This window comes from Cololabis saira, chromosome 14, assembly GCF_033807715.1.
Source record: "Cololabis saira isolate AMF1-May2022 chromosome 14, fColSai1.1, whole genome shotgun sequence".
Classification (NCBI taxonomy): domain Eukaryota; kingdom Metazoa; phylum Chordata; class Actinopteri; order Beloniformes; family Belonidae; genus Cololabis; species Cololabis saira.
Genome location: NC_084600.1, coordinates 14364160 through 14474153, shown reverse-complemented (window position 1 = coordinate 14474153; position 109994 = coordinate 14364160). Strand labels below are relative to the sequence as shown.

Sequence of the window (109994 nt, the reverse complement as noted above, 5' to 3'; positions counted from 1 at the left end):
TATATATATATATATATATATATATATATATATATATATATATATATATATGTATGTATGAATGAATGATGGATATCTTGATATTAAGATCTGTGAAAGAATCCTAAATGCTCAAGTGTGGCATGAAATTTACTTTGACTTTTCATTTAAACTTACAAAGGGTTGCACTGCTATTTAAAATAATAATGTTATCCACATTTGACAGTAAAGTAGTGTCAACATTATCCTCCTCCACGTTGCGGCTCTGTGAGCCAATCATTTGTAGGTAAAGAGCGCCCTCTTGTGGCTCAGATCCGACCATAATTCAGTGAGTTACGTCATCCCCAAAGCAAGTGCATGACTGCCTCAGATTACACTAGTAAATTACATTTGAATAAAGATGGCAGCAGCAGTGAGGACGCATGTGCTGCCACCGTGTGACTGCATAAAGCTCAGCAGCGACGCGCCACAACACACCAGCACGAAGGCATCTGCACACAAAAGATGATGCAGCTGAACGCCATTCACAGTCTGACATGCTGTCTAAGATGCTGGCCTCGTCTCAGCGCCATAACCTGAATTTCTCTGGCAGTTTACGCTCATTTTGACCCAAAAAGTGTAGTAGAGATGAGTAGCATTCTGCTCCTCTGGCTCCAACTACAGACGATGTTTCCATCCACTTGGCTGCTGAGCTCATGCATACAAACATGAACGTCCTGCAGAAACACCGGCCAGCATGGCCAGAGCCTGCAGTCGGCCAGCATGGACACTTGAATATTTTATGATGGTGGGTGAAGCAAACTCAGCTCGACCTGATGCTGATACCTCTCTCTCTCTCTCTCATGTGTCTTCCTCGTGTAAAGAAATGCGTCAAGAAGCAGGATCCATGTTTATGGCCAGACATCTCCAGGCATCACGCCGCAAACCAGCCACGATTCTACATGTGAAAATCCTCAAGGCTGCCGAATAGTGACATATGACCTATTTTCAATGTTTGCATAATAATGATTACATTCATGCCCCACCATTTAAACAACGTGCATTAAAAATAACTATAAACTTAGTTGCATCCAGCCACGGCCCGACAGGCCGCCATGGCAGCGGCGTTATCATGGACAGTAAAACCCACAGAAGAGCAATTGTTGCAGACAGATGATCACAGTCGGGACGGTTAGAGAACAAAGTAACGCTTTATTTTACAGCCCGGCTTTTATCACACATACAACACTAATGTGGAAATTTCCGAGAGGTCGTGAGCCGTCCAACGATTGCATCCTGGAGGCTGTAAAATTAAGCTTCAGTAATTAGTTTAAATGCAAATGTAGAGTCAGACATGGTAGACAACACTACATGTAAACAGAACTCACTGTTTTTCATCAAAAAATTGCCCCAACCCCCCCCAACAGGAAATTAAACATGAAAAAACACATACATTTCGAATGAAGACTTTTTCTCCCCCCTCTCTGGGTAAATTAAATTTATTTTTAAAATTTGTCAAATGTACATAAATTATATTGAATGCATCAAAACCAAATGGGCAAATCAAATACTCTTCAAAAAGGAAAACAAAAACAGAGGCAACATAAAAGAGAGAATGACATTCTTTGTTGAGATCTTGAAACAAGTATTGGTCAGGTATTTCATTCACCTGGGAAAGCAAAGTGCTACACACAAAAACCACTGAAGACAGTTCACCACACACCCTAATGAGGATTGGTCTGAAGCACCTTTTCTTAGCTTAAAGCTAAAATGGAGATTTCATTTACCTATTTTTTTTTTCTTTTCTTCTTTTCACAAAATAGCTCCATTGGATGTTTAGTTCAAGGAGCCATCAGCCAAGCCGGCCCTCGTCTCTGAGAGGGGCCCACTTGCAGTGACGGTGTTGTTCCGGGTCAAGAAGCGACCTTTTGACCCCGCAGGCTTGTAAGACCTTGTTTAGCTATACTTTCCTCCAGATTGGAGCTTTGAGTGCAAATAAAGGCATACAACTCCTTCACAAGACAAAACCAAAAAGGAAAAACAAAACAAAACATGGAAATCAGCCACATGCCTTCAAATAGTAATCATATTTTAATTGATATACATATATTGCCACCATTGGCACATCCGATATTGCACAAAGTGATGAAATGTTGCACAGAAAAAATAGATATATATATATATTATATGTATTTTTTTTGTGGGCAAAAACATTCCAAAGTTACAAAGAATGTGGAATAACGCTGAAAAGGTAAAACTACATTAAAAAAAAAAAGAAAAAAGGAAAAGAAGACATGCTTTCTACTCCCCGGTTAATTGAGTAACTTGGAATTTATATAATCGCTACGCTACTCCGACCGAGCAGTTCGGGGGGGGTGGGCTCGCCAACCACGCCGAACAATCTCAGCTATTCACATGGATCGATACTGACGTTCACGCTCCGTCCCCGCTGACGCGCTCGGCTGGTGCAGAGCCCAGGTGACCACCCCCTTCCATGGTTACATGTAGGCCGATACCTGGATGGCTGGGTGACGGGGATGGGGTTGGGGGGGCAACAGAAAACACAGGAATAGTTCTGCTCCCACTTGTCTTGAAGGTTTCGTAACAAACCCTTGGTTTTTTTTTGTATTTTAGCACCACGAGTCGTGCGCGAGCACACAAGGGGCCGAGACGCGATAATGGAGGAAACAAAGAGAAAGCAGAAGAAGAAAGAAAGAAAGAAAGAAGTCAAAGTGCGATCCAAAGCACCGGGCCAGCGTGTAAGCATGCGGAGTGTGTAAGGCACCAGGTCGTTTAAACGCTGAAGAAGACTCCCAATCAGGTGCCACGTTTACGAATCAGATCGGTCGTGGGACCGCCTGGCTCGCTGGTGTCCAGTCAACCTAAACACGGGAGCAATCATTTAATTTAACACTGAGGTACATCTGACATTATCTGATTGTTGTCAGCTTCTCTGGAGTTTACTGACAGAGTTTATAAAACTGCTATCACACATCTATGAGATGCGACTTCACTGGAATGGAACCAGTTGTTTTCCATGTGGCAGCCCAAATATCTCCAATTAGGCCAAAACAGAATACCGTCACCACCACCGCCCCCCCCCAGTTCGATTATCGGGGGTTACAAATCCTAAGGAGAGCTTTAAGTTTACGTCCACAACATCCCCACTCAGCTTCACAGCTTCAGATCTTCACTAGTGGGAATGGGCACGTCTGGTGACGTGCTCGTATCCACCAAGACGTGGACTAGACCCTCGCGGCTAAGAGCAGGGGCGCTCCTCTGGGGGGGCCCTCCTGGGGGGGGCCCTCCTCCTAGTTCAACGGTGTTTGCATGGTGACTCCTTATACCATCACCCTTCTGAGACCACTTTCACGACGACAACGACACCCAAGTCTTTGGATGGAAATCACCCGGAACTCAAACTCGAGATTTGTACAATATAGGCAGGTAAAGATATATATACGGAAGGGTCCTTGAGCCTATACTTTGGGACACCTATGAAATCTAAAACAGTGCAGGTTAACATGCAGCAACAGCACTCCTTGGCACCATTTAGACCTTTCTGACTAAACAAGATCACGAAATGTTGCCGCTTGTGGATGCACGCGGCAACAACCCTCCTCTGGATTTTACTAGCGTGTCGGGTGTTTGTCTTGTTAAATAATCTGCGATTCAGGCCATTTGCTACATGATAATCACTCCTCTATCAAACACACATTTAGTACCTTTAAGATGAACACATTGCATTAACAACGAGACACGAAGGTAATCTATAATATATCCATCTGCATGGCAACGATTTCAACTGAAAACAAAAATTACAATATTAATAATTCTTTGAATGCCTCTGGCGAAGGTCATCATGTCAAGATCCATTGACCAGTTCAATATAATAGTTTCTTTTTTTATGCAATGCATATTTCACAACAAATATAGCACTTATTTCATTTCATGAAAATGCCTATATATTCCTTTTTATACTGCATGACATCTAACCAGTTTCCGAAGCAGGCCTAGCCCTCATGTGATTCATGTGTAAACACATCTCTACTCACAGGTAAATGTAAATAGGATGGCGAGTACATGTGACAACCTTTTACAAAGTTTTCTGAATTTTGGTTTTAAAAATTAATATATCTGATTTGTGCTGAAGTCGTTAGCTCACATGTGAAGGAAACGCGTTTCCTCTGAACTCGGCAATACTTCCATTTGAACATTGCAAACACTTTTTTTTTCTTCTTTTTTTTTTTACAATAGCTTTAAATGGTACAAAAGTTCTCTGTTAATAAGGGAAATAAACACTCAAGTTCAATATTGTTTTGTCAAGTAGGAAACAATGTTCAAATATAATGTTATTACTTTGTTTAGCAGCCTGTTACTGTATTAATGGTGATAAGTGGGGTAACATCCAGCGATGAGTGACAACATGTCATAACTGTCAGGTTGTGGAGGTTTCTTATATTGAGAGTGATGCTCCCTTGGAGTTAAACCATTACAGTTAAATCTTTAGATTTCTTTCTTTATACAGTAGAGTTTTTTTCTTCTTAATATAATTCTCTTGTTATTTTCATTACTCTTGCAGGTTGTTGTCTCCCCCCTCCCTCTCCCTCTCCTCCTCAATCCTCGTCTCCATCGTCCGCCTGCATCTCCTCCTGCTGCTGCTGCAGCTCGCACGCCCTCTTCTCCCGCTGCTTCTCCTGGATCTTCTTCATCTCTTCCGCGTATTTACAGAAAGTATTCCCAAACTTGGACCACACTTTGTAGGGCACGGTGATGGAGTTGCGGTACGTGGGCTTCACCTCGCTGACGCGCATGAACACCCCGTACTTGTTGGAGCCCACGTCGAAGAAGAAGCGCTTGTTGTCCACAGTCAACGAGGAGCCCTCGGGCAGCTCCGCGGGCTCGTCCTCCACGCCGTAATCGTCAATAAGTTTGGCCAGCGCGTCGCGGAACTCGATCAGCCCCTGCGCCGGCAGGGCGATGGTCTGGCCCTGCGTGGAGCCCAGGCCGGGCCCCCGGTTCACGGTCTGCCGGACCCGCAGGAACCGGCCCCGCTGGTTCTCCTTCAGGTCCATGTAGTACTTCCGATTCTCGCGCACCAGGAACTCGCTCTTGAGCGCCCGCCGCGGCTCGTCCTGCACCAGCCCCGGGTTGGAGGGCCCCAGCTGCGCGTAGTGCTCGATGAAGTCGCCCAGGTAGTCTCGGAACTCCACGGCCACGGACATGGACAGAGTCAGGCGGCTCTTGTTGCCGCCGGCCCCGACCTCGGCTATCTTCAAGAAGCGGCCTTTGGCGTTCTGCTTCACGTCCAGGTAGAAGCGCTTGTTCTGGATGTCCACGCGCTTGGACGCCAGCTCCTGCGTCTCGTGCTGCAGCCCCGCCGCCGAGCCCGCGCCGCCGGCCGCCGGGTGCACGGGGCCGAAGCCCTGGCCCGTGGCCGCTCCTCCCTGCTCGCTGCCACTGTCTCTGTCCGCCATGATGCTGCCTGCCTGCCTTCTCCCTCCGTCTGCTGCAAAGCCTCAGCCAGCCACACGCTCGGCGCGCTCTCGCGAGATCTGCGGAGACGGACGAAACGGCGAGGAGGGGAGGTTAATGCAGATCTGAGACTGCTGTGCTTCCACCTTTCCTGCTCCTTTCACTTCAGCTCAAAAACAAAACTCAACACATATTCGTTACAATTGGCCGATATCATTTCATAATTGAATTTCAAGGGAAGCTTTATTGTTTTTGTGGACTACTACTAATACTACTACTAATGCAGATCTGGGACTGTTGTGCTTCCACCTCCCTGCTCCTTTCACTTCTGCTCAAAACAAAACTCAACACATATATTGGCCAATAATCATTTCATAATTGAATTTCAAGGGGAGTTTTATTGTTTTTGTGGACTACTACTAATACTACTACTAATGCAGATCTGGGACTGCTCCACCTCCCTGCTCATTTCAATTCTACTCAAAACAAAACTCAACACATTGGCCAATATCATTTTTAAACACTGCGTTGATTGCATTATTATTTTTGTGGACTACTACTAAACTACTACTAGTAAGAAAGTACATTGTATTTATAGAACCTTGCACAATGAAATGTCACAAGGTGCGTCACACAAAAAATAAAACAACATCAAACAAATAAAACACTACAATAAAAGTACTACTAATACTACTACTGCTGTCATTTAGCAGACGCTTTTATCCAAAGTGACTTACATCTGAGGGAACAAACACACAATTTCACCCGGGGAGCAATTAGGGGTTAAGGGCCTTGCTCAAGGGCCCAGGGTGGTTCTTCTTAGTTGCCATTCCGGAGCTTGAACCTGGGTCCTCCAGACCCAGTCCACCTTACTAACTGTTCAACTCCTCACTGTGGTGGAGGAGGGCCCAGAAGAAGTCAGTCAGTCAGGCTGACCAACAACAAACCAGACTGTGCAGTAACTTTGTGCAATTTTTCACAACACTTATTTCTTTTCTATTCATATAATTCTGTGGCACTGTATTTTTTATTTTTATATTTTTATTTTTATATGGGTGTTTGGTTTTGGGGTGTTTTATATTTGTATATGACAGTGCTGAGTGAGTGAGATGGAGATGTCCATTTCCCCAGGGAACCTAAAGGATTAATAAAGTCATCCGAATCTGAATCTAATGGGGAAAACTAACATCAGGACTCAGTATTCTCTTAATATTATGTTATTTCCCTGAGTAAACATCGACAGAGCATTTGTTCAGCAAAAAAGAAAAAAAAGGTTAAAAAAGGTTAATATTTAATATATATATAAAGTTAATATATCAATTTAGATAAAATACATCTGTAACCATTCACAACACAAACCATACATTTCTTAAAAAAGTGGATTTAAAATCAATCAATATTATCATAATAAAAATAAAATAAAATAAAATAGTCCTGATTTCCAGTCCTGTCAGGTCCGTAAAAAGCCAGAGGCTTGATAAAGCTGGTTATTAAACAGAACCGCGTCGGTTTGACAAATTATACATAAAAAAATATCAAAAGCATGAAAAGGAAAAAAATTAACCATTTGTTTGCACTAAGTTAGTAATAGCGGCGCTGATCAATCTATATCATTGTCTAACTGGACTGCATCATAAATAGCCTATCCTGACGTGACGCCGCACGACAATTGTTTATTTTAAAACGTGACTTAATTACCGAAACTTAATTGACCTATTATGACTTTTTGTCCTCTGGGTGTCTTTGTTGCAAGAGAGTTCAGTTCTGCGGAACCACAGAATATAAGAGGAGGCGCAGACACGCAACTCTGTTAATTGTTATAGGAGCAACAGGCTGTTGCCATTAAAGTCACGTGTCAACTGCTTGATGTATCAGAGTACATGGACCGGACTACTCACCTTACAGTAAAGTGTGGCCTTTATTTATTTTTTATTCATTTATTTTTTAAATAATCAATCAAAACATCAAGACAAATGTAAAACCTCTCGCCCTTCAGGATGCCGTAAAACGCAGAAAAGCCTTTCCGTCATGGGCCTATTGTGACAAGCTGATCGCGTTTTGGGACATATTGGTGTTGCACTTTATTTTTAACCTTGGAAGTGTCACAGGTGAGGTTTGATCTCCACAGCCATCACATCAGGAATTGTTGTGGCCTTGATTGACGCGTACCAGAGTCTGGAGGTTCAACTGCGGTGCCGCTGCCTTTGGGCCTCCCTCCTCTCAGTGGTGCCGCCGCATCTTGTTTGTCATGGCTTAACTGCTTCAAGGCCTGTTTATACAAGGCAAAGGCTTGGTGAAGTTTAAATGCATCTTACAGGCTGTTACCCATCCCAATATGTTTAGTATTAGGAGCAATTATCCTAAACTGCCGTTTCCTCCGCCTGTCCTCAGGTCTGATGTAAACTGCGTTGCTCAGACCTTTACCTTGAAGCATTCAACTTCGTCTCATGCGCTTGTGTGTGTGTGTGTGTGTGTGTGTGTATATATATATATATATATATATATATATATATATATATATATATATATATATATATATATATATATATCATACATTTTTTTTATCTGAAAATGTGATATATAATTTTTCTTAGCGTTTAATATTGTATTAAAACAACTCGTTCAAGCTTGTTAAGAAAACGTTAAGTTAAATGAACGTTCGGTTGTTAAAAAAAAGCATGACTTCTGAGCTCTATATGTTTTAAATATGGAACTATCTTTATTAAACAAAAAATATATAAAATATTTACTTATATCGTTACTTTACTTATTTTTTAAGTTATTTACAGAAACAGCAGTCTATTTACTATTTTTCGTGCTTTTCTTGTCAGAGTCTAAATAAAATGATAGTTTTGAGGGTTTTGCTCTGATTAAACCTTGACTCAATTTTCCTTATGGGCTTCAGAAATATTTCTCTCATAAATGTGAATATTTAAACGAGACTTTTGATTTAGTTTAAAGCACGTTATTAACTGCTAGATGAGATGATTATAGGCTAATCTGATCTGATTATTTTTTCTAGCTTTTTCCATCTTGGACTTTAATTCAAAATGATTTATTTTATCTTAATAAAAAATGAGAGAAAAACACATCAACAGTAAACATATACGTCTTGCACCCAAAAGACTAAAGTATATCTAAATGATCTGTGCAATGAATATTTCTTCATTGTATGTTTGTAGAGGAAGTTTGAAGGCCTGACTGGAGTTTATCTGTAGGTTTTAAGGCAGAAACTTTTACGTTTGATTATATTAAAACAGCTTAATATGTTTTAAACATTTTAATATTCTACATTTTTTTATTTTTGCTGACTAGATTAGATAAATGTAATATTAAATAACAAAAATATTTATGACACACATTTTATTATTATAAATGTAAAATGTTTTTTGAACTTGCAGCTAAATAATTTAAAAATCATCAGTAAATACATATTCTTTCAATCATACAAGACAAATGAAAACAAAGTAAAAAGATCTGACAGGAAAGATAAAATACACAGATAATGTATCAAAAGAGTACTAAATGCTGTAATGAACTATAGGTGGCGTGTTTTTTTCTTTGTGCTTATTTTTAATAGAAATAATAAACTTTTTGGCAATTTAAAATCTCAGCTGCTGTTTACTGGGTTGTTTATTTATTTTTATTTTATTTAGCCTTAATTTATCCAGGAAATGTCCCATTGAAATACAAGACAAGGACATGAGAGAGGGGGCCGGAGGAGGGTCGTTTTTTGTTTGTTTTTTCTTTCTTTCTTGTGATTACGTTCATACTGTTTCACAAGTTGATATTGTGGTTCTTTTTTCAGATAGGTTAAAAAGTAGAAATACAATAGTTTTGTTAATTTTCTCTATGCTGGATTTTCTTGGTTTGCCTTTATCTAGGCTAATCAAAGGGTCCAGAAATGCCCCACCTCTCTTCTCTGAACGGTTTCGGCGAGCAAATCAGACCAAGCTGCCTTAAAATCCAGTCATGCTTGGATAAACATGCTTGTGACGTTTGTTGTATGATTTTATATTTTTATGCACATATTAAATGTTTGGAAGGTTATCATCATGAGTCTAAGCATTTTTGCTATTTCACAGCTTCATGAAGAGTAATTTCCTTTTTGTATTCATTCAGATTCGCATCGATGATCTCAATGACCCATAAATGGATTATCTAATTTATGGAGTGGATATAGCCAAAAAAGCTAAGTTATATTTCAAGAACCTCTAAATTTTCTTTCAGGTTTATGAATAGTCTACTTTGACGTGAGAAAAGAAAAAGATCCTGACTGCGCTTTGCTCTTAAAACATCAGACTTCATCTACGTTTTGATCCAACATTTTAAAGACAAGACCTGTCAAAGATCTGTTAAATTCACCACAGAGAGGGCCACAAAGATGCTGATTATGTTAGTCGGCCTCTGATGCAGACCAAAAAAAAAAAAAAAAAAAAAGGCTTTCAATTAAGTCACTTCACAAGACATTAATAATCATGGACATGCGTCAGAAAATGCAGTTATGTTTGGATGCCGAAGGCACATCCGAAGCAAATTTCAGCCTCAAAAGGTGTCGCAGTTTGTAAAAGGGAGTAGCTGACATTGCCTGAGAAAGTTGTGTCCCACTTCCCAACACAGGAATGTCGTGAGTCGTTGCAAAAGCAGCTCCGTTACATTTCAGATCCGACTCGGAGATATGCGTCGCATGTCATGCATAGCCCGTGTCAAACTCTGCAAAGCGATGCACCTGGCTGCACGTCAAAGGCACTTAACGGGAGAACAACAATCCCAATGATATGTGGGCTGCATAAAGCGTCATTCCGCCGAGCGCCCTGCCGACACCTACCTCTCCCCGCTCCGTGCAGGAGCGCCTTACAGCCTCGACGGCGAGCAGCGACAGACGCGGCGAGGCACAGGACTCATACGCTCGGAGGCCTTTAGGACAGCACCGCAGACTGCATCTGCCTGGTTCACAAGATGGACAAGAAGAAAACGGCGAGTCGTGGCACAGTGAGCGACACACGCACAAGTTCAACGCTGCACGTTTCACGTCTGATGTCAACACGCAACATGGTGAACGAGCGCCCTCGTCCGGCGGGAGCGACGACTTGCAGCTTTGACTGTTCACGGTAACAGGTAGGACATCATTTCTGCCATGCCTGCTCTGAAGGGCAGGGATCTGCTGCTGTAAGTGGGCCATGTAAAAGATTTCGATGGATTTTATGACCTTTGTGTCACTTTACATTATTGTGAAGGGTTGTTACACTCATTTTTTTTAAATATATCATTATACAGTGGTGTTAAGGAGGCTGGTTAAAACGATACACTGCACTAATTAAGTCAAGAGGAAGTCAGTCCTACAGAAAAACAGTGTTTTTCATTGTCATGCCTCATGTTAGTAACCTGTGGTTTTAATGTATGGCCTTGAAAGACATTTCAGCACCACGGAGAGCAGCCAAGACAATCTGCAAGACTGACACCAAACTCATTAACTGCATTTTATATTCCTGTACTTCCAAAATGTTTTTATGAAACTTTTTGGCTTCCTGATCTAACATATAAACGCCCTTTGCTTTGAATGGCCCTAGGCAGGGTGGGGCACTAACTAACTAACACAGTTAGACTTTTGCCAGTCAAAGATCTGCACATTTAATTGAATAGTCTTCACAGGATTGTAATTCTGTTTTAAAAGTCGCGTCTGATTGAAATCAGAATTTGTAATTTAGAAACTACAATGTGTGTTCATGTTAGTAAAAACTACACACTGGTCAGTAGATGTCGCTCTTTGTGAGTGGTGTCACTTTAACATCCTTTATCCGCATTCAATCTGGCATTTAAACCAAATCTTTACAGTTTTATATTGAGTAGAACATGTCAGTGACAGCAAAGCATAAATTACACACTTTGATTGGTGTTGCTACTGAGCTCCTTTGTTAATTTGCTCTCAACAGAGGGACGGTATTATCTTAATATATTTAACTATAACAATAAAAACAGAAGGAGATCTACTCCCAGCAGTTTTTTTTCCTCCTTTAAAGTGATATAAATAGGTTTTCTCCGCGCTGGACTTCTATGATGCAGCTGATTTAGCCGTATAGATTTAATGCGGTTCTTCAACGTCAGTTTTTTCGAGGCAGAGCAGCGAATGTGACCTGAATGCAGGACATGACTTAATGGGATGAGACGCAAAACTCATTCAAAACAGTCTCTTGACGAGTCTCAGTCTCTGCTCATCGCAGCCATGTGATTCCTCCGTGCTCGCCGGACTACATATGCGGCTTCATCTTTTTTCAGTTTTTGGAATAATGCCGTGGCCACAGTAGGATGCGATTTTGAGGAGGGAGAGAGCCATGGATTTAGGATTCCGTTTATTCTCTTGTAACAGCAGATCACCACAGATACAGCACCATGGATTGATTGACGTGCAGTAGCAGGGTTCTGGAAGTGAGGAGATCGACCCTCTGGTCCATCGGTTAACTGTATATCTGAGTGCTATCTTGCGATTTTGTTGCAACGGAGCCCCCTTGGCAATCGGTGTTATTCTCCGTCGGCGTGTGGATGGTAGGGGAGGCGGAGAGAGAGCCGACCGCGGTGGAAGGCGGCACATTAGCTGCCGTTGTCATATAATTATGATATTTTTGGAATGAAACGATATTTCTGTTTTTGCAAGCGGGCTCCCCAACTTGTGCTTCACTGCAGCATTTTGCGTCTTTTTTCCCTACCGCTGCAGATGATACAGAGAAAAAGCATCGTAGCGGCACCTTACCACTGCAATTTTGGGGCAAAGATAAGCGTGTAGTGGCGTCGTCTTGCAGTTAAGGCTATACAAAAGGCAGCATTGGAGGGGGCATCTCCGGGAGAAGAGAATCCGCCGATTCCTGTGCTATGTACAATGCCTTATTATTAGCAGAAAGCAGTGACTGGGTTCGAAAACCAGTGTGATCCCGCCGTCCCCCCCACCCCCCCACCCCCCCCGTTTCAGAGCTGCTGTTTACCCACTGAAAATCACAGGAAAAAGCAGCGGATCCCGATGGCATGGACACTTATGCAAGGTCTGCCGCGCTGCCGTGCTACTGGAGCCTACTCGCCGTCTCTTCATTCCACCCAGCAGCTCCAGCGCCATCGCCCCGCAGCCAGAGCGCCAGTGCCGCAGCGCGCCCAGCGACCCCCGAGCCAAGGCAGGCGGCATGAGGCTTGATTCAGTGCATTTATCCATGCTGCTCATCGGGGTCTCATTCGCCTGCTACTCCCCGAGTTTGAATTCCCTGCAGGACCAGGCTTACAAATCCGCCGTGGTGATCGAGGGGAAGGTGCAGTCTACGCCTGGGAACGTCTCTGCGGAGCCGCACCGCGTGAGTGTCAAAGTGCTGGATGTTTGGCCCCTGAACAGCGGCGGGCTGGAGCGAGAGCAGCTCGTCACCGTGGGGGAATTCGGATCCGAGGCTCCGTGCACCAAAGTCAAGAAAAACCACAAGTATATCTTTTTCATGGACCCCACTGACGAGCCCTTGGTTTTCAAGGCATCGTTTGCGCCCCTTGACACAAGTGGAAAGAACCTAAAAAAGGATGTTGGGAAGATCTTGTGTGAGGACTGCGGTAAGTTAATGTAGCTCTATTGTGGATTACCGGTGAAGTCCAACCCGGAAGAATGAACGGTCTTGGTATAGCAAGCCCTGGCTTTAAAGGGCTTTTGGTATAACAGACGTTCTGGTGAAATGTGGTTATGTGGCCACAACATGGCTTGGAGTCGTTGGCTACCAGATAGATGCCAAAGGGGCGTCTATGCAGCAATTTTCGACAACTCTCGCAGGCTCCCATAGCTCACATGATCAATCAAACTCTCTTTCTCGCTCTCATTCTCTCTCACTGAACTGCATTACCTTAGGCATGCGCCTCGCACTGTTGCTTTTGAGGAATTGCAGTTTTATGTGTGTCGAACTATCTCCATCCAGCAAAAAAGGCTGACTTTCAACGTTTTAGCTGTTTTTAAATCTAACTTTTATATTGACATTATCTAAAGATTCATTTGTTTTCGTCAGAATTTGTATTGCTTTTTCTTTTTCCCTTTTCTGGTCACCAAACATATACTTTCATGCAATTTCAGCACCAGGGACAGCGGCCTGTGTCGAGATCACGTGATGAATATCACTCTCCCCTATGTATATTTGTGCCCAGGCTATATTTAGGTTCAGGCCGAGCTCTAAGGCCTTATGCCCCCTCATTTTGGTTATAGGGAATAGATGTTTAAGCCCTCCAGTTTGTGTATACATCTTCACATATAGGGGTGTGTTGTTATGCTTTTTCTGGTTTGGATGGATGTTGTTGCTGAAATAACAAATCATAAACTTCATCCCCTGGCACTTTAGGGCTTTCTTCTTGTACATAAACATGTCAACATAGTTTCAGATGGGTCTTAATACATACAACTCTTTTTTATTTGTGACTTCAAATCGAATCCGGTGCTCTGTATTTGTAAAACGGCCATTTGTTGTGTCACTGAGGTATAGGTACCGGTATTATTTGATTGTATCATAATCATTAGAGTAACATCTTTTTCCAGATTTGCATGGGTCACTTTGTGAGCTGTAAAAAAGCCCACGACTGTTTTCTGTGTCTTGAGGAGGGTGACAGAGCCCTCCCCCCACCTTATTTGTGAAGTGACAGCATTTAACGTGATCCGTCGACTCCTCTACTGTTCCTAAAACTAATGTCCCATGCGGAGCAGCTTAGTGACAGAATTTCAAAATGCCAGGCAACTCTTCTTCCACACTGTGAAAGTTTTAAGCAAAGCAGACCACGTGACAAAATAAAAATAAAAATAAAAACCCTGAATAAAATAAATCGTTTAATTAAATAAAAGACAGTGCACACATTTGCACTCCCTTCCTTTAGAGGTCTGTGGCAAAGAACACCAGGTGTTCCCCATGCTGCCGCCTTTCTAAATCCTCTTAGCCTGTACTCAGGAGACACAAAATCTCTCTTCTTGATTTTGACATGCTCACTTTGGCTTTTAAACTTGCCATCCCATAAGAGGAGTAGCACAAAATGGACCTCATTACCTCCTGGGTTCCTTGAGTAACTCAAATGTCCCTCTCACTTGGAAAAGACTGTTAGAGACTTGATCAAACTGGAGTGAGCTCCTACTGTTTGATGCAATGATCTTCCTAGGTTTACCGTTTATTTCCTGATGAGTAACCAGCAAAGAAGTTGATGTTATTGATTGTTGAAGATGAAAGGTTTCCTCCTCTGCAGAACTGACCTCTCTCTTCTTTTGTTAATTCAGATGTAAATAAACATCAGCCATGTTCTGCTGACAGCTTCTCTTACTAATATTTGGTTCCATAACATCATTTAAATGCATCGTTAATATGTGTCTATATATTTTTGACTAAAGATTATTGTCTGGGCCCAGATATTGATCCCAGTTCAGCTTAGCACATAACCTAAATGTGTTCATATGCTGCAGAACTACTCAAGCTCCTCAACGTGTCAGCCACAGGACTTAATCTGCGCACTGTACAACTCTCAAAGTGATGCGGTTGTTGTTTTTCACTTCCTAAGCGCTGCCTGAAACTTCTTTCTAAGGACTGGCAGCTGGGAGCGCTGGATTCCCACCGTAGAACAAAAGAAAGACACGTACAAATACTGCTCTTACTATTTTGATCAGAAGAAACACATGTAATCAAAAGCTTATTGTAAGCTGTGACATTTGGATATCATACCAGCTGTCTGTGGAGCAAACACATCTCATTACATAACCGTATTGTAAAAAAGTAGTACAAAACGTCACCATCTAAGACTAGTATGGATAGATGATAGAAAGTATTTCCTGGAAGACCAGCGCTCCTTTGTGACAATATTGTTGCATCTTAGATTAAGTTTGCCTTTCACATAATCATACATTTGACGTTTTTTATTTTATTGTATTCCATTTTTTGTACAACAAGGCAGTCAGGCGGCTTGGTGGTTAGCATCGTGGCTTCAAAGCAGTTAGAAAAATAGGTGGTAAATAATGGATGGATAGACCACAGGGCAATATTCTGCAGAACAGTGGACCATATCAGCTGAAAGTACTTCAAATCACACAATAAGTACCTGCTGTGGTTTCTGTGCTGCATACTTTTTACTGTATTTGCAGGTCAGTGGTTGTCTCTCTGTGCACGTCCCTCTCGGCCACTGTTAGGTGAGATACTGTGACCCTAAATGATGCGTAGCAGGTATAGGGAGTAGATGGAAGATAACTTTTATCATGTAGTTTACAGAAAATTTAATTAAAAATTATTTTGAAATTTTCAAGATTACATTACCGGAACATAAAAATGACTTCCACCCAATCAGAGCGCTTATTTTCTGGCATTGCTCTACTTTCGACTGCAATTTGAAGTGCATCACATCTGCATTTTAGCTATGATTATTTAGCATGATGGCAGTATTTGTACCCCTCCCTAGTTTACTCTACATCCAGAGCTTCTAGAAAGAAAGACATGGTAGTAGGTAGGACTGCTAGCATTCTGCCTTTCATCGACCGTGTGGAGGAGACCTACATAATTGCATTTGGTGTGTGCATGTGTGTGGGTGTGTTCAGACCGGTGGGAGCCTCGAAACTCCAAAACACATTACAAATCCGTGCAACACTTGTGCACATGCAGTGGTTGCTCCGAGCTGAAGAGTGTTTCACCGTGAAGCAACTGCCTCCACATTTGTAATTAACAAACGGCTAAATCCTCATCACTTAAGTGGTTATTTATTTGTTGCTCGTATGGACCATTTGTTTTCTGAGGTGGATTAGTGTGGCGAGGCTGTTGTGGATCCACACTCCCCGTCTTAGCAACCGGTCACTGGGAAGTTCCAGTGTATGCAGGTCGCAGCTGCTGCATTGAGGTGGTAGACGGGCAGATGTTTGCCCCGAGCCACAAATCTTTCTGTGAAGATGGGAGAGTTGCTTAGAAGAGCTAGACATAGAACATGAATGACAGCAGCTTATGGCTACGCCGTTCTGCTCCCTCCCCACGAGTTTATCTGGCAGCAGCATTAATCAACATGCATCTGCTGATTGGTCATTATACCCTCGAAGCACACTCAAGAGCCATTAAGCAAATTAGGTGACAAAGTGCTCATTTGCTGTATTAAACTACGAAAATTATTGCCTTGTGTTACAGGATGTGTGTTTAAGTAGAATTATTTCAGCGGCCAGTGAAAGCTTGGGTCCAGGCGCGGTGAGGCTGCATGTTTCAGGGGTTGTTTTCTTTGTTTACTAGGTCATTTATGTAGAGCTCCTCCTCTGCCAGACCTCTGAATGCTATACTTTCCACTGGCAAGATCGTCCAATGTGAACTTGTGGAGAAAGGAGCCATGGCTGTTTTCAGTAATTCGCTGCTCATTTTCCTGTCCATTAGGCACTTTCTTGCAATCACTCATGACTTTTACTCCACATTTTCAAAGCCAGAATCTTACAGACTGTTATTATGACGGTGTGATCTTATTGGCTCTGGCTCTTCCTGCATCCTCAAAATTGAGAATTCAACAGTGACAAGCCGCTTGTCGCGGCAGATGTGGCGTTTATTGATATCTGTTTGCACATTACTGCCGTTGCAGAGGTTACTGGAGGAAGTAAGTGTGCTCTGAATCCCTCCGGCCCTGAACTTTAAAGCCTTCAGCAAGGGCTGTTTTTGACCGGTGTTCACCCCACGTTAACTTTTTACACTTGTTATTTTATTTTATTTATTTATTTATTTATTTGCACAATGACAACAGTAAAGTTTTTTTTATCATACAAGGACAAATAATTTGTGCAGGAGAGGAAAAGAAGGGTTTATAAAAAATCCTCCCCCTCAATACAAAATCACCAAAACAAATCAATCAATAGAAAAAGAATAGAAAGGAAAAGAAAAGGTAAAAGAAACAAAAAAAAATACAATAAACACCAAAACAAAAATATCTATGAAATGGCAATTTCATTTTAGTACGAATAGCCTGTTAATTTTGTCTATATAAAAGATAAAAGATACCCCATTAAGTTGGTCCTAAACATTTTTAAGGATGACACTAACTTAAGAGATTTATCTAAACAGTTCCAGAGTTGAGGGCCATGGAATTTGATAAAGGATTGGTGACTGCAGGTACGACAAAGAGATAAATGAAAGTTCTTCCCACCTCTAACTGAATAAGAATGAATATCTGATGATAACAGAAAAAAAATATGAAAAGTGCCTGGAATGTCTTGTTTGAAATGAATGAACTTAAACATAAACAGGCATGTTTGAAACTTATTGTTGAGCATTTAAACCCGAGTATTGCAAACTTGTTTAAGATGAAATCATTTTCTTAAGATAACTGGATTAACTATATGGAGATGAAAGAGAATTTGCAGCAGAAGCAGTCACCACTTTGCTGAGACATGTGTGCCACACATGAGCTTTGTTGCAGCAATGCACAAGTGGGAGCTTTACTGCTCACCACGGTCTCTGCTGATTCAGTCATCGCGTAAACCTAATAATGGTGCACAATTGTTGGAGTCAGATGAATAAAACATCAGCGCAGAATTTGAATAACTTTTCCCTCTTTAACTTCGGTCTCCTCTGTATTTATTTAAATGGGTTTATATTACACCAGTTTATATCACAAATGTCATTCCTGACCATATTCTCTTAATTAGACTTCAAATCCTTATTTATTTATTTTTATTCCCGACCTTTATAGATTTCCAGGCTTTCATTTAAAAATACAACTTGAAATGTTTGCTGAAGTAAAATTGTCAGAGTAGCATGTTGAAGGTTGTCAAACGTGTACGTATTTCTTAGATATTTTCCCGTGTGTGACTTTGGAGGGATGTTGGCAAATCCACGCCTTCCAGCAAATGAGCAGATTTAAGGAGAACACCGATAATGCTGCCAGAGGAACTTCCCCAATTTTCCTTACGTTTGGTTTTCAGTGTGTAGTTAAACACATTTAAACACACACACAGATGGTTTCATAAAGACTTGAATTATCTTTAACAAGTACAAGTAGGAGGAAAGTGAGGTTTGCAGAGAAAGAACCAAATATCCTCAAAAGTAAGCCATCATGCGGTATGTGAGTTCAGCTGTCAGTGGATAACGTCACAGCTGAGATCACCAGCGCCTGTGGGAGACAACATCCCATAATAATCCATAAATGTAGAGGGAAGTCTGCAAGATTAACATTTATTAGTGTTTTCTAAATAAGATTTTTTTTTTTTATTATGAATTGACCTTCCTTTCGTTGGTTTGAAAGTCAGACTGAGGTGGAGAAGTTCACGTGGAGATTATTGGGATTACTGTCCTGGAAAACTGGCAGTAATAAGAGCGTCAGATCAAAGTTGAGTTTATTGTGCACTACAGTAAGTCCAAAAAAACCAGAAGATTGGACCGTGATTACTCTTATTATCCAAACAAAACATGTCCTACTCCATCTGATGTGCTGAACTGCTGTTTGTGACGCGAGGAAAGCTTTGAAAATGCTACATGAAGTCGGTTCAAACACGGAGCTGGTTGTTCTCACGCGCTTTATCTCCGGCTGAGCCGTCTAACCACTGAGTCGGGTTCTTTGCATGGTTCTGAATGACTACTATCATACCTTTTTGAGTGCACACACATCAAAACATCGCTGCAGATGGTTGCTCATTTAAATGTTGTAGTACAGAATTGTGTCTGGGCTCCTGGGAAACAATAGGCTTAACTCTCCGAGCAGCTGGATCAGAGCTACTGTAAGGCAACAAGTGCACAGGAACGTGCAGGTCGAGACCTTTCATTGTACATGAAAATAATCACAGGCAAACTGCTTATAATGAGACTTTTTAACCAGTTAAGATGTTTTAACATAACCATAGGAGGAAATTTGATTTTAAACATCCGTTTGCACGCACCACTTTAAAACAAATGTGTATTTCAGTATGTGGTGTAAAATTATGGAACTCCTTAACAACTGATTTAAAGGATTGTAAAAATATTCACCAGTTCAAGAAATTGTATAAAGACCACACAATTAGACAATATGAATTTAACGGGTACAATATATTTTGTTGTTTTTGTTTTTATATTGTTGGTGAGTTAGTGTGTATGTTTTCTTATTTTTTTGTTTTGTTTTTTCATTATTTCTTTTTTTTGGTATTATATAAGTAGTGATTGTTGAACAGACGGACAGACCATCTTCATATGAATTGTTTTATTTTTTTTGAGAAAGGGGCTTGGTATATAAGGCTTTCTTCTTCTTGCCCCTTTTCCATCATGGAATGGAACATATGTGAACTATTTCCATGATATGGAATAAATAAAAATGAAATGAAATGAAAAACATAGGTTTGAAGGGAGTTGTAGGCTGCAAAATGGCATCACAAAAACATGAAGATATAGATAATTTAGTGTTTTTATGTATGAATAAGTATTATTTTATCTTTGTTTTCATCGAGGTCAGCAGATATGTTTATGAAGAGTCATTTAGCTCATTATCGTGATTCTCCTGCAACATAAGAGCTGATCACCTGTTGTCTTTACAGTGCAACAACTCAGCACACAGGTGTGTGACAGGAGAATCAGCGTTGTTGTTCAGACGGGAATACAAATGTTTGTGAAAGCTCTGATCCAAGCGTGGTGACTGCTGCGCTGGAGCCCTGCAGCTCGCAGGCAGCTGGCTGAAAGGACACAGTTGAGCACCGGGTCAGTTGGCGGTGGAAGTGCAGATTAGGTTTACAGTTGCGACCTAATCTAAAAAAAAAAAAAGATCATCTCCCATAATCTCCTGCTTGAAATCGTATGCTTTCGGACGGTGAGCTTATTTAAACCAGACTTCTATCCTTGTCTGTGACCGGGTTGCTGTCTGTCTCATCTTATACGTATTATACACTCAGGCTGTGATATTATTGGTGTGTGAGTGCAGGCTGAAACCATCCGGTCTGGGTGGAAAATATGCTTTTCTTTTATATACAGTACAGACCAAAAGTTTGGATACACTTCCCCATTTGTTTGAACGAGAAGGTGTCCAAACTTTTGGTCTGTACTGTAAATAATAATAATAATAATAATAATAATAATAAATAAGTTTTATTTTGGTCCATTAGTAAATCAAAACATGCACAACAGTAAAGCTGCATATATAAATAAATGAACCAAAAAAGGTGTAGACTGAAGCCGTAGCTTATATGATGCCTACCCTTTTTTACAAGACACAACACATCACAACAAATCAAAATAAAAAGTATTACACAGATCAATTACAACAAAATCATGTGATATAGAGGATTTACAGGAGAAGCTGCTCATGGTCATAGTTTATATTTATCAATTGCCCTAAGTTTAAACATTTTTTTGAATTTGCAGAGAGAACTACACATTTTTAGCTCATTACAGAGACTATTCCACAAGTTTACCCCTTTAAGAGAAACACATCTACTTCTAAAGTTTGTCCTTACCTTTAAATGATAAGAAAAGTACCATTAGAAACAGTTAAGTGCTTTTTTATGATAATTTAAAGAGATGGCACAATATAACGACAAGACATTGGACCTGTGTATATAATCAACTATTAAGATAATGGTAGTTTTGTTGACTGTGTCTCTTTCTATTAGCTTTCATAACTGTAAAACAGCTTATTGAAGCATGTAGGATTTGTTTATAATTAACAAACTCCTCTCTTAATTTAAGATAAAATCCCAAATTGTTTGATATTCACTCCAGTGTGTTTTGATAGGTCAGACCTCATCCCTCTGCTTTTTGCACTTTTAGTAATTTTGTGAAACCCATTGAAGAATGTTAGGTTCACCACAATGAGGCAGTATATGATCAGGATCCGGGAGCAGCAGAAACTCCCAAAAGTTGAAAGGGATGAGTCCGTTAGGAATGTCCCAGCAGTTGTTAGAGCCGCGGCCCCTGCAGCTGGAACTGTGTCAAAAGCAGTTGAAAAGCCCCCAGTCAGTGCACGGTCCGGAAGACATGCCCGGCACGACAACTGTGGAGGCCAGGCTGCCATTTGGACCTGGGCTTGTCCGCAGAGGGAAGCCAACTTTTCTAGTGTTACAGTGAGCGTATGCTGTTAATGCAGCAGTCAGCTCGAAGCGCATGTGTTCTCTGGACTGAACTAACTGTTGTGGCGTCTCCCGAGAGAAGACAGTTGTCTTGTGTGAGACTGTACAAAAGAGAGAGAGAGAGCCAGCTCCGACTCTCTCTGCAGGGAAACACATCTGTCACATGCTGAAGATTCCCCTAGATACAATAAATTAGTCGTTTTTTAAATACAACGGATCCCTCTGAAACAGGACAGTTTAGCTGTTAGCAGTGAGCTGAACCTCACACTGCAGTGCCGCTGAGAACACAGACGCTCCAGAGAATGAGAAACATCAAACACGAGACGTGAACTCGCTTTCATAATGTCGTGTATTCATGTTTTGCCGCCTGATATCACCGTTTAATGCGTTTACATCAGCCTTTCTCGACAGTATATGACTTGTATCCCACAGCTTTGTGGAGGCAGTTTAAGTTTACCCAGCCTTTTGAATCATTCAGTAATTTGCAGCTATCTTGGGCTGCAATACTCTCCCTTCACAGGCTGCAGCCGGTGCATGTAATTAAATATTTAAAACTTTCCTTCTGAGCACTGCAGGAAAGGTTGTCGACGAAAATTAACTGCTTAAACTCACAAATTGTGTCAGATTTTAACTGGGAATTAGGGTAAAACAAAAGCTCGTTCATAACATTTACATATGAGGCCAGCTGGGACGAAAATACAAACATTTGTCCTAAATTTGAACGATAGATAGACCGATTAATATTTATGTGATAAGAAAAGCTGCCAATAATTGAAATCAAGGCTATTAACCCTGTTTTCTGCGTACTTAGCTTCGTTTACAGCGGTTATTAACCCGGGTAATCCAGCTCTGCATGAATGCATAACTCATTAACTCACTTTTCACTGATCTGAAACCTGTTTAACTCACTTGGCTCACTCCGGTCATATATTGGGTTACTGTGCCGTGGAAAATCCTTTCTCCCCAATTCTGCTGTTTTTTCCTTCTCCCAGATGCAGCGTCAGAGTTACCTTTTAATTGATGTGTTTTATGATCAGCAGAACTGCCTCTAACCCAAGACCTGTGTTCAGGAGTGTCAAGATCACGCATAATAAAGTTGAGGTTCTGGTTCTGGCATGTTGTTGAAGTAATCTACTGTTACTCTGTCCAAGGAGGGAGGGTAACGCTGGCAGGCAGCACATTTCCATGTTTTTGGCCTGCAGATCTGAGAGACGGCGTGCGCTGTGGAGGGAAGCAGATTCCAGTATTTCCACTAAACCAGTTAGATGAAAATGGCTCTCGTCTTTCCAGGCTTAGCACCGTGTCAGCATTAGCCTTTATTTACAGTCTAGCGTCACAAACATCAGAAAAGGAAAAAGAGTACGTTCACATCCCTCGGATGTTAAAGGACGGCCGGCAGGTGGATGAGAGAACTTCTGTTTTCAGGATACAAAGTTCTGCAGAGAACCTCAAAGAGCACTTCACACTCAGTGCTTGCGAAGCCTTTAGGCTTTCTATGAATTGATGGCGTTCCAGGAATACGTTATAGCTGGAAGCTGGAGGGAAAATGATCATCCAAAAAATTTGAAATACCACCAAAAGCTGCCAAAGTTTGACGGCAGAATTACTACCGTTGCTGTGACTTCTTCACCCTCGGGTCTCCGGATATCAGGTTAACTAGAAGTACGGCCCCGTCCTGCGTGTCTGCCCGCATTGCTTTTCAGAAGTGTGCAGCTCACAGGAGTGATTTATTAGTGCTCTGTTTACGAAACCTGCTTGTTAGTTTCCCATCGGTAGCTCTGGGTGCCACCTCATTGCAACATGTCCTCGCTCAGGCGTCAGGTACATTCACAGGAAGTAACATGATACTGAGGGATAATACAGGAGATAACCTTTTGCTGTAGACTCTCACTGGCATTCATTCAGTACGAGCCCCAGGTTAGTGTTTAGCTCTCATTAAACACCCATTTGAGTCTTCTTGTGGTCTTTGAGCACGCTGTGTCGGTTAGATGTAATGAGCAACTGTTTGTTTATGTTTTCTGGGTTCAGTATAGAACGTTTCATAAGAAATTAGGAATGGGCGATATTTTACCGTTCACGATAAACCGTCAAAAAAATTCCTCACGATAAGAATTTGTCATCTCGCGGTAAAAACGATAAATTCCTGTTGATGATGTTTTTGTGTAAAGCTGATTTATGGAAGGAAGGAAGGAAGGAAGGAAGGAAGGAAGGAAGGAAGGAAGGAAGGAAGGAAGGAAGGAAGGAAGGAAGGAAGGAAGGAAGGAAGGAAAGAAGGAAGGGAGAAAACAAGGAAGGAAGGAAGGGATGGAGAAAACAAGGAAAGAAGGGAGGGAGAAAACAAGGAAAGAAGGAAGGGGAGAGCAGGAGGAAAGAAGGAAGGAAGGGAAAAAAGAAGGAAGGAAGGAAGGAGGGAAGGAGGGAAGGAAGGAAGGAAGGAAGGAAGGAAGGAAGGAAGGAAGGAAGGAAGGAAGGAAGGAAGGAAGGAAGGAAGGAAGGAAGGAAGGAAGGAAGGAAGGAAGGAAGGAAGGAAACAAGGAAAGAAGGGAGGGAGAAAACAAGGAAAGAAGGAAGGGGAGAGCAGGAGGAAAGAAGGAAGGAAGGAAGGAAGGAAGGAAGGAAGGAAGGAAGGAAGGAAGGAAGGAAGGAAGGAAGGAAGGGAAAAAAGAAGGAAGGAAGGAAGGAAGGAAGGAAGGAAGGAAGGAAGGAAGGAAGGAAGGAAGGAAGGAAGGAAGGAAGGAAGGAAGGAGGGAAGGAAGGGAAAAAAGAAGGAAAGGAGGAAGGAAGGGAGAAAAGAGGAAGGGAAGAAGGAAGGAGAGAGCAGGAGGAAAGGAAGGGAAAGAGGAAGGAAGGAAATGAGCGAAATGAGCATGAAAGAAAGAAAGAAAGAAAGAAAGAAAGAAAGAAAGAAAGAAAGAAAGAAAGAAAGAAAGAAAGAAAGAAAGAAAGAAAGAAAGAAAGAAAGAAAGAAAGAAAGAAAGAAAGAAAGAAAGAAAGAAAGATAAATTCCCGTTGATACGTTTTTGTGTAACAAACATGGCGGATCTGAGAGCGAGATACAGTAGATTTATAGTTACAAAGGTGGAGTATTTTTTTATCGTCATTTTTATCGTTATCGGGATAAATGCCAGAAATTATCGTGATACATTTTTTTGTCCATACCGCCCAGCCCTATAAGAAATCAAAGCTTTGTTAGTCCCCCCCCCGCCCTTCCCAAGTCAGCTCGGTGGCACACTAGTGCTTGTGTGTAATTGTCTGAATTTCTGCAAAGAAGATTTAATTCTGTAATTCTGAGCTGCAGAGCTGCAATCCCCACATCAGTCGCCTGTAAGAGGGCCGGCGTCGGAAACCGGCCCCGCTCTGGTGGAAGGATTCGATTGCAGCTCCCAGGGAACAACCAAACCCTGCAGTTGGTGCTCATCCTCAAGTGTAATGAAACTGTCGGTTCTAAATGTCCGTAGAAAAGCTGACAGTGTCCATTACAGGAACCTCAGCAGAACAGCAGGGAACAAAAGGACCATGGGAAGGGCAACTGTGTTTGTGTGCAGCGTGTCGAAGTGGGCTGCCGGCACTCCTGCCGGGCGCCTCCCGGTGTGTTTAAGGGACGTGTCCGGCCATGTTCGCCCCACACACACAGAGCATATCCTGAGAGAAGGTTTGTTTCCTCAGGTATGTTGTAGGTGTGGATTGATGTGTGTCTTAACATGAAAAGACTTTACACAGAATGGAATGGCTTGTTAGCAGTGTTTGGAAGTGGACCAGGACAAGATCACATTTTCCGCAACACGGGTCTCCTACTTTGACAGAGAAGTTTAAAAAAACAACAACAAACAAACAAAAAAAAACCCTGGAAAAAAACGTGGGTTCAGAGAAGAAAGCTCCTTCTTCTGTGGTCTGATTAAATGTAAGTGAGAGGAGGAGCTGATACAAGATTATGCCACAGCTGACTCACTTCTGTGAGGCAGAGCTCGTCGACAGCTCGGCACGGGCATTCCTCACTACTTTCTACGCAATGTGGATCTTTAGCCGCGTTTAACCGTACTATCATCCCACTATGAGATGAATGGAAACTTGACACCCACTCACGGCAACTGCTCTGCCCTCTCCGAGTTTCTGTTCGCCGTCACAACGTATGTCTGTAAATACTGGGGCTTTTCCCAAGTGGACCCTGTGGAAAAAAAAAAAAAAAAAAAAGCAGTAGATCCTCAAAGGGATGCATTCATACGTGGAAGGGAACTAGCTTCCCTTCGAAACGGCCTCATTTGAATAGTTAAATTACGGCACGACATGGGTTAAAAAATAAACCTACGTTTGTGGAAAATGACTAAAGAGAAAGAGCTAAAGATAACAACTAAAGTCGTGCATGACTGTCTGCGATGGCTCCTACATGTGCGATGTGTGCAGAGGTATGTTTTGTTAGCAGGCTGTTCCTCTGTCCTTTAGCCTTGCTTTCTTCTGACCTTCCACCACTGCTCCCGCTCATTATTGTGTTGCTCTAATCTGGAGGGGACAGGACTGGGTGCAGAAGTGTATTTATCTTCCTGCACAAATAGGACCTCTTTCCGTCTGGTCCCTGCTCAGCTTGTTGTTGAAAGATAGCGAGCAGCGTACAGCAAGCCTGAGTATGTGCATGCATGCATGTGTGTGTGTGTGTGTGCGTGGGTGCACGCGTTCATGCGTGGGGTGAACTGAGATGTGTCCCAGCTGGCCCACAGACCGGCACAATAACCATCACCTCTCTGCAGCAAATGTAGACAAAAGAGGAATAAAAGTACCTTGTGATAGCGATACCCCGTAACTCCAGGGGTGTTTTACCCTAAATGAGACAGCAGCATTCCTCACCGAGGTCTGTCATACTTGCAGACGCCAGTAGGATCGTTGTTCCAGAAGGTCCCTGTAGTGTAAGTCCTGTTTCCGCTTTTGCTCCATCGCATCTGTTGGGATGTGTACTTTTGCTTCACACTGTCTAGGCATGTTTCTCCTCATTCTCTCCTCGTCTCCATGACATTGCACTCACAAAGCTTTCCTGAAATTACCAGGAAGCAACAGTAGGCGAAAACAACACACGATGGTCACTTTCTCTCTGTTTTTTTTTTGTTGTTGCACATTTTCAAACTTCTGCAGGGTCATTTTGATGAAATTACCAGCGAACCGTTTGATCTTGGTTTATGCAACATGACCCTCGGCCACGCTCACATGTCTGAGTGATTCATTAGTTTCCACAGAAACGTGGTTTAGTAGGATAATATTAATGCTTAACTCTTTTTGAGCGAGATTAATTGTGTTCTGGCTGAAATTCAATCGTTAGATTTTGGGCTAAAGCCTTTGTTCTGCACCTGCATCACTAAGCCTCCAAGAGCTAGCTTTGACCTCTTTCTTAGTTGCGGTGCTGTCAAGTTTGGCAACGGAGTTACTGTAACTGTTTTTTTTTCTTTGTCTGTGTGCCTGTGCAGTCATCTTGTCCTTTTGAGATGACCCAAGCGTGGCGCTGGCTTCCTGTCAGCCATGTCTGGCTTCCCAGAGCACCACGTGAGGCCGTCCTGGCAAATTGGGACCACTTTCTTGCCCACTTATCAAGCTCACTCAATTCGAGCCTTGATGTGTGGGCTTGTGCCGCCAAAGGATGATCTAAGCTTAGACATGCGTAGTCGCCTGTTTTTCAGGAAAAGCCTAAGTTGGTGGAAAACAAACAAAGAGATAAGACATACTTTTGATAAGCACGAGCTCCCGCCAGGAGAGGCACAAGCAGAAATGCAAATGATTTGAGCAGAGCTTTTCGCTCTGTGTGAAACTCCTCACTGTGTCCTCATCCTGACATGTTTGTGTTGCTCTAAAAGCACATTCTGTAGATAAAGGACAAGTGCAGAGTGCAAAAGGAATTTGATTCGATGCGAAGAATGCAAAGCAGAAAGCGGATGCTTGTATGTTTTTTTTTGAAGACGGGGGTTTGCTGATAAGAGCTCAAACCCCTCGTGTTTTCTTTCGTGTAAAAATGCACTTTTCTCTATTTTACACTGTGTAGGAAAAGCTGATTGATAGATTTACTTAAAACAAAGCAACATTAGTTTGAATTAAATGTTATTAATATTTAATTCCACCGTTTTTTTTAGTCACACATTCGCTCCAAAAACTATCAAAGTTTTTTTTGTTTTGATATTTTTATTAGGGGGTAAGGCACAGTTGAACAGGAATAAACAAAAAAAGATATACAGTCTACCTCCTTTTTTTTTTTTTTTGGATTAAGGACAGAACAAAAAATCCACACAAAATAATGACAAATACATGAAAATTATTATATTCTTATATATAAGTAATATTTAAGTATTAAAGCTAAACAGTATGAATTAAAAAATAGATGAATAAAAAGGGGGAGAAAAAAGAAAACAAAAAAAACCCAAAGAAAAAAAAAAAAAAAACAAAAAAAAAGAAAACCCAAAAACAAAAGAAAAGTAAATAAAAAGATAAATAAAAAGGAGGAAGAAAGAGAGGAATGAGAGAAGAGAGGGAGGGGGGGATAGGGACTGGAGAGAGTGGAAGAATGTAAGAAAGGGAAGCCACTTATTATAAAATTTGTTGCAACTACCCTTCAGTGAATATTTAATCTTTTCCAGCTTCAGAAAAAACATGGTGTCGTTGAGCCACTGGGTACTAGAAGGAGCCTTAGTCGACTTCCAGTGGAGAAGAAGGTGGCGTCTTGCAAAAACTATCAAAGTTATAGGAAACCTTTATAAGGTCAAGAGTAGAAAATAAAAAACGCCATATCCTTAGTGTTGATTTCACATCGTCAATATGTAATAAAAGATGCTGGAAAACTTTGCTCTGAGTGATATGCGCGCGGCCTATTTGTTATGCCGTGATTCATGTCTCGAAAGTCCCTTTTGTAAATCAAGCTGGGTGTCACACAGGCAAGTAGTTTAGTAGTTTATATTTACTACACTACGAGTGGAAAAAAGGGTCCGTTTTGAATGTATCAGCAGCTCATATGCTTCCTCTGCAGTATTTACATGTGGATGCACCTGCGTGTTTGCATGGCTGTGTGCGTGTTTGGCGGGATGTGTTTGTGTTTGAGTGTGACAGTGTATACTTTGTCCGCCTGAGGACACTTAGATTGAGTGTGTGTTGTTCTCTCTGGTGAGAGTTCACATATGTGTTTGCATGAAGACCTGGTCCTATGTGGGTGTGTGTTTGATAAACTGTGAGAGCATGTGGGAGACTGTTTGTCTATTCATCTGGGCGAGAGCAGGAGAGAGAGAGAGAGAGAGAGAGAGAGAGAGAGAGAGAGAGAGAGAGCAGAATGAAGAGGTGGAGGAGATCTGCTTCCAGCCTCTATACTCAAGTCAATCTGATCCCAGTCATACGGACCTCTTTATCTCTTCTTCAGACAGAGAGGGAAGGGAGACAGGCAGAGAGACAGACAGAAAGACCGACTCAAAATAAATATGTTCAAAAGGAGGAAAATTACAGCGTAAAAGGAGACAGAGATCCAATCAAACAAACAGCCTTAAGAAGATAAAGTGGATTTTTGTTTAAGAGGATCAAAGTCATCCTCTCAGCATCTGTTATTAAAGGTTTTTCTATTTTAACATCTTAAAAATGAGCTCGTATTGTCCAAATATAGTGTAGTATAAATATACCGCATGTGCAGCCGTCCCTGCTGGTTTTCATCTCAGGTGTGATCACATGTCGTTTCACTCAGGAAGTTAAGTGACAGCTGAAAATGGATATTTCTTCTACTTCTTTTCAGCTACACTTTAATACTTACCAACATCCACAAGCTCAGTGTATTCAGAGCAAACACAAAACCAACCGCACCATGACCACAAACCTCATCACATAACCACGACTGATGCACAAAGATAGGCATCGGTTTTCAGTCGTGAAGCAGGGAAAGGCACACAAAACTACATCTCAGTGTGGGTGCGAGTCTGCCTGCCAGCCTGTGGAACATGCACAAGAGCCAAAAAGAAAAGAAAAAGAGGAGAAAAAGAAAAAAAACCACTTAACACGGCTTTAATTATGAGTTGGACACGAATGTATGAGTGTCACTCACCACTCAGCTCGAGTGTCTGTCCTGATAAGCAGAACGGTCAGTGAGAGTTGGGAGACACCGACATCACATCTGGTTGCAGGGCTGCACGTGTGCATGTGTGCATGTGTGTGTGTGTGTACGTGTGTGTGTGTGTGTGTGTGTGTGTGTGTGTGTGTGTGTGTGTGTGTGTGTGCAAGGCTGCTGTGATGCTACAGTATCCTGTTGTTTGCAGAATCATGCCCCATTGGCTGATGAGTTGCTATGCTCATCTCTTGTTCCTCTCAGCCCCAATCAAACCTGTCACAATACGAGTGGATGTGGCCATAAGTGGGAGAGATGCCTCTCCCGATCAGATCAATCACTTATCAGACACATCAATCAAAACTACGTCCGGTGTGGGGGCCGCATGTGAAGCCGGAGTGGCGTGAGAGGGGGGCGTTTGTGGCGGATGGAGACTGGAATAGAGCTGAATGAGTGAACAAACCGAGAGGCTAAAAAGCTGAAATTTCATTTTCTGCGTGGCCTTGACAGTGGAGCATGCTCAGTGCTGGTTTTTGTCATTTCTCCCTCTCCGAGATGCTGCTGCAGTGCTTCCCAGCAGGCTTGGCACAGGCTTACTCATGGACATCTCTCTTATTGGAGCGATACAGTGGCCAGGCTGCAGCTGCTCAGTAGATACCTCTCTCTGCATTTCTGCGTTTGGCTCTCTCCATCCCCCAGCTTCTGCACCTCCGCCTGATTTCTCCTTCATTTCTGCCTTTTTCTCGCACAGTTTTGCTTACACATTATCTCCCCCACTTTTTTCTCACTCGCATCCTCTCCTGTTTCTGTCCCTCATCCTCTCTATCCGCCCTTCCACATCTCGCTCGCATACTCTAGTTGCTACCCTTAAGACTGCGGTTACCATGGTGACAGCTATGTGCTGTGGTAACGTCAAAGAAACGAATCCACCCAGGATCACTTCCTTGTGTAACGCTTAAATTCATTTTCTCGCCATCCCTCCCTTTTTTCTGTGTCATTAATGAGTTGGTGAATGCGACTGACTCCTGCGGTTCGGGGTCTCAGCTGTCGTTGGGGCGGAGTCACGCGGCGTAACGCTCAGATTGGGGATCTCGGTTCACCTTGTCACGGCTGACCTTGAAAATAACAGTCCTTTTTCCTCGGGGCTTGCAGATGTCGCTGGTGCTGGTTTGTGTCAAGACTCCCCTCCTTCTGGGTGCTACGCCGGCCCACACACCGACACACCGGTCCTCAGAGCCTCGTCACATGCTTCTCATCTTTAGCTGGTCATTCACACTCTTGAACTCACGCTGACACGTACGGCGCACGCATGGACAGCATCAGGGCTGTCAGCACCGAGCAGGCCGTAGGTACCAAGAGAAGTCTCACAGTCTTCTTGGCCTCACTGCAGCTGCATGAGAACGTTTTTTTTTTTATCTCAGCAATCACAGCCTGCATTTTGTTTTGTTGCAACACACAACACTGCGCGGGGCTGCTGAGGAAAGCAGATGCCTTATTAAGGGGAGTATCGGCAGGTGGGGCTGTTTTCTGTCATCCCATGAAGAGGACTATATTTTTACTCTCAAATCCCCCGTCTTACTTTTTTTTTTTACCTTCTGTCCTCCCTCTTCCTTCCCTCCTCCCTGCTTTCCACTCTTTCCATTTATCCTCTCTTTCATTTTTGTCTCCCTCTACCTCTGGCCCTCGCTTCACCTTTGAGAGTTAAAACTGCAGATGAGCCTTAAAAGCAAGCAGTATACCCCCCTCCACCCCCTCCGCCCCCGCCCCCGCGCCGCGCACACAGACCCATGACCACTTTGTTGGCACAAAAGCAGACAGATGTAAACAGCATAACCTAATGGCAATTTAAAGCCATTATGTCAAAAAAGATAAACTGTCATGCGTGTGAAAGGGCAGGAGTGCTGTTGAGCAGTATCAGTGTGATGATGTGCAGGTATGCTGTTGTTAGGGAGCTGCTTAGCTCCATCATACCGGAGAGCTGTCTCCCCTTTTTCTGGGAGCAGCAAGGAGGGATAAGGAGAAAAAGGCAGGGATTGGTCCTATGGAGCCTTTAGAAGCAGGACATGGGTTATCCGTCAAAGGTTTGGACGCCACTCTGCATGCATTTTGATCGAAAGGCTGTTCACATACTATTGGAGACGGACTCTAATGTTTCATGTATTTTATTCTATTCTATTGCATTTTCTTGTTGGTGCTGTTAAAGTAATGCTCCTCCCACACAGGCCCATTGTGCCCCTCCACCTCCAGATACTGATCCAAGGACGGCCCACGACTGTTGCAAAACAGCAGATGCTCTTAACAGGAAAAAAAGAAGAAGAAAATAATAGAAAAAGAAATTTAGACGCACATGTCTATGAACATATTTCGGTCCGGTCATAAAAAGTGGAGTTCATTTCAGGGGCTTGTCCAACTCCACAAGCATACTCAGCTAGTCGGCTAAAGCTAAATCCTCTTTAGGGCTCAGAACTAAATCCTGTTAGCAAAGATAATCATAAAAATAATAATAACAATAATAATTAACTCACTCGCCATCCCAGTCTTTTGTTTTTTACATAAATTTAACATAAAGGTGAGATAAGACCTGATTGGTACCGTTCCTAAAACTTCTGGATCCAAATCTGTTTGATGCTCGGCTCGTTTGGCAAGTTAACTGACACATTAATAAAAGAGATTGTCATTCATGCCCAAGGTTAAAATGATCCAAATGTTCTTACGGTTCATCTCAACAAATATTACATTTACATGGTTTAACTTGAAGATGCATGTGGGATCTTGACAAAACAGGATTAGAAAACGATGTGAGGAGAACATCGTTTTACAATTCAACATGTCATAATGCAGCAAAATCACATCCAGAGGTTCCTGACGTCATATATATATATATACTCCCATTTCTGACACATACATAAACTACATGCCCACCCACAGACCTACAGGCCTCGGTGCAAGTCGCATCTTGTTAAATGGTGATGGAGGAAGTGTGTGTGTTAAGATTGCGGGGAGATAGCCAACGGGAGCAGCTCTCTCTCTCTCTCACACACCATAGCCCCTGCTGGGCCACGGTTACCCCTGCAGAAAGATAAGATCAGGGAGAGCAACTATTGGGAGCAGAGGAGGGGAGAGGAAAGAGCAATTTGTTTTGAGTAGGAAAAGTTCTGCACTGGAGCCTGTTGCCGTGTGAAACCTTGGCCTCGGTTTGACCTCCGTTTGCCCGTGGATGAGGCTTATGCTACCGAGTGCGGTGACCTGTTAAGACATGACCCTTGTGCTGCCCCTTTCAATCCCTGCTGCCGCCGCCCACTCCCAGGAACCCGTCAGGAATCCTCCAGAGGCTTGGAGACAAACCCCGGGATGGCCCCACACATGACTCATCTCCGAGTTTCATTGAGACTCGCTGCAGTTGTTTCAGTGTTTTTTCAGTTATTTTTTTTTTTTTTCTTTTTTCTTTCCTTATTTTGCCATAGAGCAGGGCAGGGGAGTTGAGCAAGCGTGACACTGATCTAGCTTGGCGTAAAAAAGGCTGCGATGATGCCGTCACAGTTTGGGCTTCAAGTCAAATTTTATGAAATTCAAGTGCCTACAAAAAAGAAGAAGGAGAAAGAGAAAAAAAATAGAAGAGTGGTATTTTTGTTTGTTTTCTTGTTTATATATGCATAGATAGATTGGTGTTCAGCAAGTCAATGTAATTGTATTAACAGAGAGGGGCAGGTATCATAAGTTTTCTTCTTCCTGCTCCTTTTCTTTCATGGTGTAATGTGTACTTCTTGGAATTTTGTACAACATTGTTAAGAAGATATACCATGAATGGAATAAATAAAATGAAATGAAATGAAATGAAATTAAAGAGAAGAGACTAGCTGCTCAAATCATGATCACAGATCACGTTTAAATCATGATACTCAAACTTGCAATGTGCCGATTTAAGAAAGATTTTTATTCCTCCCCGGTAGGAGAGTCTCACCGCTTTACCCTATTTTCCTTTTTTTGTCCAAGGAAATACCTGCCACTTTTTGGACAAAAAAATAAAATGATTTGACTTTTTTTATAAATGGAAATTGGAAACTAGAGCTATTTTTTTTTTTTTTTTACTGATTCTTTATTCTTGCATGAACATTGATGACATCTGGCTAAGGGGGACAATGAGGAGAGAGACATACTGCCGCGGACGTGCTGAAACTCGCCTGCAGAAGCGAGCGTGCTAGCAGACAGGAGAGGTGAGGACAGGCAACAGCCTGGCCACGCAGAGGATGAGCTTGTGTAATTTCTGCAAGGAGTCTGTCACAGATTGTAATCTGGCATTTGGCACCTCACGCACGCATATCTGCAGAATCTCTACCTCGGCTAACGCAAACCAGATGTGCGGTGCTCTGGGAGCCCAACATCAGCCTGGCAGGAGCGGCTCGGGCTCTCTTGCCTGACTTATCTGGGTGGGGTCAGCAAAGTGAGGCAGCCCAACTGGTCTCCCTCCACTTTTACAAAGGAGAAGATGCTGCCGGGGTCACAAATAAGAGTCGAGGACAACAGTTTGAGATTTATGCGTGGGCTTCCTGGTACCAGTTCCCCCTTCTGTCCTCGTCTGTGGCTCCAGGGCTGGAAGACGCTTATCTGAATGATTCTCTAAGGGAAGAGTTGATTGCCATAATGCTATGGGAAATGCCTTCCTTGTTCCCTCCCTCTTCCATCCCGTCCTACCATGTCATTCAGACCTCCCCTCTCCCTACCTTTCCCCTCCTTCTCTTCATCTCATTTTCTCTAAACCCGTCGTGAGTAGGTGGTTCCTTTTCTCTACTTATTGGTCTATATAGAGGAGAGACGCTCTAACAGGGCTCACAGTTCGGTGGTGCCCACTTTGCCACAGTTTCCCCCGAAAAAAGGACTACAAACATTTTTTTTTCTGTCTTTTTCTCGAGAGGATTTACTTTCTACTGACAGCATGACGGAGACCAAGAAGAAAGATAGGAAAGGGAGAAAGAGGGGAGGTAAAAAAGGGAAAAATGAGAAAGAAGGAGATCCCACTGCAGGTAAAATTAAATGAACCTACTCTCTGTGTGTAATGTGTTTTCAGCTTTATAAATGTGAGAGAGAAGCGGAGGATTTAGATGAACTTTTTATGCGTAATTACGAGAGTGGGACTTGTCAAAGCTCAGTTGTCACATGAGTGGGTTCCAGTGGTCAACATGAATGAGCCACATCTGCTTTTGGCAGCACGTCTGTCTCGTGTGGAACGAGATCCGACTTGTGAACGAGTTTAGACATCTAAACCAGGCGGTGGGACCTCACAGAACCAGCAGAAGTCCAGCATTTACACAAGCTCCCCACAAACGTGTCACCAGCTGTTATTATGCTTTTAAAAGTTTCCTCGAGTTTCCACGTGTCTTGTCACATATCCCGCGTTTGAAGAACAGGTTTTGGTTGGAAAAAGTGCTGCGCGACACAGAAAACGTGCGTCTCTGCGGACGCTTTGACAGGGTTTACGCTCGAATTATTGCTTCGGTGCTTTTACTGTTCATGTTAATTTGGCGGTGAGTCATCCGGGATAAAAGTCGGTGTCTTTGCTAGAAGCAGCTCTGTCATTAGAATCGCTGTTTGTCTTTTCGGATCCGTACAGGTTGCAAAGTAAAGCGCTCCCTCGGTGGTGGAAGCGACATGTCGCAGCATGTCACTGTAGTTTGACCTCAGGTCATGGGGAAGCCCGACCCCCCTCTTATTTCGGTGACACTTTAAGAACAATAGCTTGATTATCACTATGTTTTCTTGTGTATCATTCCTTTCTTGATCAGATACTGCATGTTCAAGCTTCATCTTGACAAGGACTTGTCCTCAGTGATGTCACCCCTCGCAGCCTCCTGCTGATAAACCTCCATGAGGGTGATGATTTCAGTCAATTTAGGATTTTAGACCTTTAACACATTTACATGTCCCTTATTTTTGTTGTAAATGAACTATGGTTGTAGTTTTGTCATTTGTATTTGCTATAATTGTTTTAAACATAGTTGATGTTATAAATAAATACCTGTCCTCAGTCCAAGTTTTATTGTGACCTATAAAGACGTGGGATAGATAAGTCCCCCAAACTACACTGAATGTAAAGTATTTGCAGTTTTTTTTTTTTTTTGCCCTCCCCCCCTTTTTTCGGGTGTCTTTGTGAATCATCAGCACACTTTTTCTATCCACACTGAGAACAGCTGTGTGCAATTTGCTTATTCTGGTTTATTTTCTCTCCTTTTCAAAAAAAAAAAAAAAAGTGGACAAGAGAAAATAAACTGCCTCCTGGTAGTGCTATCACGGTATTATGCATTTAACGCCACAGCTGTAAATAAGACATGTGTCATGTCATTTATCCACACATGATCCAGAACATCCTGGATTGATTAGGGAGCTGCCCTTTCATCGGTGAATATGGGATTCATTTATGTGAAGACGCGGCGAGCAGGTGGCCCTGGAGAAAGTCCTGCGCCTGAAAGTCAGTCCCAATGAAGACGCGCTGACACATCTGAAACTTCAGCTGTTTTCAGAATTTAACGCAGCAAAATAGATCAACCATCGCTGATTTACGTTCTGTTTGTCACATTTATGCCCCCCTCCATGCACCAACTGCTTTACTTTAACAACTTCATCAACACATACAAGATGAATTATGGATAATTCTGTGTTACACAACGTGCTGCGTGCTCGCATGCATGTTCCCGCCTGGACGAGGTGTGTCGATCTCTAATTGTATGTAAACATGGGCAATCTGTTCGGGGCCGTCAGTCAACCATCACCGACATCACAGGGGGGGGGAGGAGACAGCTTTTGTCTCGTGTCTCTAATGTGCCCTGAAAAGTTAGTTTTGCTCATTAATTCTAAAGACATTATCTCACAGGAGGTATTTCTGAGCTGTAATTGCTCTTTCACTGGCAGTGACCTCTTCGGGATCTGGAGCAGAAAGAATTTCAAAGTGTTGATTTAGGGCATACTAGTGCTGCTGCGCTGTTACACGATGATTTCCTTTCACGCCGTCCGTTTTTTAAAAGCTGTGTGTATTGTGGCTGTAAGCTGATACTCTTCAGAGAAAGTTGCACGGCTATTCTAATGAAATGGGCCCAGTTGTTGGAGAGGGAGAACTTTTTGCAGACCTTGAAAAACACATTTCTGCCAAAGCGTCAGTCTTCATTGAAAGGAACTGCACTTTCAGAAACACAAGACTGTGCACCAACTTAGTTGCAGTTGTGCTGCTGTAATTAGATATCTCCGTACAGCCGGACTGCTGTACATTAATGGGTTTTTAACCGCTGAAGATGTTATAATTCACAAACTTGGGCCTCATTCTTATCTTATGTCAAGACAAAACACAACAAGTTTCTTTCAGCACGGATGGGCTTGCGTGCGTAGAGAGTGTTAATGCTTCGGGAAGTGAAGACTTGGCTTTATTTTGTGCTGGATGCTTTTTTTTCATGTACTAACACCTGCCACACAAATAAAATGGAAACAAATCTGCTTTAATCACTCAACGGCAGATTATTTCATGGAGACCGGTAGTTAGATCAGGCAGCTGTGAAGACTACAGCTAGTTCAGGTGCTATTGAACGGCTTGTAATTCCTGATATGAGGAGCAAGATCGCACCTTTTATGTGTGCTGCTAAGAAAGAAACATCTGATACGCCTCTTACTTTAGTCATAAAAATGCTGCTCTTTATTCTGATGTCCAACAACAGTAATAGCCTTATTGATAACAAATCTCAAGCATAAATTGGTAACTTTTTTCAAGGTTGGTTTTAAAAGGAAGTTTCTCCACAAAATGCTTTGAAAGAAGTCTTCACGTGGAAATTGTAGTCGGTGCTTGTTAGACAACTGGAGTTGATGCATTTTCAGCCCAATTATGTGGGGTTTCCTCATCCCATTGTCCTTCTCTTCTTCTCCTTTCAATGTAGATATAAATCTGTCGGAAAAAGCAGATGTGGCTTCACGAAAGACATAAATAAAGAGTGTAATGCAGCAGAACCGGAGGAACATTAGCGTCTCACTGTTGCTTTTGTTGGACGTACCAACTTTTGAGAAATTAGACAAAGTCCTTTCTATAAGCGTTGTTAACGCCAGAAGAACTCAACAATGGTCCAAACCGGAGTAGGAGAGCTCTACACCACCACCAACCATATTTCACATAACAGAGTTAATTTAAGTACAGAACCTCTTGCAGACTCGGCTGTCGGGGTCTAGGGTTTTTGACAGGGTTTTATTTTCTGTTCTTGTATTTTCTTGACTTTTTTTGTTTAGTCTTCTGCTTCTTTTCCTGTTTTTATTTTATACTAGTCACTTTTTCCTAGACTTGCCATGCCCAATCTAACCTGATTGTTTGCTCCTGTATCTTGTCATCCCTATATATTGTCTTTACTTCCTCATCCTCCCTGGTCTGGCAGATTGCCTTTTCTACCCAGTTGTTTGTTTCCTCTGAATTTCTAGTGAAGGCATTTCTTCTTTACATTTCTTTTTATGACGCCTGCATATGCAATGTAGTTTAAAAAAAAAAAAAAGGATTTTTATTTGTAAGATGTGTCCCATAGTGCCACGTAGGGGGGAGAGTCAATCAGCACTTTATTCATCTGAATGAAAACCTTTGTGGTCTGCTTGTGAAACTGCTGCTTTGCTTTTTTAATGTCTCCAACTGTACTATGTTGCAAGGCACATTGGTTCTTGCATTATTCACAAGATCAAGTTCTGAAAAAAAGGTTTTAGGCAAACTGTGCCATGTCCACCAATCCACCCCCCACCCCCCGACCCCACACACAGATGGGGCTGGGGGGCATTTAAGTCAGGCTGGGGACTGTCACCAATTACATTTTTCAAACATACTCACTGCTTCAGTTCTTTAACTGGAATGTTTTTCCTCTTCTTCTGACCATCTTTGGCAAGAGTTGGGTTTGAATCTTTCCATTGATCTGATTGGTTGAAATTAGCACGAGATGGACAGATGATTCACCCAGTAACGTGTGGCCTTTTCTAAACAGTCTCTAAAGTCATCTTTGTAGATTTTTATCATACACCTGAGGACACATTTTACTTTTCTTTATAGCTCAAAGGAATATTTTATGATCCGATTGAAAGGTATTGGCGCGATATGAGAAGTATTGTCCATAGAGAGAGGCATGTTAAGTGGTTCTGCTTTTTATTATAGTAGTTATATCCCCTAGGCCAAATATCTTCACTTACTAGTCACGTAGAAACTTTCAGAAAAGTAATGCACATCTGTTTTTAAAAACAAATAAACAAAATATAATCATTTTTGCAGAAGTGCACTTTCAACAACTTCATAAAGAATCCCTAACTTTCATAAAAAATCAATCGTTTTAAGTTATAAATAATACCCTTTTAAAAGCAACTGTCATCTTAACACTAAATACATTTCGTGCAGAGGTGACTGGCTCAGCATGTTCACTGCAACAAGGACCCGGTGTCAGTGACCACAGCTGAGATGTTTATTCTAACTGTTGATGTTTGTGCAGACGTCTACCAGATTTATACACATTTATCAGTGTTTAGAAAACTCAGAGTCCCTGCAAACAGTACCCAGTTAATTGTTGCAGAAAACTCAAACAATGGCACGATAGACAGGAACATGGTGGAGCAGGAACTGCTCAGGTTTATTTTTCACCTCTTATTTGATCTCTTTTTGGGCCAAGTGGAGTTTCTGATTTTTGTGTGGTTGTTAATCATCTCTTTTTTTTGGTTGTGTTTATTTTTTCCACATGTCAACATTTGGTCAAGACTCTTTGACCAAGCACCGAATCTAAACCAGAAACATTGGACTTAACTGAGTAGTTTAGGCTTCGGGCTAGGGTTTGGGTTGGGGTTAGGGTTCGGGGTTAAAGGGTTACACAAAGCACGAATGATGTCCTTGAGCTCTGTTCAGGCTCCATAACAGATTTGAGGACCTGTTACGAATGCTGTATGTTGCGCAACATAACCCCCCCCAGACATGAGGCATTGGTTGCACCCACCACTCTTCTATGAAAGCCATCTTTAAAGATAAATCGCACTCGCACTTTTGTACGAACCAGCATCGTTTTGATGAGGTCCTGGCAGTCATCAAGAAAGACATTAGCAAGGAACAAACAAACTCCGGAGAGCCCATTATTGCCAAGAAAGCCTGGCAGTGACTCTGAGATGAAGATTTTTTTTGTTTGGTTTTCTTTAATCATCTATGAAATTGCTCCGAAAGTTATCCCAACTGTGCACTTAAACTGGCACAATATTTACAGTTACTGCATCTTATTATAATTATTGTAATAATTATGGTTTTTGGTGCGGACTTTCTCTAAAAGTGATTCCCTCAGAACTGCTGTTCTGACTGATAAACCCGGGATATGGGATACGGTGATACACCACCAGTCCTTCAGCCCCAAATGTCTCTGGACTCTGGATCTTCAGGCAGCATGATAAGGGTGTGGATCGGTACCCCACACGTTGGAATTGACATTAACGGGGTACCCAGTGATTGCTCTGACCCAGAGCCAGTTAATATTGAACTAGGCATAAGAAAATGTTGCTGTCTGGTTTCGTCCCACACAAAAACATGCATATTAGGTTAATTGGTAATTCTAAAGTCAACATACGCCTAGAGTGAATGTGCAGTTTGTTCATGTCATTTGTGCGGCTAGGGTTAGGGTTAGGGTTGGGGTTGGGGTTAGGGTTGGGGTTAGGGTTAACCCTAAACCCTGATGGAGGATCACCTATAAATGATTACAGTAATGCATAACGGTGGTGTGCTGGGATGCCAGTGTTATAGGTCCCACTAACATCATTTTAAGAAGAGAACAAGTATCGTTCTGATTTCCTGGCACCAGTTAACAGTTGGCTCGTGAGTTTCTTTTGACTTCCAAGCTCTTTTTAAAAAGCCGTTAAACGCGCTCCACCAGTCTGCATCTTTGCCTCCCTCGTGGTCCTCTACAGGCAAAGCTGACGTCATATGAAGGTAATTCTTGTGTGCCTCTCATTATTTAACACTTCTTTGTTTGTCATTGATGAGTTAGTGTCTGCGTCCATTTGTGGTTAAAAATGGTGGTCTAATCCCGGTTTTGCACGTGTGTAAAACTGAACAAGAACCATACGGCTTCCTGAATCCGGTGAAAAGACGCTGCGTGCTTATTTCTGCTTTTGTAGATACACAGTTTCACACATTAAACTACACAGCTTCATGTTATCTATCTGATAAATTGTTTGAAAATGGAAAGTGATAAAATCAAAAGATTACATGCAAAATGTTAATAATGACTTTATTACTTCGGCTGAATGTTGATAAAATAATCATGCAAGTCTTTATGTTTCCTTTTTCTTCTTTTTCTTTGGATGGCAGATAAAATCAAAATCTTGGAAACAATTCCAAGAATGTGCGAGATAGTTACTCAGTGAGTGTCGACTGGTCTTCAGGAAACGCTGCTGAACGTGAGCTTTCTGAGCAGATGTTTGTTACAGTGACTGAAAACCCGTTCCCACATGCAAATCCACTTCTCCCGCCGCCCCACCATGCATTTGTCACATCTCCACGACGAGCAGCGAGGTGACATAACGGCACGGTAATCAGGGATACTTTGTCCAGGGGAAACACAAAGGCATGCCTCGGATTCCTTTTCTAAGCTCCTGGAAATGAAACAAAAATGTTAACTCAATAATAAGAGCAATGGATTGTTAATTCACCAAGTAAGTTTGTTTTTGAAAAACTCTGTGGGCCGAGGTCTCCAACTGTTACCCAAGGCATGGGCTGTTGACACGCCAGATAAGCTTCTATTCTCAAATTGGGTTTTTATAGTCCATGTCTGCAGCTGCCCCTGTGCTTCAAAAAGAGAGAGTCAGGCTGTTGTTGAGAGGAGGTTTATCATTACTGCTGGACACGTTTTCCACTGGGGTAATGGAAAATGCAACAACCATTTGTCTGCAACAATCTTTTTCTTTTTGTATTTACAGTGCCATCGACTCTTCATTATCTCGTTAGAAGTTGTTAATTGCAATCAGTGAAATGAACATGCGGCGTTAACATGTGCTAGACGGTTAAGTCTGCGTGGGACGCGGAGGCTGTTCGCTCCACGGTTTAATGTTACCATCAAAACTCTCAGAGCCGTGGTCTTCATTAGAAGTGTATGTTTTAAAGATAAAGCAGACCCTCTCAGACATCTGGCTCACTGGAGCTGATGAAAAGTGCAGTCCCGTGTTTCTGTAACTTCTTCAGTCAAGGACAAAGCTTGTTTAATTTGCTTGGCAAGGACAGACTTGTGTCCAGACAAAGGACTAAACATTGTTCTATATGGTCGGCGCAGCCTCGTTCCTGCAGCTCTTGTGACTCTGACTGACAGGCTTTCCTCCGGCGCTGTACATGGGCTTAGTGTGGCGGGGCTGCGTGTCTCTGGACATGATGTGCAAAGCTTCGGTTGTTCAAACTTTGGAACATGGGCTCATACGGACTTTTAAAAGTTCTGCTCAGTGTGCTTTTAAATCATTAGGCGATTATTAGACGATGCTTTTCTAATTGCATTGAAACCAGGAGTTCATGGCAGCGTCTGAGGAAGCTGCTGATCAAACATGACACATGCGCACATGTAATGACATGCGCCCATGGGTTCGTACCTACAGTCGAGTGTTGGTAATTTTCCATTACCGAACTTGATCTGACAATTAGAAGGGGCCAATGCGACGTTGTGCAGGGGTTATCTGCAACAAGTCTCACGTAACGCGTCATATTATTAAGAACAGAAACAGAAAATGTGATAATGTACACGTGTAGCGTTGAGAATCTGACACTAGCGCTGCAGGCTATTAGCAAACCCCCGTGAAATGAGGAATTGGCAACGTATAGTACATGTTCAGAGCGCATATTGTTATGACTTTCAACAGATTGATTTCTAAGTTTTATTTTTCCAAACTCCCGGGACAGATCTCCAAGTAGCCGCCCGGGCCGTTGCAGCACAGGTATTCATCCTGAGACTAATAGCTCATTAAAGTTACTAAGCACCACATTACCGAGGTACATCTGGCACGCCCCGCCGTGTTGGGATGCTTGTCTTTATTTTCCGAATGCCACGGACATCATCAGTCACATCTTCCAAAAGGACAGATAAAAGATAAAAGTCCTGCGTCACGGCAGGAGCAGGGTAATTTTAGTAACAAATGGCAGCCATTGAACTAAAAATGGACACTTTTCCATTGATCTGGGAGCTATTTTGATTATGACATTTCCTGCTAGCTGTGATCCCGAAGGGAATTAGAGAGTACTTCAAGCTACGTGTACAGCGTGGGATATTTTGGGAGAATCATGCAAACTGCTTTTGTATTTCAGAAGTGATTAGTGCAACTGGACAGATTCAGGCTGTTCCAAATTAAGCAATCGATATCTCAATATTATAGTGCAAAAACGTCAGTAAACATCCTGCTGCAAATGAGGACTCAAGGATTTCTGCACGAGCCCAGCTAATTACATCAATAGTAAACATTTCTGAGGCGTATTTATTGGGATTAGTTATAGCAGAATATGTAGTTTTCCTCTGCAGCAGCGAAGAGGTTTTTTCGCTGGCTAGTACTACAGAGATACTCTGCTGGAACGGAGAGCCTTGACCTCTGGCTCCTGTTAGGGGGAGTATTAGTGCCAAGTGACTAGAAGAGGCAGAACTCAGCGAGAATGTCACATTGGAGGATACGCTGTCAGATACGGGAATTACTCACAAACCTGGATGTTCTAGCCAGACCTTGTTAATATTCACATCTGCAGAGCTGCACATCGTACAGGCTGCTCCGACTGTGTGAAGCAGAAAAACTAGTTTAAAAAGAGCAACCGCTTCGGCAGAAATGACAGCTCCGTACATTACAACAGTAGAGACCGGTATTTAGCAGCAGCTCACCTGCATGTTTCCAGGCTTGTTCTGCAGGCAAACTTGAAGCGTGCAGACGCTCCTGCAGACGCTCCTGCAGACGCTCCTGCAGACGCTCCTGCAGACGCTCCTGCAGACGCTGCTGCAGACGCTCCTGCAGACGCTGCTGCAGACGCTGCTGCAGACGCTGCTGCAGACGCTGCTGCAGACGCTGCTGCAGACGCTCCTGCAGACGCTCCTGCAGACCCTCCTGCAGACGCTGCTGCAGACACTGCTGCAGACGCTGCTGCAGACGCTCCTGCAGACCCTCCTACAGACGCTGCTGCAGACGCTGCTGCAGACGCTCCTGCAGACGCTCCTGCAGACGCTGCTGCAGACGCTGCTGCAGACGCTCCTGCAGACGCTGCTGCAGACGCTCCTGCAGACGCTCCTGCAGACGCTGCTGCAGACGCTCCTGCAGACGCTCCTGCAGACGCTGCTGCAGACGCTCCTGCAGACGCTCCTGCAGACGCTCCTGCAGACGCTCCTGCAGACGCTCCTGCAGACGCTCGCAGAGCTCCAGCCCAAATCCATCACGACTGCCCACTTAAGTCCACAAAGATGCTGAAAACTGCAGCGTCATTGGGGCTTTTTCTTCTCTTTCTCTGAACACTCATTGGCTTTACCGGGTCAGTGAAGTAGGACAGTCACTCAAGAGAAGGTGGAAAAAAAAAAGAGAGGACAACGGGATAATTTTGGGGGCACGCTATTTTGGTGTTTAATTGAAGTTGTTACTTTTGTGCACTTCATTTCACTTGTCATACTTTGTTTGTCTTCATTCAGCTGTCATCCCTCAGAGGTGATGCACAGCAAACAGCTGTAATGTGCAGGACACTGCAGCATGTGCATGAAATTGTCAATGTTACACATGGAGAAAAAGTGTGTGTGTGTGTGTGTGTGTGCGTGTGCGTGTGCGTGTGTGTGTGTGTGTGTGTGTGTGTGTGTGTGTGTGTGTGTGTGTGTGTGTGTGTGTGTGTGTGTGTGTGTGTGTGTGTGTGTGTGTGTGTGTGTGTGTTCGTGGGGTATCTTAGCCAGCCCCTGGCTGACCCCTCCTCACCCCGTCTTTCTGGCTCCGCCCTGGATGAGTCTTCTCCTAAACATGTGTGCAGCTGTCAGCTGGCAAGTGTTTGTGGGACTGTGTGTTGTATATGTTTGTGTGTTTGGACACACATCATTTCTATAGTTCCATAAAACTCGATTTTTATTCACATTTTTTAATAAAATGCAAGAGGAGCACATTGAGAAAGGCTACAAGAGCGAAATGTTGAACTTAATCGAACTCACAGATGCTTGCGACAGAATTTCACACCCTATGTAAAGTAATACAGCAGAAATCTGCTAATCTTCTTGTTTTACTCTCTAGTTTTTATGGTAGAATAATGTAGCTGGTTTTCCTTGTTTGCAGATTGCTTTTTTACTTGTGCATGAGTTTTCCTCCATCAGCTGGTGGATGGTTGCTGAATATTGCTTCAGGTGTTTTTAGAGCAGCAAAACCCGAGTGAACATGAGCCTGTTTATTGGTCTGAGGCGAGGTTGATGATGTCTCTAGTGACCACATCTGGAGGTCACATGAGAGTGCTGTTGACTCACTCCACCGCTGTCCTCCTCTTCTTCTTCGTCAGCTCATAAAACACACAATTACATGTCAAGCAAAATCTGATCATTGTTTTTTTTTTTTTTCTCCTTCTCTTTTTAGCCTCAGCTCCAAAGTTAAGACCGATCAAGAACCCAATAATAGTGGACGAGGGAGGCAAGCTCATCGTGAAGTGTGAGGCCACGGGAAACCCCGTCCCTGCCTACAGATGGTTCAAAGATGGCAGCGAGCTGAAGAAAAGCAAAAAAGTCAAAATAAAGAACAGCCCGTGAGTACTAAACTACCTTGTCCTGCAAAATCTCCCACAGGTGGTGTCAGATAAGGAGAAGACCGGCATCAGCAGCGGCTTCTCCAGCCTCTGTTCAATCATGCAGTGAATATCTGAGTTTACTGTCCCTTCCTTTACTTCCTCACAGAGTATAAGCAGATGCATTGTTAGCTGCATGCAGCAACATGGCCAAATAAACAATCTCTGAACATGAAACACAAAATAAGAGAAAGCACAATTGCAATGAGATAAAACAGGAAAACATTTTTTGCAACTTTTTTCTCACGAAACTCAAATCTTACAGTTTCGCTGACATGCTTTCCAAAATTGTAAAGAAAATTGAAATTTTCTACATGAATTCTTTGTATTTTTATACGTTAATGCAGATAATGCAAGATGATGTCATACTCCTTTTCCAAACCAGTTTTCAGCGGTTAAACTTCCAGAATAAAACCGGCTTAACTTATGTCTCAGGTGTTGGTCCTGTTTCATTGACCAGTAATAACATCTTTTCTCTTCTAAGATTAAAAGTTGCTTAACATTTCACCCCCTCCCAATATTCATGCCCAACGAGCGACATGACACATGCAACCTCCTCTACCCTACCACCCTCAGCCCTTCGACTTTAGTTTCGGGTAATCTTTTTCTCAATTCATACATTTTAACACAGACTCTAAACTTAATTTGTGGTTTAGATGTGTTGCAGAAAGCTTCACAGATGCCTGTTTTATGTGGGGGGGTCTCTGTTGGGACTAATGTTTCTCAGTCTCTGTGATAATGCTGTAGCCAGCACTCACTTGATGATGAACCGGAACCCCCCCCCACATAAGCAATACAACCGGCTCTAAGCAAGAACTTCAACGTGCTTCAGGTCTGTAAACACCTCTCTGGCCACGATGGCTGCTGGTGAGCTGAAGTTTAATAAAAAAAAAATAAAACTTCTCTCGATACAACTATTTTTATATACTTATGTATATACAACACCTTATGCTGTGCTTTATTACCCCCCCCCCCCCCCCCCCCCCCCCCATTCCCATGAGTAAGCGATCTGGCATCCCTATCAGAGCAGTTTCCCTGTTGTCGGCCTCTCTGGCCGCCATGTTTCCCCCTGCTGCGTTTCCATGTTGTTTCCTCCCGGCCCCCGATTCCCCTGACTCAGCTGTGCGAGCATTGTCATCCACAGGAGAAACTCCAGAGTCCAGATCATCGGAGCAAAGCAGAAGGATTCTGGGAATTACACGTGTGTGGTGGAGAACTCGCTGGGGAAGGACAACTCCACTGGCACTGTTAACGTCCAAAGCAGTGAGTACGACTCCAGAGCAACGGGGAGGCGGCACAGATGCATTGTTGTGGCGACTGTTCTCCTGCCAACCGAGGGAATCAAAGGTCTGCCGCGACAGAACAGAGGAACATGCACGGAGAACAACTGTCCACACATGTGGTTTCGGGCCAGCTAATCAGGGGAATGGTGCACATTACTTGGCAGTGAGCAGAACTTAAGGCCGTGTAAACGTTGCTGTTTGCAGGCAAAACAAAACCCTGCAAAACTACCTGATCATCAGGAAACCACAGCAGACTGTAGGCTGAAATCTAAAACTTAAATCATTTGTAAAAGCTACAAAAAGTGTCCTCAGGAGTGTGTAACAGAATCTCAAAAGGTTAATTACGGGTGGGGTTGCATTGCAGACTTGTGCACCAGTTGAAAGAGTTTGGATAACAGATGCTTCCAAGCGGTGCGACTTGTGAGACTACTGGAGGTAGTTTGTCGGAGCGGATGAAACCTGGGTAAAAAAAAAAGAAAGGAAAAAAAACTACGTGTCTCTGCTGCTTTTCAAGAAAAGACTTGCTGGATGACGGGGCAAGATTTGTCCAGACAAGATGCTCCATGAAGCTTTTTTGTGCAGGATGACAACCCATCTGCGTCCATGCTTGTTGGGGGGCGGAGCTTGTCCCAACTTTACACCACGAGTAAAGAGATGCAAGATATCGCTCATTTCACATCCCAGATTGGACGTCCGCATTCCTGCCGCTGACAGCGGGGTGATTTCTGTCGACGTCCCACAGAAGCAGAGGTGTAGCAGCCGAGGAACAGGGAGGGTCTGGAGTTTCACTCAGTGTCCTTGCATTCACATTCAGGCGCAACAATCACTCTCCGTCCCTCCTTTACATTTGTCAAGGCCACCTTTCAGAGCTATTGTTTACCGTCAGCAGACTTAAGCTGAGCTGCATTATTAGAGAAGCAGCTCTCTCAGATGAAGAAAGGACCCATTGTGTTTTGGGAACGCAGAGATTCTCCGGGGTTCCAGCGCGCAAACTTTGATATCCAGCAAACAATTTTGCAGAAAAAGAAGCCATCCATCTTGCATTTAAGAGGAGCTGCACATTGGCTCCTTTTTATTTCTCTGACATCCCAAATCTTCCGTTTTATAGGCCTATCGAGTGACCGCTACTGTACGAACGCTGGCTTGGCTTCATTCCAGCGCAATTATGTGCTTCTCTTCGCTCAAGAGCGTGCAATATTTATGGGGCCGGTGACACGTTTCCATGACATACTGGGCTAACATTTATGAAAATTGTAATTTTATAAAGGGTAAACATTAGGTAGTGATTACTTTTAGGGTAATTAAATGAAATGGGTTGAATGGTGCTCCCCACCCGGCGAGGGCTGGGGATATCCCCCGGTGGGGGCACCCGTCTGCCGAACATGTGACCGCTGGCCCGTGAAACTGCAGCTGATGATCTTAGCAGGGCCGAGCGCTGCTAGCGCAGGAACACAAAGGAGAATGTAATATGTGGGCTGAATCACACGGCAGTCCTGATGGATAAAACACGAGCGAGCGGCGATGCGGCACGCAGGCTGTGTTTTCAGCTGCAGCACTCGCGCTTTAAACCAGTCAGATCTGACATCCTCATATCTGGAGGTGGCTGCGGCTCCGGTGGGTAGAGGGGTCATCTGCTGATCCGCAGCTCTCAGGTCCGACGCTCAGCCCCTCGCGTCCTTACGCAAGACGCCGAGACGCCATTTATATCAAATATGGAAAAATGATGAGGAACACGCTGTAAAGCACTTTGTGTTGACGATATGCATCAGCTGCAAGATCTGGGGGAAACTTTGGCTATTATAGCTCCCGTTCCTGAGCCATTTGAGGCCCACTGGCTCGACTCCCGTGCACGTCTTTGTGCAAAACGCATCCCAGTGTGCATTGCTTGCGCGGTTGTCTGTCAGCGGTGAGGTTTCCTTAAACCCTCCTGGATGCTCCAACTATGACTACGTTTACATGCAGTCAAAATTCAGGTTAAGGTCAATATTCCCGTTACTGAAACATACGGAATAATCTGTTTCCATGTGTGAGCAAACAGGGTTATCCCTGTATACTTTGTAATTGTAATCATTTGGGATCTAAATCAAACCAGCGACGCACGGAGAACGTCATGACGCAATTCCGGTCATTTCCGCTTCTTCTTCCTGTATCCAAATCCAAAACAACAACAATAACAGCAGCACGGCGGATAATCCGGTACCGTTTTGTTTGACATTTATGAAGTGACTAGTCTCCTCCTGGTCTTGCGTTTCTCCATGTTTATAAGAACTTCCTGGACTCAAGACCAAGATTCCTTGCGAAAAGAACATGCGCAGGAAACAGATTCCTGTTCCTTTTGATGGGGATTTCCCGTTAGGTTATACATGACCAAATATTCGGGTTGGAAAAGAAACCCAGGGGTCATTTTCAGGTTTTTAAAAACCGGAATATGAGCAAAATCCGGTTATTCAAAGGGGTTATTGGTGTTTACATGGCCGTGCGCAACCAGGTTATTGCTAATATTCCAGTTAGAAAAGGGTTATAGAGGGTATCCATTGACGTCACTTTCCCACTGGACCACGCACCCTTACTCGCAAGTGGCAAAACATCCAACTGGCAAAAACAGCTGCAACTAGTGGAGAAGACGGGATAACAGCCGATTATCGGCTTAAACTAAAGGCAGGTGAACTTGACAGTGACCCGTACAGAAGAACCAGTGGCCCATGGACATTAATATTAGACATCCTAATATTTATATGTACGGTACTTAATTTCTACGCCGGGGAAATACACGAAGCAAAGCTTGAAGGCATACAAAAGTCTTGACGCTTGGTCCGACTTCAAGGAAGGATTTGTTGGTGAAATTAAAGTGATGAGGACACCAAACTTTATGATTTGACCGTTTAACGTTAGCTACCCAAAAATCCAACATTACCTGATACAAAATGGGAACCAAAAATCCACGTTTCGGTGCCTGGAATCCAGTTGTTTCTGTGAACTGCAGCGATCCATTTGTCTCTCTTAAGCTTATTTTTCGGCAGTCTGTAAAACGATAACTCAGATTTCTTGCTAAATCTATGAGTACAGTCGATGGCACAACAGCTCTTTCCCATTTTAGATGTTTTCCAGTTGCTCAAACTGAAAGTTTACGCTGCCACTCAGTCTTTCTGCCACTCAGTGGGCGTAACCCGCTGTGAAGTTGCATCTGTGACGTCATGTCATGTGCATTCCCTCCATTGACTGCATGTAAAAGTAGTCAATAGCACCACTGTACTTCCTTTCATGTGCCATGATCACTAGGTGTCGTACGCTGTGTGCTCTGTTTGTGTTTCGCTTGCAGGTGTTTGTTCGCTGTTCATTATGTTCCAGCAGCACGCCTACTTCTGTCATGCTCGAGGGGACGAGGCAAGACGGGGCGAATCGGAGGGGATATGTTGGCGGGTAAAAGGAGGGCTTCACTGAGAGTACATGTGTCGTTAATGGAAACCGGCGGCGGGCGGTGGATGTTGCTGTGATTCCCACATGCTGGTGAAAAGCTGAATTCAGCTGAGGGGAAAGAGACGAGAATATTGCGCTTGTAGCGGGCTTTCTGGGTCTGTGAAGCCCGCTGCACTTAAAAACATCTGTTTGGACTGAATTCAGGCTTCGCTTGATTTTGATGCAGGGGTTTACTGGACTGATTTAGACCCAGAGCTGCTTTTCATCATTAGGTCATAAGAAAAATGGCTGTTGTGTTAAAGGGCTGCAGTGGAGTATATGCTCGCCTGCTGCAGTATGTTGCCAAAGCAGGATGTAGCCGCAGTATTATCTGTGTATGTGTGCCTTCTAGGGAGGGAGAGCGAGGGGAGGGGAGGGGGTGTAGATGTAGATGGACAGAGGGAGCAAAGGAAAGAGACAGCGTGGATAAAGGGAGGAAAAAACACAAAATGAGGGAATGCATGACAGAAAACAGACAACGATATTAGCGGGAGTGAAGTGTTCCAGCTAGGGGAAGGGGAGACGGACCGCGAGGCAGGAAAGTGTGAATTCGAGGAAGACATGAGCTCACTTTGTTGCAGGGGGAGACTTTCACACCCATTTTAGGATGCGGTTCATGCTTGTGTGCTTCGTCCGAGGCACCTGACGCTCAGGTGCAGGTGCATCTCTGTCAGCATCCTTCATTCAGGCACGCCAATGCTGCACGCTCCGTCGGGGGGGGGGGGTGAGTCGAGGGGAAGCGTTCAAAGTGACTCGCTCAAACAGTCCAATCGTGGAAAATCAACGGAAAACCAAGTCAGACCACAGCTCAGGTCTGGAGCGTCAGTCGAACCCTGACACTTGCTGACACCGTAGCACATGGCTGTGCCTGCTGCTGCTGCTGCCTGCTGTGGGAAACCAGCGCTCAGCTCCACCACATGGCCAAGACGAGCCACCGCAGCCCGGCTCAGCAGCTCCCGCACACTTCTGCACCGCTCCTGCGGTCGATTCCACTCACTGTTGCATTTGCATGAGGAAGAGGAAGATTTTCACCTTCATTCATCTGCAGTTTTACTCCCTGCAGCTTACTTCTTGTGTTTTTTTTTTTTTTGTTTTTTTTTTTTTTAGGGGGGGTGGAAGTGGAATTTAGCTGGTAAAACAATACCTCTTTGTCACATCACACGTCTCTCAGCAAGTCTGAATGGGTGCTTTGAGCTGGTGTTGCACCAGCAGGGGAAGACGAGGCTGACACTTCGCCCTGAGGTGTGATTATAAAGGAAATGCCTTCACATACCCTAAATTAAAAGGACAGCTGAGATTAATGCCTTCTGCTATATAAAAAACAAACACATATAAGCCTGTCTTATTGATACTGTATAGATAGTCGGCTCACGGCGGTATTTTAGTACTCCAGGTTATGGTGAATGCAGTCAGGCATGAACCACAGGTTGCTCTAAGGAGAGGAGTACGCCGTCATGTGTTTAGGATTGAACCTTTCCACAAAATTAACTCCCTCTTTACCTCCTTTTTCTGAGGCTTGCAGCACACGCTGGCTTGGTGCCAGCCACGGACTTTGCCAATAACATTGATTGATTTTTACTTTTGTGCAGACTTTACTCATGTCTTTGTGTCGGACCATTAGGAAAGAAACACACACTGATTAAGTGCCAGTTACAGTCTAATCATTCAGCACAGATGGTTGGATGTTTTGCTGAGTTGAATGTTTAAGTTTCTCGTTATCAATGTTTCGGCCTGAAGATCTCACTCTCTCTTTCTTTCTCCCTCTCTCTCTTTGGCTCTGTTTTTGCTGCTCGTTTCGAAACACGGGATCAATCTGCCATCCAGCTTTTGTATATTTTACTGACTCCACAAGACATTGCAGCGTGTTTTATTGTTTCTGTTTTGCCAAAAAAAAGATTTTATTCCAAATACAGTGCATGTGAGGCAGCGTATTTGGTTTCTGGTTTGGGGATATCATGTCATTCAAAACTGTCTCAGCAACAATTGCTGCCTTTTCACTAGTTGTGGTTACAACCTCATGCCCAACCCCCAGCGTAGACACCCAGGGACCATTTGTTGTCCATGTGGTCTGACCTCTACCCTGTAATCAGTCTGGCATGGTGAGACCTGCTGGCCTTCTGCAGCCCGGTGTAGTATATCATCAACTGTTTTCTATAAAGCCAGCTTAAAGGAGCAACACTAGTCAAAGTTTGCTTGTCTCCACGTGGCTTCAGATTAGGGCCTCCTATTATCCCAGAGGCTGCTGTGTTGTGATAAGCGCTTGTGAGGCAGCCATGTGTCTGCAGGCTGCAGGTCACATCCTTGGGGGGTGCTGTGCACGGTTCCACTGAGAGAGTGTGTGAGCGTCCAGGAATGTGTTGATGGAAATCACAGCTGAACATATGATTGCTCCAAACTCAGCAGTCATGCTGAGGCCCACCAGCAGCAATTTCGCGCATGCACGCATTGGTGAACCACCCCTTCCCCGAACACACACGAGTGCATGTACCTTCACATGTTTCCAGTCTCTACCATGTAGTTAAGCAAAGCCCTGCTGTCCTAACTTCCAAAAGACGTCCCAACTGAGTCCGTACTTAACTTTGCATGGTCAGTTTGTTAAGACAAAGACTGAAAGGGAACATTTTAAGAAAAATGAATAAATATTGCCCTTTATTGCATTTGTTTTGGGTGTTGGAAGTAACTACCGACTTAAACCCTTTGAGGTAAAACCAAGTTTGTCAACTATGTCTGAGAAAATTGTCGTTCATTGAGCCGATCAGATTTGCAGGAGACTGTGACATCACAGACCCGGATCAGAGTAGGATCAACCATCGTTTCCATGTCTTCCTCCACCTAATTTCTTGCAGCATTTGCTGGACCCCTGAAGCAGGGAGTACAAAACTGTAACACCTAGTTTCAGAAGAGGCACACCCTGCAGACGAGTGGGTGTGAAGGTCCACACCTGAAAACCAGCTGTTGTGGACAGACCTCCGAAGGCATGGCCCAAAAGGGAGCTGTTTTACCGTTTAACTGTGGTATTTCGCCCCAAACATTTATGGGAATATCTGGATATTGGGTCAACCTTTTGATAGCACGTCATAAAACAAGCCCTTTAAGGACTTACGTGCATCTTCCATCAGACTTCAGGCCGCTGCAGCAACTCTGTGATCTGCGCAGGTTCTCCGACACCAAATTAGCAGCAGTCTTTCAGGATGTGAACACAGAACCTTTGAGGGTGTCTTGCAGTGTCTGGTACTGCAATGTTAGCAGCAGCGGGGCCCCTGGGCCCCGTAGCTTATGGTGTGGGGTCTTTGCAGATTTGGCTTGCTTTCCTACAGATGTCATCAGGTTTGTATCTGGAGAGTTTAGGGGCTAGGTGGACATCCCGGAGTCTTTGTTGTGGGCTTTGAGCACTTCCAAAGACGTTTTTCTGGCCCCACCGGTGTCCTGCTGGGGGAGGCTGCTACTGTCGGGGAACGCACCTGCAAAAGTGTTTAGGTAGATGGCACATGTCGAAGTAACATCCTCGTAAGTGCACATCTACCAGTGGAATACCACACAGGAGAAAGTCCTGCATGGTTATTCACTTTACCTGTCTGATAACAATGTTACGGCTCATTCGTTGCATGTACGGCCCTCAGATTAATATCTCCTGAGAGGATGAGAACATACATGTGAAAGAGTCTGAAAAATACATCAAAGGATGTTTGAGTCAGGCTTTTCAATGGCGTGACTGGGTGGCAGGATAAAAAATAAAACTCTTGGAGCAGAAAGATATTCAGAGTTTCCAGAATTGACAAACTTGGAACCGAAAATCCCGCTCTGGTTGTTTTCTTCCAGTAACTCCGTCTACATCTGACTTACGCAAGTGGAATAGTTAGCACTTTGCACAAAGTAAACAACAACTTCCTTTGATCCTTCCATGTCTCTCGGCAGTGCGCACACTAAAAACAAAAGTCACCCCTTTCTGCCACGCAAGTGACAAGATAAACTCATCTCCAATGACGCTAAAGGATGTTAGTTGTGGCCTCGGCTGATTGTGGGGTAAGTCGTTCAATGCTATTGATTGCTGTGGATGAGCAGGAGCGGGAGCAGCCTTGTCAGGGAGGACCAGGCCTTCACATTTGCCAAGTGATCTGTATTTACAGGCCACTGGAGAACAGCTTGTCAGGCTCTGTAGATCTGGCCTCTCTGCTATTACTCATGCCTACTTTTTCCAGGGGTCTGGAAAGGCTCGTGCCCTGAATCCTAGTCCAGTTGAGCTTGACCACAGACTCAGGTTCAAGTCCACGCTTCTCCCGTGCATCGCAGCAAGCAGCTTTTCAAAATGAGCAGGGGCTTTTTGAAAAGCTTTTTTCGACGATGTGTCTTCTCAAGGCAAACGGAAGGAGCCGATCCTAATCTCGGCCTTTTGGAGGCGAAACAGAAATCTTCCCAAAGCTGCAGTAACATTAGGGTTGTTGGTTTTACAGGTTATTTATAACAGCTGGCATGAAAATTTACAAAAGATGTTATCCCAGATGTAGAGGGAAAAAGAGAAAGAAAACACTTGTGTCGCCTCTCATACGAGTTCTTGATAAACAGCTCGCGTCAGCTGACCTGAAAGTGTTTGTTTTGCTGAGGGAGAGATTGCGACCTGCCAGCTTGCGCTTGTAAGGCAGTCGGCGTTGTTTCCTTTAGGCCGTCACAGAGTCACCATCACACCCACACAGCAGCTTGTTTTTGTTTATTATTAGGGACTTTTTCTATTAGTGGGATGCATCTGGCAGAGTGGGAATATCCAGAGTAAATGGCCGAGTTTACGTCAGGGGCGGATGACCACCTACAGCATTAGAGGCGTGCGTCATGCGCTTGCGTGACAGCACTTAGCCGTCGGGACGCAACACACGAGGCTGTGAGTGGGTCGGATCTAGAGGAGCGCTTGCTTTCGACCAAGGGAAGCACTCATTTGTTGAAAATGACTTATAAATCTAATAAAAATTCTTTTGAACCCTATCGTGGCTAAAGTCGGCCATCAGCACAAGATGCTGTAGATTTCTCTTTAGAGCGCCACCTACAGTTTCTTCTAAGGTCTGCTATCAGACATCAACCAGCTACGATTGGAGCATAATTAGGTGAAATTATTTATCTCCCACCCCCAGAGGTGTCAAAAGTATTCACATTCATTACTCAGGTAGTATAGATTCTAGAGTTTAAAAATACTCCTGTAGAAGTTGAAGTATCAACTCAAGTTTTTTACTCAAGTAAAAGTATAAAAGTACTGGTTTCAAAACTACTTAAAGTATAAAAGTAAAAGTAATGTAAGGGGGAAAAAAGCCATTGAAAATGAATGCGTCTTAGTATAATGCAAATATATTAAAGAACCATATATGTGTACTATTGAGCATTAACATGTGTTTCAGAGAGCAGAAGATATGATGACTAGTTGCCTATAAGTATTGTAATGGTGCAAAAAGTCAAACTTCAGAGGCATGTTATCATTTATCCTAACCTTTATTGGAATGTACATCCAAGTTTAGTTGCAGGAATCTGAGGGAACGGATGTAAGAACAAAACTGGACAAGAACATCTGAAACAACCACAACCAAATTCACTCTATCCGGATGGAGCAATTTAACTGGATAGTTTTTATTAAAGGCCGAAATGAAATTGAGTAACAAGGCTGTTTTTAAAATGTAAGGAGTAAGAAGTACAGATAATTGCGTGAAAATGTAAGGAGTAAAAGTAAAAAGTCGTCTGAAAAATAATTACTCTAGTGAAGTATAGATAACCAAAATTTCTACTTAAGTAAGGTAACGAAGTATTTGTACTTCGTTACTTGACACCTCTGCTCACGTCTGACCAAAGATACAGAACTCCCACAAAAGTGGATTTTACAGTAAAGCTGTATCCCGGAAAAGTTATTGGAGGACTCACGTCTGCAACTTTCATGTTTCAGGCAGCTGCCTTGCAAACTTGAACCAAAGAAAGTTTTATCTTGTGAGTTAGATAACTTTTAACATACTTTCCCAGGCTACCTTGTGCCATCAATCTTCCTTTTTAGATAATAATCCCCTTTTTTTGTTGGGACATGTAAAAGACATAGGTGGAGGGGTCATATTCAATCCATTTCAAGGCCGTGGGTGTTGGAAATAAAAACAAAATTTAGGAACACAGATGAGTGTTTAGGAGGTTAATGATTGCCGGAGTGGGACCTTAAGAAGAAATACGTTGTTTTGGCATTTAGTTGGATATGTTATATACAAACTGATGCATTTTAATTTTATTTGGCAACAGTTTGAACTGTATTTCCCCCTGAGAAATGCCTGCACTTAGATATTTTGAGATGAACCGTTTTTCAGTGTAGTTTATGTGCTTCTACTTCAATGCCACGAACTTCACTTTAATCTGTTAGGAGATAAGTAATGTTTGACTCAAAACATAAATCAGACCTCTAATATGTCTGTTATTCATTGCTCTGTGACAGGGAATATGTGAGGTATGAGTTGCTGGCTTTTATATGCTCTCTATGTGCTAATGTGTCGGAGAAGAGGCAGCTGTTCGCTCCCATCGTTGTCAGGATGAGAGGAATCAGGAAAGAGGATATTAAAGAAAGCAACTTCATAAAGGTTTTATGTGTGATTAGCCTGGTCCTGCTAATCCCATGGAAACGGTGGCGTATGTATGTGGGCATCCTCAATCAAACCTCTGTAAAACGGCGAGATTGTTAAAAAATGGGGACTTGTCTGGCTGCATTGGATAGCCAGTAATGTGGCGGCGTTGTGCGGGACAGTTAAGCCGTCAGCGTGAACGGACGAGGATATCGGCGTGACTCGCGAAGGAAGCAGCTGTTGCACTTGAAGAGCTGAGTGATGTGAGCAGGAGGTGACACGAGGTTCTGCTGTGTGCAGGGCTTTGTTAGCTCTTCCAGTTTCCCCGGACAGAACGTATCAGAGCCTTAATTTGATATCATAATAAAAGCATCTCTCTCAGCCCCCTTCAGCTGTCCCGGTGGTCCCCCCCACCCCCCCACCCCCCTCCATTGTTGATCCCAGCTGTGGATGACTGTGCAGGGTTCTGTTTTAACTTGCCAGATAACTAACAAACATTGCCATGTTTGTTACGTCTTTCAGAGAGAGGAGAAATTATTGCCTGAAAACGTTTCGTTGCATCATGAAGGCTTGTTTGTGGAGAGGCCGTAATAACTTGCAGTTGCTTGGAAGTGGAGTGCACTCGAAGGGACTTGCCAGGGAACCATTGTTCCCTCACATCAAACGAGACCCGGGCTCGTCCTTGCAGTTTTCAGAGCAGGCCATGACTAATTCTAGGTGTCTTTGTGCTAAAAAGTATTTTTCTCTGAGCAGAAGACGAACATATACTTACCATTCCTTCGCCACCGGGCCGGCGGTACAGTTTGTGTGCCACAGAAGTCTTTCATCCTAAACCTACATACAGTAACTCCATCACACCGCTTCCGCTCGCCGGCGATTAGGCAACCTGTGTTCATCATCATCATCATCATCATCATCATCATTGCACCGCGTTCGTCGGGGTGAACAGGGTCTTTCTCAGGGATTCTGGGCCGGCCGCGGTCGCAGCGTTAACGTCAGCAGGGCCGAAGCCATTTCCTCCTGAGTGTGTAGGCGTGAAGTGCGGATGGAATAGTGATCCACTCGGAGTGAACTCATCCTTTCGTATACAGAGGCCCACAAGTCTAACAAAACACTCTTGATCCGCTGCCCGTTTTCAGGACATGCGACGAGAGTGGGTGGTGTGTACGTGAGTGTGTTTATTAGCGGGGGAGCGCTGCGGCGCACACATGCGAGCAGCCCTGAGTGCTTTCGAGCTTTCGGAGAATAAAAAGTAGGAAAACCTTTGGTCCTCGCAGCTGGCCACCGCTGCGAGCGCGAGACCCAAATATGGAGCTGTGCTATATGTCCTTTGTATCTGGTACAAGGTTGCAGAGCCTGCCCTTCCCCGGCAAAGAGGGCCAGCTGCTGAAAGAGGAAGGGGAGGATTACATTACAGCTTTTTCAAGTCATATCTGGGTTATTATTGTCCAAGATACTCCATTCCTTTTTCTTCTGGGCACCAAACCTTTTCCTAGCTGTGTCTATTTCCTTCGGTAGAAGTTCAATATAAAGTATCGGTGTCATATTTTGTGTTCATTAGAGTACAATCACTTTGAAACAGGAAAGGTTGGACTTTCATTACTTTTAAATGAGGCGCTCGCGTCGTAGAGAGAGGAAACGAAAACCGTTGGCTCTTCACGCCATTTTGCAATATTTCGCCTACTGTGTTTAACTGTGTTTTATGGGATATTATTTTATTGCTCTTGGGTTGTTAGATTTCCATTGCACAGCACTTTGGCTCAACTCTTGTTGTTTTGAAGGAGGTTTATAAATAAAATTTGCCATGTCAAGTTGCAGCAATGAGTTTATTCAGCTTAGCAGTGAGTCCAGTGTTCGGCCCGGCTACCTTTCCATCGGCTGCTGGCTCAGCCGATTATTAACAACCCACCGGCCAGGACGAAGGTGGAGCCGGCCGCGGTCCACATCCCTGCAGATGAACGAGCTTCCTCTGAATGTGACGGTTGCTCTCTGTTCTTTATGCACTTAATAAAAGGGCCGAGTGGTGGAAGTGAGCTCATACCAATCAAGTGGGTTGGAAATCCCTGAATCACAGTTGCCTAATGCGGTGCTTTTCTGAGTCAGGACATAAGACGTAACTACATGGTGATGGATGGAGTCGCTGTAATTTAACCTACTGCTTTGGGAGCCCTGGTTTCAAGTTGGGCTTTCCGGAGCCAGAAGGGACCATATTTGGGCAGAAACATTGAACTAGAGAGGGATATGTTGATTGGAAGTCAGTTTTTAACAATGGACATCTAAGTGATGAATAAATGATTTCATGTCTGACAGAGGGTGACTACTTCCATTCTTCTCAAATATTCGAACGTGAAAGAGGAGGTGAGCAATAGTGCCTCAGCATCCTTCTGAAGGGTGCTCCATCCACACATGGTAAAGGAATTTCACAGACCACACCACATGCTTCTTGAGTTCAAAAGAGTCACCTTCAAGTCACAAATCTTCAAGCCACGGAAAAAAAAACCATCAGAGGTGCTGCCTGTCAGGTGAGGTTGGACCAAAGATGTTGCCATGTTCAGTGGCTTTGAAGTGGACGGCCATATGTCCTGGAGACCGGTGTTGGATTTTCCCTTTAGAGACGGTTCCTAAGTGATCTCAGCCTTTTTACGACTAAGCGTTCGGGTTGTTATTGAATAATAATAATAATAAAAACAGTGATATCAAAAGAAGATTCGCCTCCCCGTTGCGGCTCCTCTGCAGCTGCACTGGCCAGATCTTCCATCTGGAAGAGATTCCAGTGAAAGGACGAGGTAAACAATAGTTTCTCAGGTCGTTGCACAGAAGCTGAAAGTGACGGGCATCTCCACGCTCACAAACAAGCGTCGTGAACGCCACGCTGAGCCCAGGCTGTTTCTGAAAGGAGAGAGCAGCGAGCAGCGCGGCCTGGATCCGTGCTGCGCGTGTCACGCTGGTCTCTGCCAGCGGCCATCGCCGTCGCCCGATCCCAGACCCGCGCCGTGCCCCGCTCATCTCAAGTGCACTTTACCTTCCGCAACGCACGAACAGCGGTTGTGCAATCGCATGCTAGCTGGCTCTTTGATTTCACTTCAGCGCTGAGACGACTGGAGCAGGCAAGACCAGGCAGATCAGCTATGTGAGAGAGGAAAATGGTAATAAGAGGCAAGAATATAAAAGAAGACACTGGTTGTAGCAGTCGCGGTCTTGCTGACGAGTGGGTGGTAGATTAATGTTCTTTGCAGGTCCCGTTTTGTTCATTTCTAAACATTCTTTTTTTTCATGCTGGTGGTGTTTGAATTGAGGATAATTTCCTTCTGGAAAAAAAAAAAGCTTTAAGTGCACTCTCATTCATAATAGGTTCTTGCGTGCATAGAGTAAATAGTAATTTAATTCCACTGGGTATTTGACATGAAATCTCTTTTGCTTATTCATAACTCGGTTTGAAACGCTCGGAGGCACAAATGCTGGATGTTGCCATTGATTGGGTGTGGCTGTGCTTTATGTGTGGAAGTAGCATGCTCGCTTTGTGTTAGCTTTGGCAGGCTGAAATATTTTCCTCATGATCTTGTCAACAAACCTTTTCTCCTGCCTCTTCCCCGCATTACCTTTTTTTTTTTCTTCTTTTTTGTTTCGAGTCACCTTCCATGTCATTTGTTTCAGTTTTTTTTTTTGTTTTGTTTAGTTTTTTTCCTTTCGTGCTGGCGCATTTGTCCAGACTTGAGCTCCCTGTCAAAATATGTTGCGGTTCTAATATGCAAATCAAAAAACGTGTTGATTATTTATCAATTAACCCACTTGCAAAACCCGCAGCATCAGTCTTTCCGAGAACTAAAGCGTGCAGGGCAGGTCGGTCTTGTAGCATGCACAGCATCTGCAGGCAGGGTTCAAGCTGTAGTTTTGGCTTTGTTGCCGGGTATCATTTGTCTCCATCAGCACTAACTATAGAGCTGTAATACCACCATTCAGTACCTCTTACAATAAGAGTATCGTGACTCCACAAATGGAATGTTCTTCCTTTTTTCTCATGCATGCATTATCTTGAATCTTAGTGCGTCACCACATCAGACCCAGCTGTCATCGGCGTTATACCGAACCAAAACCCCACTCCCAAGCCGGCCCTTTGTACTTCTCCCCGTCCGTGATTACATACATTTAGTAGGTGCTTTTATCCCAAGCCACTCACGAGTCGGGATCGCATTTCAGGGCAACACGGGGCTCAACATCTCACCCAAGGGTGCTCGGCCTGTAGAGGGATGAGGCCGGGGGACAAAGCCGACTGAAACCACTCCACAACACCGCAGAGGATCGTAATCCAGCATTTTTACTGCACATGTGTAGCAACAAGAACCGAAAAAAAAAAAAAAGAAAAATGCTTGCGATATGAAGTGCACTTCAGATAAAAGATCTTCTTCCCAGCTGCAGACGGAGACATGTCAGACATTCCCTGCCAAGAGTTAGGAGGTGAAAGGAGGCTATGTGGGGGGTGGGGGTGGAGGGGGGGTCGCTCTTTTTTCTGGTGCATAAAACCGACTTGTGGAAAAGCTTGTCTGGGTGGCAAAAGCCATTTCAGGTACCACCGCCTTTTTATGTGTCTGTTTAAGAGTCTATACTTAAGACGTTTATCACTTTCCCTTCTGATTTTTATGCCCTGCCGAGGCTGTTTCCTTTTGCGTGATTTGTGACGAAGATTAATGCGATCCGACTGGAGAGTTGCCCTTGTATGTTTTTTGCAGAATAAAGCCGTGCACCAGCCTCAGTCAGTTTTAACTCCGTGTTTCCTTGTCGAGCACATGCTTCGGCTTCGTCTGAATGAAGGTCTGCACAACGGCCTCACTCGGTGACGCGCTCCCAAATAGGCAGGTTGATTTATACGCTCTGTGCTCTTAACATTGTTGTTAAGAGTGAAAATAAAAAGCCGTAACAGAGTCCAGATGGATGAGGTCCATCGCCGTTTGATAAAACTGCCAGAGTCAGATTCTGTCTTGTGTTTTGAGATGGCTTTTTTGTTCAGCGGAGGAGCAAAAGTGAAAAGGTTTTAAGCCAAGCTGAAGTAAATTATCAGCATTTGTCATGAATTGGGAGCATGTGTGTAATTCTGCACCAAAGTCAGCCCAATTCAAGAAGTATTTCATTACACAATTCAGTATTTGGGGCTGGGCTGTGAGGTGCAGCGCGGGGCTGTGATTCACAACCAGCACTTTTCTGTTTGCTGCACATGCAGCGGGGTACCTCGAGAGGAGAAAACTGTGCAAAAGGGACCTCTCTCATTTTTACGATTTTCTTAGAATCCTTTGGAGAGTGTGGAAAGACATGCATGTTTATGAAGGTTTCCAGATGGTCCGGCTTGCACCCCCAGCTTTCCTTTTTCAGTTCTTGGGCCATGAAGGATTAATCAAAGTCAGTGGCAAGGGCTGATGGCTAAACACTGTTGCTCTCCCCAACCCAGAGGAAACCTCTCCTCAGCTCCCTTCAACTCGGATTCGGCCCCCGGGCTACAGCGCCGGGGAAAGTCAAAACCCAAGGTTAAAAAAAACAAGCGAGCTGAACGAGACCTTGACTACATAGTTGCAGATAAACAAGCTCTGCTCCCGACTAATCTCCTCCTTAGGCGGGAAGGAATTAGTCCCAAACCTCCTGAACGAGCTCACCTGAACTGTAGTCCTCCTCGTGAGACGGGGGATTTCTCCAGCATGACTAGAGACAGACAGCAACATGTGGCATACCATAATAATACACCAGAACAAACTTATGGAAGCTGATTCACTCCGTCTCGGATGTTTATGTATGCTCCATTAAATGCACACATTTTACTCGTTTTGACTGAGAAGAGTTCTTCCATAAAACTGCAGGAACTTTAAATTCCTATGATGGAGCTTCAGTCTTCCTCTTTTGTCATCTTCAGTATCACTCTTTCCCGCGGAGATAAAGAGACATTAAAGGGCTCTCTAGAAAGAGGATGTCAGCCACGGAGATAAAATTAGACAGAAATTGTTAATTTCTAAATACAAAAATGCTATTTTTACAACCAAAGCCGTCTGCTTTTATCCATCCTTTTTAATTATCAGATACTAAAAGAGAAAAGAGTCCTTCAGCTGACGGGACTAATGGCAGCAGGTGGAGCCGCAGGCGATGGCAGCGCCTGAATACGTTTCCTTTATCTACCAGAACCAAACACCTCTCACTGGAACACATGAACCGCTCCAAGCTCCAACCAGCGACAGACATGAGCAACATTTGCAGGACATTTGCAGGCCAACTGTCGGGGGGGAAAACCACTGCAGCCTGTTGACGGCAGCTGAGGTGACGCCGCATCGGATTCCTGCTCCCTACTCATCACCTGCAATGGAGATGAACCAGCGCCATGTGCCGATGTGTGTCCACCCCCCCGCCCAGTACTCGAGTTGTAAAAAAAAATCAGGGGGGATGGTGGATTTTATCGTATGGGGACAGATAATTTGTGCTGATTACAAATAATATAATATATTACAAATAATAGCAGTGACCAAAACACCTGCAGAAATACTGCAGGAATGACATAGCAGCAGTTAAATGCAGCCTTCTGTAAGCTTTAAATATCCACTGGGCTTACATCAAATACATCAAAACACAACAATAAAAAACAGTTTTCTGAACTTATCAATATGACTCTGTCCTTCACAGGATAAGTAAAATGGATCACTGCAAAAACTCAAAATAAGAATATTTTTCCTATTTCTAGTTAAAATGTCTCATTTTAGTAAAAAAAATCTTATTACACTTAAAACAAGACTCATCACTGGAAAAAACAACAATCTTCACCTGTTTCTAGTAGATTTTCACTTGAAATAAGTAGAAAATCTGCCAGTGGAACAAGATTTTTTTGCTTGTAATGAGAAGATAAATCTTGTCCCACTGGCAGATTTTTTTACTTATTTCAAGTGAAAATTTACTTGAAAAAGGGGTGGAAATTGTCAAATAAGTTATTTTTCTGGTGATGACTAAATGTTGAAATAGCAGTAAAACCACATTCATTGATGAAATGACATAAGGGATGGAAAGGGGGGATGGCAGTTTTACAGGGGGGATGATTTTGACCGTTTTTATTTCAGGGGGGGATGCCATCCCCCCTCATCCCCCCTCAACTCCAGTACTGCCCCCGCCCCCATACTCATGTTTGGGCAAGAAAAATACAGTCCACTCAAACGGAGGCTCCTCGGAGGAAAAACACTTGACTGATGTAATACTAATGCAATTAAAGAATGACACACACACACACACACACACACACACACACACACACACACAAGTATGTACATCTGCGTTGTAGTCAGTGGTTGTGTACGTAAGCCAGCTTTACTCACCATATATTCCACACATAATCAATTTCCTTGCCTTTGCTGGTCCAGCCATCACAGTATATTTAAAGTAACAGGCTTCACTCTCGCATCTGATCGGACTCGTTTAAACCCCCCGTTTCCCCGAGTCTCTGGAAATTGCATGAAATGCGCTATGAATGAGTCAAACAATAGCAAAAGCAAATGTGCTGCTATAAAAAGAAGAGCGTTTCCCGGCAGAGTGGCAGCTGTTTTGTATTTATTCGGAAGCAGTGCATCACCGTGCCGCCGGTAAACTCTCAAAGGAAACGTATTCCCACCGGCGCTGGGCAGAAGGTACCCCGGGAGCCCGCTAATGATACTGTTGTTGTGAGCTAGGAATATATCTATGCATGTATATCCAACGTCACACACCCATCACTTAGATCCTCGCTGTTGTTCTCATGTGTATCTCTAACCAGGTCGATAAATTCAGAGGCCTTGTCGTGAGTTTTAATCTTGAGTAAACATGTGGTACAGACTAAGTAAACACAGTATTGCAGCAATCAGATTAAGTCAGAAAGAAAACAGCGTTCTGGTTTCATCAGTGAGGGGTTTGTGTGTGCCTCTCCTTCTATGGGTTTCCCAGGGATGGCCAGAACTTCTACCTGAGCTGTTTTCTGAGTGAAAACCCCCACGAGGTCCAGGCCTTTCCACTGAGGCCCCTCCTCCTTTTTCTTGCACATGTTGTTGCTCATTTCTAATAAGTTTGATCCCCGTGTCAACGATTGCAGCAGCCATTGCATCTGGGCATCGTTGCCAAAGAACACTGTGCACATATATTATGGTGCTGGATTTCACAGTGCAGCCATTGGCTTGAAGACAGTTTGGATTTTCCCAAAAGTCACACGAACATCGGATCGGATGACACAAACTGTATAGCGGCAATTCCCAGTGGTTTGTGGGAAATCAAGATCTGAGCTTCTCCTTCATAAAGCCGTTCCTGGAGTCAAACACAGTTCTGGGAGTTTTTCTTACCTTGACTTTTACCAAGTACTCGATGAGAGGTTTGAGCACTAGAATAAAGAGGGTGCTCTAATTAATTAGATTAATCAGTAGAAATGTTTTACTAATGATGGCTAATAGGCGGGATGGAGCCTAAACACTCTGAAAGTGTGTGTTTAAAGCTTAAATGTTGATATCTGAAATGAAAAATCATGCATTATATTATGATGGTAATGTAATAATGAAAAGCAGTGTGTTATTGGGTTTTATTGAGATATTAAGTTTCAAATCTACAAATAATGAAGCTATAGGCCCCATTTCAGTAGGATATGAAAATACTTTTGCATCAAAGGCTTTGCAACACTAAATTACCGTTTTTCCTAATCAAAATAAGTTGTTAATGTAGTTGCATGCAGATTTAACTTAATTTTAAATCGTATTTCATCAGATGTGACTGGTTATGAACAACAGGAAGTAGTGAAGGGTTCTTGTAGAAAACGTTGGTGAACTCTCAGGGTCCTGCCCGCGTGTTTTACTGCCAGTTACTTACACCACAGCCGCTGGGAGCTCTGGGTCTTTGCTTAATTGTCTGAATGACTGGGGATTTCTCAGCTTTCTGCTCGAGATGTGTTGAAACTAGAACTTTTCTACAAGTTTCACACATTTCTTCTGTGGGGGAGCGACCAGGGGAGCACGGGGAGGGGGGGCAAGGACCACAACAGAGAAGGTGAAATCTGGGGCATTTACCGTGCAGTGACAGAGACTGGATATCAGTTGATGACTGTAGGCCAATAAAGTTCCCCAGATAGATTGTTTTTGCCAGTATTTTGATATATGTCACTGAAAGCAGCACCTCTTGCTTCAGTGCGGCTACGCTGTGGCCAAAAAGCTTTTAACAGCCCCTTGCGGTTTGAAAATTTACGCTTCCTCCATGCACTCTCAACAGAACTTTGATCTGTAATGACTTTATATTAGGTAGACTTTACGTAAAACCCTTCACAGAATTCATAACAGATTTACAGGTATCGGTTAGCATCTAACCTTGTAGGGGAAGATGCTGACAGCTCCGTGCAATCATGTTAATCGTTTTGTTTGTTATTGCAACCAAGTGTACAAAATAATCCAAGAATGGTCTTATTATATACATATATTTAACTGTTTTGTTTGTTATTGCAACCAAGTGTACAAAATGATCCAAAATATGTATATATATATATATATATATATATATATATATATATATATATATATATATATATATATATTATACATATTTTGGCCTCCACCTGCAAGCTTTCAGCCGTTGGTGCTACAGCTGTTAAACTGCAATGGCTCCAAAAGATGTAGCTATTCATCCCAAATATATAAAAATAGAAACAAAGATCTAAAGATGAGAGGGACACGTTCAGGGTGCCCTCGTTCCAGTTACCGGTAACCGGGATCGGTCCATCCACCACTTGGCACATTCGACGGGCGCAACTGTAAAGAAGATTATGAAATTGCATTTTAAGATGTATCATCACTAATCCCCAAGAATGCCAGAAATATTTAGGTCAGTTGGATTTTTTTTTTGTTATAAATCTAAAAGCCAATTTAAAGAATTTTCTTGCAAATCTGACCAATGGAGGTTACCATTATCCTGCTAATGTTTCAGTGGAACACAGCTGTATCGATGCAGATATCAAGACCCCAATCCTAAGCTGTAGTCCATAGAAATGTATTTGGAGTTTAAAAATTTGAACTACCACACAAAAAAATTTAACTATCATTTAAAATAATGACACATTTGGGGGAAAAAAAAATAGTCGTATAAACTTTAAAAGGAAGTGCGAGGTTGAGATAGCAGCCTGTATCGTTTGTGTCTAAAGTTTCCATATCGTGTGGGTTTTAGCCCACAGTCCACCTACATCTGAGCCAGGTGGACCAGGAGAAGATTATGTGTGAATAGGGGACGCGGCGTGTCCGCCCACCCGCTGGAGGACTGATGAGCTGTGCAGGACGTTTCCCTTCCTTCCACCCGAGCATTCTGGGACAGATCCATGCCCTATATAGAGACTCATCCAGCTTGTTTTGCAGCTTTTTTTTTTTTTGGCATGTCTCGCAGTTGAACTCTGCCCAAGGTTTTCTATTTTCAGTGTGGGAGGCTTTCACAATTATTTGAGCTTACTCCATCTTGACGGCTTTGTCTGATCTTTTTATGAGGCGTTTTACATGCAAATTCTTTAGGTGACGATGAGGGAGCTCTGACGAGCCGCTGAACCTGAACGTGTTTCCAGCAGCGGCTGAGGGGACCTTGGGCTCCGTTGGCTCTCTGGTAACCTCAAATGTTCGGCATTATTGCCACAGAACAATATCGAGAGAATTTATGAGTTCAATTTGACTCAATTAAACAATAAAACAGAATAAATAACAACTGAACTCAACACTGACTTGAACTAGCTGTGGATGTCAGTTCATTCCTTTGGCTGTGTGGAGGAGTGAAAACCTGAACGTGCCGGTGCAGCCTGACATCCAGTTTTAGGAGCAAATGAATTTTAACTGTGTAAAATCGAACATTTATCTTCGCCAGACGACTAAATCAGTGACTGATGTCATCTGTTTGCTTTGTTATGCAAACCAGGAGAGGAATAAAGCCATTTGCCAAAGATGAAGTGAGCCTCAGATCAAAGACGCTCCTCCAACCAGAGGAAGAGTCGCTCTGGAAGTCTTACTGTATTTAAAACAACGGCGAGGGGGTTGTGAAATCATGCTGTTGTGGCTAATAGCCTGCTGTATGTCAGAGCCAGACCCTAAAACCCTTGCAAAGTTTTATGTCACAATACCCTGCATGACACGAGTTTCAGTTTGCAGATATATCGCGGTTGTAAAGTTTTGCAGGAATACGGCGACCTCGCTACGGAAACTCACGAGCACAACAGGTGCACAGTTTCAACCCTGTGCAGGGAATCTAACAGGCAAAGCAATCCCCCCCGCCCAGTCCTGCCACGATGCACCTCCTCCGATAAGCATCTTCATCTCCAACATGTTATATGTATTGGGTCGGGGCCGGCGGGGGAATCAGGTTCAGATACACGGCGTTTTAGACCATTCCGAGCCACTGAGTCAGTGCATAAACAACTCCTACGCTGAGGCAGGAAAATATTTATCCCTGCTCGTAGAACTTCTTGAGATCGTGTCAACACTGCTTAGAAAACACAATTACACTTGTGGATGGAAAAGTAAGAGTCCTTGTGAAAACATAAGTGTAAGAAAATCAAGAGATGCTCGTCGACATCGGATACTATTGCTCTTATAAAAAATGACGACCAAGTGCATATTAAATCTCATGTAAGCTAATTTATCTTGATTTATTTGCTCTTTCGTTTTGAATTTAAGTAATCATCTATTAATTTGACTGGAGCTCTTAAGGAGAAGAAGAAATGGACCCAGTAAGAGGATGGTAATGGGTTTTTCTCCTTTCCTGTGTGTTTTTGCAGTAACCACAACGCTATCTCCAGGGTCCGGCCACGCTAGACCATGCAACGACACAGAGAAGCCCTACTGTGTGAATGGCGGCGACTGTTACTTCATCCATGGGATCAATCAGCTTTCCTGCAAGTGAGTTATCTCTATCAAAACTGACGTTTCACCATCGGCCTGAGATCTCATAGATTTTTGATTTTTGTCCCACAGCCTACGTAAAAACATCCGGCACGACGGCCTTGCTTAAGCAATATCAACATTTCAACATTTTCCTGTTTAATTTCGTGACAAATCACTTGGTTTGACGGCCTCTTTCTTTCAGCGGCAGCAGCAGCGTCGCGTCACGGCAGAAAAGTCCTGCCTGTTTTCCCGGCTAGCCACCTGTTGTGTATTTTAACACTAATAATGGAGCAAGGCGGCGGCGCGCTCATCCTTTTAAGTCATGTTTAGTGTGCAGGAGAGCTGCACATTAAAAGCCTTTTCAAAATGTCATGAGTCACCAGTTTAGTAGTGAGCAAATATTTATGCCTGTTAGAGGCCCCCAATGAGGTAAATAGAACCCTTGCTTACATTTGGCGGAGAGGATTAAGACCCGTGTGTAAAGTGCGCTGGAGGAACCATGTATCTCAGCTTTTCAGGAAAAAAACAGGTTGACATTTTCACGGAAACAGACTTTTTTCCCACCCTCTGACATTTACATTTGAGTTTGTATAAAACTTAAGGTCAAGAAACATTAGTGGGAGAAGTTATCTTAAACTTAACGTTCTCTTTGATGTATTAACCAGCTTATCAGAAGACAAAAATATTTTCGCTTTTGGAGAGGCAACGATGACGCAATTGCACATTTAGCATTCATCAGAAAAATGAATCCAAACAAACTGTTTATTGTTTTTAACCGAATTTGATCTTCTTCAACCGCCATGACCTAAATCATCCAAACAAGTAAGATAAAAAAAATTAAACAGTATGTAGTGAGTACACTCCAGGGAAAGCAGAAGGTTTTACCACGTTAATGTTTTTAGTTTCGTGGGAGGATGAGAAAGTAACAGTTGTCCAGAAAAACCCTCGTCTATCTTTATGGGACAGTTTAGACATACATTCCTCTATCACGGCTGGCAGATATTGCGTTGCATGCCGTCGTGGAACCACATGTCCGCAAACTGCCACGTCGGCGCTCTTGTCGGGTTGATATAAAGCTGTAACGTTGGCGGGGCTCCCGTACCCAGTTGGCCGAGGGAGAAACGGTCGACAAGCAGCGAGGACATGGCTGCAACAGCCGTTCAATGCGCCGTGTACAAATTGGAGGCAGCAATAACTCAATTGCTGCAGCTAATTCACTCACGGCTCGGGCGTAGGTCCAGAAAAGTTGGATAATGCAGTGAAGGCCTGTGGGGGATTTGTTGCCCCACAGCCATCTCATTCAATATAGGCCAGGCTTCACTGGGCATTACTCACCGGCTAAACAAGTTGCTCCGACAGCTAGCCCCATATTTGTGCCCAGCTCTTCCCCTTTAAGGTCTAAACTTTTTATAAGCAAGGTTAATAAATGGCGCTGAAGTAAGTTACTCTCTAAACTGAACGTATACAATCGGATGATGCAAATAAACACATTTACAAATAGGTTGTAATGTACCGAAGGCAGGTTACGATTTTGTCTTGTGTTACACTCGAGTAATTTAATACACCATTTATACAACATTCATCTGTCATTTCCTTTATTGACATATTATAGTTGCGCAATTCTGTGCAAGCAGATGTTTAAAACCCAGATGCTTCCACTTTTGAAGAAATTGTGAGCTTTTTGCCATAAAAATAAGATGTTGCAGACGCTAACTGGCTGATTGTGTCAATTCAATAAAAGTCAACAAAAAAAAACTTTTTAAATAGTAAAAGAAAAGTAATTTCTGGAGGAAACGAACGCCAACCTGCCACGTTTCTCTGGGAGCTATAGGAACAGACCTAGCGGAGTGAATTTGTGACTAACGTCTCCAAACATATGGCTAAATGCTTATTTCCTTCCAAGTGTCACATGTTTATTTTCTCTGGATATTTGTGTGCTCCTCTGATATTTAAATTACACAGTGACAGTTTATTTCTTTCATCTTTCAGCCAAGTTTCCTCTGTGTATAGGTGGTGCTATCCCCAGTTACACACCATCACTCAGGATGAGTAATTTAAAGCTGAATGTTATGGTGCTCCTGGGAGGTGTTGCGTGAAAGCAGTAAATCACGAGCGATGACCTTTGTCAGGTTGGTGGTCGAGACTTGGCTGCGAGGGGAACGCCGGTGGCCCTGAAACAGAAGGAGAAGGAGAAACAACAGTCCTCCACACTTTGATGTGGGCAGAATTATCAGTCTGCATGTTAGAGGCCTGAAACCGCGAATAAACAAGGAGCTGAGTCATGTTTGTCCGCTCGGAGCCGCCGACTTTGAGGAGCAGGGTTGGGGTTGTAGATATAAAACGTTAACAGGGAAAAAAATGCATTCACTTAATCTCAGCTTTGTCGTACAGGTGATTTATGAAGAGATGGCAACTGTCACGGCATCCAAAGTGTCTACTGTATTCTATCTCTCCTGGGAATATTTGAACTTGAGTTATTCCCTATTTTTCATTTTTTTCAACTTGCAATCTATAGAGGATGTGAAGGTATATTACGCTGGATTGCACGTCGGAACAGGAACGCCAACTTTTTAGATGTGGTCCAGTTTGGCCAAAATGGTCAAATTTGGAGGTCGGGAGGAAGATCCTGAGCTGGATTGCAGACCCTGAAAGATTATTCAGTTTTACAGATCGCTAGGTTTTAGACTTTGCATGTAAATCTGATTCTCTCTCCTTCGTTCGGGTCATTTAATGAATAAAAGTTGTGTTGTGATACGTTTGCGTAAACTTAACTTGCATCATCCTTACATCCTAAATGAAAATTTGTGCACACCCAACTTCCCAGAGTTCAATGCAGCGTAATTTGAACTTCACATTTTCTACTGGCTGTTTTGTGACACTTTATTTTCCATCCCGACATGTGTGTCCATATGTGATGTGATGCTGAGGGATGTACCTGTCGCTGCACCTCACCCCCTGTGTTTTCTCCTCATAACACGTGTCTGCTCCTTTCCCAGATGTCCGGACGGATACTTCGGCAAGCGATGCTTAAAGACCGAGCCGCTCCGGGTGTACATGCCCAAACCCACCGAAAGTATGTTCACTTGATATGAGCAGCCGCGAACAGAGACATGGTTTTGACTGGATTCCTGCTGGCCCACCCCCCTCCTTCCCAGTTCTCTTCCTCTTTCTCCTCCTCTTTCTCCTTCTCAGGTCAACACGCAATGAGCTGTGCACTACACCGCGCACACGGTGGTGTCATCCATGGAAACACTCTGCTTCTGCTGTCTGTAGTTGTGCTGTTGTTCTAATTCTGTGTCTCTCTCCCTCCCTCTCCCTCCCTCCATCCTCTCCCTCTTTTTCTTTTGCATACTCTCCTCTTCACTCCACCCTTGCCCTTTGTTTTTCTTTATTATTCCTCACTTATCCACCACCCTCCTCCTCCCTCTCTTTCTTTGGCTTTTCTTTATTTCCATCAGGTGTCCAAATGACTTTACTGGTGACCGCTGTCAAACCTACGTTATGGCCAGTTTCTACCGTATGTCAACTCCCTCTTCTGTCACTGTGTCAGACTGTCCTTGTGTGATACGTGCATGCTTTGTGCAGAGAGGTTGTATTAATTTCCTGCTATTACTTAATAGTTGTGTCTGTGTCTCCTGTGATGACTCATTCACAAGCTGGCATAGATTAGCGGAGTCTGTTACTGTGTTTGGTCTGCATGTGATAAAGTATCTGTAGCTCACACAGCCCTGCATGTGCCCTCTGAGAACAGGAGCTCCTGACGACTCTGCAAGCAACAAGTCGGCGTCTGAATGTAGCTGCTTCGCGGAAGTAGATTTGCACATACGTAACTGCATGTGCTGGCACATTTTAACAGCAAAATTATGACTAAAAACAATTAATGTGGAACACGAATGACGTTTGCTCGCGCAATCAGCTGCAGACCTGCAGGCATGCATGATGGTACTAGAATTGATCCGTGGATGCAAAGCTGAGCTTGAACATGAAACAATGATTACCAAGCATGTGTGGTGTATTTGATGGATGGTTTTGAGAGAGAGAAATGAGTTGAAGGAAGCCAATGAAGAGATTTGATTTCTCACCTGCATAATATAAACTTCTATTATATATGACAGTCAAATTGTTACCTATGGAGTTTCTTGATTAATGACCCCCATTTAAAGCGTCACCAAGGAGTTTTCGTGTTAAAATATGAGAATTCAAATGAATCTAAACTGGGATCCCAGAGAGTCGACTGCACACCTGTAGAGAAGCAGTCGGAGGTAGAAACTACAATAGTTCCTTAGTGTCACTTTTGGAGACTTCAAAATACAGTTAAACTAATTTGCTGCTGCACACACCTGCAAGCTGGGTTTCACATCGCTGCTAAATACGAATGGATTTTAGATCAGAAGTAAGCTTTTAAGAAAAAGAGGAAGAATATACTCATATTTAAAGTTCATGCACAGCACTAGAGCTGTACTAGCCTGGGGTTAAAAAACTTGGCCTAACTCGGCCCGACTGAGCCAAACTAAGCCCAATTTAGCCAAACTCAGCCCAACTAATCCCAACTTGACCCAACTAAGTCCAACTCACTCCAAATCAGCCCAAAAGCCCTACTCAGCCAACTAACCCCAACTCTGCGCAATTCGGCCAAACTAAGCCCTACTCAGCCCAACTAAGTCCAACTCGGCCCAACTCAGCCCAATTTAGCCCAACTAAGCCCTACTCAGCCCAACTCGGCCCAACTCAGCCTTACTCAGCCCAATTTAGCCCAACTAAGCCCTACTCAGCCCAACTCGGCCCAACTCAGCCCTACTCAGCCCAACTCATCCCAATTTAGCACAACTGAGACCAATTTAGCCCAACTATGCCCAATTTAGCCCAACTCGGCCCAACTCGGCCCAACTCGGCCCAACTCTGCCCAACTCAGCCCAATTTAGCCCAACTAAGCCCAACTCGGCCCAAGTCATCCCAACTCAGCCCTACTCGGCCCAACTCAGCCCAACTAATCCCAACTCGGCCCAACTCACAAAACTAAGCCCAACTCAGCCCAATTTAGCCAAACTCAGCCTAATTTAACCCAACTCGGCCCAACTCGGCCCAACTCGGCCCAACTCGGCCCAACTCTGCCCAACTCAGCCCAACTCAGCCCAACTCAGCCCAACTCGACCCAACTAAGACCAACTAAGCTCAACTCAGCCCTTAAGGGGTCTCATGTTGACAGTAGTCCACGTGGTTTGGAGATGAGTTTCGTCAGTATTTTTTGCTTTTAGATTACGGTAATAGTTGACCTTGGATTAAAGAAACATCGACATACACCTTCATCTCACACATAAAAAGTAAAAGACAGGGAGGTGTAATGACGTAGAATTAGATAAAGTGGCTATAATTTGGGCCTGATTGCAGTCACACATCTGCTGCTTCTCAGCGTCGTGTCTTTGCAAGTCGGCGTGGTCGCAGCTCAACCTGCATCTATGCTGAGGCTCTCAGGGACTCGACCACGTAGTCCGGCTTGAAGAGCTCACACATGCTGTCTGTTGTGTGTCGTTGCAACCCCCCTGCCCCCTGCCTCCCACCCTTAAGCTACAAGTAACTTAATCTCACATTAAGTTGCAATGCACTGCGCTGAAATCACTTGGCTTTTTGGCAGAGTAGACGGTGGTGTGTGTGTGTGTGTGTGTGTGTGTGTGTGTGTGTGTGTGTGTGTGTGTGTTTGCGTGCGTGCGTGCGTGCGCTCGCTGACTTTTTCTGCAATCTGTTTCACTTCAGTGCAGCTGTGCATCTGCATCAAGGACAGCGTTTATTTCCTGTTCACATCCAGACTCGTGAACACACTCCAGCAGTTAATGCCTTGCTCTGTGGGACTAAACGCTCAATGGATAAGTCGTGAACTTGAGAGGATCTAGCTGGAAAAACTTAATCTGACATCATCACATTTAAAATGAAAGATAATGTCTCTGTATCTACGAGTGACGGATAATTACACTCAGCATCTCCTCTTTTGACGGGCAGGTCCTGGGCACACTCACATCGGTTACGTAGCTAGAAACCGGCCTCCCGGATGGGCGCCTCCCATCCTCAGGAGACGCCAGAGGGAAGGAGGATGACTTCTGCTCTGCCATAAGAGTTTGGATTAATAAGAGCATGTTGTCATGAGAACCGCCGGGACTTGCTTCAGCCCAAGTATAGCGAGCGGGTTGCCAGAGTTATGGACTCAGCTAGTTGGTACTGTATCCCCACGGTCTCACTCTGACGGAGGATATAAAGTCCAGCTATAATTCTCGATGTTCTGCACCATTAATCCCACATCCCAACTTGCCCGTTCATGTGAAGGGTGTGTCCTGGAACCGGCAGTGAAGCAGGTTCAGAGGGCAGAAAACTCAAAAGTACAAGTAATCTCCACGGATGACACATATCTTCCTCACACAACTGTAAAGTGTGTGTGCCCGCCGGCCCGATATCTCGTTCCTTTTACAGGAATTTGTTTGGATCTGTAACCAAGGGGGAGCTTATACACCTGAGATGAGCCGTGAGAAGTGAAAGCAGTGTTAATGCTGTCCTTACACATGTAGCAGATGGAAATCCCACAAGAAGAACATGTCAGCGATGATTTAACCTCGTAGCTGCTGCGTCTCCATGTGCATGCTGCAGACCGCAGTGCGGTTGTGTGCTGTTGTGTGTTTTGCTTTTCAAGTGTGTTGCATGCCGATGTCTCTCGTCTTGCACAATTACCGACAAGGTTTAGTGGTCTTAGTTGCAGTGATGTTTACTCCACAACTGTATATGCCTCAAGGTGCCACCTTAATCTGGTCTGTTTCTTCTTTTTTATTGTTTTACTTCCCTTCCGTCTCTCAACCCTCTGCAATGGCAGAGCATCTTGGGATTGAATTTATGGGTATGAAACAATCCATTTTGATTCTCAGTCTTAGCTCAGCTGCTACGACGTCCTCTGATTGTGACATGCTCCTACCCCGTCTGTGGCGTGACCTGTGAATCATAACGTCCCTCGATTAACCGATCCATGTCTCCAGTGATTATCCCATAACTTATTAAAACGACAAACTCTCAGTCGCCGCAACTGATCCTTCATCCATCATCATTAACAAGGATGTAATCGCCTCCACTTCTCATATTGTTACTTACGATAGCGTATTTTACCCCTTTGAATCATAAGAGCATGATGTTTCATGTCAGTAGTTACCCGATTCCTCTTCCCTGCATTCAGTTCAATCCTTAAACTTTTGCTCTCATCCCTTTAGTGTCTGTCTTGTTTCTTCTCGACATGCCATGTCTTCCCTTTGATCTAACTGTGATCTTCTCCAGTCGTCTCACATCGTCCTCTGAGTATTTAGCAGAAATGTCATCTTGTACCATTATTATGTTGCTGGCTTGAATGACCCTTTCCCCTGTAAGCATGCAATCCCGCAGTACGTTTAAGGCTTCTAATTCTCCTTCTTTTGCCCATTACTTTCATCCTCTTTCACTTTTACTCCAGCGGCCGTTTTCCAGAAAAGGGCTTTGTTGTGTGAGACAGTAGAATAAATCCTGCTCCTTCCTATTATAGCTCAAAAAACTACTACACGTGTGCTTTTTTGCACTTTGTGTTATTACAAAAAACACTGATGAAATTCCTTATGTTTAAAATCATTATAACTATGGTCCGGTATCCATGGGACGACTACCCATCGATAACAGAAAGTCTCAAACCTCAACAAGCTCTTCTCTGGAAACGCGGAGACGCCAATAATCTTTCATATTAATGAGATTTCACTTCAAAATTCACTGTTTTCATCAATTATTGTGAATGTAAGATCCCATCATTGTTCTTGTTGCTTGAATAGATCTGTTCTGTCAGTGAGTGGGATTGTTGAGCAGTCAGTGAAGAAAGGGGGGTAGATTTATCAAATATGAGCAGGCATAGAAGATCACATCAAACAGTGCACGTTTCCAGTTTCCTTGTGCACCCGTGCGATGTTGCAATTTCCAAGTTGAATAAGTTAAAGCAGTAGTTGAGTGTAATAGTTAATGAGCCTGATTTTTGAGGCTCTTCTACTCCCGGTAAATTGATGCAACTTTTGCTGACTCGTACCCCACCTACGCTGCCTTGCTGCAGCGCTACAACATCTGTTCTGTTTGAGCCTCTCTGACGGGGGAAGCTTTAATTATGCAGTGAGCTGTGAGGGATGGGCAGGGGAAGCTCAGGGTTTAGACAAAAACAGAAAAAAGAAAGGGAAAATCTGACGACATGGAACACGCTAATTGTTTATCCTGGTCTCTCTTTGTGGTGTGCGTGGGCGTGCGTGTGTTTGTGGGTGTGATGTTGGCAGAGGCAGAGGAACTTTACCAGAAAAGAGTCCTGACAATCACGGGTATTTGTGTGGCTCTGTTGGTGGTCGGCATCGTGTGCGTGGTGGCCTACTGCAAAACCAAGTAAGTGGACCGACCCGTGCTTCCTGCTCACATGACCTCACAGGGCCATTAAAGCTCCCTGGACGTATTAAAAGGTAGATGTAGATGTAGGATTAAGCTGCTGGTGAATTGGTTTGTTTGCCTGAAAGAGGCAGGAAACACCAGATATTTGGCAGCTTTAATTATAAAGTTGGAATTTGATTGATTGATTGATTGATTTGATTTTGTACATGTAAAATACAACAATTAAAAGAGAAGATAAGAGATACTATCTCTATATTAACTACATCTGCTCTATATCTATATATATCTACATACACACATATACACATAAATATTCACACACATACACACATATATACATAATATACATACATACATACATACACACATACATACACCCATACATAATATACATACACACACACACACACACACACACACACACACACACACACACACACACACACACACACACACACACACACACACACACACACACACACACACACACACACACACACACACAAACACACATACATACAATATATAAATATAAATAAATCTACCCATTCACCCAATAGTGTGAATAATGTTTTTTTTTTTTTTTTTCCTGTAAGCACTTTGAGATTTCCGAATGGAAAGTGCATTATAAATTAAATTCATTATTATTATTATTATTAAAAACATTCCTGACCCAGATCTTTTCAACAGGAAACAAAGAAAGAAGATGCACAATCATTTGCGGCAAAACATGTGTCCAGAACATCCCAATCGAAACCTTGCTAACGGACCCAATCATCCAGGACCCGGCCCAGAGGAGATCCCTATGGTAGATGTACGTTCCTGATAAATATCCAGATATGAAGATAAAAATACAAGTGCATGGTTATGTAACCAACGTTTTCTTGTTTTACTTTTTATTTCTTGAAACAGTACATATCAAAAAATGTCCCTGCAACCGAACGAGTCATACGGCCCGCGACGGAGGGATCGTTCCCCGCCAGTCACGCCTCTTCCAGATCTCACAATTCTTCCACGCGAGCTCATTCATCAACACACAGGTGAGCGTGTGTCCCGTGCACGTCACATGACTCACGGATGCACACCCTGGCATCTCTTAATGAGGTCAAATCTATTTATTTATTTATTTTTTTCACCTTGTCTGCACACATATTAATGGTTAATACCATGCTGGTGCATTGTTACTATATTTAATATATATACATATATATACGCAAATCTATTTTTTTTTTAATGATCCACATTTAAAACCATTGACCTAAATCCTTAAAGGTATTGTGACATAATTTTTAAAATGCTTTTAACACTATTAAAAGTCTTGGCCAACATCCCTCAAATGTGTCTAAAAGGGTGTAACAAGAAAAACTTCACTCTAGTACTCCATTCCTGGCTTTTTATGACAGTGTTTTTTTGCGCCGTGAAAAACGCTTCCTTTCCCCCCTTTCCTGTCAATCATTGCGCCGCTCCTCCTCCAAACCTCCTCCAACCCAACTGCTACACACTTCTGCCGGCGTCTCCACACACACGCGCGCACACCACAAACACCCACACACACAGCCCAGACAGGGCGACTACAGCCCGGGGATGAAGTCCGTGCGCACACCGAACCAGACTTCTAACAGCGGCGTTCGGAGAGTTAAGCCGGGAGCGACAGGCGAAGCATGCACGGAAAAGCAGCAGGGCGAAGTAGTCCACCGCAAACAATCATAAAAATAAAGGCATGCAAGCAGCAGTGTCCCCTTATCTTAAGTCCAGTCAGTGGCCGCGGGTCTTCTTAGCAGTTGTCCTCTGGTGATGAGAACAGAAGAGGCTCTAAACAGCTCCGTGTTAAGCCTGATTTATGGTTCCGCGTTAAATCGACGCAGAGCCTACGCCGTAGGGTTCAGCGTACGGTGCGCGTCGCTGCGCAACCTTACGCCGTAGGCTCTGCGTCGGTGTAACGCGGAACCATAAATCAGCCTTTATGGTGCGCTGGAGAGGAGAGGAGGCAGGGAGCTGGGTGGAGGGGGCGGTGATTTAGCGGGTTTATACGTAACGGCCCGCCAGCAAACCAGATGCGCCGTTTTTGCATAGTTATGCGGAAAATCCCAGAAAGCACACAATACACTGAATGTTAAAAGTTCGTTGTTTTTTGGGTGTAATTGATGTCAAGTAACCCAACAAAACACAAAAAATCAAGAAAAATGTGTTTTTCATGTCACAATCCCTTTAAACAGCAGCAGGGTGACTGCTGCAGGCTGAACCTTCGGTTTCAGGGTTCGACTCTGGCTGGTTTTGACCTTTTTTTTTTTTTACAAAGAAGGGGAAGAAGTACGGAAGAGTATTAGGGCCACGCAGGAGAAAAATAAATAGTATTTTAGAGGAGGATTTTTTTTTTCATTATGCACTTCGAGAAAAAAGTCGAAATGTTGAGAAAAAAGTCGAAATGTCGAGAATAATGTTTTAGTACAATTTTGAGAAAAAAGTCAAAAAAAGTCAAAATTTCGTGAATAAAGTTGAAATGTTTCGACTTTATTCTTGAAATTGTATTTCAACATTAATCTCGACATTTCAACTTTTTTCTCGAAATGCACAATAAAAAAAAATCTTCCCCTCTCAAATATTTTTTCTCCTGCATGGCCCTAATACTCTTCCGTAGAAGAAGTGATAAAACAAGGTTTTTCTTATTTCTCAGACACGCAATTGTTCTAAAAAAGATTTATATCCAATGATAGAGCACCAAAACAAACATTTCCTCCTGGCTAAGCTGCTGGAGCATATCTGGGAGCGGCGTTCAGCTTCATGCCTCAAAGCCTGTGTTTTTGTTTTTTTTGTCCGTCTGAATTTCATTGAGAAAAAGAGACATATCAATAATGCTGAAAACAAGAGCCCTGGGAAGGGCTGCTTATTATTACCAGCTGGCTGTAGGTGAGGTTTTTTTTTTGTTTAATTAAAGGGTGTGTGACGACATACGTAAAACAAGATCGGACATAACCGTTTACCTGGGAGCAATAAACTGCGGCCCAACTCATTTTTAAGTACGTGTCAGGGAACCATATCAAAGGGGTGTGCACATGTTTTCGTGTGGCAGGAACCGTCCAGTTCCCCGGCGGAGAAGCAGCAGGATTAGTTGAACTATAGTTGATGAATTATTGTGCTTAAATATTCTGCAGAAGGGCAAAAGTAGCCTCTTATATATAGAATATTGTTCTTTATTTTAAAGGCAAGGCAAGTTTATTTGTATAGCACAATTCAACACAAGGTAATTCAAAGTGCTTTACATCAACATTAAAAGCGGCAAGACACAGTTAAAACATGAATAACAAATAAAATGAAGTAAAATGATAAGAAAAGAGGTAAAATAATAAAAAGCACAAGTTGTTAAAAAGTAAGGGCAGTAGAGTGCAGCAGGTACACATCACATTCTTAAAATGGCAAAGAATTACGTTTCTATACGGTCAAAACGTACAAAGAGCGGGTCAAATACAGTATTACTAAAGTAATCTGTAACAATTCATACAGTAAATTAAACCAATTTGACAATTCTATGCCACAATACCTGTTTCGCAACCACAAAAGACAGAAAAAGGGGGTCCCGCTGGGATCCTGTGGGCATGTCCGTGTTAACACCCTCTCTATTTGTCAGACATGATGAACGCACATGGAGCCTGGAACGTTCTGACAGCATCCTCTCCGACTCGCCGGGAATGATGTCATCATCCGTGGGGACCAGTAAATGCAGCAGCCCCGCGTGCATGGAGGCACGAGCACGGCGAGCTGCGCACTGTGGCTACCCTGACCCCCATCGGCCGGGACTACAGTACGGGGACTCGTTCGACTCGCTGGGAGACTCTCCGCACAGCGACAGGTGGGATCCAGATCCTCGGGAACTCGAGGCCAAGATGCTCAGACAATATCGCCAAACACCAATACAGATCTGTTTGACCTTCGATTGTTTGCTATCAAAGTCCCACGAGAAGATGTCAAACGGTGTCTCAGATATAGAGGGTCTGCATTGATGTCACTTCCCCACTGGACCAGCCCCCTTACTCTCACTGAGTGGCAAAAATGGCTGCAACTAGTAGGGGAAACTGTAGAGAAGACGGGATAACAGGCGATTATCGGCTTAAATTAAAGGCAGTTGGACTTGACAGTGACCCGTACAGTTACCTGAAGAACCAGTGATCAATGGACATTAATATATGGCCACGAATCAAGTTTCCTGATATTTATATGTACTTAATTTCTACGCCGGGGAAATACACGAAGCAAAGCTTGAAGGCTTACAAAAGTCTTAACGCTTGGTCCTACTTCAAGGCAGGATTTGTTGGCGAAATTAAAGTGATGAGGACACCGAACTTTATGATTTGACCGTTTAACGTTAGCTACCCAAAAATCCAACATTACCTGATACAAAATGGGAACCTCAAATCCACGTTTCGGTGCCTGGAATCCAGTTGTTTCTGGGAATCGCAGCAATCCATTTGTCTCTCTTAAAGGAGCTTGAGGCAGGATTTATGAAAAAAATGCGTATACGTTTTACGTTTTCTAGTAATAATGTCAGATGAAGCGTTCCAAACCAAAAAGAATGAGCCCTCTAGCGTATCTCTCCGTTGCCTTGAACAGGCTATGTGCGTCAAAATGCGCTGCAATTCTGTGAAGTCGCATCTGTGACATCATGCGCATTCCCTCTATATCACCAAACACCAATACAGATCTGTTTGACCCTCGATTGTTTGCCATCAAAGTCTCACGAGAAGTTCTCAATCGGTGACCCAGACACAGGCTAGAGTGAGGTGAGCGTAATGAGAGGAAGCCGAAACAAGCCGTCCAACAGAGGAGGAGCCGTGCCTTTCATCAGCCCCACTGAAGTCTATAATTGCTCTCTACATATTATTACATTTGAGGCTCAGACTTATCAATCTTCTCATGTGGCTCAGGGCAAGACGGGACGACGTGACGACAGCTCAGAGACAATTATTTCTCTCTTAAAAAAAAAAATCTCTTTGTTAATTATGGTTCAGTGCTTTGTGTTTATATGTATTTCAAAGCACGCAGTAAATATTTCAGCATTTCAACCTTTGACAGCCGCAGAGAGGGTGGGCACCATAACACGACTATTGCCCATCATTTAGTTGAAAAGGCGCCGTGCACTCAAGAGAGACATAAAGCACAACAGCAGTCAATATTCTTCATGTATCAGGGCGTAACAATAATAATCTGCTGCTTTCAGCGGTCCATCATCGGCTTCCATTTATTTATCTATTTAGCCGAAACTAAGCCAAAGTGAAAAAGCACACCAGATGATGATTAATTAAGTTAAATCCCTCTCTGTTTGAGGTTATCGGAGTCTCACATTACCGTAGATCCTCTTGGACCACGTCTACTTCACAATGTTGCTTCTGTTCGCTAACGAAGCGTCTTGGCGCTTTCACACGCCGCCTTCGGGCTGAACTTCCGCCGCTGGGAGGACAGACCCCGCTGAAGGTCCGAGACCAGCAAGCTGTCAAAATAATCTCCCCTAAACTCTCCCACTGAGATGTTGTATTAACAGGAAAATCAAACAAACACCAAATGTGACATGGACACGCTAATATTTGGAAATAAAACGTCCAAATATTAGCGCGCTAGCATTTATCAGCCAGAACTTTCTGACACTCTTTCACTATTGTGCATTCAATCTTATTATATAAGTTTTCTTTGAAAGGTTTTCTGTGTAATTTTGGTAAGATGTCATTGTTAGGCAGTTTTTTCTGATTTCAAACATTTTGTGTGTGTTTCTGAATCAGTTCTTGAGATCTTCATGTTGTTAGAGTACCTTTTACTTTTAGTCTTCTAACACACATTTCTATCTTAGATGGCTCTTTAATCACCTGATTTAATACCTCCAAATAGCTCCACGTCATATTAGCACCACAATGTAGTTTTTCTGAATGCAACATGTTTGTTTACTCTTTCCATCGGCCTTTTCCCAGAGAGACTGTGGCTTTTCTGGAGATGTACTTTCAAACGCTAACCGTGGCTTTTTGCACCTTTCCATCAGTAGCGTCGCCTCCTCGGCTTTTGACCGTGAAACCTAATTAAGTGTCCAGTGTATTTATCCTGCTAAAACAAGCACGCCAGAACTGAAACAGGGGACTTTAAGACTGCCTTGTTGCCTTCACAGTTATTTGATTATGACATGATTATAACATTTCTACAACACTTTTTGTCTTCACCGCTGTGAAAACACAACTGGGAGGAATCAGAACCCATTTTTATGCAGTGAAACTATCTTTTATTAATTAAAATAATATGAACAGTGAAAAGTAAACAGTTTTTTTTAATATCCATTGTTATCTATTTTTAATCAATTCTGAATTGTGTATAATTTCTAGTGTGAATGGTTTAAGAGGATAGGTATTTTCCATGTACACATTTGCAGCCCAGCCGAAATGAAATGAACAAAGACGGCATTTCTTTTATTTATATGTTAAAAGACGGTTACAAGGCACGAAATGTTTTCTCCCCCCGTTTTTAATATATAATAGAAAGAATCCTCCCATTTGTGCTGCCTCTGGTGGATTACATCACACTTAATTATCAGTAGTATGGACGCCAGATGGACAGTCCAGTCTATGGATCCCACACTCAGAAAAATATGATTTCCATCCATCCTCTGCTTGAACCCACGGACGTAAGTGTACATGACGAGGAACACACCAGCGACATAAATCTTATACAGGACGGAAGATCAGAGAGGCAGGAAGGTGAGAGTGTGAGCGAGTCTGTGATGTCTGTGCAACAGCTGCCCTTCGTCCTGGCTGAGGGGCTTAAATGTTAGGAACCCGCCTCCTGTCATCAGCTGTTCAAGGTAAACATAAGGGAGGGCTGAGGAAGGCTTGAAAGGTAAACCTAGTAAACATTTTCTGAAAACATGTTTAAAACACTGCGTTTTAAGCTGAGAGCAGGGTCACGCCCTCATGGGAGAAGGATATGACCGGTCCCAGAGGAGTCGTGAAACTAAACTGGGGAGTCATTTACATCGTTGGATATAAAAAAACAATATTAACACGCCTGTATTCTTAAAGGTGTGGCTGCTTGATTGAAATGCAGAGCCACGCTTGTTAACGTCCCCGTAGAGTCGTTCCTCATTACACGTACCTCTTCCATCATACAGGAAGTTTCATTATTCGCCCAATCACCAGAATGGGGAATATCTGAAGCCAGTGATACATGATCTGTGTTTCCAAGGCGACCGTGGAGTGCTTGAAACATACAATATTATAAGCAGATTACCGAGTGTCTTTGGGGGAAAATTAGTTTAGGTCTCCTTAAAGCTGAATGTTGAAGTTGTGGTTTAAAGTTCCAAATGTCTGTTTCAACATTTCCTGATGGTGTCCAGCGGGCATGGGAATGTTTGACCACATGTCCCAAGTGCATGTGGATGACGTTTATATGGTCACATTGCAGAATATCAGCCTTAGTATGCAGCTATCTTAGTTAACATGCTAAAATATTAACCCAAACACAAACAATCGTTAATACACGGGTAAATGTTGATCTTGTTCACATTTATTTGATTTGAGTTGAGTTGAAGATTTTATTTCGAACATGCAAAAAAAGAGTACAAAAAAGTAAAAAACAGAATACATACATATATATATATATATATATATATATATATATATATATATATATATATATATATATATATATATATATATATATATATATATATATATATATATATACAAAAAACAGAATACACATATATATATATATATATATATATATATATATATATATATATATATATATATATATATATATGTAGGCAGACCTTACGGATCCACCAACATGCTCGAAACAGAGTAGGAATCCAGTCCTACCCCTGAATCTTGTTTATAAAACTTATAAAGCACCCATACCTACTTTAAGAACTGTTCAATACAGTGATATAATAACAAGCGCCCAGCATTTAGTTGTGCTACTAGTATGTAATAATAGAAGTAATTATAATGCATAGTATTACATTATCATTACTTTACTTTAATACTACAATGTAATAGAGAACAATAGTCAGCAATAGTATAAAAATATACTTGAATAACTATATAAGAGTAGATATGCTTATAGCTTCATTAAAGTAGGACGTTTTGAATAGAGCAAAGCCCTTATAATGTCTCCTTCAACTCATTTCTGCCTGAGGATTATAAATTCACTTTTACTGCTTCAGAAGCTCACATTTAGTCAAATGATCTTCAAAGAAGAGGCCTGAATGCGATGAATAAAAGTCTCTGTTGTCCGGAGTCAGATTTGTATGATACCCATGATGAGCCAATGTTTAGGATGTTGAAGTCCTTGCGGTGACAAGGTTTTGAGCACATGTATTAAAGGGCATAGTAACAACAATTACGCTATCAAAAGTTCTGTGTTTATAACCCAAGATGATCCAGGATAGACCCCTGGGGGACGCCCAATAAAAGTTTTGTCAATGATGGCATTAATTTTAGGCCAGATTTTAGCTTTAACAGGGACAACGTAGCCGGAAACAGTAAGATAATGATAAACAACATTTAGATAATGGCTGGTTCTAAGGTAAATATTTTCCCAGCAACCTAACATACGGAAACTGTACCCTACAATGTTTCAATGGAGAAGTATCTACGCGGTTTTCCGCAGTGTGACTTTCAAGGTGTGATGTTTATTCAGTTAACACCATACATCCGAACTGCCTTTCATATGCTCCTCTTACTCAGCTCTTTGTTCTCTAATTAACTGGAACCTCCTCTCCGTGTTTACCACAGATACGTGTCTGCCCTGACAACACCAGCCCGCCTTTCCCCGGTGGATTTCCATTACTCATTGCCCCCGCAGGTGCCTACCTTCCAGATCACATCCCCCAATGCCAGCCATGCCATGTCCCTCCCTCCTGCCGTCCACAATCCTTATCCTCTGGAGGACGACCAGCCGCTCCTGCGCCGCTACCAGGTGCCCCTACACGACGCCCAGAGCCAGGAGTCGTACCGGCAGCAGCGCCGCACCTATCTCAACGACAGCAGAGGCAGCCTGCCTGCAAGCCCCTACCGGCTGGCGGAGGAAGAGGACTATGAGACCACCCAGGAGTATCTCTCCTCTCGAGAGCAACCAAAGAGAAGCGAAGCCAGCGGAACTGGCAGCCGGCGCTGGAGGAGGTCCAGACTGAACGGCCACGTGGCCCCGCGTGGATACGAGGCGTCCTGGGACTACGGGTCTCGAAGCTGCCTAACGGATAGTGAGTCAGAGGAGGACGGTGAGAGCACGCCCTTCCTCAGTATGCAGAACATGAACGCCGAGCCGTCCACCATCTACAGGCCGGTGGACAGTCGGACTTCTCACCCGTCAGGGCGGCAAAGCGGGCACGGCAACGTGCCGACAAGACTTACACACTCACGCTCCAAACCGGACAGTACACCCCATTAAAGAGTGATAATGAACCAACAGGAATCACTATAGTATAGACCTGCATCTATAAGAAATATTTTTATTTTATATAACTGACAGATATTCTAAACAAATGAAATATTTATTTTCATTTTAGCAAAAGTTGTCTACTAGTTAACAGCAAAGACTTTTTTATAGGGAAAACTCTATTTATATGTACATTTTGATTTACAGCATAAAAAGATGTGCCAGTTTTTTCACAACGTAAAAAAATAGAGTAATATTGTTGTGCCTTTTGCTGTTTGCCGATGCCAGAGGGCCAGTGGAGGTTTTTGTAGCCTTTCTTATATGGACGCCTCATTTTTTTTATACACATTTATGATTTTTTTGTTTCATTTTGTGTTTTATTTTGTTTTCTATTTTTTTTGTCCTCTCTGTTTCACTTTTTTTCTTTTTTTTCCAAATGGCATTCTTTGAGAAGTGTATCCCCACTGGAGCATAACCCCTTTCATATCACATAATATAAACCACTTCGACATCAAGTGTATGTTTACATTAATATGATTCGCTTGTAGAATCCAGCGCCTGATAAAAACCACGTTACATGTAGATCACTTTTGCCCTCTGACTAATGTCTACCAATGAACAGGAAAGAGCAGCGTGAGAGACGGGGTGCGGTTGAGTGTGTGTGTGTGTGTGTGTGTGTGTGTGTGTGTGCGTGTGTGTGTGTGCGTGTGTGTGTTTGTGTGTGTGCATTTGCTTGCATGAATTGAGACTGTCAGAAGGATTTCATCGCCGTGGTAACGTCAACCCTGTGGGTCTGCCGGTGTCTCAGGGGAGCTGAGTGTCTGAGCAGAACCGACCCGAGCAGTGACCCCCCCCCCCCCCAGTGTAGGTGGACAGGTAAGGCTGCTGTGGGTCTCCATGTCACCGCTTGATGTGTTTCCAGCCCCGCCGCCCCTCCCCGATCCCGCCCCGGTTCTTTTATTCCCCACAGGTTCTCTCCTCATGTTAGTCTCGTACGAGGCCAACAAATACTCAACCACTTGGCACAGGGGGACTCATACCATCAGAGGCAAAACGCTGCATCTGTTTTCACTCAGATTTGGCCCCACTCCCACATCTCATTATCCTTCTGTGTCCATTCTGTTTTTCGTGGCCCCGGGGTTAAAGGCCGCACAGTGTCTCAGGATTTCCAAAATGCTCCCCTCTCGCCATCCCTCTTCATCCTCCTCCTCCTCCTCTCCGTACGGTCTACCTAAGACCGAGGTTCTCAGGTGACGAGGACCTCGATGCGGTCTAGCGGTTTTCACGCAGAGAAAAGCGGAGCCAGGTGGAAGCAGCTCAGCGATCAGAGGCGTAGTAGGCCACGTAAAACGGGACGGCTGTGATGATGCGGAGGATCATACAATGCAAAAATATGCAAACTTTCTATTTTGCTGTTTGATTACATCATTTTCTAGGAGGTGACTGTAGTGTGTTGTGTGTGCAAAAAAAAACTATGTGATGCGTGTAGTGTAGGATGAAACACCGTGATACAAATGGATGTTTACTGGAGTTGTTTTTTTACCGCCGTTATGCAGCCATGAATCCATCGGTCAGCCTTCCTCTGGATGAATGTTCCCACCACTTCTTCTGTCCGCTGGTTTCCACCAGCACACTTCCCAGCGACGCCAGGCAGCATCTAAATATCGTCGCCATGATTAGTACCGTGTGCTGCTTTGTCCTGTTGACAGATCCTGTCATTTCAAATTTAGCCTGTAAATGATGACGACTCACTCGGTGAATCGGGGAAACACGATCCAAGTGGCGTCAACACTCCCTTGTTAAAAAACAGACAAACAAAAGCAAAAGATTGAAAGCAGAGCTGTCTGGTGATTTATGGAAAAAGTGTCCTAAGATTGATCTGCAAGTCTAACAGCTGTACGGTAAATGCACAGTGGTGTTTTCACAAAGAATCGTCTCTGGTCTCACATTTAGTCACACCTTGCAGGTATTTCATCCTTTTATTTGTCACCTCTCGGTCCACCGTGCTTATGTTAGGAGCGATATTCCACCGAGCTGAGATGCTTCCAGGTATGTCCTGCCCCTCTCTTCAGTTGTATTTCATCGCCCCCCCCCGTCCCCATCCTCGCTCCCCAAGAACCCCGGCATCCCACCTGACCCCACCCTCGCTTGAAATGTTTGAACTCCTCTCCTCTGCATGTCCTTGTGGTCAAGGTTAGATGGGTGCATGGTTAAACAAAAAAAAAATAAAGAAAATAGAAAAAAAACAAGCAGCAGACAATTCTTTTCCAGTCAGTGAAAGTGTATTTCATTTAACATTCAGCAATAAAAAAAAGAACCTTTCCCCCATGTCATCCCTGAAATATGCTAGAAAAAAAAGAAAAAAAGCGAGATTGTCATAGATTGTAAAATAAAATGAAAAATGAATCCACCTGTTCATATGAAAAATAAATCTTTATTCATATCATTTCATGTTGTAGTTATTTCTACAGAAAGCTTTTAAAATCCCCATGTGGCAGGAGAGCACACATGCACTCACTTAGAGAGATTTGTGTGTGTGTGTGTGTGTGTGTGTGTGTGTGTGTGTGTGTGTGTGTGTGTGTGTGTGTGTGTGTGTGTGTGTGTGTGTGTGTGTGTGTGTGTGTGTGCGCAGGGGGGGCTGTAAGTTATAACAGACCAGTCACACATAAAATACAATTTTATGTGTAAGACCCAAACATCCAAACATTGCAGAATTTTAAAAAATAAAATGTTTCAGGAGTTGTTACAAAACAGAAAAAGTAAAGACAAACTTAAAGGAAGCTTCTTAAATCATTTATGAGGCTAATCAATTTCATCATCAATGGTTTTCCCAGCATTAGTATCCCTCCACAGGCAAAATATTTAAGATAACAGCTTACAGTGTTTTTCATTTACATGAAAAACAGATTAGTTGTATCAAACACTGAACATGCGTAACACATGTCTGAATGGCCATTTCCTTCATACTCAATCTATATTTAAAAATATATATGTATATTATTGTCAGTGTGTGTCATTTTAGTTTTCAAAATTCAGATTTTGCAGAATTTATGCAGATAAAGCGAGACCTGAACGTGCAGTACCGCAACTCCACCGCGAGGTGGGGGTAAAGCAGCAGGAAGGAGACGCCTCAGTTCGGTTTGGGCTTAATGGCGTCTTCATTGTGTCCGGTATCATTTAACCACAAACAGCTATTATAGGTAGAGGGCGGTTGAAGGAAAATGTGGTTAAAACAACTGAATTCAGTGTACTGTAAGGACTAAAAGATTGGTTTAAAATATAACCTTAATGATTTCATAACATCAGTAATCCGGATGAATGATCAGCAGAAGTTTGCTGTTACATCTAAACTCACCTGAACTCATGTGAGAAAGGCTCCAGCTCCTGTAGCCAGATAAAGCAGAGGCAGCAAATACACACGTGGTATTGTGGTATATCTGGGCCGTGCTGATATTTCTGTGTGATGAAGATGATGGTAGGAGTCACTTCTGCGCCATCAGCGCCACGATTAAAGACGACCTGCTATGATCTACTGGCTTTAACACTATATGGCTTCAAGCACATTTTGTTTGTCATTTCCACATATTTTGAAATGTATCATTTTATTACTTTAAATGAAGCAATAGAGACCAAGTTTGGGGTAATATTTCTTTTCAATTTTAATTCTTAAGGTTCATGGTGTATACAAAACATGCACAAAAGACTAAGAAAATAAATTTGTTGTAACAATGTGCATCATCGCTGCTGTGTGAGTTATTCATATGCTGCACGCTCGGCACATCAACACATGAAAAACAAGTGAAGTTTCACAAAGTTAAGTTACAAAAGACTCTAGATTCACTTTGAATAAACTCCTCTCGTCGCATTTATCACAGAAATAGCAAAGTTCAGAAGTAATTTAAATAAAAAACTAAGATCCTGCTGCTGTGATTTATGTAAATGAGCCCTCTTCAACCATTTACAGCCACGGAGCGACGCTCGTGAGGTCAAGAGGGTTAATGTCTAAAGATTGGGAATCACTTCGACCTCGTGTGCGAAGGAACTGCCTAGTGGAACTGGAGCCAACACGTGCAGGGACGATACTCCTTATCTGCAGCTTTACTCATTGATTTTCTCTTTTTGGGGGAAGAGTTAGTTCAGGACACGGCCGTGAACATCAGATACTGCCGGTGCTTCCCCGCCGCCGCTGTTGTCCCGGGTCCCGCTGCGGGGCACATTTATCTCGGGTAGCAGTGACTCGCTTTTCTTGTCCTGACTTGTTTCAGGGAGTTGAGATAGCAGCTTGTGATGCAAGGTAAAAAGAACTAAAACAAATAATTTTCTCCTGGTATTTGTCTTAAAAAACAGGAACTGATCCCCATGAAAATATTTACAAACAACATAACGCAGGAAGTTATAAAAACACGTGATAGGACAGTCCTAAATCGGCCGAAGGCTTAATTAAATGATTTATTGCATACATATTTAAGAAATATATATATGTATAAAAAATGATTTTGGTTGTACAGTAGGTCTAGTGGTGCTATAAGAGTTGTTTCACTAACATGCCGACGTCTGTTTCTGCAGCCTTCCTGTCATTTCCTGACCCGTCTATCCAGCATTCATGACATAAAATAAAACTCTTTGTGAAAAAAATCAAATATACATGTGAGTGGAGAGAAAAAATGAAACAGGACCCATCTATTTTCTTTAGCACACTGGTGCATGCGTCCGTGAAGCGGCGGACCACCAGGAGAAGCACCGCGGTGAGGTCTCAGGCCGGTTGCTTGAGCAGATTGGCCTGCGTGTCTTGCAGGATTATTGCTTCCTTTGGAGACATTGTGGAGCTTTTCTGGGCTCCCCTGTGTTCAACAACAACAAAAAAAAAACAAAAAGACAATCACATCTTTTTCCTCTCCATCCAAGTACGTCTGCATTTCACTGCAATAGATCCTGATGATGGCACCCTGGAGGTCCTCCGCATGCTGCTACAGCAGGAAGTGAGACGTACCTCTCTTCCACGTCCTGTATTGTGTCGGGGAGGGGCGTCCCGAGGGTTTCTGGGAGGAACACCGCAGCCACCCCGGCGAGGATGGGAGCTCCTCCGTAGATGAGGCCCGGGAGCCAGTGAATGTAGTCGCCGCTGAGCAGCACCATCGGGGCCACCATTGCTCCGACGCGCGCCATCATGGACGACCATCCCATGCCGTTCTGGCTGAGGAGGGGAAAGGTCACGCAAACGTAACCGCTCAGTAACGTCACAGTTTCACTGCACATTTCCCTGCAGACCTCCTCCAGTAATATCTACAGTATCTTTCATCTCTACTCATCTGTGTCTCACTTACACCTTTTCCACCAAACTGGTTCCAGTTCTGGTTCTGGTTCACAACTCGTTCAACTATGAACCAGCTAAGAACCGGTTTGTTTTCCATAGCTCGGGGTGCTAAGGGGAGCCATGTCATTACGTCACTGCAAACATCAGTTACGTCGCTGCGTTGGCGTGAAAGTTGAAGCAACAACAAGTTATTTGCTCTAATAGGACTTGGTCCACGTAGCTCCTCCGTGGACACATCTCTAAAAGACCGATTGTCTCCTCCTCAGACCCATGATGCTTTGCTGCATCCAGATTCATTCTTATTTGAAAATGTCTCTGTCTCCCAGTCTTGCTATTGCCGTTGGTCTTAATAACTTCGTCCCCTCCGCTTATGTAAGCGGTTCTTTCTTCTATACCAGCAAAGAGTTGGTGCTACCTTGGAACCGGTTCTTCTGGTCCAACCAGTTCTTTGTCAGTGGAAACAGAAAGCCCGGTTCCAAACTCAGCACTGGCCCAGAACCAGAACCAGCCCTGGAACCGGTCTGGTGGAAAAGGGGTAACTGTGTCCTTGCAGAGCTACAGTCACTTCCTCTGATTGCTGTTTGTCTACAATTGGAGGGAAGTTTTGCATTGATTGAAGAGATTGAAGAGAGCACCACGTGGTTCCCTGTGGTCCCCCACGTGGTGCCATGCTAGTGATGTCTTTTTAAATATATATATATATATATATATATATATATATATATATATATATATATATATATATATATATATATATATATATATATATATATATATATATATATATAATATTATATTAACAAATGACGCAGGCATCTGTAACGAGCTCTTTGGCAAATCCCTAAATCAACTCTTTCCGTTACAGTGAAGGTGCATTTCTGGTGCCAGGCTGGAGGTTGAACTCCATCACAGAGGTGATTTACAGTGAGACATGCTTTTTGTTTCCATATGAAGCTTGTGGCTCCAGACTCACCGGATGATGGTTGGATACAGCTCACCGGTGTAGAGATAACAGCAGTTGAAGGACGCCGCCAGGCAGCCCTTCCCCAGCACGGCCAGACACGTGCGTGCAGTCTGTTGATCTGCAGCAAACCCAGTTAAAGCCCAGTCATTTGTTGTTGTTTTTACAGAATTACACATCAGTGACGCAGCAGAACAGGCGCGTCAACGTGGCGCGTCACCATGGTGCACACATGCTCTCTCATACCTAGCGGCACCAGTAGGTTGATCAAAATCGTGACTCCGGCAAAGATGAGCGCGCCGGCTTGGGACGGCCTGCGTCCAATGAAGCTCATGCACACGGTCACGACCACTTTGGCAGGGATGTCCACGGCGCCGAAGATCACCTGTATCAGGTAGAAGTCCACCCCGAACTTCTGCAGGTCCATAGCCAGGCCGTAGTAGGCGAAGCTGGTCGACATCCTGGAAACACGCCAGGACCAACCACAGATTCACTGATGATGTCGGGAGATGTCGGGAAATGTATTTATTTATTTATTTATTTTGACTGGATATTTAAAGGAGCATGAGGCTCCTTTTAAGAAATATGACTCTCTAGCGCCACCCTTCACCACGACGGCCGTCGGGGGTACTGCAGCCAACAGCGAAGCCGGCACGGGAGAACGGGGAGAACGTGCATGCAGCGTCATGTGACGTCACATCCGCAGCCCAGCGCGGGAAATTCGGGCCCGAATTGCAGCACATTTTGCAGCACACAGCCTGTTCAAGGCAACGGAGAGATACACTAGAGGGCTCATTCTTTTTGGTTTGGAACGCTTCATCTGACATTATTACTAGAAAACTTAAAACGTATATGAATTTTTTTCATAAATCCTGCCTCAAGCTCCTTTAAGCTGAAAGAACTCAAAAAGTTGAAGATCCCAGTCAGGATATGAAATATTAGGCTAAGTACAGGTAGATCTTCACGGTGACCCAGACCCATGGGCCCGAACAGAGGGACACATTAAGGGAGTTTTAAAGCTGTGATAAATAAACATCCCCCTTTAAAGCAGCACAATGTAACTTTTCCACCTTAATATAATATTTCCAGAGTCATTGTGATGGTACATCAACTTACAACAGGTTTAATGAACCTCTGTCATGGTCTGAGGGGTCTGTATCGCCTTCCCTGGCACTATGTAACTTGGAGGTGGATGGTAGGAACCCTGCCACACTACTGGTAAAGCACTACCGCTTTTGTCCAAAGGAGCCGCCAAACTCAACAAAAGCTGAAAGTTACGTTGTGCTGCTTTAAACTCCGCCCCTGGTTTCATTGATGTATTTATTCATAACAACAGAAGCGGGGCATGTACCAGACGGCACTGAGGCAGATGGTCATGATCCTCATCGCTGGGGTTCGGAACAGGTCCAGGACCGAGTAGGAACCCTGCGAGCAGGACATCTCCTTCTTCATGGACTCCTGGAGCATCTTTAGGAGAATGAAGAGCAGGTTCAGGTCACGGCCTTCCCACGCACCGCGACGGGTCGAGGCTGCAGGACAACAGCGACCCACTCACCTTAACGTCAATCTTCTTTCCCTCCTCGTGCCGTCCGTTGAATCTGGCAACGCTCTGAAGAGTTTTGACCGCTTGCTCGGGTTTGTTATTCAGCGCCAACCATCTGGAGGATTCGTGGAACCACCTGTGAAACACGTATGTGTGAGGTTGATGTGCGAAGGCTTCGGCGACGCGGCCTTCGGTCACGTGACCCGTAGCCTCACCACGAGATGAGGAAGAAGACGTAGAAGGGCAGCGACACCGCCAGGGTCAACCACCGCCAGTCCCGGATGAAGTAGGCCAGCGCCGCCAGGACCAGCTGGCCCAGCGTGTACGAGTAGCCCGTGATCGTACCGGTGACGGTTCGCACCCGCGTGGGAATCCACTCCACAACTGAAAAGTTGTTAAACACACAGAAAAAAGCAAAACTAAGCACCCCACTTTCATCTGTGGACCTGCAACACCCTAACAAGTATACATAATGAGACAAATGAGGAACTACGGAGAAGAAAGAGGGAAAGAATAATTCATTTAATTTAAAAGAAGATTGGAACAACAATGTAAGTTGAATAAAAGATTAACTGATAAATAACTATGAGTATGTATCTTAATTGATGCGAATTATTTTGAAGCTGTTTTGAAGTTAGTTTATTTCTAACTTCAGTTCTTATTTTATTTTTCATTGATATTTATAATCATAGTCATTTGTTCCAACTCTTCATTTTTCCTTTCTCTTATTCCAGTTTCAATACTCATCCCCCTCTTCTTTTCAAAGTTTATTAAAGGTACATGATTACATTTTATAACTATTAATTGTGTATATAATAATCAGTACTTGCTCCTATTTTGTTTTCACTTTCATATCTTTCTCATCGTTGTTGCATTTTGATGAAAGTTTCTCTTCAAATCTGCAGAATTAGACACAATTGAACATGAAGAAGAGTGACGGAAGAAAACACCTGACAAGTTAGAGGTTTGTTTCTCTTATTACACCAAGTAGCCGCGTGACTTTAGGTCTACGTTTGGTTTATTAGTTTATCTTCAGGGGTCCTCGTTCTTTCTGCAGTTCCTCCTCTGACCGCCTTACTGAGCGAGAAGGTGTTGAGCGCCAGGCCGGACAGGGCCATGCCGCAGCCGAACCGGAAGAGGCAGAAGAGCGAGAAGGAGGACGAGAAGGCGGCACAGGTTCCACACACGGCCATGAGCAGGTTGGAGATGAGCAGGAGGATGCGCCGGCCGTATCTAGGAGACAAGCATCATGACTGCTGCTGGAATCTGCCCTCAACATTCAGGCGCTGGCGTCAATTCAGTGGAAGCTAAGGTATGGCAAGGTTACGAGTCACAGAACTTAACTAGAGTATCAATCAACACGTCCAGCAAATACTCATCACAGAAGTTTATGTAGCTTATCTGTGTGGTCAAGAAAATTGGAACTTTTTCAAATGCAGTCTCGCTCACTGCAAAAACTCAAAATCTTACCAGGAATATTTGTCTTATTATTTTAAAATGTCTACTTTTTAGTCAAAAAAATCTCATTACACTTAAAGGAGCTGTATGTAAGAGCAATAATAAAACGAATCATAAAATGACCCCGATATGTCAACAGACATTTAAAAATCATGTTCATTTCAAATACTTATGTCACTGACAACAGCACTCAAGCCAGGATATTCCAGTTTAAAGAGAGGAGTTGCAGCCCTCAACTGATGTTTATGTTGTCATTTTTTGTTTTGGCCTGAAGCTCCACACTCCACCTATCTCCCAATCACCAAGTCAGTATTGTTTCTGAAGCTCCACCCTCCACCTATCTCCCAATCACCAAGTCAGTATTGTTTCTGAAGCTCCACCCTCCACCTATCTCCCAATCACCAAGTCAGTATTGTTTCTGAAGCTCCACCCTCCACCTATCTCCCAATCACCAAGTCAGTATTGTTTCTGAAGCTCCACCCTCCACCTATCTCCCAATCACCAAGTCAGTATTGTTTCTGAAGCTCCACCCTCCACCTATCTCCCAATCACCAAGTCAGTATTGTTTCTGAAGCTCCACCCTCCACCTATCTCCCAATCACCAAGTCAGTATTGTTTCTGAAGCTCCACCCTCCACCTATCTCCCAATCACCAAGTCAGTATTGTTTCTGAAACTCCACCCTCCACCTATCTCCCAATCACCAAATCAGTATTGTTTTGGCATCCGGGTTGCCAGTTCGGCTCTAATTATCGCTGCCATAGCAGCCTACGTTCCTGCTGCATTCTGCAGCCTACCTGGCAACCTCTGGTCGGGGCGAGGAGGGGGAGGGTACACGCCGCTCAACAATATTTTGAAAGAGACTGCAGTACCAGTTTTGGCCATTTCTTACAGACGACTCCTTTAAAACAAGAGTCATCACCAGAAAAATAACTTGTTATTTGCCCATTTTCACCTGTTTCAAGTAAATTTTCACTTGAAATAAGTAGAAAAATCTGCCAGTGGGACAAGATTTATCTTCTCATTACAAGCAAAACAATCTTGTTCCACTGGCAGATTTTTCCACTTATTTCAAGTAAAAATCTACTTGAAACAGGTGAAAATTGTTGTTTTTGAGTCTTGTCTTAAATGTAATGAGATTTTTTTTTACTAAAAATTAGACATTTTAACTAGAAATAAGACAAATATTCTTGTTAAGATTTTGAGTTTTTGCAGTGTATAATAACTAGTGAAATCGATCATGTTGTTCTGATTTGCATTTGTAGATATTCCATATGTATTAAGTAATAGAATAATCAATACAAATAGACAGAGTAATTCCATAAATGTATTTAAAAAACAAACATTTACATTTTCCCTTGAAGCCAAGGCCTGGCGGCTGCCGTACCTTGGCTTACCCAATTGACGCCCCTGCTGCTGAGACCTGAAAAGTTAGCAGGTTTACCGATCTGAAAGGCCTCCGAAGATGAAAGCGCCCAGAAGCACGCCCCCCATGTAGATGGTCTGTCCCATCTGCTTCAACGAGCGCATGTCACACACCAAGTCCCACTGACGACAAGGAAAGATGAGTCAACACGTCACAACACAGAACATAAACATCTGCAGCTGAGGACGATGCTCACTGAAGAACTATTTGAGAGGCATGCGGGCGTACATCAGATATGACCGTAGTGTCCCTCTCAACCATCTGATAGGACCATCCGTCCCTGCATTCCTCCAGGCTGACGTCCAGGTCCTCCTCTAGGGTGGAGGTCCCGTTCCCGGCCAGGAGGTGCCACTGTGGAGTCACGTATCGCTGGCACCGGAGAGGCCTCCCCGCCTGGTCCAGCGGCACCGTGACGAGCAGAGCCTCCTCCGAGCTGAGCTGGGCCTGGGACACGTTGGAAGGAGCGCTGCAGTGGTGAGGAGGCACCGCGGCCACGAAGTTCTGCAGCAGGTTGTGGCTGGCCATCATCAGGACCGGCGTGCAGAGCAGGGTCACGTGCAGCACCTGGAAGCGCCCTGTGCTCCCCACCTGCTCAAGGATGTCCCCAAACGCCATTCTTCTGCAGAAAACAACACCCGACTATGTGACCTAAAATCTACGGCGCTAGTTCTGGTTGTTGGCTCCCAGGATCCTTCAGAGTGCTTGAATCTGCAACAATGGTGTGTTTCCGTTCCAGCATCTGTGACCACGACAAGAAAACACAGCTGTTGCACCAACCACCTTAAAACATCCAATAGTAGTAAATGTGACACACTTACCTGCTAAATCAGACTCATTTCATTGCATGTCATCTCCCCCAATCACAAAGAATATCTTGGTTCTTAAAAAGTGCAAAAACTTCTGTAAAAATAACACGTTCAGGTCGTCTCAAGTCCTGCAGGAGATTTCCAAAAAGTCCTTTAAAAAGTTAAATATGGAAAAGAAAAGTAGAAGTCCTGTTGCTGCGGTGTGTTTCGGTGTGTAATCGGCTCTCAAATTCCACCAGCTCTCTTGTATTCTGGATTATTTGGTGTAAATGTGACCTCTGTCCGTATTAGCTGCTCTTATTGTGAACGCTGGGTTCGAGTGCCGAGTGGCTGCCGTGCAGAAGCGACGTCTCCTTCGGCGTCTCGGTGCAGACAAACCCCAGCATCAGGAGAGAAAGTCTAACTGTCCTCAGCTCTTATCCCTCTTCACACCGAGGCACACTCCCTACCCCGTAGTGATTACCTAATACCAGAGATTGTGTGTGTGTGTGTGCGTGTATGTGTGTGTGTGTGTGTGTGTGTGTGTGTGTGTGTGTGTGTGTGTGTGTGTGTGTGTGTGTGTGTGTGTTGGAGAGAAAGCGAGAGAGGGACAAGAGAGGAGTGCATACATACTGTACATGTGAGGTGAACTGGACAAAAATACATTTTTATCCATGTTTGTGATCTTAATTCTCATTTACGTGTCCACAAACGCTCTAATTAAAGATAAACAAGAGAAAACAGACGTCCAACCAAGCAGGACTGAACAAACACAAAGTAAGTGATTAACATAAGTCGGAGGGATCAATATTCAACTATTCAAATGCACTTTAACATCCTTGACATGCTCTCTGTTTATGTTCCTTCTTTTAGAAAACAGACTTTGTAGTCAATAAGTGACCGTCTTTACACGGTCACTTATTCGAGGTTTTAACAGTTACATGTGTGTCCAGACAAAAATAAGTTTTGCAAGTCCGTGATCTGTTCCTTCTGCACGTTATTGTGTGCTTCTACGTTTGTCCCGTGTTTGAGGGGACGTCTGTAGTGAGACTCTGATGCATTTCTGCCCGGTTTGCGTCCTGGCGATTAGTTATGAGGAATGTGTGCACTTGTGTAAGGATCAGCATGAGATGCCAAAACGTATGAGGCTGCAGGTGCACCAGTGCAAAACAATCAAACGGGAGTTTTTTCAGCTGCGACACCGTGTTTGGAGAAAGGTTGGACTTGTCGGTAATGAACTTTCTTTTGGGGGTTTTTAATGTTTTGACCACTGAAGCTGCACGTTTTGTAGTAAAAACACACATAAATCCCCTACTAAAGTGTGTATGAACACCACATGAAGGATCAAAGAACATGTAGAGATGGCTGCATAATGCTTCAGTACCAGACCTGTCTGAAATGACACTTTTATTTTCTTCCACCTCCTTATTAACCTATAACCTCCCCTAAAAATAATGTTTCAGCATGCTGCAGCCTGACATTGAAATACCGTTCTCTGTGTGGGTTTGTGCGAGCGGCGGTGGATGCCTGTGGCCTTCAGAGAACCTCGTCAGGCCAAGGAAGATGCCCACAGAGGAGGAAGTGGCGCCCAGTACGAGCCACAGCAAGCGCTCACTAATGAAGACCTAATCAAATTTTGCTGGCTGACGGGCGTTTGATGAGGCAAGAAAAGGAGCTACCTGGAAACTCTGTCTGCTGCAGGTGTGAGGGAGACAAACATGTGACTGTGGAACGTCACAGGTCTGTGTTAAAGGTCTCGCCAGCTAACACGCCTACAGGAGTGTACTTACAACGACAAACTTGCAACAATTGTAACAATTGTGTAAAAAAAAGGGAGAAAAGGCCGTAAAAATACAAATAAAACCTTGTCTGAGGTTTGAACTTTGAAGCGTGTTCAACACAAGTTATCTTACAGTTTATTACGCCCATAAAGTCATTCACTGTAAAGATACATGACATTGATCACATTGATCACGTTGACGACGGTCATGTACACATGTGTGCCCCTTGCTATGCTAGCAGGTGTTTAGCTCACGTTTACTGTACGTGCACCTCAGTGATATTCTGTGGTGATACAGAACGACTGCGGTTGATGTTTGATTATTTAAATGTGTTTTCTAAATGCCATCAGTTGCTTCACATGTGGCCTCATGATGGATGGAAATCTCTCCAGAGCGAATGCTGCATCGTACCCATGAACAGCTAGAACACAGGCGTGTTAAAATTTAACATGCTAAATGTAGTTTGTTGAGTTTGGCATCTAGCTATACAGTATATATTATAATCTTTTTCCTGACCTCGGGCTGAACCTGCTGAACCGTCCTCTTAGCCACCATCTTGGAAGTTGTGATCGGGCTCTTAACTCCAGAGTGATCAGACTGCATAAACAGAAACTGACTAACCTGTGATGTCACCCATGGGTACCGAAGAGTGGTAGTGAAACCCTATGGTCTGGAGATGTGGTCGTCGCTATAAAGGGTGCACTTTGTAGTTAATGTTTTGCCTCTCCAGCTTTGGAGAGGCATTTTACTATGAGGGCGTGGCCAACCTGCCAGGTTTGACAGGTCGGCCACGCCCTCATAGTAAAAACAGCTGATAAGGACGTTGTCACTTCCCATCACGTGACACTCTGAGGAGGCGGGAGAACCGCCGAAACTGTCAGATTGAAGGTAAGAAGTTGGAATTTTGTCTGGAAAAAAGAAACTTTAGGATACAACATCAACTCATATCAACACATAACACATATCAACATTGATCAACACATATCAACTCATATCAACAATAACAACACTTAACAATATCACACATATCAAAAATAACAACACTTAAAGGAGCATGAGGCTCCTTTTAAGAAATGAGACTCTCTAGCGCCACCCTTCACCACGACGGCCGTCGGGGGTACTGCAGCCAACAGCGAAGCCGGCACGGGAGAACGGGGAGAGAACGCGCATGCAGCGTCATGTGACGTCACATTTGCAGGACAGCGCGGGAAATTCCGGGCACAATTGCAGCACATTTTGCAGCACACAGCCTGTTCAAGGCAACGGACAGATACACTAGAGGGCTCATTCTTTTTGGTTTGGAACGCTTCATCTGACATTATTACTAGAAAACTTAAAACGTATACGATTTTCTTTCATAAATCCTGCCTCATGCTCCTTTAACAATATCAACAATATCAACATTTATCAACACATATCAACTCATATCAACAATATCAACACATATCAACAAAATTAACACTTATGAACTCATATCAAATATCAACACTTATCAACAAAATTAACACTTATGAACTCATATCAAATATCAACACTTATCAACACATAAACACATACCAACACATGCAATACATGATGTTCTTTTAGATGTGATGCTGATTTTACACAAGCTAACCCCATACCGCCACATGTACCTGTCACGGTTTGGTTATTTAGTTCCTGTTTTATTTTGAAACCTGTGTCTTTGTGTTTCAGTTCTGTTTTGAATTCCCTGGTTCCCATCTGCCCTGATTGTCTGCACCTGTGTCTGGTCAACCCTTCTGTGTATATCTGGTCTTCCATTGTTTCCTGCTGGTCTCTATTGTTTCCACCCTCCATGTGTCCTGTCAGGTTTTTGGATATTGGCTCTTGTGTTTTGTTTGTCAACCCTGCTCTGCAGTGCTTTTTGGTTTGTTTTTACTTTTAATAAATAAGCTTTTTTTGGAACTCCTGCTTCCTGCTCTCCTGCATTTGGGTCCTCATCTACCCACTCGTGACAGTACCCTATGTGATACATGAAGGTAGGAGGCCTCTGTACCGCAGAAAACCAAAAAGTCTTATTATAAAAGATCAAACAAATAAATAAAAAAAATACATAAAATAAATGAACAATGATAAGATCATTTTTAACAACAACATTTGAGATGTTTTTTGATTTCGTTCTATAATATACACTTCAGATATTTATTTATTTATTGCACGTGTGTGTATTGTTAAAGGGTTAAAGACTCAGTAGGACCAGGTGATATTGTTTTAGTGTGTCATCAGTAAATAAACCGACAGGAAAAGCGCTCTGGACACCGTCCAACTGGTCAAGCACACGCGCACGTGTGCCTTTGTCACGATGCTCCGTGAACGATCAAGTTGAAATACGGTCATGTGATCGGAGATCACAACCAGGGGCGCCGCTAGGGATTCGGGGGCCCATGAAAAGTTTAGTTTAGTTTAGTTTATTGGTCCTTTCAATTTCCACACCACAAATAACCCAAAGTACAGGTGTAAATCATCAGTGTAATACAAAAAAATATATAATGTTTTTGGTATATGATTTTAACTAAAAACCAAGGACCAAAAGGTGTAGGCTGAAGCCTATGCTTATGATGCCTTTTTCACAAGAAAAAAGAAAGGGAAAAAAAATGTTAGCTTTTATAAACTAGTGCATTAAGGATTTAGAGAATGAAACAAAATACATAAATAAATCTGAAAAGTTGCCCGAGTATAAACAAAATAATCTTTACAAGGCCCCCAACACAGCGGTACCATTTTTGGATACTATTTTACATACAATTATGCTTTTTAATGTTATTTTGACTTTTATTACCATATTTGTGAAAGATGAACAACATGACAATTGACATGCCTGTGACCAACCGCCGGTGTGCCACCTGATCCAGTCGGACTGAACCATTTTACATAAATAGAGATGTTTCCTAAACAAATAAAGTTATTGTTACCAGGACATTGCAAATAAAAAGTTTGTGATTATTACAACTTAGTGTCATTATTTTTTTTTTCTGTATTATCATTTCATCATCATTAGGGGCCTCTATGGCCCCCCTTCAATCATGGGCCCCTAGAGTATTATTACAGACGATAAAGGGTTAAAGACTCAGTAGGACCAGGTGATATTGTTTTAGTGTGTCATCAGTAAATAAACCGACAGGAAAAGCGCTCTGGACACAGTCCGACCGGTCAGTCACACGCGCACGTGTGCCTTTGTCACAATGCTCCACGAAGATCAATTTGAAATACGGTCATGTGATCGGAGATCACAACCAGGGGCGCCGCTAGGGATTCGGGGGCCCATGAAAAGTTTAGTTTAGTTTAGTTTATTGGTCCTTTCAATTTCCACACCACAAATAACCCAAAGTACAGGTGTAAATCATCAGTGTAATACAAAAAAATATATAATGTTTTTGGTATATATATATATATATATATATATATATATATATATATATATATATATATATATATATATATATACAATTTTAACTAAAAACCAAGGACCAAAAGGTATAGACTGAAGCCTACCATTTTTACAAGAAAAAAGAAAGGGACAATTTTTTTTAGCTTTTATAAACTAGTGCATTTAGGATTTAGAGAATGAAACAAAATACATAAATAAATCCATATGAGAAGTTGCCCGAGTATAAACAAAATAATCATTACAAGCCCCCCAACACAGCGGTAGCATTTTTGGATACTATTTTACATACAATTATGCGTTTTAATGTTATTTTGACTTTTATTACCATATGAAAGATGAACAACAATTGACATGCCTGTGACCAACCGCCGGTGCGCCACCTGATCCAGTCGGACTGAACCATTTTACATAAATAGAGATGTTTCCTAAACAAATAAAGTTATTGTTACCAGGACATTGTAAATAAAAAGTTTGTGATTATTACAACTTAGAGTCATTTTTTTTTTCCTGTATTATCATTTCATCATCATTAGGGGCCTCTGGGCCCCCTTCAATCATGGGCCCCTAGAATTCACCCCCCTTTTCGGCGCCCCATATCACAAGTCCACTGTATTTGTCTTCATCCGAGCTGAGCTTGTACCAGGAGAACTCAGCAGGGTCCAAAGTACATCGATGATTCCGTGCTTGCGTAACGAGCAGCGCGACCCTGGATGGAGCAGCTGACCGTGTTAACGGTGTTGCGCGGATCCCGCAGCGCACTTAAAGCCTGAATTACGGTACGGTGCGACGTGTCGCCGCGTGCCTACGCCGTAGCCTCTGCGTCGATTTAACGCAGGACCATAAATCAGCCTTAAAGATCCCAGCAGCGCGACAGCCGCACCGGTGTCGTGCCAAAAAGTGATTGCCTGTCAGAATCTGATTTCTTCTAATTTCTGGCCGCGGGAGCGCGCACAGCAGCCCGTTGAACAATAGCGCAAACGTCAGATTTTCAGATTATGAAGCTCAAGAATGAGATCAAGTCATATTTAGGCAGAAACAACTTTTCATTAACTGTATTTGGCCTTCAATCAATTTTTGGCAGGTGAAAATGCCTATTTTGTGTTGTAATGGTCCTTTAAAAGAGTTAAAAGCAATCATGTGACCTCTAGTGTTTATATTATGAAGCTCAAGAATGAGATCAAATCTAATTTAGGTAGAAACAACCTTTCATTAACTGTATTTGGCCTTCAATCCAATTTTGGAAGGTAAAAAAAGACCCATTTTCAGGGGAGAAATCAGATTCTGGCAGGCAATCACTTTTTGGCACGACACCTGCAGATGCTGGGAGCCGCTGTCTCCAGCTCAGCCTTTACGCACTGACTCTCACACACTTCCTGGATGTTGGAAACCCCCAAGTGCCTTTCAGACTCGCGTCGACAAATGTATGTTATTAATTCATCATTAATCTCCGACGGAGTCTGACAGTGACAACAATGAGAGGCAGTCCATTGTTTCTGGAGGATTTAGTAGCTCAAGTGTCACTTATTCACCAACCCCTGATTATTGTGCACTTATCACAGCTTTCAGACAGTAAACGGTTCATTTTCTTGTCATCGTGAATAATCACAAATGGATCACACAAGGTCGCAGCAGGCTCTTTTTTCGTTTTTCCTAAAATAGCCAAAACAATATTGTCTGCTGTTCTAATCACATGATTATTACATAAATCCCACCGTCATCCACTGTTACGGTTGTTAGAGCTGGGTGTTGTTCTGATCATTCATTATTATTTGTTTAGCACAACTCAACGACAAGAGGATTCGAAATACAGAAAATAAGCTGGATTTTGAGAAGAAATGTCAGTGATATCTTGTAAGTAAAAGGTTAGTTTTCCTGGACTTCACATGTTTGATATGAACCTTTAAATTAACCTTTAAATAGGGACACGACGTTGGTGTGTGAAGGTTTGGGCATATGTGTCCGTATCTTTGATCAACACACACGTTACACACACACACACACACACAAACACAAACTACACTTCATTCATGGTCTCTCCGTTGAGACAGTTCATCATTAAGTCAGACGACACCCCCTCCTGGAGAAATCTGGACACACACGGTCATTTTTGTTGCTGGTTGACATATAAGGGGTGGAGCAGCTGTCAATGGTGATCATTTCTGGCCCTAAAAATGAAAGGGAAAAGATCAGCGCTCACCTTGGCTCCATGTCATTGACAGCTACAAATCAAGCCAGAAATCTGTGTGTAATTATTGACTCAGACCTGAACTTCAACAGCCATCTAAAGTTTATCACTAAATCTGCCTATTAGCACCTAAAAAACATTGCTAGAATTAAGGGGTTTCTGTCTAAACAAGGCATGGAAAAACGTATTCTTGCATTCATTTTCAGTAGGTTGGATTATTGCAATGGCATCTTTACAGGCCTTAACAAGAAATCAATCAGGCAGCTGCAGCTGATCCAGAACTCTGCTGTCAGAGTCCTTACAAACACCAGGAAACTGGACCACATTACACCGGTCATGAAATCACTACACTGGCTTCCAGTGAGTCCAAGGATAGAGTTTAAAACCTTACTGCTGGTCTACAAAGCACTGAATGGTCTTGGACCAAAATACATGCTGGATCTGTTAGTTCCTATGAAGCTCCCAGACCCCTGAGGTTCATCTGGATCTGGTTTGTTGTGGTTCCAGAACCAGAACCAAGCAAGGTGAGGCAGCGTTCAGTTATTCTGCTCCTCACCGGTGGAACAAACTTCCTGTAGACCTGAGGTCTGCTCCAACTGTAGATCCTTTAAATCAGGATAAAAACATTACTGTTTACTGAAGCTACTCTTAAATTAAATACTTACCTGCTGTACTCTACTGCCCTTACTTTTAACAACTTGTTCTTTTTATTATTTTACCTCTTTTCTTATCATTTTTTTCATTTTATTTGTTATTTACTGTTTAATTGTGTCTTGCTGCTTTTAATGTTGATATAAAGCACTTTGAATTACCTTGTGTTGAATTGTGCTATACAAATGAACTTGCCTTGCCAATGTGGTGCTCAGACAATAACCTTGTTCTGAACACCTCCAAGACCAAGGAGCTGGTCATAGACTAACAGGAGGAAAGCCAAAACAGACACTCACCCCCTATTCATCTGGGGGAAACAGGTGGAGAGGTTTCCAGTTTCTCGGTGTGCACAGCTACAGGAGGACTTAACTTGGAACATTAACACTACGACCACCGTCAAGAAAGCACAATGGAGACTCTACTTTCTGAGAGTTCTTAGGAATACCAATCAGACTCAGAAACTTTTGGTGTCATTCTACCGTTGCTCCATAGAAAGCATCCTGACACTGCATGTGTGGGGTGGTTGTGGCTGACTGGAAATCCCTCCAAAGGGTTGTTAACAGCCAGAAAGATCATCGGCTGCTCACTTACTGCCCTCGTTTCAGGTCTCTGAAGGCTCGGACTTACAGACTTAAAAACTGTTTTTATATAAAGGCTATAACAGTGCCACAAAAACCTTTATCTATAAACCTTCATCTGTGTTATAGTAATGACATGCAAAGGTCTCTGCAATCTACTGTTTTTGTTTGTTGCTACGGTGTGTGTGTGTGTGTGTGTGTGTGTGTGTGTGTGTGTGTGTGTGTGTGTGTGCGTGCGTGCGTGCGTGCGTGCGTGCGTGCGTGCGTGCGTGCGTGCGTGCGTGCGTGCGCGCGCGTGCGTGCGTGCGTGCGTGTGTGTGTGTGTGTGTGTGTGTGTGTGTACGCGTGCGTGTGCGTGCGTGTGTGTGAAATCTTGTTGTTTTAAATATGTCTTTTAAAGGTGTAGCCAATTCTTTTTTTATACTTTAATGTCAAATTATTCTGCACTTGAAAGGGGACCTATTATGAAAAACAGGTTTTCTCTTGCTTTAACATATATAAAGTGGTCTCCCCTCAGCCTGCCAACTCAGAAAAGGAGTAAAGCAACCAGATGTGGATCTACGAGCCGTTCAGATTCTGCTCCCGTCGTTACGTAACCAAAACCAAAACGTGAAACCACGCCCACAACTAACTCCGCCGGCCGGAGCTTTTCGTAGCAGTGTATCTCGTCATTCAGGCAGCCAATCAGCACAGAGCCTCATTATCATAGCCTCCCTACCCAAACCCGCATAGATAATGAGGTTAGGGACTGGGATGCTAAAGACATGGCTCAGAGGCTGAATTTCTAATTTATTTAGCAAAAACAATTAAAAGCTTGTTTTTAAGACATTCAAGGCCTGTTTAAAATAGGTATTAGATGCCATAATAGGTCCCCTTTAAGGGTTTATACTGCCAATTTTGTTGTACTGGTACAATGACAATAAAGACAATTCATTAATTCACAAAATCAGCAGAACACTATTTATACTCCTGTGTGTTAATGTGTGTGTGTGTTATAAGTCTTTTACACCATGTCCATTGACATCGGATAATTTATATTTCTGGTGTTATTAGGACCCCCCCGCCACGACAGCGAGCATTAAGATGAACGGCCTCTGGCTGCATCCCATCACTGACTGCTCATCAACACTGTGCCAGAATCCCGTCCTCTGTGAAGCTGGACTTGAACAGTGTTGACATTCAGGCCTCCACAAAACCGTTTCCTCGTCAAACACTTTGATTATTGTTGTTGTTTTTTTTGTATTGTCTCACTTAAAGCACTTAAAGCCCCTTTTTTGTTTCTTTCTCCTTCAAGAAAATGTGTTTTCTGATTCATGACTGACCCCACATCTAACGTTTGTGTAGATTAACTTGCAGAAATCAGGAGAAATAGTGACATTGTTCTCATCTTGTTTATTTAGAATCTTTCTCCAGTTGGTTTCTCAGACGTCCGCTGAAAACCATGCACGCGCTTGTTGGCGCTGATATAGTAATGCTTAGCTTCCTGTTGTTTTCATGGACCTCTTTTATTATTGTTGCTTATGAGTATAATTACACTTCCTTTTCTTTGAAAGTAGTTTTTTTATGGTAACCTTGCGTGTCATGTTGGTTAAATGCCCGGTGTGCATGTATCTTGCAGCGGCTGGTCTGCAGCAGGACGTAAGACCAGCAGTATGATCCATGCATGTGATGAACTGGCAAACCTTGTATTAAAAACATTATTCTTAAATGTCTCTGATTCTTAAATCCTTTCTCCATTTTATATATATGAATGCCTTTAAACTGAGGCGCCGAGCCATAGAAAATTATCCAAATTATACCCAGACCTACTGATATAAATAGAACTAACATATTTACCAAGTAATGGTAAATGCTTTAACATTTACACTCATTTATACTTAAAGTTCCCTTTTTCATCTTTAAATTTTATAAATGTCTTTCCAATAAAGTGGATTAGGAGCAAATCCCCTTTTCTGTTTTACGACGTGTTCATTTCATACCTGGAACGGTGGCAAAAGGTCACTCTGGTCACTTGTGATATTTAAGACACATTTTATTTGGGGTCTGACTTCAAAATACAAGCGTTTATATTCTTGAATAAAAAAAAGAAAAAAACCACCAATAAATGTACAAAGCCCACAACGAAGCCATATTTTATTAACTTTATAACAGCTAAACGGCAGTTCCTGGTTGAAACTATCTCTAGCCAACAGTTTGACATCACCACTCGGTAACCTTTATCCTGAATATGGAAGTACAGAAAATGTAAACGTTCCAACAGGTTGCGGCACGTGATGGCGACTGCAACGCACGGAGGTTTGTGGAGGCTTGTGGAGGCTTCTGGCGAGACTTTTCAAGAGTCACACTGGTTGTGAGGGCTTTTGAGTGTGTGGGGGAAGACCGGCGGCGTTGCTTCAGGGGGACACTTTGGTACGACTAATCGACGGAGGGCAGCTTCTCCAGCGTGGGCTCCATGCCCCAGATCTCACGGGCGTACTGAGCGATGGTACGGTCGCTGGAGAACTTGCCACATCCAGCGATGTTGTGGATAACCTTCTTGGTCCATTCCTTGGGGTTCTGCCGAGACGAAGGGACCGGATCAATAAACAACAAGAGCGTATCCTGTTTGCTATCATACTCCTCGTATCAGGCATCCAGACTCATTCATCCACTTTAATCAGCACTTAGCCCTGAATACAAACCTTGTAGAGAGCATTGACTGTGTCCTGGCATTTAATGTAGTCCTCGTAGTCAGCAAAGACCTTAAACCTGGAGAGAAGAAGGAGACGTTTACTGACACGAACTATGACATACGTTTCCTTGCACCAGCACGAAGGGGTCACAATTCGGGCCCCCGGGGTGCCAACATCGCATGTGTACATACCTGTCATGGTGCATCAGCATGTTGACGATTTCTTTGAAGAGATCAGGCTGGCCTGGACTGAAGAAGCCTCCAGATATCTGGTCCATGGCATGTTTGAGCTCCGGTATCTTCCTGTAGTACTCCTCAGCACAATACCTGTGCAAAAACGCAGTGAATAAAGGCAAATATCAGGCCTGTTGACGAGAGCAGCAGAGCAGGTACTGAAATAGCAGCAGGTTCCCCAGGGCCACACTTTACGGAGTGGAAAACCTCAGCATGTGTGGATAAACCGTCTGAGTCACGGAGCTTTATCACCGAAACCGATATGAAGCTGCACAGAAGCTCGAGTTTCAGAGCATGTGAGAGCGCTTGACAGTTGTCTTATCCTGGAGGCATCTCCCCCAAACAAATCTGATGATTACGGTCCTCTATGCGAAGATGGTGCAAGTAAGCAGGACAGGATCTACCTGCATCTGCCGCTGCAGTGAAGTCTCTTTGTGGGATTCTGTCAGACTGTTTTACAGCTTGTATAATAACAGAAGTACATACATAACCTTCTTGGTCAGAGAGGGAACATACAATTTAAGAGGGAATCGTAATTTTAAACAGCTTCCCATCCATTCAACTCTGAAGTATGTGGAACAGAGGGGGACATGAAAATGTGCATTAACTCAAAACAATTTAAAAATAAGTATAAACAAACACTCCTGGCCAGCTACAAAGAACTGGACAGCTATTCGTATTATTATTATTATTCGTAGGATTTTATTTAGTTAGCATGTT

The 109994-nt window shown here is 43.3% G+C and overlaps 4 protein-coding genes across 9 annotated transcripts in view; 1 reads left to right on the top strand and 3 right to left on the bottom strand.

Annotated features, from left to right (window-relative positions):
• Window positions 1-1423: 1423 nt before the first annotated feature.
• Window positions 1424-10391, bottom strand: puraa (purine-rich element binding protein Aa). Of its 2 annotated transcripts, none has more exons than XM_061739810.1 (2): window positions 10262-10391; window positions 1424-5513 (listed from the first exon to the last, which is right to left on the bottom strand). In XM_061739810.1, the coding sequence occupies exon 2, from the start codon at window positions 5433-5435 to the stop codon at window positions 4575-4577; it is 861 nt and encodes a 286-aa protein (XP_061595794.1). In that variant the 5' UTR covers window positions 5436-5513; window positions 10262-10391; the 3' UTR covers window positions 1424-4574. The 2 variants fall into 2 exon arrangements, with proteins under 2 accessions (XP_061595794.1, XP_061595793.1); XM_061739809.1 differs by lacking the exon at window positions 10262-10391 and adding an exon at window positions 7603-7702.
• Window positions 10392-12407: 2016 nt separating this feature from the next.
• Window positions 12408-86795, top strand: nrg2a (neuregulin 2a). Of its 5 annotated transcripts, none has more exons than XM_061739804.1 (11): window positions 12408-13011; window positions 45069-45234; window positions 46418-46536; window positions 68349-68469; window positions 71913-71971; window positions 75308-75331; window positions 76764-76866; window positions 77560-77683; window positions 77782-77909; window positions 80495-80716; window positions 85638-86795. In XM_061739804.1, the coding sequence occupies exons 1-11, from the start codon at window positions 12603-12605 to the stop codon at window positions 86290-86292; spliced, it is 2130 nt and encodes a 709-aa protein (XP_061595788.1). In that variant the 5' UTR covers window positions 12408-12602; the 3' UTR covers window positions 86293-86795. The 5 variants fall into 5 exon arrangements, with proteins under 5 accessions (XP_061595788.1, XP_061595790.1, XP_061595789.1 ...); XM_061739802.1 differs by having other exon boundaries at window positions 12477-13011; window positions 77560-77677; XM_061739803.1 differs by lacking the exon at window positions 12408-13011 and adding an exon at window positions 34307-34519.
• A 3119-nt stretch (window positions 86796-89914) lies between these two features.
• slc22a6l (solute carrier family 22 member 6, like) lies at window positions 89915-100242 on the bottom strand. Its single transcript, XM_061739808.1, has 12 exons — window positions 100168-100242; window positions 97799-98249; window positions 97209-97719; window positions 96999-97102; window positions 95177-95331; window positions 94314-94482; window positions 94111-94234; window positions 93907-94022; window positions 92802-93016; window positions 92568-92676; window positions 91271-91474; window positions 89915-91121 (listed from the first exon to the last, which is right to left on the bottom strand). Exons 3-12 carry the CDS (start codon window positions 97593-97595, stop codon window positions 91034-91036), a joined length of 1671 nt encoding a protein of 556 aa, XP_061595792.1. The 5' UTR covers window positions 97596-97719; window positions 97799-98249; window positions 100168-100242; the 3' UTR covers window positions 89915-91033.
• An 8138-nt stretch (window positions 100243-108380) lies between these two features.
• The window catches only part of pygma (phosphorylase, glycogen, muscle A), a 12599-nt gene continuing 10985 nt past the window's right edge, over window positions 108381-109994 (bottom strand). The window contains exons 18-20 of the mRNA XM_061739816.1: window positions 109233-109367; window positions 109051-109117; window positions 108381-108925 (exon numbers count right to left, since the gene is read on the bottom strand). Coding sequence (XP_061595800.1) covers window positions 108785-108925; window positions 109051-109117; window positions 109233-109367 — 343 coding nt within the window. The 3' untranslated portion in view covers window positions 108381-108784. The remainder of the gene's footprint in view (window positions 108926-109050; window positions 109118-109232; window positions 109368-109994) is intronic.

Coding starts and splice junctions, on each gene's coding strand:
- slc22a6l (XM_061739808.1), bottom strand. CDS start 97,595: ATGGCGTTTGGGGACATCCTTGAGCAGGTGGGGAGCACAGGGCGCTTC. Junction 94,023..94,110: donor GAAAGAAGATTGACGTTAAG/GTGAGTGGGTCG, acceptor ATTCTCCTAAAG/ATGCTCCAGGAGTCCATGAA. Junction 91,122..91,270: donor ATACAGGACGTGGAAGAGAG/GTACGTCTCACT, acceptor TGTTGAACACAG/GGGAGCCCAGAAAAGCTCCA.
- nrg2a (XM_061739804.1), top strand. CDS start 12,603: ATGAGGCTTGATTCAGTGCATTTATCCATGCTGCTCATCGGGGTCTCA. Junction 46,537..68,348: donor CACTGTTAACGTCCAAAGCA/GTGAGTACGACT, acceptor GTGTTTTTGCAG/TAACCACAACGCTATCTCCA. Junction 76,867..77,559: donor GTGGCCTACTGCAAAACCAA/GTAAGTGGACCG, acceptor TCTTTTCAACAG/GAAACAAAGAAAGAAGATGC.
- puraa (XM_061739810.1), bottom strand. CDS start 5,435: ATGGCGGACAGAGACAGTGGCAGCGAGCAGGGAGGAGCGGCCACGGGC.